The sequence below is a fragment of the Chenopodium album genome, chromosome 20 (genome assembly GCF_948465745.1).
Source record: "Chenopodium album chromosome 20, dcCheAlbu1.1, whole genome shotgun sequence".
Classification (NCBI taxonomy): domain Eukaryota; kingdom Viridiplantae; phylum Streptophyta; class Magnoliopsida; order Caryophyllales; family Amaranthaceae; genus Chenopodium; species Chenopodium album.
The window spans coordinates 1,206,722-1,324,876 of NC_137853.1; the positions used below are offsets into that span (position 1 = coordinate 1,206,722).

General features: G+C 35.6%; 14 protein-coding genes across 21 annotated transcripts; 10 read left to right on the forward strand and 4 right to left on the reverse strand.

Moving 5' to 3' along the window:
- The first annotated feature begins 14,030 nt into the window (after positions 1-14,030).
- Positions 14,031-16,967, forward strand: LOC145597416 (large ribosomal subunit protein eL13z-like). The gene is made up of 5 exons (XM_081653574.1): positions 14,031-14,141; positions 15,137-15,252; positions 15,348-15,481; positions 16,279-16,437; positions 16,546-16,967. The coding sequence occupies exons 2-5, from the start codon at positions 15,144-15,146 to the stop codon at positions 16,765-16,767; spliced, it is 624 nt and encodes a 207-aa protein (XP_081509700.1). The 5' UTR covers positions 14,031-14,141; positions 15,137-15,143; the 3' UTR covers positions 16,768-16,967.
- Positions 16,968-20,537: 3,570 nt separating this feature from the next.
- LOC145598825 (putative polyamine transporter At1g31830) lies at positions 20,538-26,205 on the forward strand. 6 transcript variants are annotated; one of them, XM_081655212.1, is made up of 3 exons: positions 20,538-20,774; positions 20,920-21,074; positions 24,492-26,205. In XM_081655212.1, exons 2-3 carry the CDS (start codon positions 20,949-20,951, stop codon positions 25,953-25,955), a joined length of 1,590 nt encoding a protein of 529 aa, XP_081511338.1. In that variant the 5' UTR covers positions 20,538-20,774; positions 20,920-20,948; the 3' UTR covers positions 25,956-26,205. The 6 variants fall into 6 exon arrangements, with proteins under 6 accessions (XP_081511338.1, XP_081511339.1, XP_081511337.1 ...); XM_081655213.1 differs by having other exon boundaries at positions 20,949-21,074; XM_081655211.1 differs by having other exon boundaries at positions 20,539-20,774; positions 20,916-21,074.
- Positions 26,206-28,341: 2,136 nt separating this feature from the next.
- Positions 28,342-30,096, reverse strand: LOC145599019 (putative receptor-like protein kinase At1g33260). Its single transcript, XM_081655430.1, has 2 exons — positions 29,465-30,096; positions 28,342-29,340 (listed from the first exon to the last, which is right to left on the reverse strand). The coding sequence occupies exons 1-2, from the start codon at positions 29,808-29,810 to the stop codon at positions 28,631-28,633; spliced, it is 1,056 nt and encodes a 351-aa protein (XP_081511556.1). The 5' UTR covers positions 29,811-30,096; the 3' UTR covers positions 28,342-28,630.
- Positions 30,097-32,775: 2,679 nt separating this feature from the next.
- On the forward strand, positions 32,776-34,521 carry LOC145599086 (uncharacterized). The gene has a single exon (XM_081655497.1). The coding sequence runs from the start codon at positions 32,776-32,778 to the stop codon at positions 34,519-34,521; it is 1,746 nt and encodes a 581-aa protein (XP_081511623.1).
- Positions 34,522-46,689: 12,168 nt separating this feature from the next.
- On the forward strand, positions 46,690-50,688 carry LOC145597834 (uncharacterized). The gene is made up of 2 exons (XM_081654082.1): positions 46,690-46,935; positions 49,820-50,688. The coding sequence occupies exons 1-2, from the start codon at positions 46,811-46,813 to the stop codon at positions 50,424-50,426; spliced, it is 732 nt and encodes a 243-aa protein (XP_081510208.1). The 5' UTR covers positions 46,690-46,810; the 3' UTR covers positions 50,427-50,688.
- Positions 50,689-51,667: 979 nt separating this feature from the next.
- On the forward strand, positions 51,668-57,396 carry LOC145597534 (ATP-dependent Clp protease proteolytic subunit 4, chloroplastic-like). 3 transcript variants are annotated; one of them, XM_081653725.1, is made up of 3 exons: positions 51,668-52,176; positions 55,171-55,669; positions 56,961-57,396. In XM_081653725.1, exons 1-2 carry the CDS (start codon positions 51,734-51,736, stop codon positions 55,652-55,654), a joined length of 927 nt encoding a protein of 308 aa, XP_081509851.1. In that variant the 5' UTR covers positions 51,668-51,733; the 3' UTR covers positions 55,655-55,669; positions 56,961-57,396. The 3 variants fall into 3 exon arrangements, with proteins under 3 accessions (XP_081509851.1, XP_081509849.1, XP_081509850.1); XM_081653723.1 differs by having other exon boundaries at positions 51,669-52,176; positions 56,897-57,396; XM_081653724.1 differs by having other exon boundaries at positions 51,669-52,176; positions 56,949-57,396.
- Positions 57,397-57,986: 590 nt separating this feature from the next.
- LOC145599087 (uncharacterized) lies at positions 57,987-60,743 on the forward strand. The gene has a single exon (XM_081655498.1). The coding sequence runs from the start codon at positions 57,987-57,989 to the stop codon at positions 60,450-60,452; it is 2,466 nt and encodes an 821-aa protein (XP_081511624.1). The 3' UTR covers positions 60,453-60,743.
- Positions 60,744-60,751: 8 nt separating this feature from the next.
- LOC145597995 (protein SENSITIVE TO UV 2-like) lies at positions 60,752-68,228 on the reverse strand. The gene is made up of 12 exons (XM_081654281.1): positions 67,838-68,228; positions 67,715-67,753; positions 67,118-67,203; positions 66,794-66,891; positions 66,311-66,639; positions 64,938-65,006; positions 64,627-64,709; positions 63,913-64,230; positions 63,436-63,542; positions 62,721-62,878; positions 61,779-61,975; positions 60,752-61,254 (listed from the first exon to the last, which is right to left on the reverse strand). The coding sequence occupies exons 1-12, from the start codon at positions 68,150-68,152 to the stop codon at positions 60,987-60,989; spliced, it is 2,067 nt and encodes a 688-aa protein (XP_081510407.1). The 5' UTR covers positions 68,153-68,228; the 3' UTR covers positions 60,752-60,986.
- Positions 68,229-70,366: 2,138 nt separating this feature from the next.
- LOC145599159 (uncharacterized) lies at positions 70,367-74,595 on the forward strand. The gene is made up of 3 exons (XM_081655570.1): positions 70,367-70,715; positions 71,392-71,568; positions 74,109-74,595. Exons 1-3 carry the CDS (start codon positions 70,650-70,652, stop codon positions 74,325-74,327), a joined length of 462 nt encoding a protein of 153 aa, XP_081511696.1. The 5' UTR covers positions 70,367-70,649; the 3' UTR covers positions 74,328-74,595.
- A 4,174-nt stretch (positions 74,596-78,769) lies between these two features.
- LOC145598708 (26S proteasome non-ATPase regulatory subunit 13 homolog B-like) lies at positions 78,770-87,496 on the forward strand. Its single transcript, XM_081655090.1, has 6 exons — positions 78,770-79,044; positions 82,662-83,108; positions 84,156-84,236; positions 85,715-85,911; positions 86,020-86,119; positions 86,928-87,496. The coding sequence occupies exons 1-6, from the start codon at positions 78,895-78,897 to the stop codon at positions 87,111-87,113; spliced, it is 1,161 nt and encodes a 386-aa protein (XP_081511216.1). The 5' UTR covers positions 78,770-78,894; the 3' UTR covers positions 87,114-87,496.
- Positions 87,497-88,389: 893 nt separating this feature from the next.
- Positions 88,390-90,192, forward strand: LOC145599090 (protein NUCLEAR FUSION DEFECTIVE 4-like). Its single transcript, XM_081655502.1, has one exon. The coding sequence runs from the start codon at positions 88,390-88,392 to the stop codon at positions 90,190-90,192; it is 1,803 nt and encodes a 600-aa protein (XP_081511628.1).
- A 737-nt stretch (positions 90,193-90,929) lies between these two features.
- LOC145597640 (metal transporter Nramp7.2-like) lies at positions 90,930-97,236 on the reverse strand. Its single transcript, XM_081653852.1, has 11 exons — positions 97,072-97,236; positions 96,017-96,095; positions 95,602-95,642; positions 95,171-95,249; positions 94,739-94,953; positions 94,337-94,518; positions 92,245-92,314; positions 91,859-92,140; positions 91,600-91,731; positions 91,322-91,417; positions 90,930-91,206 (listed from the first exon to the last, which is right to left on the reverse strand). The coding sequence occupies exons 1-11, from the start codon at positions 97,234-97,236 to the stop codon at positions 90,940-90,942; spliced, it is 1,608 nt and encodes a 535-aa protein (XP_081509978.1). The 3' UTR covers positions 90,930-90,939.
- A 3,282-nt stretch (positions 97,237-100,518) lies between these two features.
- On the reverse strand, positions 100,519-105,873 carry LOC145597774 (metal transporter Nramp7.2-like). The gene is made up of 11 exons (XM_081654018.1): positions 105,694-105,873; positions 105,351-105,429; positions 104,919-104,959; positions 104,552-104,630; positions 103,287-103,501; positions 102,755-102,936; positions 102,548-102,617; positions 102,071-102,352; positions 101,512-101,643; positions 100,915-101,010; positions 100,519-100,791 (listed from the first exon to the last, which is right to left on the reverse strand). Exons 1-11 carry the CDS (start codon positions 105,871-105,873, stop codon positions 100,519-100,521), a joined length of 1,629 nt encoding a protein of 542 aa, XP_081510144.1.
- A 4,459-nt stretch (positions 105,874-110,332) lies between these two features.
- On the forward strand, positions 110,333-112,411 carry LOC145598466 (putative aquaporin NIP5-1). Its single transcript, XM_081654828.1, has 4 exons — positions 110,333-110,443; positions 111,451-111,870; positions 111,967-112,028; positions 112,213-112,411. The coding sequence occupies exons 1-4, from the start codon at positions 110,333-110,335 to the stop codon at positions 112,409-112,411; spliced, it is 792 nt and encodes a 263-aa protein (XP_081510954.1).
- The last annotated feature ends 5,744 nt before the right edge of the window (positions 112,412-118,155 follow it).

The window sequence follows — 118,155 nt, forward strand, 5'->3', positions numbered from 1 at the left end:
CAATCTTATGGCAACCAAAGCTCCCACTCAATTCATGAAGTGACCGGGAAACACCCTTTATAATCCCCATTTACGGCAAGACGTTTGAATGTACCACAGTCAAAACAATCATTGAATAGAATCAGTGTTCCACTCATGTCAAAGGAATCCACTAATATATCCGGAAGTTCTATACTTGAACTTCAAAGTAGGTCTATAGTTCGATCATGCATCATTCATGCATATCCATGTGATTGACCGAGCATCACTACGCTCCTATAGCCCATGAAACTGCGCTATCCAATCAATCTTAACATGCTAGTCCATTATTGGAAATCATCTATGTCCACTTTAATGATTCCAAACTAGGAACTTAAATAATATATGAATTTAGTTCACCTGTGGGGTTTCATTCAAAAGGTCATCAACCTAGTGAGCCCATCAATTCATAATTATTTTGGACATTTTATTTAATCTTGAAACCACGATTAAATAAGATTGAAACTTTGTTTCAATTGATAAACATAATTCTGCAAGCTAATGTATTTACATAACTTGCTTCAATCCAAAAACCTTATTAGTATGACTCTCATACCTTGGTCATGGAAGGGGTTTAGAAAGTAAAGTTCATGAGACATTCTCATAAACATGAATTTTGCAATTTCTAAATCTTATAATCATTTTCATCTCCATACACTAAGAATTTTCCTTCGCCCTTTCGCAAGGAACTTTGGAATTTCTAATTTGTATTCCAACGTTACATTGGATTTCGATTGAAATCTATCATCACTTGTTCATTAAAACACGCGAATCAAATAGACGAGTATAGTCCATGGCATGTGCATGATGCATCCTTTGCGAATTGCATAAGGATCATCACTCAAAGTCTTAATTTCATCAACCTTTCTCAAGGTATTGAATCACTAAGCAACGTGTCATGTCACATGGGATTGAAACTCTTTTCAATATAATGTTGAACCTTATAAGAATCTTATCAATATAAGCTTCTTAACCAAAACTCAAACATCCTTCGAGACCTATCTATATAGATCTTGAATCCCAAATGTACTCATCTTCTTCTTCAAGGTTTTATACAAAATGCATTACCCACCACTTGACTCTTCAAGCAATAGATAATTGCTCTTTATACTAGACCAAGAAGACTTCATAGCTCCCACTAAACATCTTGTACACGTAAGACCTTTTCTTCATTTTACAAGAACATCAAACGATTTGATTAACTCACAAAATTAAGAACATTAACTCCTTGATGCTAACTTCAATCCATTATGGATCTTTTAGGCATCCCTAGGATTATTGGATCTCCAAACTTTTGATTGTATCATATACAAATCGTATTTCATGAACAATTTCAAGAAAGTGTTTTGAAATCCATCTACCAAATATCATAAGGTATAATCACTAAATATCTTTAATAGATCTTTGCAACATGTAAAGGTTTCATCGTAATCATAGTCATACTATGAATTAATTGAATCCTTTAACAAGTCTTTGCTTTAGTTGGAAAACATTTTTCTTTCTTGTCTGTTTTGCTTACATTGGGTTTCACCCAAATTAGGCAAATTATTCAAGTGTCATACACTTGCTTACAGACTTAGGATCTATTTCAGATTTCCTGGTTTTAAACCACTTGGAGTCATAACTTGTCAAATCATCTTTATTACTTGCATAATCATAATGTTCCAAAATAAATATTTTAGAACTCTTAGTCAATATGAAATCATATTTCTTTGGCTAAGTTTTACGTATGCTAGTCATCATTGTGGGTTTTTATGCAACAATTGAAACTCATACAACAACTTTGTTTAGTTTTCAATGAGAAACGACAATAGAGGATGTGCACTTGGAATGTACTACCTTCGACACATGGTTATTAATCCCATTACACATAATGAGACCACGCGTTGTCATTTGTAACATGAGGTGAATCATGCTCATATTGTTGCTTTTATTCGATAACTTCTCAAATTTCTTCGAGATTTTCGAAATCACTTTTCTTGAACTCTTTCAAGGCTCTCGAACTTTTCGAGATTCTTATACTCCCACTTGCCTTTTGAGGAGGCATATTTAGCATAGGGTGAACCAACCAAGGTTTTGAACCATGTTTGTTTGTTGCTTTTCTCGAACTCTTTTGAGATTTACACTACTCCCACTTGACCTTTTGGAACAATTTCCATAAGGGCACCTACTTGAGCAACAAACATTTTGTGCTAAGTATGGTTTGTGTAGTAGTACCCTGTGCTCTATATAGGAATCGAACGTGCATCAAATGGTTTAATACATGTTTTATTCCTTGCTTTGTAGAAAGACTTAATAAGAACTCTTCTTATCCATATCACATATGAAGTCTTTGCTACTTTTGACTTGACGTATGTAGTTTGTTTAGTTTTGTAGCTTTTCTTAAAAGTATATCCCTTGAACAATGGTTGGAAGATAGATAATTTACATCCATTATCAAATTATATCTCATATAGATTGATAACTTCCTACGTAAACACTTCACAAGGTTTTCTTTCGGAGTTTGTTGTAAAACGATTTCACAACTATTGGATGTTTATCAATGTCTTGGCTTAAATTCTCATTATTACGATCATATCGCAATATTTCGAATGTGTTGCCAAGTACATGTCTTGACTTAAATTTTCACAATTACAATCATATTGTAGTGTAATCATTATCTTGTCAAGTTGATACTGAACTTCATACTGAACATTTTGAACATTTCAAAATTTTCGCCCTTATGTTTCAACTAAGCACAAGTAGTGATCATATCACAAATGAAGTTTCATTGTCGTCTCTAACCTTTGAACCTTTGGTTTTCTTACATCGATATGTATTCGACATTGAGTTCGCATCATCATTTCTCTAAATGGTGACTTAGTCAAAATTTCAAATTAGAATGATAATTACATATATCAATGGATTCATAATTCAATGATATTGAAAGTCCATCCCTTTGGATCTTTCGCATGCAATTTTCATTTTCATTCGAATTAATTGACATATTAGAGACAATTTATATACATAGAAATGGTTTAACTATTTCTATCATATAGAACTTTAAACCTATTTAGCAATTCAAAACACATTATGACTCAAAGAAGCATGGAATAACATTTATTCCACATTTTTGAATTTCGATGCTTAGTCATTACTAACATTGAATGGTGTTTTGATAATGGCAAGAATGAATAACATTTATTTAATTCTAGCCAAATATTAGTGGTGAAATACTGGTTCTACTTGTAAAGTTGCAACTTTTGCTTCCAAACTTGTAGATTCTACTTGTGAAGTAGCAACATTTGCTTCTAAACTTGTAGATTTATTTCTCCTTTAGCCATAACTTCTTCCTTTAGTTTAATCACATTGTGCAATGAGTGAACTAAACAAGACATCATATGTCCAAGAAGTACCAATATGCTAAATCAATTTCTATAATATAATTCTTAAATTGGAACATTTCCATTCTTTTACCTTCCAACTATATGAGGTAGTTTCTATTCAATTGGAATTGGTCCCGAATTAATTTGAAACAATTTTTGTTCATAACAACTTTTAGCATGTAAGTAGTTCTAGGTTTGAGAAGTAGCAACTTGTTTGCATTTCTTGGCCTATAACTTCTTAATGCATTCCTCATATATTCCTAAACCTTTCCCTTTGAGCCACTTAGAACATTTCTCTTAGGTTCAAAATGATACTTTGCTCAACTATTTTAAGCACTTTTCATGATTCTGCTAAGTTTATTCTATCATTATTTATATTTGAGTTTAATCAAGTATTAAACTCTATATAAAGTAGATGAAGAATACTGTTATTTGATCAACTTTTGATCATAGAGATTTCCAATCACTTTCTTATATTCAATCATATTGAAGATAAGAGATTTTATTGGACTTGTACACTTGTCTTTTGAGGGATTGTTCCTCTCATCTCATTATATCCCTTGAAACATTTTTCAAAATGAAGATGTGTTGTTATTTTACTCAAACATTTTGAATAAAACCAACCTTAGACATGTGACATGAATTTCTAAAACTTGCCTTTTAGAACCATCTTAGCAAAATTGGAATATAGGTTTATGGATTATCTTTTAACCTTTTGAGAACGTTTCTCAACTTTATTTTTCAATCGAGGAGATTATAATAATAAAATTAGAACGACATGTTACTAATAAGTAAACGCAAAAATTCAATTATGTTTATTAAATTTAAAGTACCATAAGCGAACTAAATTGGTAACTTTAAAGCATTTATTCAATGTTAATTGATCCCAATTGAATTAAATGATTCCAAGATCCTTTATTCGTGCAATAATTGACCGGACTTTGGCCCTGCCATCAACCATTACATTTTCAAGGTGAGTAAACTCTTTACTGATTACAACTCTTTGTAATTCTTGGTTGAATAATTAACCATCACATGTTTAATTATTACCCTTAGCTTCAAGGTTCTAAACTTTATCTTTAGGTAACCTTGTTGAGTATAACCAATTAAAAGTGTAGAATTTGTCCTACCCCCACTCCCCAATGAAAAATATGATGCCCAGCTTTGGCATGACCCATCATAAATGTCAAAGGTTTCATCGGGTTTTTAATTGGAAAAGCTGCCTCAATATTACTGGGACCTAGATTTATTATGTTGTGATTAAATAGTGAACTCTAGCGCATCATCACAAAACATCAATAAAATCTAACATGCATAAAATACTGAATGCATAAATAAGACATAGCATGGCCCCTAATCCTAAGAAAACTAATAAAGTAAATGCTCCCACTTGAATCATCATGGATCGCATCCACCTTGCTCCTTTGGGCCTTCACTTCATGGGTTTCTTGGATTAACTGCAACCTGTAATTCTACTCTATTCTATCTACTACTTAAATAAAATAAAATAAAATTACAAAATACTTTATTGGTACGTAGACCGCACTAAGATTACAAAAATACATCACGATGCGCAGATCGTATTTAGCAATCTACTGGGCCATACTAGTCATTATAAAGCAATAAAACAACATCATATATTATAAAATTGCCACATAATAAATCACTCATCATGCTTTCCTAAACTACAACATCGAATGTTCACAATTAAGGAAACATGGCACCTAAATATCTCATATTTTAATTAATGTAATTAGATAATATCATATATTATTCATGATCATCAATAAAATATCATATATTCTAAATTAGTCATGAGATAGAATCAAATCTTATTTTAATCTTAAAAAGATAAATCATATTTATCCTCAAAGATTATCCTAACAAGGTTAGAAAATTCTATCCTAATTACTAGCCAATCACAATATTTTAAATCAATTATATCCAAAAATAATTATGGGATAATCACATTATTTAAATCAATCTTTATCTTTTTGGAATATGCTCGGAATATTCTAACAAATCCTATCCATAATTAACAACCTTAATTAAGGATAATTATCAAAAAAAAAAAAAAAAAAAAAAACAACTTTTGAAATTTGATTTTATCTCAAAATAAAATCTGATTTTATTTTGAAATTATCTTTAAAATAAAATAATTTTAATAAAAACATTTTTTTTTTTTTTTGAAATCTGCTGCCACGTCAGCTAGGGGTGAACCCCAACCAACGCAGCAACAGGAAGCCGCAATGTGCGTCAGTCAGGGAGAGCCCAACCAACGCACAGCCGCAGCAAGGGGTAGAGCCCAGCCACGGCTCAAACAACCTGACCGAGATCGGAAGCCTGAGGAAACCACCTGACCAGAGTCAGTTCCTCTCTCAGTCGCCTTCCCGAAATCACCCTCCGCACGTCACGGCTAGGCAGGAGCCCAGCCACCAGCAGACGCAGGCTGCAGCACGCGGCAGTGCAACGGTTGCACTTCGCTGCTGCCGCCTGTCCTCCGCCCTCTTCGCGCACCCTATCCGACCTACTGGCAGCCGCCGTGGCCCACCTGACGGTGGTTCGACCACCCAGCCACGGCTGCCCCTCCCAAGTTTAACTCTTTTCCTTTTTTTTTTTTTTTTTTTGAGAAATTTAATCTAATTAAACAACATTTGTTGAATTAAATTAATTTAGGGTCTATTGAATTAAAACACAACATTTATGCCTAATTCAATTTTGAAATTAAATTCACAATTCAATTTCAATTTTAGGGTTCTTCACAAAATTAATTAAAATTTAATTTAACTTTTAAATTAAAACATTGATTATACAAAAATCATATTTTATGTATAAAATCAATTCAATTAAATCTATGAAGCATAAAATTTTCGAAATTCATCAAAATTAAGCACAAAATCAAAATTTTAGGGCTTTATTTCAATTAAAATTTTCGAAAATACTAGGGCTTAATTCGGATTTTGCTAGAACAATTGAGCAATTAAATCATATTTAATCATATTCCAAAAATTAAATCTCCATTTAATATAAAGAATGAACCATAATTAATTATTCTCCCTCCTAATTGAATTAAAATTGTGGACTATCAAAGAATTATTGGCAATATGCGTAAATGCAATAGGCTAACTGATACCACTGTAGGGTTTTATAGGTACTACGCAGCGGAAATAACATGAATCATATTCATACAGTACCTAATCCAAGGATCTAATGCATAACACATAAAACACAAATAATTGTACCTTTGAAGCGTGATTCCACGTGCGATCGAGCAAGAACAAAGGGAGATAAAGAACCCCAAGCGTGATTCCTCTACTTGGTCCACGGGCACAAGTTAAACCTCCACTAATGCTAGTTAGTCGTGACTGAACGCTTCAATCAACCTTCAACGGAGAGGAGAGACATACTAACCAAGAACCACCACGATAACCACCACACGCGCCACCAAGGGGTGGCCGGCCGTACGGACGTGAGAGGAGGATGAGGGCCGTGAGTGGGAGAGAGGATTAGGGTTTTGGGATTGGTTGCATTAATGTCAAAATTCACAGTATGTGAATTATGACTGCTACTTCCAAACCCTAGGCATGGATCTTATTTATAGATCTCATCTCTAAATAAGAGCCCATGTCAAAAGCCCAAAACCTAATTCCAATCTAACTATGCTAGCCCAATCCAATTCATGATTAGTTAATTGCTCATGAGGCCCATTAATGGGCCTCTTACTTGCTTAACCCAATACCCTTGTTGTGTGACCAATATAGGATCCATTCTAAAGGGCTTTGGGCTATTTGACTAGCCCAAAGATCATCTCTCATAGTCTAGCAACAGAGGATGACGCCCCAATAGAATGAACTTATTATCTCCATAATAGTGATCCTTGATATATCTAGTAATTGCACTTATCGAAGACATAATTCCTTCAATTCCTTCATATGATGCTCATTCTCAGCCGAGAAGTGGTGCACTCGTAAACTTTCAGAGCCGATTTCCACTGGAAGAACGGCTTCGGCACCATACACCAGCTCAAAAGGTGAATAGCCCGTTGCCTCTTTTTTAGTTGTCCGAAGTGACCAGAGGGTTCCTGGAAGTTCCTCTATCCATTTGGACTTTTGATCTTCCACCCTTTTCTTCAAAGCATTGAGGATTTGTTTATTTGCAGCTTCGGCTTGGCCATTACTTTGTGGATGACATACTGCTGAATATGCCAGTTTGTTTCCGAACTGGTCTGTGTACCGCCTCAGCGGTAAATTATCAAATTGCCTCCCATGATCAAAGACAAAGACCTTTGGAATACCGAAGCGAGTGATAATGTTCTGCTAGATAAATTTCCTAACAGTTTGCTTTGTGATATTCGAAGCTGCTTCAGCCTCAATCCATTTGCTGAAATAGTCGATGCCGACTATTAACCATCTTTTTTGGTAAGGTGCATTTGGAAAGGGTCCCAAAATATCCAACCCCCATTGGGCAAACGGAAGCGGATTAAGGATCGGCTGAAGGTCTCTAGCTGGCTGATGGATGACTTGTGCGAATTTTTGACATTTTTCGCATTTTCGGACCAGCTCCTTAGCGTCTGAGATCATGGTGGGCCAGTAATATCCGGCCCTCAATGCCTTGTGGGCTAGGGTCCTTCCCCCAATGTGGTTTCCACAGATGCCGAGGTGAATTTCCCGAAGGATGTAATCTGCATCTGTTGGTCCCACGCATTTCAGCAATGGGGCTGAGAAGGACTTTTTCAGAAGCTCTCCCCTGAAGACGATGAACCTTGAGCTAGTTCTCTTCAGTTTGGAGGCCAAAATTCTGTCTTTGGGAATTTCTCCCCGAAGCTTGAAAGCTAGGATGGGGTCCATCCAGCTGGGTCCTGGGTCAGCGCAGCACACTTCAGGTGCTTCGTCGACACTTCTTTCTCAGCGCACTTCCACATATACAGATCTGTTCAGCTCAGTGAGAGTTGAACTGGCAAGTTTGGAGAGTACGTCGGCTTGAGCATTCTGACCCCTTGGGATCAGCTGCACTTCAAAGGTTCTCAGCTTTGCAATTACTGATTTGATCTTGGCAAGATAAGTTATCATGGAGGGCTCCTTGGCCTCGTAGCTGCCACCGATCTGATATGCAACTAGCTGAGAGTCTGTTTTCAGACAAACATGCTCGGCTTCCAGAGAGATGCACAGTTCTAGGCCAGCGATCGCTACCTCATATTCAACTTCGTTGTTTGAAGCCTTGAAAGTAAATTTGAGTGCATACTCGAAGGATTTGCCTTCGGGAGAGGTTATCACTACCCCTGCCCCCAAACCATTTACGGTGGAGGATCCATCCGTAAACACGGTCCAGATTTTCTTTTCATCGTCTAACGTCTCTTGGTACGAGCATTCGGCCAAGAAGTCCGCTAGAGCTTGAGCCTTGATGGCTGTTCTCGGCTGGTAGCTGATGCTGAATTCAGTGAGCTCGAAAGCCCACTTGGCCAGCCTACCGGATTTTTCGACTTTGCCGAGAACTTTTTCCAGCGGCTGATCAGTTAAGACCACTATCTGATGGCAATCAAAGTAGGGCCTCAACTTTCGAGCAGCTACCACTACTGCAAAGGCAACTTTTTCGAGTAGAGGGTAACGAGTCTCGGCATCCGTCAGAGTGTGACTGTCAAAGTTTCCCCTTCCACTGGGCTAGCCAGAGTTGGGAGTTGAGCCAGATGCTCTCGAAGCTGCTTGAAGGCCTCTTTTTGCTCTTCTTCCCAAACGAGCCCTTTTGTTTTTGGGAGTTTCAGGGCTTTGAAGAAAGGTAGTCCCTTGTCCGAAGCTCTGGAAATGAACCTCGAGAGGGCTGCCATTCTTCCGGTGAGCCGCTGAACGTCCCTCTTTGTTTTCGGCTCAGGAAGATCAAGAGCTGCTTTGACTTTGGAGGGATTGGCGTCAATCCCCCTCTTGCTGACCATGAATCCAAGGAATTTCCCTGACTTCACGCCGAAGACACACTTCTTCGGATTCAGCTTCATTTGATGCTTTCTTAAGGTGGCGAAGGTTTCAGCCAGGTCCTTAACATGGTCTTCAGATTTTTTTCTTTTGACGATTGAATCGTCAACATAAACTTCCATGTTTCGGCCTTTTTGATCGGCGAAAACCTGATCCACCAGCCTTTGATAAGTCGCCCCCGCATTTTTCAATCCGAAGGGCATCATTTTGTAATTGTACACCCCGGCGTTCGTGACGAATGCCGTCTTTGCTCGGTCGTCGGGGTGCATGAAGATCTGATGATACCCCGAGAATGCGTCCATGAAACTAAGCAAGGTGTGGCCACTCGTCGAGTCGACTAGCTGATCGATTCTCGGCAAGGGATAGAAATCTTTCGGACAAGCCTTATTTAGGTCCGTGAAGTCAACGCACATTCTCCAGGTACCATTGGCCTTCTGAACCATCACCACATTTGCCAGCCATTCTGGATATTGACAAGGCTCGATGAAGCCTGCGTCCAACAATTTTTTGACCTCGGCTGCGATGTCTCGGTTCTTATTTGCGGAGTAATTCCGCTTCTTTTGCTTGACTGGCCGACACGTTGGGTCGACGTTAAGCTTATGGGAGATGAGGTCTGGACTTATCCCAGGCATATCGGCTGCCGAGAAAGCAAACACATCTCTGTTGTCCCGAAGGAGTCGAATAAGTTCACAACGGGTGTTCGGATCAAGGTCCATCCTGATTGTTACACATTTCTCAGCATCTCCTTCGGTCAACTCGACCGTCTCAGTCTGCTGGTCCAGGTCCATTGTTGATGGACTGGACTCCTCACAATCTGGCCTACTGTCTATATCAGCAGGCGTCCCAGACTTTTTCTTTTTTGGCTGGCTCTCTGAGTCTTTCGGCTCAGATGAAGAGCTAGCCTTTTCCTTTTCTAACCCTTTTTCTTTGGGTACAGAACCTTGGGCCGAAGCACTTAGACCTTGCGGCTTTTTTGTGCTCGGCTCTCTTTCTTTTTCTTTCTCCTCCTCATCCTCATTGTCGTCGTCTGGGCGACTAGTGGATGGCTTGAGGTAGTTGCACCTTCGGGCTTCCTTTTGGCTGCCCTGGATCCTTTCGGGGAAGCCGGTGTCTGAAACGTAAACCATCAGCTGGTGATAAGTTGAGACGACCCCTTGGATCTCGTGAATTATGGGTCTCCCCAAAATCACGTTGTACACTGAAGGAGCATCGATGACTAAAAATTCAGTCATGACGTTCCTAACTGCTTCGTCGCAGCCGATGGTGATAGGAAGTAGAACCTTCCCATTAGGATAAGTTGAAGCCCCATTGAATCCGGATACTAGGTAGGACACCGGCGTAAGGTGCTTGGGCTTCAGCTTGATTTGATCATAGGCCTTTCGGAACAAAATGTTTGCTCCGCTACCACCGTCAACCAGAACTTTGCTGACGTCGTGGTTGGCCACCGTGGCGATGATCACCAACGGGTCCTCGTGAGGGTACGTCACCCCCCGGTAGTCAGCGGCTGTGAACGTCATGTTCGGCACCGGTGACTGGGGTGGCTGAATATCAGCATGATTCACCTGGTGGGTCAGAGCCCTGAGGTGACGCTTGTGCTCCCTCCGAGAGCATGTTCCTCCCGAGATAGCATGGATTGGATGGAATTTTCCTTCCGCAGTTTTGTTGTTCTTTCGGGGGAAGTCGATTTCTTGCCGAGAGTCTTTTTCGGACTTCTCAGCCTCTTTCTTCTCGCGGTGATCTGCGATATATTTTTTCAAGTATCCCTTCCGGACCATATCCTCGATTTGGTCCTTCAGCTGGATACACTCCTCAGTATTGTGTCCCGGTGATTCATGGAACTCACACCACTGATTCTTATTTTTTCGCTGATACCACTCGGGGAGTGGTCTCGGCTTTCTGTAACTCTGCTCCTCCTTCGTCACACTGTAGATCTTAGCGCGCGGAAGAGAGAGCGGAGTGTATGATTCATATCTGCCCGCGAAAGGAGCAGATTTTTCTTTCTTCGACTCGTTGGCCGAAGATTGTTCCGAGGCTTTCGCCTTTCCCTTTGCCTTCTGGCCTTGGCCTTCAGACGAGGGTGTTTGTTTTTGTTTCCCTCCCCCAGATTGAGGTTGGGTTTTTGTCTTGTTCCACTCTTCAGCTCTGATGAATCTATCCGAAGCATTCAATGCCTCCTCCAAGGTCCTGGGTGAATTCATGACCATGAAGTCGGAGAACGGCCTGGTTTTGAGACCGTGCTAAGGGCGAAAACTGCCAGCCCCTGATCCAGCTGAGAAATGCTGGATGACTCGTTGCTGAAGCGAGTCAGATAGTCTCGGAGGCACTCCGCCTCACCTTGCTGCAGGCCCATGAGCTCTACAGTAGTCGTCTCTCGGCGATTTGCCGTGGAAAACTTGCTCTTGAACTTGGAGGAGAGATCGTCCCACCCAGTAATTGAGCCTTCTTTAACTCCCTTGGAGATCCACGCCTGCGCGACCCCCTTGAGAGTGGTTGGAAAATACTTGCACCAAGTCGCTTCGACCTGGGGCAGAGATGCATGTGAGCCTCATATGAGGCAATATGGTCCTTCGGATCCGAAGTTCCATCATAAGTAATGTGCGACGGGATTTTAACCGTCGGCACATGAGATTCCAGTATCCATTGCTCGAATGGAGAACTGGAGGGCAACATTACGGCCTTGCCCTTATTCCCAGCCGAAGGGACCGCGCTCCGCCCTCTTAGAGAGGTAGAAGTGGTTTTCGTCCCCGGTTGGGAGGTCTGGGCCTCGACTACAGGGTAGGAAAGGCGGCTGTGCACGCTCCGTTCCCTATCGCCGAGACGGTCGTGAACGCTTCGGCGAACAGTTTCTGGACGAGAGGCAGAACTGCTGCTTTTATGGGTTCTGCTCGTAGTGAGCTGAGTGGAAGACTCCCTGAAGAAGTGAGAGTTCCTGTTTCTCTCCCTCTCAGTTCTCCAGGTATCCTCCTCCCATTCGCCAAGCTCCTTGAAAGAGGAGAGTTTCCCCCCCTCCTGGCCGAGGCTCCTCCGCTGGTTTCTGGTTTGCGGAGGGGTTCGGTCGCGTGGAGGTGGCATGTTTTGGGCCTTCATGGCTTCCATGAGGACCGCTAAGGCTCTCACTACCTTCTCCGAGTTGGGCCCTGTCAAGGGTGTCCGCGGCTGAGAGCGAGAGCGGGTGTGAATGCTCCGAGATTGGCTCCGGGCCTGAGATTGGGTCCTTTGAGTGGACCTGTTGTCCTCATTTGACCGAGGCGGGCTCGGTGGATGATTGGACTGGATGATAGGAGATTCGGATCTCTCCCTAGGCTCCTCATGAGAGTCGGGTCCCGCGGAGGGGCTCCTATCCCGAGGAGGAGACAGGCTAGGAGTGGGGCGTTCTAAGGGACCCCCTCCTAGTGATTTTCGGCGTTTTCTTAGAGGAGAAGCACCGTCTTTTTTGTTCTTACGATTCTTAGCCATTGAAAACTAAGATTGAGGTAGAACGATTGAAATCGGCTTAAAGATTTTTTGAAAGTCTTCCCCACAGACGGCGCCAAATTGTTTCGGGTGAAAACAATGGAACCTTGCCGAAGGTCCTGTGAAGTGGTGAAGACTGGGCTCGGTCCAAATGACGTTGGGCCAAGGATTTCCTGCACAGCAAACACACGTAAACTAACCTCGGGGGTGTTGCCGAGGAAGGCCCCTCCGATGCTAAAGTCAGTACAATGTGTAGAGAGAGAAAACTATGCAAGAGAATTAATTGCTTGAGGCTTTTGTGTCTGTTTCTTGTACAAATGTAATATTGATGGCTTTTATACCTTGGCATATATGGGAGAAGTGGGCCTTGGCCCAATTGACTTGCCTTGTGGACTGATCTTGACTTTAGCGCAATTGGAGAGTTGAACCTTGACCTTGGGCTTTTAATTGGATCATTTAATGACTAGGCCCAATTGGACTAAATTGGACCCAAACACTAAGAAACATTAACATGTATTTATTAAACATGTATATTAAGTTCCTTAATTTTGAACGTTTTCAATCCTCAAATATTTTCAAGGTAAAAAAAATAAAATAAAAATCCCTTTTAGTTAATTTCATTTGTGGATGATGACTGATGAGTTAGTTTTTTTTTTTTTTTTTCCCCCCTTTTTTTTTTGTTCACACATCACATTCTGGTAGAATAACAAATCAAGATAAGTTAGATTTTGTTCCGATTGATGATAAAAGAAAACAAGTTAAAAATAGCTCAAATCAATTCTAAACCGAGCCAGCCCTGTACGATGCACAAACTTCTAATTCTCACATTAGGGCCACCTGGTAGTTTTTCTCATGCATATGAACAACATACGAGCATCTTCAATGGTAAGGTATTGTACCTTACCTTGCCATATACTCGTAAGATGTTTAAACTAGTAAGCCCTGTAGTTACAAAGTGTTCCAATGGCCTTGTAGGCTTGTAGCATATTGTAACTTGGACAATTATGAGTCAGAGTACTACATTATAAACAGAACAAAACAGCAAATTAGGCCACGATCTTATAAGAAGACGGTCCAATTTTTTCCGTGAATTTTACCTTAAGTTGCCACACAGAACCAAAGACATAAGAGAGCTAATCTATAAGAAAAAGGGGCCAAAAAGCCCAAATATCAATCGCAATACAACCCTAATAAAAAAAAAGCCCATTAGCAAACCGGTGAAATCTAAGCCGTCTATTTTAGGGCTTAGATAAGAAGCCTCAGTTTTAAAACCCTAATTACTTCATTTGTCGCCTCTTCTCTCATTCTCCCACCCGAAAACCCTACGTACTCTCACTCTCAGGTAATCTCTCTTCTCCCTCTTTCTTCATCTTCTACATTTTTTCAATTATTACAGATTACAGATTTTAATCGATTAACTGGTATGATTGTTGTTCCAAATGTTTGTTTTAACTCTAATTTTTCTGCAATCTTTTTTGATTAATTTTCTGCATTTTCATGATAATCTTACCCTTTAATTTTGGTATTAGATGCAATTGTTTGTTCGATATGAAACATACAAAGTATTATTTGAGCTCAAATTGATTAAGTTTTTTTTGTGCTACTGATTTCCTTGCAATCTTGCTGCATTCATGAATTTGGTTAGCAGATTATGTTTATTTTTTATAAGATTTTTTGCTGATTAATGTTTTGCTTGGTTCTGTAAACTTTAATTTACATGATTTAGGGGATTATTTATAACATATATTAGTAATATATCATGCGAAATGGCGTAAGTCTATGTTTGATTGATTGTGTAATTATGCTAAAATTTGGTAATAGGATTTGTAGTCATATGAAAAGGCTGGATATTATCATTGCAATATAAGAAATTGGAAATTTTTAGGTCACATACTTGATTTTTGTTAGCTGTTTTGCTGATAATGTGAGCATGATTTACCTTATATTATATATTTTATTACTCTTGCAACTATTTCATTTCTGGCTCTTAATTGTTTAGCCTGCTGTGTTGCCACTACAAAATGCATGATTCATCAAAAAAGCTTACATGTTGCGCCACAAGTTGTACACATTGTATCATTATTGTAGTGTCTGACTCGTCTAATTTGTGAATTACTTTGATGAATTGGACCTTAATTTGAGTGTTGAAGATTCTCATAACCATAAGATTTTACAAGTTCCCGGCCTGCCATGCTATTGGTTTGTTGTGAGGTGACTGTGGTTCTGCAACTTAGAATTTGAGTAGGGATATTCCTAAAACTATTGGAAATCTACATTTGAGATGATAAATTTAGAATATCGTTTTACTGAAGCCATATTTTTTGCTGGTCTGTTCAGGTAAGCCATGGTGAGGCACAACAATGTTATCCCTAACGGGCATTTCAAGAAACATTGGCAAAACTATGTCAAGACATGGTTTAATCAACCTGCTCGCAAGACCAGGAGACGTCTTGGTATTGTACTCTATTTTTCTAAGTGGTAATTTTAGTTTTTAGGGCCTTTGTTGAATCAGTTTAAGTCTAAACACTGTTGTTGTATGCAATTACAGCTAGGCAAAAGAAGGCCGTGAAGATCTTCCCAAGGCCAACTGCTGGACCTCTTCGCCCAGTTGTTCACGGTCAAACTCTGAAGTACAACATGAAAGTTAGGGCTGGAAAAGGGTTCTCCCTTGAAGAATTGGCGGTAATTGTTTTTATTTCAGACATTCTGTATGAATGATGCTATTGTTGTTGCTATGTGAACTAGTGTTATGTGTCATAATTTGTGGAATGGAATATGTTTTGCTTATACATGGCACTAGATGAAATGGAGATGTAAGCATGATGATGGAGATTTGATAAGGTTGACTTCAATTTTACTTCTGGATTGCTTGGTTTTAAAAAGTTTTAATGTGACTTTTACCTTGAGATCAGTGTTATTGTTATTTATTTTGAGCCTCTTACATAATTGGTTTGTAGTTTATAAGTTAATCTCTCATTATAGGCATATGCATGATTCTGTATTTTTTGTTAATGCAAAGACAAAGGCGTGTAGCTAGAATTTACCTGTAGGATATTGTAACATTTGCATGCTTCCCTATTTCTCAAGTCTATGAGAGTCTTGACTATTCGAAGTGTTTTCAGAGCATAAAATGTTGCTCTGGTTAAAAGTGATCATTGTTTTGTTAAACTCTTTCCATATATAGAAGAGTTCAATTGCTGTGTTAATGTATGCTCTGGTCTAGGAACGCAACAATTTTTAATTTCTTATTATACATGGTTGGATTCTTGACATTACTTAGATGTGGTGTCATTTGAACTCTATTGTCTCCTCTGTAATTTATGCTAGTAAAGGAGTTTTAAAGTACTCTGTTATCTTAAACTGTATGTTGAAGTGTATCCTTGCTATTTTAGTGGTAAGAAATAGTGTGGCTGTCTACATCTTGCTGATCCCCATGTTTCTCTACTAACATCTCTTTATATGATTTTCTTATGTTTTAGGGTGCTGGTATTCCCAGGAAGCTTGCTCCCACCATTGGCATTGCAGTTGACCACCGACGCAGAAATCGTTCACTCGAAGGTCTGCAGACAAACGTGCAGAGGCTGAAGACCTACAAGGCTAAGCTCGTTGTCTTCCCAAGGAGTGCAAGGAAGTTCAAGGTGATGTGACTTTTTATGATTTTGATTTACATTCTATCTTTTGGAACTTTGAAAATGATCATTAGTTTGGTATTTTGGCATCTAATTTATTGTACTTTTCTGTCACAGGCTGGTGATTCTACTCCAGAGGAACTTGCTAATGCTACCCAGGTCCAAGGCCCATACTTGCCTATTCAGAGCGAGAAGGCACCAGTGGAGCTTGTGAAGGTTACAGAAGACATGAAGTCTTTCAACGCTTATGCTAAGCTTCGACTTGAGAGGACAAACAAACGCCACCAAGGTATTAGACTGAAGAGGGCGGCTGAGGCCGAGAAGGAAGATAAGAAGTAAGGAGTCTTCAGGCTTGGATTATTAGGGAATCTTTAATCTTTCTTGTCTAAATTTTGGCTCCAATTTTGTGTTTTATGATATTTTGCCAAGACTGCAATACTAAAAAGACCGAGTAGTTTCTTTATTTGCTTAGACAGATATTGTTGTTGGAATCTTAAATGCGCTTGAGTTGCCATGAATGACATAGTTGTTGCTTGCAAGTGCTTACGAGCTGGGATGAACACATCGGTAGCACTTTGTCTATTGGCCATGATGCTTAGTGTGATTTGTCTATGTGTGATTTCTATAAAATCTACATAATTATTTTGATGTCTTACGCGAGTTCTACCATGTCAAAATGATTTCATATTTTCAAAATAAAATATTTAATTTCAACATTATGGAATTTAAGTATTTAACCATTTATTCTAACGTTCTATTTAATTTCTAAATTGTAAATAAATAAGCATGAAAGGATCAAAGTTGGCAAGTATGTATTATTTTGTACATTTAAAGAAATCTCAATCAGTCTTAGAATCTTGTAGCTTAAAAAGACAGCAAGATGGTTGGTTTTGCATGAGTTTCAATAATGTCTATGTTACATACCTAGTTATATACCTAGTAATAGAGTTGTCCAAAATTGCCATTAGTTCAACTAAAACATTATTGTTTAAAGAATTTAATTGTATTCCAAATTTCCAATAGATAAGCCTAACAATATTCAAAGATGATATGTTAATGTGAAGATAAGATGATATTGATTCCCTTAAATGGGCAACAGGCAGTTCAAAATCCAATTGTGATCAAAATCCAAAATTCTGTACATTTCATATCAGTTGCTACTAAAGTTTTTAATTCCAGTGGCTATATAACTATAAATATATAATAATAACTCTAAGAGATTCTATATACTTAATATTGATGAATAGACTTAAAAGTAAACCTAGTTGAGATTTGTGGTGCCCAATTGTATATTTGACGTTGGGTTGATGCATGACACCATTTCCTATGTTGTGTTGAAGGTTTATAATACTGGTATACTTTGATATTTTTATATTTAAATCTTTTTTAGGCTTTTAAGTGAGATTATTAATCATGATTCATGAATTATTAAATCTCCCTGAGACAAGTGCATGAATCGAACTTTCTTCTCCTTTATTGGGCTGTCCCGACTCATTTCATAATCTTTGAAAGTTCAAAGGGGTCAATCAAATACAATACAAATTCTTAGCCAGAACATCATAGAACAATGACAACACGGATCAACTCATATATTATCATAAAATGGTGAATTATATGCTCTAAAAAGTACATTGTACTATCATATACGAGTTATAAAACATGTTAAATTAATTCATTCATATAATAATTTTTTATATTTATGTGTGAACTTGATATGACCAGATATTTCTATTTACAATCTTTACAAGTAGCTCATGGCTTATGGTCGTATGAAACCAACATTCTTTATAGGTATTCTTTTCAACTTTATTATTTATATAATTTTTTTTTTTTTGGTCTTCCCTTAATACAAGAACAAGAAGATCATTAAACTTCATATACCTTTCATTTATTTTTTTCCTTTTAAAAAATCTTCCACAAAGTATCAACCAATCACAGAGGTCGATCAGTTCACAATAATACAATATAAGACAATATATATTACTATGTGATATGGTTACTTGAAGTAGAAGACATACAATAATGAAATTCAATATAGTTTATGATATTAGCACTGATTGTGCCCTGCACATTTTAATCCTTAAGCTCATCAAAAGTTAAGCAAGTAAAAACACATGCTGAGTTTGCAACATGTATAGTGGAATACATAATTAGAGAGGAAATAAAGTGTTAGCTTAATAATAAACCAGTTAAATACATTGATTAGAATTTAGGTGGGTCTATATATGCACTTTCTCTCTTATAGTTTTTAGAATTGAATGGAAATATTGCAAAGAATTAGTCTTAAATATCATTTGATCTATATTTAATTATGATTAATAACAACAATATTTGCACAAACTATATATATGTTCTTATCTCATGTGTTGAATTATTCCACATACGAATTCTTTAACATATTTATGTTACAAGTAGAAAATATAGATAGGCAATTAGGCATGCATGATTTGTTGGCCACTAACAATACAACAATTAGTATTACATACTCCTGGATCACTGTACGTACTCCACTACTCCATACCCAATATACTTGAGTTATTTTGCCTAGGTCTTATGTTATTTTACTTAAAACCCTGTGTTATTTTGCTAAAATAATATGTTATTCACTTATTTACTTTAACATTATGTATAAAAAAAAACATGCATTTATTAAAATAACATGTACTTATTTAAAAAATAACATATATATAAATTGAAATAATAAGAGGTTCACATCAAAATAACATGAATTTTATAAATCCGGAGTATAGCGAAAGGATCAATGTTGAAAAAAAAAAACAACATGCAAATATAAAATAACATATACTTATTTTAAAATAACATATATATAAATTGAAATAACAAGAAGTTCATATTAAAATAACATAAATTTTGTAAACTTGGAGTACCATGGAATTTGGGACAATCCAAACCAAATCAAACTATTCACTAAACTAAAGATGTTAAAATTAAAAATTAAAATCTAGGGATGTTTCTATGAAGACAAAAATAAGTTGTTACGTAGATTATCTATAATTTATCATCCTCTTCTCTTCAAAATCATATTATTTTGTGCACTTTTTAAAGTAAATTTATATTTGTATCTTTTTTGATACACAAAGTAATATTTGTTACACGTACATAACTTTTTTTTGAAAGCAAGGACATAACATATACTTCCTCTGTTCTTTTTTATTTGACCTGTTTCTTTTATCACGCTTGCTAATGCAAAACTTTAACGATCAATAACTTGAATTCCCCATAAGTAAAAATTATAAAATTTATATATTATGATAGTATTTATTAAGACGAATACAAAAAGATCCCACATGAATATGTTTTTTCTTATATATTATTCACAAAAGACGGTCAAAGAAGGGGTGATGAATAGTGTAAAAGTCAAAGCGGGTCAAGTAAAAAAGAACGGAGGAAGTATACTACTAAATATATGGTATCTACTACAGTAGTATATAAGTTATGTGGATGTCAATTAACTTAGGGCCTGTTCACATTTACTGAATTGAGCTGAACTGAACTGAACTGATTAGAGCTGAACTGAACTGAACTGATTGGAGCTGAACTGAACTGAACTGAACTGAATTGAGCTGAAATGAATATTTTATAAGAGAGGGAAATTAAGAGCTGAACTGAATTGAACTGATTAGAGCTGAACTGAACTGATTGGAGCTGAACTGAACTGAACTGAAATTAAGTAAATATGAACAGACCCTTAGTTGATTAAAATTTAGGTGGTAATACCTAAGATTTGAGATCAAATTTGTTCCACTATTCTACATTGTAATCTTTGCGGCCTATTTCTATCAAATTTTTTAAAAAAATCATGCTAAATCATGACATATATTCTAACAACTTTTTTAAAATTTTCCAAAAGGAAATTTTTAACAGAATTTAGTCATGCGTTCCTTACTGTCATAAGTCATCCTAAATCATGACACAAAAGTATAAAACTCTTTACCATTTATTTTTTGGTTACAAATTATGTCATGCGTGCACCTACTACTCAAGCAAAAGCCCACAATTAAGAAAATGACAAGTACATAGAAATTAATATTTTTTTTTTAATGAGTCAAAAACGTCAACTCTTATCATCTCATGCTAGCTTTTTAGCCCCCATATAAGGATTCTCTCTTCCATACACAACACACGCTCTTTCTTATTCCTCTTTCTTCACTAACCTTGCTTTGATACCTTCCAAATATCTCCTCTCCATATCTTAAACATCCACATATGTATAAAAATTCGCGAGTTTCAATCGTTTATATTTCATTTTTCCCATCTTTAGGTTCATCAAACCTCCTCTAGGGTTTAATTCTGGGGTGGGTTGATTAACGAGAGGTTTTAGTTCAGTAAGTTTATTTCTTCTATCATATTATAATTTTTTTAATTACTTCAATTTAATACCTCATGTTATATTATTTGTATGATCACTTATCTAGTGACTAGATAAGCTAAATTTGATCTCATGTCGTGATATTATTCTTGAATAGTTAGATTGTGTGATCGTGAACATATGTACGTAGATGATGCAAGGTCCTACAGAAGTAATGTGTAACAAAGAAACAAGTGACCAACGACAAGAAGTGAAAGTAGTAGCAAGTGTTGTTATTACACCTTCGACTAATCCCAACCACGTCGTTATTGATGAGGTTAGTTCTTGTACGTTTCTTACGTTCTTTCTCTTTATGAAAAATACTTGCATCAAATTTTCAAATTTATGATGATTTCTTTTTTACTGAATTTATGATGCTATATATTTTTAACATTTTTTTTTTCCCATTACATTGTCATTGTTTGAGTTATTTTGCTATACATAGCATTAGAATTAGTTTAATTTGTATAATCATAATACGAAGTACATACAAAGGAACAAAGTACATTATTGTTTACAATTGTGTCACATACTTCGTATCATACAATGACCATACACCGTGATAGTTTTATCAAATTTCCAATTTATATCAAACGAAGATATGTGTGCATACTAATAGCTTAGGTTATACATATTTCGTAGGTTATGTTATTATAATAATAATCATTTACAATATTTGAGAAAGGTTTTCAATAGATTGAGTAATACAAAATCAATTGAGAATTTGTTCAAACCTTGTAACAATATACTTCATATATATGATCAAGGATTTCTCTTAAACAAAATGTACTCTAGATCAATCAATGCTTTTTCATAGTTTCAACTGTACGTCACAACCCATACACGAAACACCTACTACTAGCTAGTGTATCGTGTTTGTTGTGTGCGAATGTAAGGGTGTCAATTGATTCATGTATTGGCCAAAATATGTGCACTTTTTGCAAGTGATTCAGTTGCATTTCATGCAAGATTTGTTGCCAATACTATTGGTTTGTTGGTTGTTTTTTCATCCTTACTAGTAGTATGGGAAAGGAATGTAACAGTTAGAACATATAATTTGATTAATTTATTATTTTCCAATGGGAGCCCACAAAACGCACGCTTGTAATTTATAAAACCGTCATAATGAAATTTTATTAGTAGTTCTATATTAACATTATCTCAATTAGTAATTATACTGTGGAGAAAAATTGGAACATCTTTTAGCAAAATCATGTTTTTTGATTTGATATTTAGGTTAGCATGGGTTCTCTTTTATCACTTTTATTGTGAATTTTACATGAAATTCAACTTATATAACACACGAGAATTCTTCCTTTTTGTAAAATAATTCATTATAGTGGGATATCATATCATTACGAAGAATGTAGTGGGACCAAAAAGAAGAAATTTAAATGCATCTATTTTTCGCATGATGCTATTTATCCTTTAATCACAATATATCATTTTAGCCTTCTTTTGACACTTGAAAAGTGATCATTTTATAAATATACAAATATTACAAAAAAAAAAAAAAAAAAAAAAAAAAAAAAAAAAAAAAAAAAAAAGAGAAAAAAAAAAGAGAAAAAGACAAGAAAATGTACACATAAAACATTTAAACCCCTCTTTTTTTTTTTTTTTTATAAAAGGAAATTGTCTATAATCAATAACTAACTTGGTCAAGGTAACTCAAGATCCTAAAGAAAACCCTTTATGATCTCCAAGAGTAACATGACAAAGATAAATATGACTAGATGTAACTACAAAAGGCATCGAGCTTCAAATCTTAGATAAATATTACACGAGTATTATTGCATGATTTTGGACTAATACTCAATCCTTAAAAATAAATTATCATCTTGATCTATATGGAAAAGATAATAGGAAGTAAATCTAAAAAGTAGTGCAAATAGTGAAATTGGTCCAAGATTTGCGGGTTGGTAAGTGTTTAGTGTTTTACAAGTGGCCCAATAAAGGCCCACAAAAGTTTCGAGAAAGAAATAAGGCTGCAACTTTGTGAAACATTAAATGGACCATAAAACCATTAAGTGCTTCTGTTGGGCCCTTTTTGGTCTTATTACGCATGCGCAGCCCCAACCCTACTCATTTTTTTTTTTAAGAAAATCTTCATTATATTTTCTCTTTTTACATGCTTTTACAAACGAGAGTGATCCTTAAGTAATGATACAAGGAAGAATTAGCTTTTAAACCCCCTCTATTTTTTTTATTTTATTTTTATTACAAACACCAAAAGAAAACTTTATTAGTTAAATCCAGTATCAATGAAAATGTTTATTTATCAAATAACTTAAGCAATGTTTGGTGAAAAGCTAAAAGCTGAACTTGATTGAATTAACTGATTTTTGATCAGTTGATTGTATTAGTTGATTGTTTTCTTAAAATTGTTTGATTATTCAAAATGAACTCTACAGACATTGACTTTTTTGTGGTAAGATTTTAGGTTTTTTTTTATTTTTTTTATTTTGAGGGAAAGGTTTTAGGTTAAATAAGTGTATTATTGTCATTTCACCTTAAAAAGTTTAATAAGTTGATGATAAAACTCCTCCAATCAACTAATTGAAAATGAGCTTATTTGATGGATACTAATCTTAAAAGTTATAAGCAGATAGTCAAATGAGGAGAAAATACAACACAATTTGTTAATCAACTAACACATCTTTTTATATGTATCAACTATCAATCAATAAGTTTTCATTAAGTACCGGCCCATTCTAATTACGAAATGTCATAAATTTGCAATTATTGTTAGTTAGACTTGCTTGTCAAATGAGCGCAAACGAGACAAGTAAACCAAAATCTACTAACAATGATCGTTCGCCAAACAAAGCCTAGATAATACAATTACCATAAAAAGAAAGTACGATGTACAGGAAAAAAAATCCATCAAAATCTGAAGCAGAAGAAATGAAGTTCAAAGCTTTTACGCACAAAATCAAGAAAGTGACGTTACAAGAACAAGAAAACATTTCTTCACTACTCTCGTGTGAGTAATGCGTCGATATTAACAATTTAATTCGTCTTCTCCTTCGCTTTCTCTCTCTTCTTTCTCTCTCTACAAAATATAGTTTTGTCCTGTAAAACGTGGATCATCGAAAAAGATAGTCATCGATGAAGTGGGGTTTTACGTCACCAATTTTATTAATATTTTCAGATGGGATCAATTTTTCTTTCTCATGGTTCGTTTCTCTAACCTTTTATTCTCTTTAAAGTTCCTTTTTTTGATTCAATCATCTTTACAATCTGCTGGATAACTGGGTTTGATGTAAATTTGGGTCGTGATTGTTGAAATTAGGTGAATTTCTTCATCTGGGTCTCTGTTAATGTCGTTAATTTGGCATATTTATGGGTGTTATTAGCTCAATTTGATGTTTTTCAATAGGAAATTTGTTGGATTTTGCAAATTTTTTTGGCAATTGGGTAAATTTCTGTATCTGGGTTTGTGTGAATTAGTTTAAATATGTTGCAAATTTTGGTGATTGAATTGATTGATTTTGTTTCTTTTTTGAGAAATTAACTGTATTGCTTTGACTTCAATTATATACAATAGCTAATTTTAGTGGGCATGTATTGATTTTTCTTTAGTTTCCTTCAATTGGGAGCAAATAATTTATAGTTTTTGTAGTTTCTGGGAATATTAGTTGAAACTTGATACCCATTGGTAAATATGTTGGAATTTTTGTTATTGAATGTGCAGAAACTTAGGCATACAGGTAGCAATAGGCAAACATCCATTGAGATGGGGGCACATGATGCAGTAAGATATTCTGGTATTGATGAAGACCTACCTTCACCTAGGGCTGAGAAATCTCGAAAGATTTCGTTACTGCCTCTTATTTTCCTCATCTTCTATGAGGTTTCGGGCGGTCCGTTTGGGGTGGAGGATAGTGTTGGGGCAGCAGGACCTTTGTTAGCTCTTGCAGGATTCTTAGTTTTCCCCTTTATATGGAGTGTGCCTGAGGCTTTAATAACGGCGGAAATGGGAACTATGTTCCCTGAAAATGGGGGTTATGTGGTTTGGGTTTCAGCTGCTTTAGGGGACTTCTGGGGTTTCCAGCAAGGTTGGATGAAGTGGCTTAGTGGTGTTATTGATAATGCATTATATCCCGTTTTGTTTCTTGATTACTTTAAGGCAGTAGTTCCTATCATTGGTCATGGCTATCCAAGGACGATTGCAGTGCTCGTTTTGACTAGTGCCCTCACTTTCTTGAACTATAGGGGTATGACTATTGTTGGGTGGGTTGCTGTTCTTTTGGGCGTGGTGTCCATTCTTCCTTTTATTGTCATGGGAATATTATCGATCCCAAGAGTGGAGCCTTCGAGATGGCTAGTAGTTGATCTTCATAATGTCAACTGGGGTTTGTATTTGAACACTCTCTTCTGGAATCTGAACTATTGGGATTCAGTAAGTACACTTGCTGGTGAGGTGGAGAACCCAAGGAAGACTCTTCCAAAGGCTTTGTCTTATGCCCTTATCTTTGTTGTGGCTGCCTATTTCTTCCCTCTCTTAGCTGGCACTGGGGCGATTCCTCTTGACCAGAGTCAGTGGTCTGATGGTTATTTTGCTGACATTGCCAAAATTATTGGTGGTACGTGGTTATGTTGGTGGATCCAGGGTGCTGCTGCAATGTCTAACATGGGGATGTTTGTTGCTGAAATGAGCAGTGATTCATTCCAGCTTTTGGGGATGGCAGAGCGAGGCATGCTTCCTGAGATATTCGCAAAGAGATCTCGTTATGGGACCCCTTTACTTGGCATACTGTTCTCAGCATCGGGTGTAATTTTGCTATCTTGGTTGAGCTTTGAGGAGATAGTGGCTGCTGAAAATTTCTTGTATTGCTTTGGAATGATATTGGAATTTATAGCATTTGTGGTGCTGCGCATAAAACAACCAACTGTCGCTCGACCTTACAAGATTCCATTTGGGACGGCTGGAGCTATACTGATTTGTATTCCTCCAACCATATTGATATGTGTGGTTCTTGCTCTTGCATCTGTTAAAGTCATGGTTGTGAGCCTCATAGCTGTGGCGATTGGGCTGGTGATGCATCCTGCACTCAAGTATATAGAGAAAAAAAGATGGCTGAAATTTTCAGTTAGCTCTAACCTTCCTGATCTTGAAACAGAAGCTCATGATAACACTCAGTCTTTGGTTCCATAGCATAGCAAGCTGCAATGAAGAAAAGGCTAACCATATTCTAGAAATTAAAGTTGCATTTTGAGAATATAATGGTCTTTACATCTTTCAGGTAATGTGTATGTTGTAGCTTTATCTCCACTTGTGCTTTTGCCTTGCTATTTAACTTCTGATCATGGCTGGTTGCTGTATATCATCTTGTTTTAATAGTGATGATCAGTGCAATGGCAATTGGGTATTCTGAATCAGTGTTATAGCTTTTATCTAGTTATAAGTTCATGACTCTTTTACTCAGGCTTACTGCCTTACCTTCTTGTGATTAATCATCTTTGATATTTCACCACTCCACCCCCACCCCCCTTGCATGGAGAAGCTATTGTAATGGTCTCTTTTGTCCTGAGGAGTACTTCTTACCTTCATTGCTTGGAGAAGGCTCCTATTTTTTTGCCCCTGCAAAAGGCTTCCAAGAAGGAAATTTCTAGTATCAGCAAAATACGGAATTGGATCCTTTGGATTAATGGTTTTTTTTTTCCTTTTCAAAAAGAGGCAAAAATAGCCGTGGCCTAAATCTCATTGCAAAGTTTAGATGCTTTCAGTAGTTTTGGAAGCCCCCTTCTGCTGTATTAAGTATGAAAGTTATAGTATTCAATAGAAAGTCTGTCACGAGAGTAAAGCTTTGTACAATTGATCCTCTGCCCTGCCTTGGTGCTTTTTAAATCAAAGTTCAGTAGTTGTAGTTTTATTTCTGCTTGTATTTAACTGCCTTTGTGTTTAAGATTCTGACTCTTTACAGCTGGCTGTGAATCATCTTCTTGCAGTAGTACTGATTAGTGAACATGTCAATTGAAAGTTTCAAAATCAGGAATGTTGCTATGGTCTTTACACTTTACTGTTTAGCTGTTTTCGTGTGATTAGCACAATAATCCCCTGCATTCCCAGGAGATGGTGAGATTGAACTGAATTTGAACAGGCTATCAGCCTATCATTGTCTTGTTATACTTGTAATCTGGAAAAACCCTTCTTGTGATCCAACTCTCCTGTTCTTCTATCGACGTGGCCATGATCAAAGTGTGTATGAGTCCAAACCAATAAAGGATAATATTGTTACTTTTATTCTGTATGTTAGGTTTGAATCGCTTCAGGGCAATTGTTTTATTTATTTATTTTTATTTATTTACATCGGATGTACAATAATTATTGTTGACGCCTGCATCATTTAAATGTTTATCATTTCATTCCAATTTACTTAGAAAGTTAGGTGATGTATGATTATCAGGCGACAAGTACTATTAAGGAAAAGTCTTTAAAATTAAACTTACAGCTGTCAAACAAGCCCATGCACTTTGACAAATTTGAAGCCTTAAGCTAAATTAATAAATTATGAGAAAATTCCCTTTTTATTTCAATCCCTTTTTGCTAATTTGGTCAATCTGCAGTTGAAATTAGGGGAATTAGGATTAATTTGTCTTAGCTAGCAATAATTTCTTTCTATTGTGTATACATTATGTACTTCAAAGGTAGTGAAAGGTCTTGTCCATGAAGAACTTTTCATTCTTAATTGATACTAATCAATCAACACGCCGAATTTTCGGTCGAATTTTAATCATTATTTTCTCATTAAAATTAACAGAGGTATGAAAATATCTTTGTTATATCCAAATTAATAAATTACAAATTACATAGCACACCTTATTATTAGACGATTAGTCTAAGGGCCTGTTCTGATCTACTGAGCTAAGCTGAACTGAATTGAATATTTTATGAGAGGAGGAAATAATGAATTGAACTGAGCTTAAGCTGAAGAGAACAAACCCTAATTCTAACACTCTATGTATATGCACTTTTCCAAGGCAATTGTACTACTCTATAAGTCTATAGTATTCTAGAAGGGAGCTAACAACATTCAGGGAGACTTTGGTAGTCTTTAAATATAACTGTCTAACAAAGTTTTGTATCACCTTAGCTGTAAGTATTACTAATTCAAATTGATGCTTATGGTCGTTATGGAATAATCTTCTTTCAGACTTTCACATTACACACCCTAACAAAATCTTCCCAAGCCCCAGCAACCACAATTTATTGGTGAGTTGAGTACTCCATCCGTTTAGAATTGTATAACTATATATTTTTTTAACCATTCTAATAATTCCGTAATTTCACGAGGTTAAAACAATTTGAATGCTACTTATAGATTGCGGAGTGAAAAAATCAAACAATATTGCCTATTTCACTTGTTATGTACTTATATTATCGTATATGTAACTCGTTTTGGTTTATTGATTGGCCTAAAGCCTAATTGTATAACGCGAAAGGTGGAATAGAAGATGTTTTGTTTTGTACAAATCATGGTAAACATTATAATGACATTATACAATACAATTAACGATTAAAATAAGAAAAGAAATTGAAATAAGCAAAAATCAAAACTTTTCTCAATCAATTCACAATATCAAACCAATCAAAAAATGCAAACAAACTGCATTTTTAACTTTCTAATCTGCATCAGATCAGAATTTTTTTCCTGCTGTTTTTCTGTACTTCTAGAAAACACCTCTAATCTAAAATCTCTTGTGAGATTTATATTCTGAGTTGCATTTTTTATACTTTTTTTGAGGCAAAGTTGCATTTTTTATACTTTATACAAGATTTCATGACATTATTATTCGGTTATTCCTATCTCTAACTGTATTTTTATACTTCTACAGTTTCTCACCAGAACAGAATTTTTCTCTGAAACTCTTGCAGATTTCTGATGCAGAAGGCCTTAAACTAGGCAAATGATGCAGACAGTCCCTTGCAATGAATGCCATAGCCTTAACCTCTTCTCTGTCAAACCCTTCCCCTTTAACCATTCTTGGATCGGCCATTTTCGACACCTTTTCAACATCGAATGTGTCCTTTGTTCGAACAATCGATGTCAGAAGCACTTGCTGATCACCTCCTGAGGTAATAAAGGCCTCAAACCCTGTAATAAGCTCTAACAGTATGACTCCAAAACTATATACATCATTCTTCTTGGACGCAATCCCTGTCATAAGGTAGTGTGGGTCTATGTACCCTGGTGAACCCATCATAGCAATGCGCGATGATGAGGGAGGCTTGATCATTGATGAGAAACCCATCTTCGAAAACCCGAAGTCACAGAGCTTACAGTTGAAGTATTCATCTAAGAGCACATTCGAGGACTTAATGTCCCCATGAACTATATGGAGGTCAGCACTCTCATGAAGGTATTCCAATGCTTGTGCTAATTGATATGCTATTGAAATCCTCTGTTTCCAAGTAAGTTGTTGTGATTTTAAACCATAGCATCCCTTATTTGGTGATGTAGACGGGATTTGATTTCGTTCGTGTAGCTCCTCTTGTAGGTTCCCTTTTGGTATGTACTCAAAAACTAATACCCCTTCATCTGTTTAACAAACAAAGAAAAAAAAAAAACCATTAGCAATAATCAATAATGATCAATGTAATTAACATATTATATATAATCAATATGATCTAAACCAAACTCGAAATCATTGCTTGTTACATACCTCTTTCATCACAATAACCAAGGAGTTTAACAATATTGAAATGATGAAGCTTTTGAGAGATCTCTAATTCACTCTTAAAAACTTGGTTAAGTCTTTCACTGCTATTGTAAATTTTGACAGCACCTAAGGAAGAATCAGGGAATTTAGCAAGGTAAACTGTGCTATACCCTCCTACACCAATCACTTCCTTAAAATTCAAGGTCATATTCTCTATTTCAACCCAACTATACCTCTTCACCACCCCTACCGACACCGCCTCATCGTGTACCGACACCTTCTCCGGTGTAACACGGTCGTCGTTCGAGCCCGGCTTACACCCAAAACACCCTAAGGAAAAAAATCCCATCTTGTTCAAACAAAGAAATGAAGAAATGAAGGTAATAATAAGCAATATAATGCTAGTTATATTAGAAGTCTTGTGTAAGTTATACTTTGTATTAGCTTTGTTAGTGAGTGTCCTAGAAGTAAGGGTACTATTTTGGTGTATTTATATGTCTAGGGAAAAAAGAGAAATATGATTAAAGTGTTGGATTAATCATGATTAGTGGAAATAAATGGAGGTTTAATTTGGAGTGAGGAGGAAAGAGATTAGAAGGTGAGAAGAAATAAAGAAAGATGCATAAAAATACACAAAGAAGACATACTAACCACCATACAAATAAACATTTTGACTTGTATTTAGGGGGGCCATATTTTCATATATGTGTAATTATATTAATTAAATTATAGAAATAAACTATTTAATTTATCAATTTCATACCTTTTGTAATATAATAACTAAATTATTTTTAAAATATATTTTATAAAATTCATTTCATATCTTTGTGGTATGCATGTATTTAATATTCAAAGATTTGATTGGATATTGGACATTAATTAATTTTACTAAAAATAAATTCTTTGTCCTACCAAACACCACACGAACACCCTCCCCCCGCCCCCTAATCATTTTCTCTCATCAAATACCTTTTTTTTTCTCCCTTTATTTTTTATTTTTGTTTCTAATTTTTTTACAAAAAGTTGGTGTAGATGGGAAGCAACATCAAAGGATCAAATCACTTTATTTTAATCACTTTTTACATTAAATTAAATTATTTTATTTTTTATTTTTGGTTTTTTGTCCTTTTGTGGGGTATCCTAGTGGCTTAGAAGAAATGGTAAGCTATCTTGTGACCTCCCCGTGGAATAATTATTAATATAATATTTAAGATTCGCATGAAACATAAGGTTTAATTTGGATTGAAGATAATGCAAATAATGAAATAATTTTATTTTATAAAATTGTATAAAAGTATGATTATGAAAAACATATTTCAACTACTAAATACACTGCTTAAGGATTTGAGTAGTATTTGACTGGTTTATGTGCATGAACGCGTGTTGAACCATTTTTTTGTCTACCGATTTATTTTTTGTACCCTTGTTTCACCAACCAACCAAAAATTAATGAATATAGATGAAAAAGATTGAAAATATATGTCAAAAATATAAAATTTTCCCATAATATGTACTCGTATAATAAATAAATATAAAAGATTTCTTTGTTTTTTTTAGTAACCTATATAGAAGTATGGGTGGAGAGGCATGCTTTGTGTCTTATTATGAATACGTGATAGAATAATAAAGAAGAGGAAGAAATTAAATGGTGCAAAGAATCTATCAATTGGTTTAAGGATCTTATTCAACCATTATAATTTACTTGTTGTGATGTAATTTTCAGAATATTATATGTTTAACAACTCAAAATTGTAGGAGGAATAAGACTTAAGGTCATCATGTAGCAATTACACTTTAAACTTATGGAGTATGTAGAATCGATTGTATTATTTGTATGTAATTATTTAACAAATGTAGTAGGGTGTGTAGTTATTGAATGATACAAGACGTACGTGGTTCACAATTCACATGCTATGGTGTGACAATTTTGTAAATCGATCATCTTGTAGAATATAGTACGTGTACAGTTTATCATCATTTGTCATATTGGTTTTATGTAGGTATTTACAAAACTCAATATTATGGACAATGATTGCTCACTAAGAGAAGATTTGTGATTTATATAGTGAAATTTTTATCTTTAATTAGCATTTTTGGATGTAATGAGATGATAAATTTAAAGGCCAATGCATACGATACATTTAATTTCTATTTCTATATATAAGATCAATAAATAGCTACATTATCATATAACAACATTTACATAATATAGGGATAAGTTGTTGTACGGGATGATACCGGTAGTAAAACAAATTAGCCGGTAATGTCTTCTAATACCGCTAAAAAACTGATTAGTAAGAAAGTTCAAATATCCATAACGGCCTTTCTAAACGGCCACGTGGAGAGCTGCTTGAGGCCACGTAGGCACCTGCTGCCTACGAGGTCGGTTTGCCACCTATCGTTATAGGTGGCACCAGTTTGGTTGTTTCCCTATATATACCCAAGCAAATGTTCACTTAAAGGGACGATTTTTTTTTTCTCTCTCTCTCTCTCTACATACCTAAAACAATTTCTCTCTCTTCACTCTTTCTTCTTGTCGGATTGCTGACTTTAGCATCGGAGAGGTTATTCCCGGATAACCCCCGGGTTAGCTTATCTGTATTGACTGTGCAGGTGCGTAATTGGACGGTAAACCTTTACCAACCCACGAAAATTATCTGTATCGGAGCACTCCCGAAACAGTTGGCGCTAGAAGGAGGGGATAGTAATAACTTCTATCGTCCAAATAACCTTCGCCAGTCTAGGAAGAAAACCAAGAAACCATAACGCCGATAACAGAAGCTGAAAACTGTCAGTTTGATAGTAACGTCATTAATGTCAATGCAAACAAAACCGTCAATGCAATACCTGAGATTGAGGTGGAGGATGAAACTCATCTTCTCCACAAGAATACCGTGAATACACTGGTAACACCCGAACGAAGTCCAGCACGGATACCGGATCCCCTGGAGGAGTTTACCCCTGAGGAGTTAGAAGTAACCACAAGGGTAATGAAAGCGATGTCTCGGAAGAGGAAGGAGGCTGAAGCTGCAGCTAATAAGGGGCAAGTTAGTATACCGGCCATTCCTGTGATCGTGAACCTGGCGAGCCAATTCAACCAGGCAGACCGGCAACCGCCGCCATAGCCCCAGAATCGGGGAATAATTGTCCCAAGTGAGCGTCAACCAACTCATGGTACGCAGATAGAGGACTCAGGGTCTCGGCAACACGAGATCAGTAGCGGGCCAGTGAGACGTACGGCCAGAGCTATAGTCAGGCCGAGAGTATCACCTTTTACCCAGGAGGTACTGGATCAGCAAATGGAAAGAATAAAAATGCCGGCATGCACCTTTGATGGCAAGGGAGATCCCAAGCGATACGTAGCGGCATTTGAAAGCCATATGCTGCTTTATACCGACACCGACGCGGTGTGGTGCAAGGTGTTCCCGACAACACTAACGGGACCAGCCTCAGATTGGTTTTCCAATTTGGATAATGGATCAATTGATTGCTTCGATAACTTGGTAGAGCTGTTTACCGGCCAGTATATCAGCAACAGTGCAAGGCAGAGAACTTCTGGAGAGCTTATGTCGGTCAGACAAAGAAGAGATGAGTCCCTTAGGGATTTCATAAGGAGATTTAATAGTGAGGCTAATACGATACCAAAATTACAGCAAGAAATAGCTGTAATGGCTTTGATGAACGGTTTGGGAGATAATGATGTCAAAAAGTACATGGCAAGGAAGTCGTTCCCGAATTTGGGCGTGGCCTTTGGCAAGGCCTATAAATACATAAAAAGCGAGGAGTTATTGAGAACCAGTAACCAGATAGCGGCATCAGATCCCTCTCGAAGACAGAATGACAATGTTGCGCTTAATACTTATGCCGGTGGAATGAACAGACAACAACAACAACCAAACCAGCAAAGAACCGGTAGGCCACCCAGAGGTCTTGACCGGTACAGCAGTTACACGCAACTGAACACACTAAGGGCCGCAATATATTCAATAAATCAGCACAGAGAGGAATGGACGCAACCGGCACCAATGATAACCAAGGGTCGAGACACGAAAAAATATTGCATGTTTCACAGGGATATTGGTCATTATACGGAAGAATGCACTCAGTTGAAAGAGAATATAGAAGACCTCATTAGAAAGGGCCACCTGTCCCAGTACCGAGCTCAAGCAGGGCCAAGTCGGCAGCAAGCCCCGCAACCCAGACAAAGTGAGTATCGAAGGCAGGGTGACTCGTCCATGCAAGACGACACCTATCGGTGCAATCATGGCGGGGAATATCGTCAAGGGAACAGTGCGCCAGGTCACAAGATTACAATAGAGGTTATTACCGGTGGCCCGGTGCATGGGGGATCAGTTAGCGGGGCGAAAAAGAGTCTGTTTGAGCACAGGCATACAGTGAATGCATTGGGTGTGGATGAGCGACCAAGGCCCGCGTCGATGCCGTCAGTATCTTTCTCGGAAGCAGACGCCAAGGGCTTGGTATTTCCTCACGATGATCCATTGGTTCTAATTCTGACGGTCAATGGAGCCAACATCAAGCGAGTGTTGGTTGATGGAGGGAGCTCTGCTAACATCCTGTTTGCGGAAGCATTTGACGCAATGAGGATAGGCCGGAAGTATTTGACCCCGGTATCGTATCCTGTTATCGGTTTCAACGGATCTACAGTAAGGCCGGAAGGAAGCATAGCCTTGCAAGTTAGAATTGGCGAAGGCATGGCGGCCAGGGATGTCATGACGGAATTTTTAGTAATTGATGTGCCCTCAGCGTATAACGCTATTTTCGGTAGACCCCTGATCCATGATGTGCAGGGAATAGTATCAACATATCATTTGACGATGGTGTATGTTTCGAATCTGGGGAAGGCAGAGCGTGTTAGGGGAGGTCAGACAATGGCCAGGGAATGTTATGTAACAGCTCTGAAGCAGCCTAACCGACAAGCCCAGGCCGAGCAGGCAATACAGAAAAGGGGGCGAGCCATATCTGCGCATGACTTAGCAATGGAGAATTTCGATACGCGCCCGGCAGCAGTTTCCGCCCTTCGCCGGGAGGGGAGACGGTAGAAGTTGAGTTGCAACCTGGGGTATCGGGAAGAACCGTACGAATTGGGTCCGACATGGATGTTGATACCCATTGTCATTTGGTAGAGCTCTTACGGGAGAACGCTGACGTGTTTGCTTTCTCGGCAGATGAAATGCCCGGGATTCACCCAGATGTTATAGTACATAAGCTGAATGTGGATAGAAATGCCAGGCCGGTTAGGCAGAACAAACGTAACTTCTCGACAGAAAAGATAGAAGCAATACAAGCAGAAGTAAACAAATTGCTAGCGGCGGGGTTTATTGAGCCTTGCACGTACCCTGAATGGTTAGCAAATGTAGTCATGGTGAGGAAGCCGTCAGGAAAATGGAGGATGTGCGTGGATTTTACAGACCTGAATAAAGCCTGCCCAAAGGATTGCTATCCTCTGCCTCGAATAGATAGGCTGGTAGACTCCACTTCCGGCCATGCTCTGCTTGGCTTTATGGACGCCTTCTCGGGATATCATCAAGTCAGCCTGTATGCACCAGATAGAACGAAAGCGGCGTTTATTACTGATGCCGGAGTATTTTGTTACAAGGCAATGCCATTTGGGTTACGAAACGCCGGGGCAACATATCAGAAACTGGTAGACAAAATCTTTGCAAATCAGAAAGGAAGAAACGTAGAAGTATATGTTGACGACTCCATCGTAAAAAGCCGGCTAGCCACTGATCACGTTGCAGATTTAAGGGAGACATTTGAAACTTTGCGTCAATACCGGATGAAGCTCAATCCGGAAAAATACGTCTTTGGAGTTCGTTCAGGGAAATTCTTGGGGTTTATGGTTAGTGAACGGGGGATAGATGCAAATCCTGACAAAATAGAAGCTATACTTAGCCTACCGCAACCGAAGTCAATAAAGGACATACAGAAGCTTACCGGACGTATGGCAGCGCTGACGAGGTTTATTAGCAAATCGGCTGATAAAGCCTTACCATTCTTTGTAGTCCTCCGGCAAAATAAAACCTTCGTTTGGGGGGAAGAGCAGGCAAAGGCGTTGGAGGTGGTCAAAAACCATCTAAGGTCCCTTCCGACCATAGCACGGCCGGAACAAGGAGAAAGCCTGCAGTTATACATCTCGGCATCTCCAAAGACGGTTGCAGCGGTGCTGATAGTGGAACGAAAGAAAGCGCAAATGCCAATCTATTTTGTGAGTCATGTTCTGAACGCGGCAGAGAGACGATACCCACTGATAGAGAAAATTGCATATGCAGTGGTTATAGCCGCAAGGAAACTTCGGCCATACTTTGATGAACATACCATTGAAGTACTGACAAATCAGCCATTAGAGAAGTCTCTGCAGAAAATGGAGACGTCAGGAAGATTGCTCAAATGGGCGGTAGAGTTGTCGGAGTACGTTATCATTTACAAGCCACGGGTATCGATAAAGGCTCAGGCATTATCTGACTTCATTGTGGAAACGTCCTACACCGTAGAAGAAGAGGTCAATGGAGTGTGGAAGGTCTCTGTAGACGGCTCCTCAGCATCAACGGGCTCCGGAGCCGGTATCGTCATGATATCACTGCAAGGGGACATATTCGAATATGCTATCAAATTCAAGTTCAAAGCCTCAAATAATGAAGCTGAGTATGAGGCAGCACTTGCGGGAGTACAGTTATGCGTTGCGGCCGAGGCAAATCGGATAGAACTCACGACTGACTCACAATTGGTAGCAAGTCAGTTTGACGGTACCTATGAGGCCAAGGAACAAACAATGATGGCCTACTTGGCCAAGTTGAAAGCAATAACGGCCAACTTGGAAACGTTTGAAATACAATTGGTGCCGAGAGCGAAAAACACACAGGCAGACGCCTTGGCAAAACTGGCTAGTTCAAGCTTCAATGACCTGAAACGCACTGTGATGGTAGAGCTTCTGGAACGAAAAAGCATTGACACTGACAACGTTCCGAAGGAGGTGAATTGCGTGATTAACGGCCAAGAATGGTATGATGGCGTGTTGGCCTACAAAGTGCATAACGTCTTACCAGTGGATAAAACAGAAGCTCGGAAAGTAAAGAAGGATAGTATCTGGTTTGTCATGTTCAAGGGAATGCTGTATAAAGAGGGTTCTCGCTACCATTGCGAAGGTGCATATCAGCATATGAATCAGCTACGCTGATAGAAGAAATCCACGAAGGGGATTGTGGAAATCATGCCGGAGGCCGATCAATGTCCTTAGAAGCAATGAAAAGAGGGTATTACTGGCCAACAATGAATGCGGATACTCTAGCGTATGCGAAAAAGTGCGATAAATGTCAAAAATTTGGGCCGGCAATAAACCAACCGCCAAACGACTTGACACCAATTCTAAATCCGATACCGTTTGCACAATGGGGAATGGACATTGTTGGGCCTTTTACGTCAGCGACTGGGAGCAGAAAATTCCTGATAGTAGGGATTGACTACTTCACCAAGTGGATAGAAGCGGAACCGGTAGCAAAAATAACAGCGGGCGAAGTCAAGAAATTTATTTGGAAGAGTATATTCACCCGATTTGGCCTACCGGTAGCAATGGTGTTTAATCACGGCTCCCAATTTGATTGCAACCCAGTTAAGAACTTCCTCAGCATATACAAAGTAAAATTCGCATACGCGGCAGTCTGTCATCCCCAGTCAAATGGCCAGGCGGAAGCCGCAAATAAGCAGATACTAACGGCACTGAAAAAGAAGGTAGAAGATGCGAAGGGCTTGTGGGCATATCTAATCCCGGAAATACTATGGGCGAATAGAACAACAACAATGGAAACTACTGGGGAATCACCATACAACCTTGCTTTCGGCTCAGAAGCCGTTATTCCGGCTGAAGTAGGACTCCCTACATTTCGTGTGCAGCATTTCTGCGAGGATCAGAATGACTTGCTCCTAAGACAGCAATTAGACTTCTTACCCGAAACGCGGCTTACGGCTGCCATCAGATCAGCGGCATATAAAAATCGTATGAGTCAAGCATATAACAAGATAGTCAATTATCGGCCTCTGGAAGAGGGGGACTTGGTCCTTCGTAGGCCAGCCGCTACGGGTAAAGGAAATGCAGATGGTAAGCTAACCGCAAACTGGGAAGGCCCCTACCAGGTGTACGAAACAGTCTGCCAAGGATCGTATCGGTTGATGACTCTAGAAGGAGTACCGTTAAAAAATTTTTGGAATACAAGCGTCCTCAAGAAATACTATGGCTGACATGTAGTCATGGTTCAGCGTTCTTAGTTGTTTCCTATGTTATAGGCAAACTCTATGGCTGTAATTTGTTTAAACAATTTTGGCCAAGGCCGTTAATAAGAAATGCATGCAGAATAACATATGGAGCCATCCCCTGCTTTCGATATGATCTGATAAACAGCCTAGCTAGCTGTCTCTTTCATTCAAGCAAGGAGGAAGGTTGGATAACTATTGCGCCTCAAGGCAAGTTGAAATTGACGGTCTGATCCACTGTCAAATACTTGGCCTGCTAAAGGCTGCATATACAAGAAAATACCGGCAATACCGGAATGATAAGGAATTCCGAAATCAATTTCTAAGGAAATTAATTGCGGAATTCGGGGGCATATGCCTAAGGTGCCAATGTGTTGGAATAAAAAAAAATTGGAATCGAAAAAACAAAAAAGCTGATAATTTGTTAGAACTAGAAATAGTTTAAGTAGCAAAGCGCTATAAAATTTTGCGTACAAATAAGCAAACGAATATGCAATTATAATACAATTACAATACAGTTATAATACAGTTATAGAAATCACAGACGAGCATAATAGTGTTGAAATACAAGTGCATTCACGGCATTAGAATGAATATAGTAAAGAAAACGTGTAAATTTCTTTCAAACAAAATTAACGGCAAAATCATTCGGAATGCAGGTACAACGGAGAAACCGTTTAGCTCTGCGCAAATAAAATATACAGGTTGCCAAGTTCAAATATTGCAGATAAGTGATTAAGTCAACAGAAAGTAAAAATTGCCATAGCATACACATATGAAATCGACATCCATCACCTAAAAAAGACAAGGGTCAGATCGGCCAAAATACAAGTTTGTAAAAATTGTCTTAAACAAAAACAAACATAAGTTGCTCAACAATGAGCCTTAGAAATTACAGACAAGGAGGACCCGCATGATTCCGGTGATGACTGCTCGCCCCATTAATCTTTCTTCGATTCGGGCTCCTTTTGGGGGCTGGTCCAGAAGTACCGACAGCTTTGTCCTCTTTGACAGGACTAGCAATAAGGGCATCAGCAAACTCCTCTTCCGGCAAATCACGTGGATCCAGATTCTTCAGCACTTCGATTGGAGGGGGGTTGTCAAAGTAATCTCCTTCGTAGCTGGTAGGAGAGAGATGCATGTCATCACTGTAAGCAGCCTCAGCTGCCTGCCATTTCTCCGCATCCCAGTTCTCGGCCTTGCAGACACAACGGTGAGCGGCTACCCACCCACCAGTGTATCGGTCCACCAGCAAATTCCGGTAGTGGTCGGACTGCAGGAACCGATTGACTGCTCGGCGCCTGATACCGGGCTTCTCCTCCTCAGCTTTTTTCAAAGCTCCCTCCAACTTTGCTTTAGCCTCCTTCTCTGCTTTCAGCTCCTGCTCGAGGCTGGTGATCCTTTTCTGCATAGATTCCTGATTGGCCAGCTTTGTGTTTAGAACAACCATGTTCTCCATAGTCTTGATATTGGCCTTCAGTTTCTCCTTCTCGTTAATAGCAGCTTGTCGGGCGTCATCACATTTTTTGAATTTTGTTTCGGCCTTATCATGACAGCGCTGGTAATAACGGTACATATGTACCACCTCGACCGCCGAATTGACAGTCTACATAAAAAAAAGAGAAAAAGAAGAACAGGTAAATAACAAATACACATAATAAAATAGTAACGCAAAAAAAAAAAAAGAGAAGTTTTGTCTTACCCGGAGCATATCATTCATCATCTGACCACAAGGAGCTATCAGCTTGTCAACGGGTCGGTCTGCCGGCGTGGCTAAATCTTTCAGCATTCTCCATCCCATGCTGCCTCCGGTTTTGGGATCGTCGCAGATAACAGACTCTCCCCGATTCACGTTGATGCGCGGATGCCACGGCTCGCCAGCGCCGCCGCTGGGAACCAAGAACTCCTCAGCAACCTCGGTAGAAACCTTCACATGGGGAACCTCGATATAGTCCCCTGTCATCACAGGTATGAAGGCATTCTTGCTGCTAGCAGACCTGCCCGACAACCGATTTTGTCGGTCCCTCAGAGAAGATTCTTCTGCCGGTACCTGCTTATCAGTCGTAACAACCTTCTCCGCAGCAGCAACACTTGCCTCAGTAGGCTTGCGCAGAGTAATATTCAATCTTCTGGTACCGGTAGGAGCGTCGTCCTCCAAATTCAAAACGTTCAAATCCTTGAAGGCCTCTGACGGCTTCTGCTGATTTTTAGCAGCTTCATCTTGTTTTTGCTTTTTGTTCTGGTCACGGCTTGAGAGGTCGCTAGATCTTTTCTGAGAATTTGCTCCGCCTCTTCTGACCGGAAGAGTGCGAGGAATTCTGGTCCTACATTGCTCGTTGGAAGTCATGTCTTGTCGTCTTCTTTTCTTCCCTTTAAGAGCACGCGTGCAGTATACAGGTAATGTATCGTAACCGTGTTTTGGGTTTGGAGGGCACTGAAATATCACCCTACCGTCAGGATGTAAACCCAAATTGGCAAAATCTAACTTGCTAATACCTGCAACGCAACAGACGCGCAAAGAATAAATACAGGTAACGAGAATGATGAATGTTAAGTACTCTGAATGTTACAATACCGGTAGTCACCTATTTTAAAATAACTGATTCTGGGCATACCAAATATTTCAATCCATAGTTAACAATAAAAAAAAAGTGAAGAATGAACAAAGCTGTTAATTGGAGTAGAACCGTACCAAATTCGTCAGTCCAGCAGAGACCGACATGAGACAAAGGGGCGTTACCCAAGATATAATTACAGTTGGGTAGCCACACCCCCGGTACTGCTTTGTTCTTACTACCAGCCTTTACGTATGTACAATAAAAAAACTTACAAGCATACTTCTCTATCTCACCTAATCTTCTACGCCTAATGGTATCAAACATACTATGGGGGGGATAGAAACATCTGCGAACTCTATAGTCCTCAGGAACGCTAAGAAAGTAGAAATTCTCCATCCAGCCCTTACAACTGGTCAATTTCGGCCACACTGTACATTTACCCGGGGCCGTGAACAACGACCAGTACCCCGGTGACTGACTATCTCTTTTTAGCCAGTTAAGAGTACGAAACAGGTTTAGTGTGAGAGGGAAATCCACGAATATCATGACCCACACCAATGAGATAAGGTTGCGAATAGCTATGGGTGTTAACTGCGCCACACACACATTCCATGCTCTGAAAATTTTCTCGATAAAAGGGTGCAGTGGAAACCGTAAACCGTATTCGAGATGCTTCGCATACACTACAATATGGCCATCAGGGCAGTCAAGAGCAGTCTGATCCTCTTTAGGCAATTTTAGATCATAGCCGTCAGGAAGGTTGAAAAAGTGGGCACCAATGCGGCAGTACTCTTTATCGATAGCTTTCTGGAGCCATTCAGGGTCAACTTTCGTTGACACAACTTTGTACTCGGGCTTTAATTCAAGGGGTTCTCGGTACTTTGGGTCGTCATTCTCAGAGTCATACCCTTCATCAACACTTTCCTCTTTTAAAACGGCGTCACTTCTCTCAGCAGCCTTACCCTCCCTCACTCTTACTCCCTGCTCACTCACCTCAGTATCCTGACTGCCATCCCCACTACCGGCTTCATCAGATTCCTCACCTCCACTCCCACCTACACCCTCATCTTGACTATTGCCTACACTCTCCTCATCCATATCTTCCAAAGACCTCTCTACAGACTGTACATGCTCCTCACCGACATCAGAGGTTTCCTCAACCACAGGTTCTTTACCTGCACGGCGTTCAGAGGTTTCACCTTCCCCAGGTTGGTAACTAGTCCTTTTGGTTCTCGGCATCGCAGTTGTTTTACGACCTATCTTGCCTAAGTTTGATCCGTATTGAATAATCTCGAAAGTAGACTCCAACTGAGGACAAATGCTTATCGGGGAGACTGAGATGATCTCAACATCTTCTAAAATATTAGACCAGGTAGGCTGATAAGAGTTTTCAACTTCTTTCACTGGAGCTGGGGACAAGGGTGCAAACGGGTCAGCCTCGCCGGCCTTACCCGAAGTCGAGTTTTGAGCAAATTCAGGCATAAACTTAACAACCACAACCATAACCACAACCACAGACACAACACTAAGGCGAAACAGGCAATTGACACTCTAAATTACCAAAATAAACGAAAAGTTAGGGCTTTTTACCTCGTTGAACCGATTGAACTTCGCAGAACAGAACTGACAGAAACACTGAAGTGAGAAAGTCGAGAAAGTTATATCTTCAAGCAAGCAATTGAAATTATTCCCCTCTTGATGATGCAAATTGATCGACGAAACCCTAATTGTGTTCGCGGAAAAATACTTCGAAGAAATTTTTTGGAAATAAAGAGCAAATGAGGAAAATTGCTCATTTTCGAGGCTTAAATACCCCCATGAACAGTGGCAGTTGAAGTGACAGTTTGTGCATGCAATCCAATGGCTGGGGAAAAACGCCTTTTCGTAAACTAAAGCGCAGGATGAATGACACGTGCCCCCCTCATTTTTTAAGTTTTCCCGCCCAAGCCAATTTTGGATTATTTAAATTTTTCATCGAGAATTAATGCCTAAAAGCACTATCGGTACTTTGATCACTTGGGGGGCAAATCGGAGATTTTTAAATCTCAGTTTATTTTTAGTGACCAAAGGACTATCGGTACTTTGCTCACTTGGGGGGAAAATCGGAGATTTTTAAATCTCAGTTAATTTTTAGTGACCAAAGCACTATTGGTACTTTGCTCACTTGGGGTCAAATCGGAGATTTTTAAATCTCAGTTAATTTTTAAGTGACCAAAGCACTATCGGTACTTTGATCACATGGGGGCCAAATCGGAGATTTTTAAATCTCAGTTCATACTTTCCCTACTTAACTCCCTCTCATAATTACAAGTGAGCACGCCGGTTTCACCACCGTCCTCACTTGGGGGGCTAGTTGTACGGGATGATACCGGTAGTAAAACAAATTAGCCGGTAATGTCTTCTAATACCGCTAAAAAACTGATTAGTAAGAAAGCTCAAATATCCATAACGGCCTTTCTAAACGGCCACGTGGAGAGCTGCTTGAGGCCACGTAGGCACCTGCTGCCTACGAGGTCGGTTTGCCACCTATCGTTATAGGTGGCACCAGCTTGGTTGTTTCCCTATATATACCCAAGCAAATGTTCACTTAAAGGGACGATCTTTTTTTTTTTTTTCTCTCTCTCTCTACATATCTAAAACACTTTCTCTCTCTTCACTCTTTCTTCTTGTCGGATTGCTGACTTTAGCATCGGAGAGGTTATTCCCGGATAACCCCCGGGTTAGCTTATCTGTGTTGACTGTGCAGGTGCGTAATTGGACGGTAAACCTTTACCAACCCACGAAGATTATCTGTACCGGAGCACTCCCGGAACAGTTGTAACTTTACTTAGGCAACATGCTATATATTAGATCGATCGATCATACCTTCTCTCAACATTGAATAATATTGATGAAGTATTGAATAAGGAAGAAACTAAACAAAGAAGAAAAAAAAGGCTGTGAACTTGGTTCACAAGTTAATAACTTCGAGATCCAATTTACACATGGTGGGTGGTTAACTTTGTTTCTTCCCAAGTGTCAACTATATGCATCTTTACATCTCTTTTTCATGTATTAGTATCAACATTGAAGTAAACCATAAGCAATTCCATATACCAAAAGAGCTTGACTTTTTTCATTCTTTAATTTACATTAATGTTATAGCATTTTACTTGTACATGTTTTATTGTTTTAGGAAAGAGTGATCTATAATACACATTGAAGTTCGATCTTAATGACGATTTTTTTTTTCTTTTGATGATTTAAGTTATGTTGTATGCAGCGTTTTATGGTATTTATGGATAAAGGGAGAATATTTTTGCACCACAATCCAAAATCAGACCAAATGATCCAATTCCAAATCGTGGTTAAACATTTCTAATAATTTCCAAACCGCAATCCAAAATTAGATCAAATGATCCTATTCTAAATGATACTTGTATATAATATTCCGTTCAAAAAATATATATATACAATATTAAAAGTTTACTTTTATAATGGAGTATATATACTATATACTCCGTACTTTATTTTATACAAGTATATACCCAAGTGACGGGTACGTACAAAAATGATGCCAACTACTACTACGTATGTCATAGTAAGTGGTGATGAGCCCATAATCCCCTAATAAATAAATATATAATTATAATAATGATACTACTTGATGTGATGAAATTGTCATTCAACTCAGATTATACGTGTAAGATGACATTAGAGAGTATATTAGCGTAATATATAATTACAAATTAAAGATGACAAAAACATTATAACTGCTATGATTTTGACTATTATAATTAAAATATTATGAACACATTAGTAACAATATAATGACAAATCTTCGTCATCTTAATAATAAATTAATCAGCATTTTGTATATTTTGCTTATATTTATTAGCGAGAAGGCAACTATATAATACGAAGTACATGCTAGCTAGTTTAAATTTGTTATGAGCTTGGACCTTGTCTTAAGTTTTCAACTTGGCCGGCAGCAACTTTAGTTTTGTAATGGTTCTTTAGTCTTGACTAGTTGACCATATGTTTTATTGTAAAATAACACTTTTATCAATATAAAAATTATAATATGTTTTCAACGTTTGTAGTTGTATGACTTGCATTCAAGCCAAAATCATATATGGAATAGGTCCTAAGCTAGCTTAATAATAAGGTAAATCAGTTTAGCGATAGACATTCTATCTTGTAATCGGGAGGTTTTAAGTTTGAATTTGAACTAATAGGATTGAATAGATCAGACTAGTAGAATTTATGATAGTCGTTAAAGATTTTCCTTATCTTTAGTCCCATGTCCCTCTTAAACTTTGATTGGTATAGTTAGTTTGAAATAACATGCGAGGAATTATATAGCTCGATAGTTAGATTATTCTATCTTGATCTCCATTATGTATTTTTAAAACTGTATACTTATGTGGCTATATGTTATGTTATGTGGCTATATGTTATATTGTTATGTTATTATCATATTATCACTCTTTACTTGTTCGTTTATCTTTAACAACAATACAAACTATAATAATCATGTAGTGAAGTACTTTTGTGAGTTTATATATATTACAGTTATTTTAATTCAATTTGTATCATTACGAAAAAGGGTCTAAATTTTGTTATAATTGTGTACGTATTGATTATGATGTAAAAAGTAAAGTATTGTATATCCTGTCACATTACAAGTCCTTCAACCACTACCAAAATTAAAAGACCTTAACGTATATGATTCAATCACAATATGATTCAATCATATGTGAAAAATCATTAGTTCCCTAATTAATGTCTTTAAAGACAAATTAGTAAAAAGAACTTAACGTACGTAGGACGAGTGGATGACATGCACAACATAAAAAGCCAAAGGCAATTAAAGTACGGGCTTACTTAGGTTTCACACATTAATTAAAAGCTTGTCATACAAATTTCTACTTCGAAAATTAAAGTCAATAACAAAGACTTAAGACTTTTTAGTGCATGGTTTTCATGGAGATGGAATCCATGCAACTATACAAATTTATTTATTTATATTTTACGGTTAGTCCACTTCCCCTCTATTATTCCTTACGTGTTGCTAATGTCAAAATAACTGCTCCTTTGATTTTCTTATTTATTAAAATTAAATTATGCTTCGAATAAACATGTACTCTCTCCGTCTCTTTATTAATGTCTCTTTTCTATTATTTATTACTCACATAATAAAGAGAAAGTGAACATTAATAAAAAGATGGAGGGAGCACTAAACAATTACAAGTTGAGTATAAAATTACGTCCTCCTTTTTGTTTTCTTTGACATGTGTTGTTTAAAAAAGAACAAACAACTTGAGGTTTTGGAGTTGTTTGACGATAAGTTCATTATATAATTGACTGGCTACATCATTTAGTAGGTGTTGTGTAATTTATTAGTTTTTTAAGTTGGTTGATATCTATAAATTTTCAAATATATGTGTTAAAATCTAATATGATCAAATGGAGGAAGTGCCAACTTTTTGAGCTAGCTAGTTAAGAAAATATACAAATCTATATTAATTATAGACGACTTCCAATTAAATGATTTTTAACAAAAAATTTTGAGAGATTAATTAAATTTAGTTTTTTTTTTTTTTTTTTTTTTTTTTTGACAATAATTAAATTTAGTTAACGAAGCATAGATTACTAGTCCTCTTTGGCTCTGGTGGTGGCTTTCAAGATTCTTGAAAGGGTTCAAGAACTCTATAGTTAAAGATATATATTGCCAATATTACCATGGAGCGAGCATTAATTTTAATCTTACTCAATTTTAGGTTCGGTCAAGTCAATTTGAATTTACCCTATCATAAGTCAAGTAATTTGTTAGGTGAATTATGATGCTGTTGATTTTAAATTGACTTTATATTGTATGTGAGACGGATAGTGTTATTAAATCAAATGTACATGTTAGATTCAGATTTAACATTGACCCTATTTGGCAATTAGCCAATTATCAAGTAGTTGCTAGTTGTTTTAAGGAAGTGTTAGCTATTTGGCAATTATCAAGTAGTTGCTAGTTGTTTTAAGGGAGTGTTAGCTGGTAGTTGTTTGCATTAGCTTTTTTGACTCGCCAATCATAATAATAAGTTTTTTGAGTGTTAAGGAAATAGTTGTTATACATTACTCTTTCCGAGCTTTTAGAATTTGTACTAAAAAAAAACTCTTTTAAAAAGCTCTTTACCAAATAACCCAAATAACTTTTTAAAAAGCAAACAACTCTTGTAATTCAAAGAAGAACTCTTAACTAAATACTCTTATCGAACCGGATCTAGTCCGAGTTCGATTTAATTTGTTATAACCAAATGTTCGAGTCGGGATCGACCCGAGTCTAGGTGTGATTGTGTGGGGATGACCATTTTAACAAATTGATGATTTGGAACCTCTAAACAAACAAACTCCATACCCAAAAGTCCAAAACCGATTACAAAAAAAAAAAAATCCTGAAAACCCGATAACAGTAGAATACGCCCCACCCAATTTCTGCATTGGGTATTTGAATTTCGAAGCAGAAGTTGCAGAACAACAGCAAGAAGAAATGGGGAACAACAGAGATGATGATATTCATACTGCTGCAAGAAATGGAGATGTCACTGCTGTTGAGTTGATTATCAGTTCTAACCCTTTAGCTATCAATTCCAGAGATAAGCATTCCAGAACCCCGTATCCTCCTCTTTCTCTTTCAATTTATAGCAATTTATTCAATTATTGGTATTAATACGTATTGCAATTGAATTTTTTTTGCTTTGATTGAGTTTCAGAATTTCATTTTATTTGATGGGTGTTGATCGAATTTGTTTATTTTTGGCTATTTTGATGTTTCTGAAGTGGGTTTTGAATTTTTTTTGATGAAATTATCAAAGAATTTGTCTTTAGTTATTTATTGATAATCTCTTTGTTCTGCCTGGAATACCCAGTTTTCAAATTAGGTTTTTGCTAGTCTACTAGTGGTACTATTTAGTTGGGGTTGTGCATTTGTTACATGAGTAATGGAATGATGAACTATTTAGGTCAGTAAGTTCTAAACATCCCACATTGAAAATTTGAAGAGCCAAGAGCATGTGAAATGGAAGTAATAGAAACTTGGGTTTTCTTGTGAATGTGATTTAGGTGTTATTCTTTGTGTATGCAGTTATTTGTAAAGCATATGATATGCCATAAGCTTCTCTTTTTCATTTTCTTCTTGTGATGTTATCGATTTCTGTGCCGTTTATCTTATGACATTATGGTAGATTGGTAGCATTGCTGGTTCTGTGTTAATTTTTCAGTATTGATTCATTGCTTCCGTTTCCTTATTTCATAATTTGACAGTATGGTAGTATTAGAGTGATAAGGATCAAGGGGTAATAATTTTGATCATAGAGAGTCCCTAATTTTATTGTGGAAATTTTCAATACTTGTATTGGTGAGCAACTGCTCTATGTAGTTATCCATGCATTAATCTCAAGTGGCGTTTGAGTCAGGCGTAGTACAGAATTACACCATAATTCTTCTCCACGCCCTTAGATAATCAAACTATGTTACATTGAGCCAGAAAAGGCTCTGATGACTCAAATTCAGATTAGTGAAAGGAGAGTGAGAGGAAGAAGAGATGAGAATCGGCCTGATCATCCAGTTTTGGCCAATAGATAGCCATATAGATATAATGCTAGGACTTCATATGCTATGTCCTTCAAGACACTTCACCTATATGTTAATCTCAGTGAAGTTTACAGCATGCATGTGATTTTGAGATTAAGTTTGGAGGTAATGAAATTTTTCTGTCTTGAATCGGTTAAATAAGCATTTAATAGTGTTTTGTGTCTTTTTTTTTTTTTTTTTTTTTTTTTTTGAGGAATAATAGTGTTTTGTGTCTTAGTGACCAACAAAAGAAATGACTATCTTTAATTTTAGATTGAGCTTCTACAAATCTTGCTGGAACTTGAAATTTTATGGCTGGTTGAGTATTTGGTCTTTAATATTTTCTAGTTTTTTGCTATGTTTCATTGACCTATTTGTGCATTGAGTTGACTTAGTTTCTTAAAAAAGTACAAGTACATACCTGTGCTAATGATGCAACCCAACGACTCTTGAGTTTTTCAATAGGAAGTGTCAGCATAATAGATGAAAATCTCCCTAAGAACATGGCTCATGTTGGTACATTTCTGATTTTGGTGGATCAAATGTTCTCTGTGTGAGCCACATACTGAAAGGTGTGAGGTATCTATCTAGGTTACTAGCAAAGAGGTAAGTAAAGAGGTGGAGTAGAGAAAATATGACAGGAACAAATAAAATTCATTTGATACTCCAAATGGAACAGAAATTAGCCAGATACTTTTTCAACTTTGAGATTTACTGTTGAATTTGTACATGATTTTGTCTAATATGCAAGATTCATAATGACTAGTTAAGAATTAGACATAGGCAATTGAGTCAGTACATCCACTGAACTGTTCAAGGTTCTGTTGGAAAGTAGTAGTGAAGTAGCTTCTCCTCTCCTTTCTCCCAGCATAACCATATATCTAACTAGAAAGTGCTTGTGGTCAGTTGAGATATAGGATAGATAAGTTGCTCTATCAAATCACAGTTTAATCAAAACTAAGAGAATTGACATCAGTTATAGGTCCGTTTTTTAATATTTAGGTTTGGAAGACTATATTTATTGATAGATCATTGGTCAATTTAGAGGAGGGCAAGCTGCATATTTTTTTTTAATCATTGATCAACCTTTAGTGGATCTGCTATCTGTTGTTGTCATTGTTCTTGATGTTCCAGAAGTCAGCTCAATCATTGTTAACTAAAGTATTTCCGTATTTGTGGAAGAGGTGTTTTGGTTGATTTTTGGCTGTTGTGCTGGAATTGGCTATGCTCACTGTAACTATTTCACTGCGTAAGAAGACTATATAATTTTCTTGTGCAAAGCCAATTTAGCGAAGCCGAGAAGTCCTAACTTGTAAACTTCTAGAGTGCTCAGGCTGCTAGTCTTAGAACAGAAGCTGTAACTTTTATACTGTGATCATCGTGCTTGCATGTTCTCAATCTCATGCAATTAGCTTCTGAACGTTATTTCATTAGTAAGATTTTCTGCTTTGGTTTATTCCTTTCTGATTTGTTGAACTAATTGTCAGTACCTAATTAATGCAAACTAGTAAAGTACCACCTAAATCTGGATGGAGGTAGTAAATTTAATTTTGTTTGGACACTTGGTTATTCCATTATGAGCTTATGTATTTCAAGCTACTCTTGTTAGCCTCCTTTGCTTTTGTGTTGAGTTTCATTTATTGCTTTATTATATAGCTTCTGTAAAGAATTGCTTGAAAGCGTTCAACTTTATGACACCCAGAACCCACTTTCTGTGTGAGGATTTTTAGTGGCTTCCTAGCAATCAACCGAGACAAGTTAAAGTTAAAAAGATTTTTCCTTATCTACTTTACTCGATTTTACTGAAATTTATTTTATTTAAACTGAACAGAGGCTCCCTTGGTTGATAGAAATAAATAATTCAAACAGAGCTGTAGTTGTATTGATATTCTGTATTTTGTATCCTTTACTTGATTGTGAACATTAGACTACACTTGGCAGCTTGGGCTGGCCATGCAAACGTTGTTAGCTCTCTCTGCAAGCACAAGGCAGATGTTGGCGCTGCAGCTGTGGATGACATGGCTGCAATCCATTTTGCTGCCCAGAAGGGACATTTAGAGGTTGTCAAAGCCCTTGTTTCTGCAGGGGCTTCTGTTAAGGTTATCAATCGCAAGGGCATGACTGCTCTGCACTATGCTGTTCAAGGTTCTCATATAGAACTAACCAGGTACTTGCTAAAGAAAGGCTTCAATCTCAACGCTAAGACAAAAGCAGGGAAAAGCGTCCTAGACCTAGCAAGCAACGAGGAAATTCGTACGTTACTGTCAGAGCATTTGAAGGCAAAACAAACAGAGGTTCAGGCTGGTGAAGAGGCAACTGCAGCTGAAGTTAAAGATGTTAAAGATGGGGAGTCAGGCACTCCATTGGAAGTAAAGGGTGAAGAGGGTGAATTGAAGGAGACTACTGAAGAAAATCTGAAAAGAAAGGGTGAAGCTGATGATGTTCGAGAGAACTCACCAAAATCGAAGAAAACCAAGGTGGCACTTAACCATCTACTTGCATCTGATGATACACAAGAAGATGAAGAACAATGAGTTGTCAGAAGAGGAGGATAACAATATAGTTGCTTTTATATGATGTTCATATGGCAGTTGAGAAATAGTGTAGTTTGATTTAAAAAAATGTTAGCCAGTGTCATGTAGCTTAGTTTTGATGTCATCTATAAGTCTCAAGTAGCTCTCAGTTACTCGGTTATCAAGGTTAAGTGCAATATGCTTCCAACTTCTAAGCCTATGGGCTGAGATATACTGTGAAGAATTCCTCCTGATATTCAAGGATTATGATTTTGTTGGACTACGAATGGCGTAAGACTTATGCAGATTTACTAAACTTTCCAAAAACACTGAAGTATTGTAACCAACAAGTTGTTGCATTATGTTCGTTGTTTTTCCAAAAAGGTTTTTTTTAACACAAAAGGAAGCATATATATTACTTGCATCATCTTCGTTGTTTTTCCAACAAGATTAATTCTTTCCTTTCGAGTTAATATCAAAATAAGGCACTGAACTTTATCAAAAGTTGCACTTTAGGTACTGAAGTTTCATTTGTTGCAAATTACTTCGAAAAATTTTGTTGGATACTCCAATCATTTCATAATTATAGCAAATTCGCAACACTTTTTTTTCATCCGTTTCATAATAATTGCAACACTTTCTTATTTGACAAGGACCATAAACAATTAAATATATCCCCCATTAACTATACTTTATATTAAAAGAATTCTCATTTCCCCATCCTATAATTTGTCTAAAATTTATGTCAACCCTACTATTACGATTATTATGAAACAAAGGGGTAATAATTGATTTTCTTATTATTTAGTACCATTTAACCTTACAAAAAAAAAAAAAAAAATGCAAAATTTCTAAAAAAGTAAAATACTCCCTCCGTCCCCTTTTGATAGTCCCTTATGGGCAAATTTTAGTCCCAAAATATTTAACCCATTTGTTTTCTCCAACAACCATTAATATTAATTTTTTACCAAAATTCCTTTCAATTTGCAACAATATTTGTGCAAATTTAAATTTCCCATGTAAATTTTGTTTTCCTATGTACTTTTATTACTTTCTCTCTCTATTTTTTTGCATACCCAATATTAATTTACCTTTTCAATGTACTTGTACTATTCTTATTTGTCTTTATTAATTCCCGTGAAAAATGCCCATAAAGGACTATCAAAAGGGGACGGAGGTAGTAATATTTTATCCTTTTTTTTTTGAGAGGTAATAAACGTTAAACCTTACCCAAATTTTCTCACTTTGATTCTCTCCTTTAGTTGAGCAAACATCAATCAATTCCACTCCACTGCACTTCATCTTCATCTTCATCCCTCAGAAAATCAATGGCTTCGCTTTCTCTCTCCTCCACTCTCTCTCCTCACTTCCTCCCTCAAACCCCATCTTCTTCTTCCCCCAAATTCCGCCATTTTTTCTCCAAAACCCCATTTTTCAAACCCATTTCTTCTCCTTCAATTCGGACCCACTCATCCCTTCAATTACACCCACCAACCCTAAATTCTTTATCTTCCAACCCCTTCAATCTTGGGCTTGATGATATTGGGCTGGGCCCCATCATGGGTTCGGCCCAACAGACGCCGGAGACCGCCATGAGAGGTGCTGAAGCTGATGTAATGGGGTTGCTTTTGAAAGAGAGGATTGTGTTTCTGGGTAGTCAAATTGATGATTTTGTTGCTGATTCTATTATTAGTCAATTGCTTTTGTTGGATGCTCAAGATCATACTAAGGATATTCGCCTTTTCGTCAATTCTCCTGGTGGTTCTCTTAGGTATAATGATTTTTTTCAATTATTTGTTACAATTTTTGTGATTATTTTGGTATTAATTTATTGTTGCTTGTTGGGTTTTCTATTGGAGAAGATTAACTTCTGTTAATTGCACTTGAATTGTTGCTTTAGTTATTGTTGACATTACATTGGAGAATTGGACATACTCTTGTTTTGTTTTTGGAACTTTGTTCATTGAGTTGTTGTGGCCGTTTGGTAAGCAGTAGTATATTGGGGAGAGTATATTGGGTGTTAGCTGCTTTGATAATCTCAGTTTGAATATGCTTTTGTTTATTTGTCTAAGGTAATGATTAATAAATGGAAATGTGTAAATTTGTCTAAGGTGTGGAATATGTGAGAGATGATCCCTTGCTTATTCAAAGGAATTGTAAGTGTAGTATGAGACTGTCTTACTATAAGTTGATGTGGAACTAGGTTTTTTTTTTCTTCTCGTATTTTAGAAATTACTTCGATTTCTTTTAATGTCATGCTTTGATTGGGGATTTTGAATTGAGGGGTGATACAAGTCAAATTAGGAAAAACATAAGTGATTAGAGGTGTTGTTGTATGAGATAAGGTGTTTACAAATGAAAAAAAAAAATGTAGAAGTGACATGAGGAAAAGAGAGAGATGGAGGAGTCATTACCCTCATAATGAGGGTAATAGTTATTCACCCTCCCCCTAGTATAGCTATTACTCCTAAGTGAGGGTAATAATTTCTTTTTCTTCACCTCTCACCCCACACCATCACTACATAATATGATAATCCTCTTGCAATCACGGCATCCTTTCTTATATTTACTTTCATTTCTTCAGTTTTACTTCCGTTACCCTAGTAATACACCACTCTCAATCCAATCATGCCATAAGTGTAACTTTTTACGCCTTATGGTGAATTGGTGTGAGGCAGTCTTTGGGAGCTGATATATTGCTGGAGATTTTCCATGTCAAATCATGTTTTCATGTGTGATTTAGGGTTCTCTTCTAGCTTAGCTAAGACCTATGGAAGGAAGACCAAGTAGAATGTTACACCACTTTCTTGGTTTTGCCTAGTTATTTCACGTGTCTTGACCTTTTATCAACTTGTTCACATCCTGTCCTCCTAGTTTTCTACGGAACTAATTAAAGTTGCTTTGTAAGAGTCTTTGGAAGTTTTCAATGTAAGGGTATTTTTGCTAAGTAAAGCAGGTTTTATTTAACTAGATTATCCCATACAAATGAAAAAGCTTTTTATCCAGCCTTTTGAAGTGGAAGATTTCTGCTCATTATTGTCACCTTGGAGAAAATGTTGCTGAGGTGCTAGATAAAGATAGGCTGTCGCAATTGTATCGGTTGGTTTAGGAAATCATTAATAAGGCATCAGAAAACTGAAATAAGATGTGATCATGACATTGTTATCAACTTGGAGTATTGTACATAGTATAGGGAACTAAGCTAACTATGACCTCATCTTTGGTACTATATTGAGGTAGATAAGGAAATTGATAAGGGAGAAAGGCATTAGTGATATGGAAAGAGGAGGCGACTTATCCACTAGTCTAACTAATACAACATGGCAATGATTGTCTGTGCTACATAATCTAAGGTTTCTCTTAGTATAGAAGAAGGGCTTTAAGTCATTGTTATCTAACTCATACATGCTTTAAAAAGAAGTCAAGGGAATTTGAATAACTGACCAAGTCTTCTAGGTGATTATAGAGATGGATAAAATAGTGCATTAAGAGCTGTTGGTGAAGTGCCCCCCCCCCCCCCCCCCCTCTCTTTTATGCAGAGTCTTTTTCTGTATTGGTTTGGCAGTAGAAGTCAGCGTTGGTTGACATTACCTTAGCATTGCAGGCATAGGACCTTGTCATTTGATTCCAAAAAGTTGTGTTTATGTCTTACGTGACCTTTTACTAGTACAACTGAAGGTGTAGAACTCTTTATTAACTCTGTCTTTCTATCTATTGTCTTCAATGGATCCTTATAAAAAATAGATGATTATATCAATAATTTCATCTTACTGTGTAATCAATAATTACGTATAGGAAAAGTATAGTTATTGCATTTTGCTAAACAATGTTGGGTGGGCAATTTGGAGATTGATTGAGCGAAAGCATTTGGTTGATGTGTAGTTGTTAGATCTTTAACCTTGGTGTTGGTGTGTTGGAACAAATAATTTCCATGGAAATCCCCAACTTCCCATCCCTTATAATTGTAGAATACTCAGCTGCTTACAATACTGTCAATTCACTCGCATTTTTGAAATTATGATGTGGTGGGGTTCGTGAGTTGTGATGGTAAGGATGATTTCTATTACTAGTATAGGTCTTTTCTGGCTGGTGAAGGCAATGATGAATGTGCTAATTAAAGAAATGACATGCTTTGATACGACATTTTTGACAAATTTTTATGATTCATTGGTAGTTACTCCGTAATATATTAGAAGTTTATTCCTTGTGAACTGTAGCAGCAGTTTGAAGCTCTGCATGACTGTAAGACTATTTTAAGATACAGTGTAATCCTTTTTTTTTGTAGTGAGCAAATAAATGTGATTGTGCTTGCTGATGGAAGAAATCATGATGATGATTATTTCTGAACTTTGTTGTGATATTACATTTATTCTGTTAGGGAAAAATATAAGCTTGTTCTTTAAAGACAAGGTCTCCACATACTAGACTCTGGTTAAATTACATAATATACTTGTATTGTTATGTGTGCTTTCCTACAAACCAGCTGTTATTGATCTTTGAAGTCAACCAAATACTGTAAGAAAATGAAATAAGAATTTCCTTATTAGTTTTATGAGTGAACGAAATTTCAGCCTTGGTTGTTAATATTGTTAATTACTTGTGGGTTGATTGATGATGATGAACATAAATCTATCAAAAACTTGTGTGTCATTGAACGTCTGAAATGAAATGCTGTATATAAACGTGATTTCCTGCTGGATGACAAGCTTATCCGATCCCCTTCAATTGAAGTTACTCGTGGCTTTGCTTTTGTCTTATTTATCAGTGCAACGATGGCCATCTTTGATGTTGTGAGGCTTGTGCGGGCTGATGTGTCAACACTTGCTCTTGGAATTGCTGCATCAACAGCTTCAATTATTCTTGGTGCTGGGGCCAAAGGGAAACGTCTTGCAATGCCCAATGCTAGAATAATGGTTCATCAACCTCTTGGAGGGGCTAGTGGGCAAGCTATTGATGTTGAAATTCAAGCCCGAGAAATTATGCATAACAAGAATAATATTACAAGAATTATTTCTGAGTTCACTGGGCGGCCTGTTGAACAAGTAGAAAAAGACATTGATAGGGATCGTTACATGTCTCCTATTGAAGCAGTTGAATACGGGCTTATCGACGGGGTTGTTGATAAAGACAGCATTATTCCACTTGAACCTGTTCCAGAAAAGGTGAAATCCAATTTCAACTATATGGAGATTAGTAAAGATCCTAAAAAATTCTTGACACCAGAAATTCCTGATGATGAGATATACTAGCTTGGGACATTCCAGGTATGATAAGTTAATACTTTTCTGTTTTGAAGAATAAAATAATCATCATATATCTCTGTCCTGTTGTGTAGGATGATAAATCATGCATTCTAAGAAGCTGGTCAAAACTGATGGAACGGTTTTTTACCTTTTGTTGTACTATATTAGTTGATCTCTCTTCTCTGCTGTATATTTCTAATTGATTTGAATTCGCACTAAAAAAGGGTAAAAATCGATGCAAACCCTTCTGGACATCCTAGAAAAGAATAATAAGCAAACATTATCGGACACGGAAATTTATCATTTATGGTCAATATTCAGATTCAAAATGCAATTTTATTAGAACTGCTCAGTGTGCTTTCTTAACTTTAGCTGGACATCTGAGAAAAGAATAATAAGCAAACATTATCGGACACGGAAATTCTTGGTCAGTATTCAGATTCAAAATGCAATTTTATTAAAACTGCTCAGTGTGCTTTCTTAACTTTAGCTGGACTTGAAGTAAAGTATGGGACAGTTTTTTGACATTGGAAGGTTACATTATGATGGTTAGACTTTGAGAAAGTTGAGACATCAGTAAACTTCTCTTTGGATGCATTTTATGCCTGCAAAGATTCTAATGGGAAATGATGCATACTCATAGTGTTCACCCATAAAGTAGTTTGATTTTTCCATACTGATTCAATTTTCTGCCCTTTTTAGAGGTACACTCATGTGAATTAGAATAATATAGGTGATGAGCTTAACTTAGATGTAAATTTAGAAAGCTGCCAATCTGAGGATGGGGATGGGAAAGTAGTACGCTTCCTGGCAATCATTGCAGCACATTAGGTGCAATGATCGGCAACCAGAAGAAGGGAAACTCCTTTATAGCTAAATAAATAATACTTCGTAGATGACAAAATGAACAAACAATAACTGAAACGGAAGAAGAAAAATGGCGGAACTTACTTACGGCTTTCTTCTTTTCAACTAGAAAAAATTAAGGAAAAACTTGCATATTCAGGTACTCTACAAGTAAATAACTTCTGTTTAGCTCAAGTAAGGGCATATAAGTTTAGATAAAAAAAAAAAGTAAAAAACTACCCAAGTTAAATTAACAACTAAATAAGTCCGGATAAGAGCAATAATTTCTTATAAGTTCAGGTAGAGTTTTTTTAGGTGAAAAGAATGAAGCCATTTCTCTTTCTGTTTCATTCTGTTGGTTATAACCATTTCAAACCTTTTTTTTTTTTTTTTTTCCTGTAGGTGTGGCATTTATGAAGAAGGCTTGATTTGACATACTCTCATCTCAGTGCAGTTTACTCCACAGGTCTCTACTGCAGCAGAAATTGGATAGCAAGTGATAATGCTGCTTTTTAGTTGATTGAGGAAGCTTCAGTTGTACAAGTTTATAACATACTCTGGACTTATGAGATGAGTTGCTGCACGATACATCAGCTAGTGCATAGTTGCTTAGAATGGAATTTTGTCTATTTTGACGGAGTTGATGAATCAAAATACTAGTATTATGTATAATTGCTAGAGATGGTGCCATACTTCGAAAGCGTGGTGGGAATTCAAATTAGTTGTGTCCTATTGAATATACTCCAGGCCTCCAGGGATGCTAGTGTTAACTGTTTTACTTTCATTTCATGAAATTTGCAAGATTTTCATTCAAAAAAAAAAATTTGCAAGGTTTGAAGCATTTACAAAGAAATGCTATTTAACTGACAATTAAGACTTGGCAATTGACTGTCTTTACTTGAGATACTTGATTTATCTCACAAATATGTAGAGCGGAATTTAGGATTAAATCTAGTGGGCACTAATAATTTTATAATTGTCAATTCAGTGTATGTTTGATTTTACTCATACTATCTAAAGTTTTAAATGTTTATATTTTCAACTTTGAATGGTGGGACATGTGTCATCTAAGCCCCTTACGATTTTACTGTTTCAAGTTAAAATTGGATATGATATTTTTTTTTTTCCTTCATGGAATTATATGCTCTAACTATGGAGTTTAGTTAGCTTAATGTAATGAAAGGATTCTATTTGGCCATAACAACATATAGCTCTCCAACTTCATCAAAGAATAATCCGCTAGTTTAGTTCATCGACATTCATTGTATGATTATATGAAGATAAAATCTTTGATAAACTATGTAATGTACGGTCTAATTCGCGATTGATACACATTTGAACACTCGATTAATCTACGTCCGACCTAAATCTAACATGATAAGACGTGACATTGACCTAGGACAATTGGGAGATACCCATTGGAGAAATACAAGTAGTTGCTATATGGAGCTTCATTTAAACAGTTTCCCACAATCTTCAGAAACTTCAAATAATGCTTTTCCCTCCATTGAAGCTTCTAAGACCTTATCGCATTTCATCTCTCTCTTCTTCATTGTTATCAAAATCTCTTATCACTCGCACTTTTGCTGGATTTCAAGGCAACAACTTTAAACCCTTTCAAAACCCTAATTTTTCCCCTGAATCTCAACCCACCATTGTTGATCAAGTCCTTTTCTCTCTCCGTTCAGAACCCAGTTCAGCAATTAGGCTATTTGAATGGTCTGAGAAGGCTTTAGGGTTCAATCATTCCCTGCATTCGTACTGTTGCATTGCCCATATTTTGCTATTTCATCGCTTGTTTTGTGATGCCCACCAAGTGTTTGATAAAATGCTTGAGAGATTTGGGGACTTAGATGTTATTGAGGTACTTCATGAGGGTTTTAAGACATACGGGACTAATCCTAACACAGTTTATAGTTTCTTGCTTTCTGGGTATTTTCGAAATTGTAGATTTGATGAAGGTATTAGTGTTTTCTTGCAATTGTCGAAAATGGGAATTGATGTTGCTCCTTATGCATTAAGAATTATGCTTGATTCGTTAGTTGCCTCGCGTTGCGTTGATGGTATTACGAATATACTTGATGAATTGTGTGGGCAGTCGGGAAATAAATTGAAACAAGGGTTCAATGTGTGTGAGTTTGTCATGAGGAGTTCTATCAGTAATCATCTTTTTGAAACAGCGTTGAACTTTCACCGGAAGATGATTGATAGGGGCTTTCTGCCAAATATTGTTGATTGTAATAAGATACTGAAGATTCTTTGTAAAGAGGGTTCTATTGAAGCTGCATCAAAGTTCTTTTATACAATGCTAGAAACGGGTCCGAGTCCAAACCTGGTGACATTTAGCACCTTGATTGACTCATATTGCAAGAGAAAGAATTTGGACCAGGCATTTATGCTTTACAATTTGATGCTGCAGAGAGGTCTATCCCCGGACTTGATTGTATATAGTGTTATTATTGATGGCCTTCTAAAGAGTGAGAGGGTAGAAGAAGGCCATCGCTTTTTGACTGAGGCTTTGAAAAAGAAATGGAAGTTGGATGCTGTCATTTTTGGCTCAATCATGGATTCATATGTGAGAGTAGGAAATCTAGGAAAAGTAATTGAAGTGTATAGAAGAATGTTTAGGGAAGGAATCTCGCCTAGCATAGTTACCAATGGCATTCTCATAAAAGGGTTATGCCAAGCTGGTTGTGCTCGTGAGGCTACTGGGGTCTTTGGTGATTATGTGAAACGTGGTTTGGAGCCTTCTCAATTGGCTTATAGTAATCTTATTGATGGTTTCTGTAAACTGGGAAATCTGAAAGAGGCATTCATATGGTACAGAAAGATGTTGATAGCTGGCCATGTACCAGATCTTGTTGTATATGCAGTACTTATCAATGGGCTTAGCAAACAAGGTTATTTGAATGAAGCTCTTCAGTTCTTCTTTCAGGCCTCAAAGAAGGGTATACAACCTAATGTATATATATTTAACTCTTTGCTAGATGGTTATTGTAGATTGAACCAAATGAGGGATATGATGAAGGTATATAGTCTAATATCAATGAGGAACATAATTCCTGATTCTGTAACTCAGACTTTGCTTCTGAAAGCACTGAGTGCGCAGGGGAGAAATGTCGAGGCTCTAATTCTCTTTTTCCAAATGGTTAAGATAGATGCCCCTTTGGATGCCATTGCATATTGTACGCTAATTCATGGCTTCTGTGAGCAGAATAACTTGAAGGCTGCCTTAAATCTTCATCAGCTTATGCAACATACAAAGGTGAGTCCTGATATTGCCATTTACAATGTTCTTCTTAGAGGTCTCTTCAATGTTTACCGGGTTGAAGATGTGAATAATCTCTTTCGGAAACTTGTTGCTCAAGGACCAGAACCCGATATTGTGACATATAACACTATGATTTGTGGTTACTGCACTTTAGAGAAGTTGGATGAGGCAATGCAGCTATACGAAAGCCTAGTATATGGATCAATCAGAGCCACTGTTATCACTCATAGTATTCTGATTGACGCTCTTTGTAAAAAGAGTAGAGTAAACGAAGCAATGCTGATCTTCAGAAGAATGCTAAATGAAGGCTTGAAGCCTACTGTCGTGACATACAGTTGCTTAGCTGATGGCTACTTCAAACTTTGTGGGTTGGACAGTGCCTTTGAATTATTTGAAGAAATGTCTAGGAACAAAATAGACCCCAATATTGTCAGTTTTAGTATCATAATGGATGGCCTGTGCAAAAGAGGACTGATTGAAGAGGCTTTAAGTACTTTCGATGCTGCTGTTTATAGGGGTTTATTACCTGATGTTGTGGCTTACAGTATAGTTATTCATGGCTGTTGCAGGGTCGGGAGACTAACAGAAGCCAGAATGTTGTATGAGAAGATGTTGGCAAAGGGTGTAGTTCCTGATCAAGTTTTAGTTAGAGTAACTCTAGAGTATAATCTCTTGGGTCAGAGTTAGTTAACTTTGAAACTAAGTTTGTCATAAACAATGTCCGTTGTGGATGCAAGAATTGCATCCGGGACCTATAGAGCGAATTTGGTATTGTTAATCTTGGTGTACACTAAACTGGTATATAGGATGATAACAAATTTAGAAAATTACCTATGTACGACAACATTTCTCCCTATTCAAAAACCTCGATATATAGTCGAGGGGGATTATAATTTGCAAGTATTGTAAGCTAACAGAAACGACATATTGAGACATTATACTCTATGCAAAAGCGAAGTACAAGATTTTTTATTTTTTTTTCTGAATGTGGAAGTACAAGAGTTAAGCATATTAGAGAATGCTGCAAACACTTTGATGATTATCACCAAAAAGTTCCAGAATTGCGGACCATTCATAATTTCATTACAAAATTTAGTGTTACAATGCTTGTTGCCATGTAAATTTCCCACCACAGTAGCCTTTCACATATCAGGTCCTTGTCAGAAATTCGTGTACATACATACAATTAACAAAAAATGTGACATCGAGTGAAAATTATATTCAGGAGGAAATGCTCTCTCCGAGGAAGGTGAAAATTCTTTTCCTAAATAAGCAAGCCATGTTCACTACTTCAACTTCCCTCATCTGCCTAGTAATACGGTCAGTCTTCAGTAGCCTCCGGCTTTTCTTGGACAGCCTAGTAGCAGTATCAATTGCCAAGCTGACCATATCTCTACAGCTTGTCAACTCTTGCAAGACTGTGGCGGAATATGCAGGATGAGATGCAAGTCGGTTCAGTAATATCAAAGCCTCTCGCATGAGTAAAGTTCTGCATTGCATCACCCAAAAAGATTATTAGAAAAGGGAAAAAAATGTTGAAGATGGGCTTATTGAGAAACAAGAAAGGATCTTGCTTCTGGCCTAAAGAACACTCCCCAACCCCCCTACCCCTACCCCTGCGAAAAATAAAACCAAAAAATATATACTTGATAATAAAAAAAAAAAAATCAATCAGCCACTTTCTAACTTTCATGACTTGCAAATCTTGCAATATTACCCTTAATGATAATATTAACAAAAAAAATTTCAAATAAAGTCCATATTATTGTATGAAGTTACTAAGTGACGTTTTCCACAATCACCATTAGAGAGAAATAACAATGACTATGTAGCATTGAACTTGCAATGTGAGAAAGAGTACATGGCTGTAGATCACACATAAAAATAATGCAAAAGGAATCAAGATGGAACTATTGAAGCACCTTGCTACCAACATCAGTAATTAGCAAGCAAGCAAGATGAATATGTAGATAACGAAAACAATTAATCTTCTTTTTATCTAGTCATTGTTACCTCTCTTTGGAAACTTCTGATGCAGGGCAAGATTCCAATGCTTCTGCGTCGATTTCTCCCATCAGTACTTTCAGGATTAGCACCAGAAAGTTAGCTCTGTTGGGAAGCTTGTGGAACAGAAAACATTTGAATCCACATTTACCAGAAGAGGCCAAGAAGGATAGCACAATTATTGCATTTCTACGTAGGTTCAGCTCCTGAAATAGTGGCAGAAATGAAGACCTAATATCAGACATGTCAAATGACAGAGAATGAGAAGTCACTGAGGGGATGTTCAGTTTATTGAGCCAAAAAACATATGCAGATGAGGCCAAGTAGTTTGTCCAAATAGTACCAAATTTCACAAAGTAGTTTGTCCAAAGATAAGAACAGTTATAACAGCAGAGCTTTAAAAATGCTGACCTCAACCTGAACCTTCCGGAGGTGGAGCACAAATATTAATAACCAAAATTATAGAGGATGTTATTAGGATTATGACCCTGGACCACCCATCTCTGGTATTGAGGATTTGAGGATGAAGTTTATTTCCATTTGATGATGGTTTTGTTTAATAATAATTGCCTCCACCCAACCCAAAAAATAGGCACCACACAAAACAAACTTGATTCCAACTAATAATGGTTTTCAAAAGAGAATACTGCAAGACAAAGTACATTTTTAAGGATGTTTGCAGCAATAAACAAGTAAAACAATTTAAATCCTCTCTTTCTAGGCGTGACATATTCATCAGAGGCAACCCAGAAATGATCTAATCAGCAATTCAGGAGTAAAATAAGCTTAGTTATAGCCTATATCTACACTTCTTACAGATCATCAGTAATTCATGAAGATACAATGCACATCACACTGAAATTAATAGGAGAAATATAAAACAATCATAAAAGGAAAAGAGTTGGAGCATGTAAATATAGAATAAAAACACACACAGGATAGAATTCCCACCTTCACGCCATACTCAGAGCAAACTACGCACTCGGCCAATTCCTCAAGGACGACACGAGATTCATGACACGTCAAGCTTATTCCATTATCGTTTGGCGCTTGTGCATAACTGTCATCTTCATTACACCTCGAACAAAAGGTGGATAATATAGTTGGACCTTTACAAAAAGACAAAGAAAAAATTGAAAAAAATTAAGAGGAAGACCAAAAGGTTTTACAAAATAAGAAGTTATGGAACATTCAATACTCAACATCTTTCCACCAAATAAAACCCAGTCTAATCATATGTATTAATGGACAGTACAATGAAATACATAAAACTCGCCATTAGACATAATTTAAGGAAAAGCGCAAGATTGTCAAAATAGCATCCATTCCAATTATCGCATTAAATACCAAAAGAATAAATGCAACTAAAAATCAATTGACCACTTCAAAAAAAAAAAAAAAACACACACACACACACACACACACACACACAATTGACCACACAACTAAAACAGCATTCTTCTATAAGGAATAGAGAGAAATGACAAAATTGGCAAAGCACACACGCAAAATAATCTAACATCATAACCACGTCCCGAGTTGTATTATTAATATTAGCAACAATCCCAAAACCTCAAAGGCTCGAAGCCTCGAAGAACCTCATATAACAGAAGGGCAAACCACGGATAATGTGAAGGTCTACACTAACTACGAATCATGAACTCACAGTTCAAAAGCAGATATAGAAGATGCACAGCTTCTTTACGGCAGAAAAACCCAGCTTCCTTTCTCAACAGTAAAGCAACACTTTCAAAAACAGGTGAATTCCCAAACCTGATTCATCAATTACAGAAGAATTCCACAAATTAGGAGAAAATCCAAAGGCAAAAAGGTTTTTTTAGAAAAAAATATTACTATATACAGATCTCCTTCCATTCTTATACTAATTAGCTACTTCTTGTCTTATTAAAAATAGTATATGCTTCAGCTAAGACTTTGAAGAGTTTTACAAACCAATATTCCAATTGAACTAATTTATGCTCAAACATAAGGATAAAATTACAAAATTTGGTAAAGGGACCCTAATTCCAGCATACATTGATTCAGACAACAGTAAGACAGAAAATTGACCACAGAATTTTAGTACTTTGATTATTGTAACATAGATTGATCAGCTTGAGAAAAAATTTGCATGATTACTTACTTTGCTCTAGCAGAACAAGGATCCGTTCTCATTAGAATTATATTCATGATGGAAACTGCTTCTACCTTTGCATGTTCCTCCTTCAACTTAAGGGCAACTTTACGCATAGACATAAACAGGTGAAGCCAATCTACTTGACAAAGAAAGGACAAAGTCTCACTTTCAGCAATGTATGTATTTCTGCAAGCTGTTATAATTCTCGAAGGGGATGTATCATCTCCACTAATATCATGTAATCCACCACTCTTATCCACTTCAGAATCATGAATGTCCACAGCATCTGATCTAGAGTAAGATCTCTTCACCTTGACATTATCCCTGAGCAGAGTACACTGGAAAAATCAAATCAAAGTTCATAAATAAGTGCGCTGCAAAATTCTACAGATCTAGAACAAAAACACTGTCAAGAAAAACGAGAAGAGAAGCAAAAGGCGGCATAAACTTGAGAGAGAAAGAGACAGAGAGGGAAACAGAGGAGAGCAAGCAATGGTAGAGTTAAGACAACAAGCTATATTTCCTCCTAAGAAAACAGATTAACCACATGTAAGGCCATGCAAATCTCATTATGCAAATCAACTCAAGTTAACATTATGCAAATCTACACACAATTCATGTTTCATTGTTTAGAAGTGAATGATGCTTGAAAAATCACACATTATCCCAATAGAAAAGAAATAAAGTCTACAATATTTAAGTCAACTGATGAGTAAATACCTTTTGGGACATGTTCTATCAATGCTCAACATGTGATCCAAAGCAATACGCAGAATACGCAGAGATTTATAAACAACTAGAGCCTGCACCGATAGGAAGTAAAACCACAAGATGTGTTATTTAACCACAAATTCACTACAAAAGACATGTTATATACGTAGTAGATGATAATAGCTACCCCTTTAATCACACTCAAAAGAGAAGGGTAAGAATACAACAGCAGTTTTCAAGAACACAAACAATGAAAATCCAGAAACACAACACCCTCCTCCAACCCCAGGTCCAAAAAGAATGAACACGAATTTACATACATTTTCAAGACTGCATAGATCAAGCAGTACCACCAAAAAAGCATTTATATGAGCCCTATCATCAGCAATCTGCAACATAAATAAGAATCATTAATTACAGAGGAACCAATCATATGCCAACACATTCAAGGTAAGATACAATATGCCTGGATACTTGAAACAGAATAAATTTCAGACTTATAGGCTTATGCATGCTGATCAATACATCATACAGGTAATGACAATTTGATATTTCTTGAACACAGGTGAAACCATGTGGAAGATCGTCCCTTTAATATTCATGGAGCATGGAAGTGGAAACTTCACAACTCAAGCATACAATTATACAAAATTTCTTCTTTGCTTCATTTTGGAAGAATCTTGAATCTTAAAAGTGACAAATGAGTAAAATGAAAAGACAGAAAGTTCACCCTCAAATATATGATCCAAAGAATTTTCCTCTTTCCAAGATATTAGCAAACAAACAAATACACAAATTATGATTATTTGCTCCTTCATGTAAAAATTACATATTCACCTTCTTCTCCCCTAGACCCTTCTTTTTCTGTCCTTTTTACCACCTGACACATACCAGAGAATTACCTAATGCTTCTACTCACCAACTTGGCTACATAGCCATAGCTTCTTCAATGACGGTATCCACCACTCCACAGTAACTGTCTTAGACTTTTAGCGGTCATTTGGTTCAATAGAATAGAATGGTTTGGATTTAGAAATGGGAACCCTCAAACCATGTTAAATTTGTCTGATTTAAACTAGAATGAATTGTACTTTGGGTACCTAAGGTGGAAGTTCTACTCCATTATAACGCATTCCAAAAGACCCAACCAAACACCCCCTTAGTTTCTATTATTATCCCTGCCCCCTGCCCCCCCCCCCCCCCCCCTCTCTCTCTCTCTCTCGCCCTGCAGAAATTACTAATACACTTGGCTTATCTAATGGCGTAAGTGGTAACACAACAATTGTGAGTGAAGGTAGTTGTTGACATTAGCTGTACATGTTATAATTGTTTTTCAGACAGAATAAAGATAGCAAAATGAAAGCAGTAAAATTCTTGTCAGTAATTATGTTTCCTAAAAAGGATTTCCCAATTTGCTCAGCAAGAGCAAAATCTAAACCAACATCAGCAAATATCATATCAGGCAACATGTTCTTTATTCATCCTGTCAGCCTCAGATATTCATTTTTCACATTGTTTCTTAAAATTTGAAAAAACCAACTTGACCATTTATAGATGTTCATGTTCTTCCATGTAACCTGGTCTTCTATACGCATTTGTCAAAGCCATTATCAGTTAGTACAAAACATGCATATGGTAGCGATAAATTGCCAACGATATAATTATATAAGAAAACAATTAGTCTGCCCAATACCTTTGTCAACTCAGAATATACTTGCGACACCTTAGATACTTCAGCAGAATCCAGATCCAGAAATTTTCCAGGCACTGATGTATGAGTCGAGCACTTGCTATCCAATTTGGAGGTCATATTCGAACCCAAACAGGCAAAAAGATCACAGAAGTCACTAGCACACGCCTCAATTAACTTCGCCACAAAATTTCTGCTTGATCTATGGCTACTTAATGGGGACCAGATTGATAGCAAACAAGAAAAATCACCATCTGTGGATGTAGTGCCACTAGTGCTTGGATTTAAAGAATCATCTCCTTTATCTGTTTGTACACCAGTACTTTTTTTCGCTGGTAAAAAAATAAAAAAATAAAAAATAAAAAACCCGACCAAGCAGGACAAAAAGAACGTAAATTTTCAATATATTTGGTAACTAATAGAAGATACCAGGACATTATAAGTTATATGTGTTCTATAGCTTAACCAGTGATATATCATTCTCACCTACACCTGTCTTGGGAGCAGCATGATCAGCCGTAGCAGTAGCATTAGCATTTTCAAATCCAAGTGAAATCCCATTCGTATCATGGTCTTGAGACTTACTACCATTAAACAAGCAAAGTTTCATAATGCACAAAATTAATATTAGGGAAGAAGTCAAGAAACACAATTCTGTAGAGCATGTAATACATAAGAAGAAAGCAGTTATCATATAACTTTCTAGGATTACTTATGGCAAAAATTCAAATATTTTAAAGCAAAGCATTCAGTTACAATCCTCTGACATCAGAGATAAGTTCTTACAACATCTGAAGAAATTCCACTAACCTGGTCCTAGACTTCTTATTGACATGTACAAGCTTGAGCTGCTGCTCCCTGGCATTCTGCTTCTTAAGCTCAGAGCATTCTTGCCTCTGTATAGTTTTATATTAAAGCTTAAATAAAATTTTCCAAACACAAAGATCATCACTAACTTATCCATACAATCATTAAGAGCATGTTTGATACGAGGTTCATAAGAGCTGAAAACGAATTCACTATAGTATTTCTTTAATAACTTGTTTGGTTAAAGGGATACGATAACGAATTCAGAAAGTGATTCAAGTCACACAACCCACATTTTACCATCCTCGACCCACCATCACCTCAACCTCCTTCCCTCCCTCACTCATTTGATGCCATTGCATTGTACATGCCAAATAATCGTCAAAGAAAAGATTATCATTACCCTTCACCTTTCCCAATAAATTCCCATCTATATTCTTGAACTATACATAACTCCACACTACCAAAGTAAGAATTTTGATAAAAACCCAACAAATACAATACAAACCCTCAAAAATCAACATACAAATTGACACCAAAGAAAACAACTTTTTAAAAGAATTCTTCAAAATTCGGTGAAATATGAGATGAAAGGCATACCAAATCCAAAAGCTCCTTGGAAGCGCAACTCAACTCGGTCTGAAAATAAAAAATTTAAACCAAAATAAGATAAAATTACCGAATTGGTAAAAAGGGGAAAAATCAAGAACCCTAAAAAGAAACCTTCAATCGTTGAATTTCCGATTGTTCTTCAGAAAGGGAGGAACAGACCGATCGAGTGGTACTACTAGAATGAGAAACATTAGGGTTTCGCTGGGAAAGTTCTCGAGGAGGAGAATGAGAAACAGGGTTAGCAATGGAAGGTTCTGGAATTTGTGGGAAGATTGAGTGAATGGATGAAGTAGAAAAAGAATGTTTTGATTGATTTTGTTGTTGATGTTGGGTTGAAGAAGAAGTAGCAAGAACTTCTAATTTGTCGATTTCTTCGAAGAAAGCGTCGTCGAAGTTGTCGTCGTCTAAGGTGAATTCCGACGCCATTGATGAAGATGCATTGGAGTATGAATTGAGAGAGAAAATGGGTAGAGAGTGTACTTGGACACTCAAACTGTAGGAAGCAAAGAACAAAGGATTGGATTTTTTGAATTCTTCTTTGGGGACTCGTGGTAATAAATACCGAGTCAACAAAAAAAAAACATTACCGTGCTTTTGTATGCGGTTGGCCACACAAATGTTTTTCGAGTTCACAACTATAACATATTGAATTATTGATCACATATAAGCTCTTTGTGTTCCCTTTTATGGATTTTCCTCAACGATTTGTTGTTTTATTACTCGTAACTAGATTAGAACTCGTGCGATGCACGATTTATATAAAATCTATTTTTATTAGTACATTTTAAAAATAAATGGCTATTATACATGAATATAAATAAAAATTACGTATAATTTGTAATTTTAAATTTTTTTATTTTCATCAAAATTATAATATATTATTTATTCAATGTCGTCTAATTCATAGTTCAACGTAGGAGGTTGTTTATTAGTGTGCTATTTAAAATTGTTATAATTTCCTACGATAAATTGATACTGTACATTTAAGTTGTAATGTAGAAGTTTCTAATATTTAAATTTCAAAATTGTTAAATATGATAACTTTACACGGAAAAAAAAAATAACATCATTATTGCATTTAGGCGAGAAATATTTTATTAAGAGAGCGACACATAGGCATTGGTGACATCAGCATCTTCTGCTTTAGTAATAGTTAATAGATTTAGTTTGTGGCTCTTGCTCTATTCGTGGGTATAGATTTTGTATATACAAAATTACAAATGGTTATTGTGCTTTTTTTTATTCCGTATTTGTGACTTGAAATAAAAGAGATCAAAGATGATGAAGGATTGGCTTCAAATGCACCTACCTTTTACTCTAGAAATGATCTTGATAGTTATAACGTGCTGCAATAACTTTTCAACAAATGGTCATATGCCCATTCATAATTAAAAATCGAGAAAGTTATAAACTTATAATCATTTTACAATGAGTTGTTCGAAGTTGAGAAAAAAGTTCACCCGAACATCTCTCTGCTCATATTTCTGTTACTCCGTATATCATGGTTTTGTTTCATACGTTTGGCATGGTCACGACAAATAATTAAATTATTGCTTGGGAGTAATATTAGGTTTTTTTAGAGTTCCTTGTGTTATTAAAGTAATAATATTAGGGTAGACAATAAAGTGAGCGTGCGAAGAAGTCACTAGACCTATTGTGGGGTGTACGCTGAACAACTGCACAAGCCCAAAATTATTTCGGGCCTCATAGAGTCATATTATTAGTCTTTTATAGTATGTTTATCGCGCTAAATAAAAGCTAGGTACGTAGTATGTTGGTTTAGTGGTTTCAAGAAATCCTCATTTAAAGTGAAGGCCGCGTTTCGATTTTCAGATAGGTATGGTGAAGGTTGTGTTTCGATAATCCTCATCTAAAGTGAAGGTCGTGTTTCAATTCTCAGCGCAACTTTATTCGATGATATGTATATATAAGTCGCTATCTCTTCCATTTCATTGACAAGAGGTCGAATGTATATAACCTCCATAATAATTGGGGTGACCCTAGAGCCACCAAGCCCAAACCAAGATGTAATTGATCACTTTTGTCGTAGTATATTCGATTGATTGTATCTTCAATTTTTGTATCCTCCATAAAAGCAAAACAAAAATAAATAAATAAATAAATAAAACTATACTTTTTGTTCGGTGGAGTAGTTTCATATTGATCGAACCATGTACATATTTTTTTTTTTTTAAAAAAAAAAAATCTTCTCTACTTTTATTTTTCACAATTATGTTACATTTTGTCGTTTATTTTGTTCGCATAAATCAATCATCGTACGCAAATTAATCAATTCACTAAACAGATTTATTATTCCATATTGCACTAGAAACATCTTAAACTTTTTTTTTTTTTTTTATACTTTTTTTTGACAATAGACATCTTAAACTTTTTAAAATTACCTTAACTATCACAAACTCATAAAGTTTAATCTAGACTAGATGTGACATTGTGACCGTACAAGCATTTCAATTAAAGTACTCATATCCTAAGTCATAACAAATTAACAATTACTTTGATTCTTTGAACTATTTATGGGTGTTTAGCGTAGTTTTAATTAATTTTTAATCTCATCAAGGCATCAACTTTCACTTAAATTAACCAAAAGTAACCAAAAATCTTATCGCCGCCCTTTGATTTTTATTCGCAGCTTTTCAACTCGCAAGCAATTCCCACAAATTTGAAAAATAAATTACTCAAAAACAAGAATAATAACTACAAATACAATACAAACTTACTACAATGAAGAATCAACAGCAACAACACTCCAAAGTTTTCTTCTTTAAGCAACCTCTCCCCTACCTTTCACTTCATCTTCTTCCTTCTTTCTCTCTCTTCTCAACCATTAATTTATTTCTCAGAGATTTCTTTGTTCTTATTAATGTGAATTATTAGCTTCAATTCAAAGTAAGAAACTTTAAGAATGGTGGGTATTTTCTCTAAGTTTTCAAGCAGCAAATCTGGGCACAGAAGAACTCAAAGCGCAATTGTGAGTGAAATTAGTTTTCTGGTGTTGCATGATTAGGAACTTTTTTTTGTTTAATTTGATTGTGAATTTTGTATGAATACTTTGTGTGGTAAGTAACCTAATATGATTTGAATAGGTGAACTGTCTATTTTACTGTTGTGTTTAGATGATTTTGTTCTTTGTTTTTACTGTTTTGTTTGACTATTTTAAGTCGATTTTGTGGGATTTTCTTATTGTGGTTGATTTGGTCAGATTTTGTATGTATCCTTTTTGATCTGACTTTCTTATTGGCTTCCTTAGATCTAGGTGTGAATTGGGTAGTTGAGAATTTTTTATTTTGGGCAATAATTCATACTTTTTATCTGGGTTTTTATAAGGTTCATTGTTGACATAATTAGTTTGGTTGGTTTCTGAACTCTTGTTTTCTGGAGAAATATTACCAGGTTTAGTCATGTTTCTTATTGTCTTTTTAGATCATTGAGTCATATAGTATCCGAAATTGTGTCAAAATCCTTTATTGGGTTGTCTTTAATCATGGCTAGAACCTGCTTTTGGTGTGTTTTTGCCAAGGATTGGTGTGCTTCATTGTTATTGGTATTGCTCTTCAAGTTCATGCTGCTTGTAGTTAATTGTCGTAAATTCGATGTCTGCTAATTGTGATTTTATTTTCGCGGTTTTCTTATGTGAATGGGTACAGGATGCAAGGGAGGTCTCAGCCCCAATTCCAGAGGACACGGGGGCTGAGGTTGCACAGCCAGTTGTTGCTCATGGTATAGATGTAGGTGTAGAATTTAAACCTGTTGAACATCCAGTTGAGCCTCTTGACAATGATAAACCCGTCCAGTGCCCATTGCCGGAACCTTCTATTCTAAATGTAAGTTTTTACTCATATTTGATAATCCCCATAGTTTCATACTTCTTTGCTTGTAGTCTTACAACTTTCCTAGTCTTATTTGGCTTCTCTACTAGATTATTGGATTTCATTGCGTGGTGCTTGTAGGATAGTCCTTTTGATTGTCACTTGTGTGTCCAACTTATTTGTTAAGAAATTATAATTGGTATGATACTATTAGCTGCTTTGGATTATAGGTGTGAGAAAGTAATACATGGTGGACAATTACATTAAGATAGAAGTGTCTCATATTCGTACTAGGGAGGGAAACAAGGATGTTCTCTCTGGTCTCTGTCTTTGAAATATATGGCTGGGAGCCCCTTTTAGTCTCAGCTTTCAAGCAAGCATGTTGAAATCATTTTTTCTAGATACATAGTTTGGGTAATGCTACTATTAAATGCACCTAGGTCATGAATATATATAAAACAAAAGGTGTATTATTAGCAGTAGTTTGCATCTTGAGTAGTTAAATTACTACTCTTAAACAAGGGAATGTGGATGAACGCCTGAAAAATAACCTTTCCCGTCCGATGAAAGCCTATGTAGTATGTAGTTGCAAGCAGTATATTGAAAAACCAATGGCAGCATATTGAGTGTTTTATGGAAAATTGAATGTTAAAATGTCCATGTATATCTTAGAAATCATAGGCAGTTCACTGTAGTAGATTTTCTCAGTGAATATTGACCATTTTAAGTCCTACCACCTTTGGTACCAGCTTACCAACTGATATACTTTATTCCCGTGGTTATTGTCCGAAAAATTGTTGCTCGAGCTTAGAAACGTCTGCCTTCTTTATGGTGGCAGTGTGACTCTTCTTCTAACAGTGTCAAGCTATATTGCCTACATTTTCTTAGTAACTTTTGGTTGAACTAAACCACTACTGTGAATTGGGCATTGCCTTCTACTCTCAGGTTCCCTACTTATTCTTTTTAACTTTAATCAAGCTCTGTGAGCATTACACCATTTCTCCATATAATAATTCAATATATATTTCTTATAGTGAGCTATCAATGATGAAATTACAGATAACAGCTGCTCAGTTATAATTAGTTTTGAGCGATCAAATTCTTGAGCATAGTTTTTGTATGTAGAGGGATGCTTTTATATTTAAATCATTATCTTAAATTCTTAATCTCTGTTAAGATTCAAAAGCCCGCTATCGGAATAGTATCAACTGCTGAACAGTTGAGGACTTGAGGTAAAGGATGAAAGCATCTTGCTCTTCATCAAGACTGCATAAAAATCATTCTATTTCTTTAATCAGATATTCTCAGTGTGTATTTTCTTATTATTGTTGTTGCACATTTAATTAACCAACCAACTTTTCTGTTGCATTAAGCGTGCAACAAGTGCTTGTACATATTTTTAGTTGACCAAGAATGCTAATGAGGTGGATGTCCATTATTGATTATTATATCTTCAGAAAGAAGCCCATAATCTGTTGCTCATTAGCTGGAATTGTTGTACCATTCTGCTGTACTTATCTTTATTTATAAAATCGGCGTTGTATCTCAATTTTTTAATCTTTCCGATGTGGTATTGTTCTACTTTTAAAAATGCTGGGCTTCATGAACCTAGTATAACTAGAAGCAATATGTACTTTTCTTAGTTGCTTTAACTTTCATGCCCTATTATATTAGTGCCATAGGCTGTGAAGTAGCGTTTAATGTCAGAAGTACTTCCTTTTCCTTAATTATTTTATCTTCCTTGTAACCATTCAGAAGAACCAATTCTCACATAGAATATGAATTGGCATCGTTAGTGGTTTAATGACCTCATGAGTATGCCATTAATTAGTGATATTTCTTCTGTACTCTGTATTTCCCCTTTGCCTTCACGAACACCTTCAAAATTTTGTGAACAAAGAAAATTTTCATTTAATGTGTCATATGTGTAACTTGAATGGGATAAAATTTATTGAATTAAAGATAACACAATATAATTATATGTGGTACATGTGCTATGGTTGGCTTTAGATTTAAGCAAGTGGTCCATAGTCCACACTTGGTGAAGGTGGAATCATTGGGACAGGATTTTATTAAAGTTGGTAGACCACTTCTGGTCGTTCTGGTGGTCATTTTCATTTCTGGGACTAGTCATTGGTTTTTGTTGGTAGACAACCTGAAAAATAGGGCACACTAATTAGTAATTACAGTGCAAATTTCAGTATCTTCTTGCTATTAAGTAATTATTAATTACGGAGTGTATTTTTATCACTCAAGAAACTTGGCAGTACCTTCGTATGACCTGTAGTTCATAGACTATGTAAGACTCAATAAGAAGTGTTGGACTCTACCATGGGTTATGGATAAGTGTCAATGAAAGAATTTTATGAAAGTTTTGCGTATTTCCATGTCTGATATAAGTGTCTAATCCCCAATTCCCCACAACCATGATCAAGCTTGAGGTGAAAGAACAAGCCTGTGTGACAAGTATTGTATCTGCTGCTGTAATACCAATATTGTGTAGCTCAAGTTTGTATGATCTCCCATTTATGGATAATCTTATGGTGAATAAACAGGATGGAAGAATATGGAAGGAACGAGTTTCTGCAGCACATGTGCGGAGAAGATCTGACTTGCCGCTCAGGGCAGAAGGGTCAGCGGGTGATTCCGAAGCTTCTGCTGGTTCAAATTCACGGCCTGCTCGTCAAAATCGCATGATGCTACCATCAATAAGTGCACCTGAACATAACCTTGTTAATTTGCTAGAAGAATGCAAGGCCTCTGGGATCTTATAGGTATATATATATATGATGTTACATCTACTGGAATTCACTTGTGGCTGTTATTATATTTTGAAAATCAAAACTGAAACGACCACTGTGAATTCACATCATTTGAATGTGAAGGAGCTGGTTCCCTGTGATCCATGTAATTTTGTCGCCGGTTTGTCAAACAAAACATATAAGTCCTCAATGAAGCTGGCATCAATGCTTAATTTGTATCTACTGTATTGGAATGTGGAGCTCATTTTTAATAATATATCTGTGAAAATTTATTATTGTACGAGCAAATGTTGTTATGTATCTTCGTTTTTCCAAGGACCTTGTTTAGTTATGTTACTATGTCCGGAAAGGAAGGAAAAAAGAAGAAAAGAGAAGGGAAGGGATGGAGTCTAGTAGTACTTTGGTGTTTTGGTTAATATTAGCAAGAGTTGAAACCATTGCTTTATCAGTGCGGTTTAGCTTATCACAAAAAATATTGCGTTGTCTTTCTTTGCGTTTGAGGCTTTGAGCCTGTTGATTCAAGAGGGCTTAAAAAGACAGGTTGTTACATAGGAGTCTTTCGAATCACTTTCTATCCTTAAGTGGATTAATAATAATCACATTGTTACACTTACACTACATAACTTGAACCTATGCCATTTATATATATGAAATAGTAGACGATTCTTGAATTGATGCATTTGATCTAAGGGTCATTAGGCTGTTAACTTCATCCTGCTCCTTTTACACCGAGAACATCTTTGGATGCTGGAGTGGTGCTGATGTTGTTGATTTGAGTGACTTGAGTTTGGGATGGTCTTGTAAGATGACGTTCTTAATCCGAATTATGGCCCAATTTGATACTCTAGGATATATGCTTTTTTATTCTAATAATTTTCCTTGTCTTTATCAGTCGACATAAGTAAGCCAATTAAAAATCCACCTGAATACCTGATTACCTTGCTTGTCTTTATCAGAATTGCCAAGGTTATAATACGGAAGATCATAGTTGGGAGTCTTGGGACCCTAGGGTTGCTTGTGCCTAAAAAGTTGACATAACACCCGATATCCTGCATCCATGTTCGAGGGCTATTACTCTATTGGTTGATCCCTGAAACTGGATGCATGTTTTTAGGGGTTACTGGGTTGGAAAAAAGGATGAATCCACCCTCAGCTCCTCAAGGATGGGTTCATTACACGTACTCTCAGGATTCCGTTATAAGAGGCCAAACACAGGGTCTACGATTCTATGATCGAGGAAGTGTGTAACTGAAAAAACTCATGACTGAATCGCGTTTCCTAGTGCTTATTTGAAGTGTAATTGAGGAAATGCCTGTGACTAGTATATAAGATATTTACCATTTGACTTTATTGGTTTGTAAGATTGTTTATAGGTCAATGGATACTAGAAGGTTTGAACTCAAATGTTTGATTTACAAGCAGTTATGTATCATTCTCGTTTGACAACTGATGTTGAATTAAAGACTGCTGCCAAAAGGTTTAACAGAAGATGTAAACAAATGAATAACAGAGAAATCGCGAAGCAGAATTTGATTTGATCACAAAAACCGCCGGATACTTTACAAGTGTATATAATTACAAATCACAAGGAGAAGAGAAAGAAGCTAAAGGAGATCGAGGGGAAGAAAAAGGCCATGTGTCTGCAGCAAACTAGATTGAGGACCTCAGGATCTTCAGAGTGTTTTCGACTTCTACAATTGATGGAATCCCAAGGTGCTTTCGATGCCCTCGAGAGCTCCCATGGTTCACCCGTGACTTCTTGTGCCATTCGCGGTGATGGTGGAATTTCCGAACATGGTGTCGAACTCTATGAGCCCTTGGATGAGGTGTTGCTGAAGTGCTGCTTATGAGCAAGAACAACACAAGAAGAGCAGATAAAAGAATCGGAGTTTTAGACTTTCCCATACTTTATGTTTTTGGGTATGTTTTGTTTGTAAGTTGCTAGGAAACAATAAGTGGATGTTTGGTTTGTAGGAAAGGAGAGCTTATATAGTGTGAGCTTTGCTTTAAAAATATTTCACATTATTATTTATGTAATTTTGCCTACTACTTTTGACTTTTCCAATAAATTGGTTGATTAAAGTCCTCAAATTCTGTTTCTTAGGCGAGTATTATAATGTCGACTGTGTGGATTATGTCGACTATTCGTCCAAGGACCAAGGCTACTTCCCGTTAGACTTTGTCTCTATTTAGCAAATCAAAGAGAAGTTGATTTTTGATTCAAAATGTGTGTATTCATATTTAAATTAGAGCGATTAGAGGCGAGATTCCGGGAAGATCAAGATGCGATATTATAAGTAGTTTTAACTCAAACTTAGGAGTTAGGACTAGTGTGTTTGTGCATAATATTCTCACTTTGATCGGAAAAAAAAACACTAAAATTATATACTCCGATTCGTAGACACTAACTCCAGTAAACTAACGTGTTCTCACATAATATCCTCACTATTATTTCTCATAAATCAAACCAATAAAATTATCGTGTTTTCGCTTAGTATTTTCACTGTTTCATAAATTGAACCGAGTTGGTGTTATTTTTATAAACCATATATGACTATTTTTATTTTTTATATTTTATTTTTTATATTTGGTGATTCGACTGTCTCCGAGTAGATCAGTTGTTGAAGTACGTTAACCTTTTTCATCTTTCGTTTGGATGAAGGGGGTAGGTTATATTTTGGTGGAATTGGTTGTAACTAGCTCCATTGTTGGTTATAATTCTTGCTTTTAGGATTAGATTAGATTAGATTAGATTAAGATATTGATTAAAAAATAAATACTAGTACGTAGTACTAAGATACAAGAATGATGACTTAAGTCACCTATCTACCAATAATGGCAGCGTGTTGTATTAAAACTCCTTTTTGGAACTTCATAATAATTAAACAACATTAAGCTAGACGTTGCTATAATTTGAAATTATTGACTTTTTAAAATTAGGCTTTAGGCCTTCATTAAAGTAGCCGTTGTTGTTCATAATAATGTGGGGGTGTAGGGCTATATTGCTGTTGTTGTAGGGTTGATGCACATAATTGAGAAATCTTTTAGGTTGAAGGTTATCCAAGATGGTGGTGACTCCAACTTGGGTCACGAATAGATGAGAGCAACAATTGAGATCATGTATTAGAACAAGTGAACAACGATTAGATTATAATTTTATAGGGCTAATATTAAGAAACGAGGATGTTATATTGTGAAGGATTTAGAACTTTTAAAGTAGTTTTGTATAACATCAGTTTTGATTGTCACTAGTAACAAGAATTAATTCTGTTATATGAAGAAATACTCTTCCCTCTTTCACAAAAAAAAAAAAAAAAATAAAAAAAATAAAAAAAACCTCTTCCTCGTTCCAGAGAGTGAAATTTGAAATTGGTGAACAAGTGATTTGTAGAAATTGAATCCAAATAAGCTTGAGGTAGTCTAGTCTTCCTCTTTGACTTGATAAAATATGGTTTCTTGAATCCAACCCCCCGATTAATTGTGAAAAAACTAAGAGTGTGGTCTAGGGAGATATCATGAGCATAAGACTTGTGTATCTTATAATTTGTTATTGTTGAATGAACACAAACTGAAAGTTTCTTGTTTAAAAAAACTCTTCATTGGTAATTAAGCCTTTGGTGATGAACAATTATGTCAACTCATGTATGGTTTTATAAAACAATAATATATTCTACGCTGTAAAGAGTAGTTGAACAAGAAGTTTGGGAGACAAGTGGTGATTATAACCTAGAATTTCAAAAAGAATGGTCAAACGCTTGTTTAACAAAAGTAGCTGTTGTAATAGCTGTTAGCTGTTATATGTGAAATCACAAATCAAACAATTAATTAAAATTACTACTACATAGAAATATAGAATGGTGTATAAACAAATTACAAACATACATCCTACCTCTTGTAAGCAATTAATTTTAAATCTATCTCTACTCCAAACTCAAAAATTTTAACTTTTTTTTTTCCAAAACTCCACTTTTAATATCACTAGTAACCACATTACCCTATAACAATACTTCATCTATCACCTCTTTCACTATCATGTACCCCGTACAAAGTAAAACAAAGTATTTAACCATGTAAAACCTGTAAAAAACTACCGTAATTTTAAAAGCTATTATCGAACACGACCTAACTATAAAAATCATCGATTGAACTGTAGACCAGTAATAAGTCCAATTCTAAGATACTTTGTGTCCAACCCAATGATCAACAAGACAACAACCCATCTATAAGCCCAACCCAAAAAATCAACAACCCATATACAAGCCCAACCCAAATTAAAATGCCTTTGTTTTTTCAAGCACAAACTAAAAAGCCTTAAACATTCTTTTCTTTTTGCACAAGAAACTCATGAATTTTTCATTTTTAATTTTTTCAAAAAAAGCAACATTAATGACTTATTTTAGAAAAACAAAAAATAAAAATAAAAATAAAAATAAAAAATCGTTTAGGTTAGGCCTTGAAGTTTTCTTTCTCTCTCCTCCCGGTGTTCGGTGGTTTCCTTATTTTCTGCGCTTGTTCATTCATCTTTCTCTCAGATTATTTTTCACAGTAGAGAGAGAAACTAGAGAGAGAAACCTCAACTATGTCGGCGCTTCAGTACTTGGATACTCTCAGAAGCGCGCATCCTGAGCTCGCTGAATGGTACAATACTCTCGCAGATCTGTACCAGAAGAAGTTATGGCATCAGCTTACTCTCGAGCTCGAGAAGTTCGTCGCACTCGCGGTTTTCCAGGTTTATTGATTTTTCATTTTGAATTTGATTGATTTTGTTTTTGTTATTGTTGATTTTGTTTGGAATTGCTGTTGATTTCGATGTAATTTTATTGCGGTTTGCTGATTTGGATTGGATTTTGCGGAATTTAGGGTTTTGTGATTTGTTGGGTTGATTTTTGTGAGGTTAGGGTTTTGAGGGATTGATCTTGGGGAGGATTTGCACTCAATTAGGGTTTTAGCTTGATTTGAGTATTTCGAGCTCTGATAATTGAAATGTATTGGGAAATTGTGGAAATTGGATTTATCGGATTGGTTGGTCTGCCGAATTAGTTGCGTCACTTGTGTGTCAGTGTGTGACTGTGTGAAAGCGGGAAAGGAGATGGTTCTTGGGCAATCTAGTTACACCATTGATGTTAATCGGATTACTTTGGCCAGATTTTGTGATACGACCCTGATTGATATGAGATACTACCTTAAATACATGGGGTAGGGCTTTCAAACATATCAATTCGGACGAGTTCTGGATGCATGTGGCTAGAAGGTAGCCGTTTTATATTTTGTGAGTTCCATTTTTGTTCTAATCACAATGTTGGGTGGACTGAGCTGAGTATTATGGGACTGACGCTATTTGAAATTTAATTTTGTTTCATTGCTACTGGTTTTGCTAATGTTGGGTGAACTGCCCTGAGTAAAATAGAACTGCCCTGGTTTGCTATTTGAAATCTAATTATGTTGCATTGCTACTTTTTTTGCTAATGCTGGGTGAACCAAGCCGAGTATAATAGAATTGCCCATGTACCTAATGGCTTGATGGGCTCATGGGCTGAAGGAATTTGTTGTCTACTAAGTTGGTTTCAGATAGAATCATACTCATGGAACTTGCATGTATTCTTTGATTTGGGTACAAGGATTAGCGGATATTTGATGTGGATCCAAGGTTTAGGTTTGCTTGTTTTGGAGAGTTTATTTGTCCTCTTGATCCACTGTGGTATTGTCATTATTGTTTGCAAATGCTAAATTTGTACTTTTAATAGGAACAAAGACCAATTACTCAAGTAGGCCAAGCTGTTGTATTTCACTATTTTGTTCCCTTGAGGATCCTTATTTTATTTGACGGTCAAGTGTTCAATTTCACTCATATTCGATAACTTTATTGTGTATGGGCATGTCACATGTGTCTAGGTGTGAAAATTTACCATCTTGTGATATTTTTTGTTCCATATCTAGAATTCGAGTTCCCACACAAATAGTTGAGGTGAAAGGATAGTCAATGTAACATTGTATTATCTTTTTGTTTCTACTTAGCGCTAGTATATATGGAGAACTAGGTTCATTTGTGCGGAAATTTTGGATGCAGTAGGAAAATTTATCTTAATGGTCATGTCAAGTTGTTGACTGCTGCATAGTATCCACATGCTATTTATTGTTAGTATCTTTAAACAATATGCATGTCTATAGGACTTTGTTCTGTACAATATTTAGAGAGAGTTCTTGATTGGTATGTGGAAGCTTGTTGGCTTCTAAATGGAATCAATTCAATTTGCTTTGCAGTGATCCTTGACTATCTAAGATTCTCAAGAACAAAAATTTGCATGAAGATTCACTGTGGATGACTGGATGTAATCATTTATCATTTATGTAGAAAATTTGCATAAAAAACGAGGCCGGTTATTAGCGCTATTGATCTCTGACTTTACCCCAGTGCACAGGTTTTTTTTTTTTTTTTTTTCTTGATATGATCACACAAATAGAAACCTTCCTTTTCTTTGGACGGTCACAAATATACACATAGTCAACCTTTTAAATGAGTAGAGCTTGTGTACAATTTTCTAGATCAAACTGGTGTGACACATGATGTGGAGTATGGCTGAATTTTTTGTATTGGATGTGCAAGCACGTGAATGCTTGATTGGGAGGATAACATTAGCCTATTGCAAATATACTTTATACTGTTATAGGGCCAGAATATAGAGCTTTTTCACCAAGATGACACAAGCTTTTTTGTTTAAGATGTCTATTGCTACATGGTAATTTCAACCAGTGTAGGCAGTGTTGTCTGATTTGGCAGTATGGGGTGTATGGGTGCACAATTTTTATGTAGTACTAGTGTTAATTTAGACAAAAGTGTACCACATTCAAGTATTAAATCACCTTATTTGGATTGTGGCTCACAGGGGGATTGGGAATTCGGTAACTATAGTCTAGGGACTTGTCTCTTCAGGCCAATTGATGACTAATTTTAACCATTATAATTTTAAGAAGTCAGATTTGATGTTCTAGCTTTTGGAACAGGAAGTTTTTTTTCCTTTGCCTATATGATACTGTGAGTCTGTGACACCCCTAATTAATGGTGCATCCTGTATGGACCTTATAGGACACGAGATGCAAGAGATTTGAACTAGGTATAAGCTAGGACCTTACCTGCGACACACTCATGTTTGACTGGTTGATTGTCATGGAAGGGCAGCAAGTGAGGGAACTATTGATCTGGGATTCAAGTCTTGCACTTTATGAATCTAGAGTATATTAAATATAAAATACTTCTCTGGCTTTTGAAATGTTATATAAATCTCTTATCACCCTTTGTAATATTCAATGGTAGTGTTTTGATTTTAGAATCATATGTATAGTAATTTAAAAGAATTTTTTTGTTCTTTTTCTTTTCTTTTTTTTCCCTCTCCCCTTTAAGCGATATAATAATCATTCCTTTGAATGAAATTATCATTTATGGTGTTGCATGTGCAAGCCTATATTGTTCATGACACAGAAATTGCTACTTTTGCTACTCTGATATGAAAATATTCCCCTAGCCTTTATTTTAGAACATCGTGCTAGGCATTAGCATGGTTTCCAGCAGTATAAATGACAGAAAACTAGGAAGAAAAATCTGATTATAGTATTAAGATGAGAATTACAACTAATTGAACGATAAGTACACTTTCGAGAGGTGGATGCTCTCCTAACATGAGCTTTCAAGAGGCTCACTCTCTACCAATAAGAATCCTCACAGTATTCAACATGATCAATATTTCTCCTAACGAGGCCTATTTATAGAAAAACTCTCATAACAAACTCTAACTTATTCCCCAAGCTGCTACTAAATAGGCTATGACTAACATACCCTTCCCCTAATATTGATTCCTTGCACATCGATGGTCAAATTATCATGGTTTCAAAAAAAGTGCTTAGTGTTGCGGATGTCATACTAATAAAGTAATAGTATTCAAATGAATTGTCGTGGTACAACAATGAAATGTGAATTTTAGGCTCTTAATGTTTTGGAAGTTTGGAGTTGATTAGATAGATCTTATAGATGAGAGCTTCTTGTTATGCAATATTTGATCCTGCATGGAATCTGTCCTTGTTCTTCATATCTGGTGGAAGACATTTCTGTCAAAAAATCTGATTATAATAAACTCTCAAGGAATGAGAAAGAAGTAGATTAACATATCATATATGCAAGAAGTTGAATACTAAGGAGGACAGTAGTGTATTATATCTTGTAGAATCTCTATATTCAATATTTTAATCTTCAAATTTCTGTTTATTCTTTTCAATTATGATCCAGGCTGTTTTTATATGATTGCACAGCTCTCTTGATGTTTTCCTGTAACGCCTCTGGTTTATTCTATGCAGGCTGGTGATGCCCTGATACAGTTATATCACAATTTCATCACAGACTTTGAGACAAAGATAAATCTCCTTAAGCTTGCTCATTTTTCTGTCATAGTGTCCCGACAGTATGCGGAGAAAGAAGCAGCTATTGGTTATCTTGAAGGAGTGATTGAAAAGCTTCATGCTACACGGGAATCTCGTATAGAGGAGCCTGTCCTCTATATAAAGATGCAGATGGCTTTGTTTAAGCTTGAGCAAGGGGAACAAAAAGAATGCAAGAAGATATTGGAAGATGGAAAAACCACACTTGACAGTATGACTGATATTGATCCATCAGTTTATGCTAGTTTTTATTGGGTCTCATCTCAGTACCATAAAGCACGCCAGGAGTTTGCTGAGTTTTACAAGAATGCTCTCCTTTATCTTGCTTACACATCAGTGGAGTCTCTTTCTGAATCATTCAAGCTGGTAACTTTTCTTTTGTGTTTAATTTTGCACCTTTTCACGTGTTTTTGGTCAAATCCTTTGTTGCTTCAGTATTATATTTCTAGACTGAGTTTTGACAAATAACTTGATCAGTCTTTTGGAAAAATTGAATATTGGGTCCTGATTTTTGGATCTGTCAAGAATGTCTATCTAATCTATGAATATTGTTCCAAGATCTGAATCCATATTCAGTAGCAGTGTCATAATTTCCTATCTCCGTATGCAAGTCCTACTGCCCTAGTATGTAGTATTGTCTTGTCAGAGCTATTGGTGACATATAGTTTTTAACAAAGATGTAGCTGTGTTGGTTACTTGGTTGAGCTGGATAATCAGCAAGGATAGTATTGGCCATTGGGTAGCTTGCTTCTAGATGAATTCCACTTGTGAAAGAGGAGTGAACTTGGCCAACCTTACATTTTGGACTTAGGTCTAGTTTGTATAATATCAATTTGATTTTTGTGTTTCTTAGGATAACGGATATACTGCCCCCTCCCAAAATTCTTAAAGTAGGTGAACACTTGGGTTTGAATGAATATTGCAAAGTTATGGTAAGCTTTTGAAACCTTCTTAGTTGAAGGTGTGGCCAATGGACTCAATGCTGTTTGCTAGGAGTTACTCAGATAAAGGTGTAATGTACCATTGAAGTTGACAAAGTTGATGGTTGCTTTGATGGGTGATTATGGGTCATACATTGATACTAATATGTTTTCTTTTGTTGCTGCTAAGGTGAGTTGGAGAAGTAATATATATGGTTGAACTTTAAATTACATGGCAATGCATGTATGGCTGTTTTGATGTTGATGAGAATGGGAAGATAGGTTTGACAGGAATGTGTTGGCGGGAATTTATGAAAAAAAGTTAACTCTTTTCTGGCTGTGGAGTGTTTTGTTTTTAATCTCTTTCCATTCACAATACTATGCATATTTTGTTATCATTTTTGAATATGTCCTTGTTTTAGTGAACTTGTTTATTCATTCTTTTCACTTATCTATTTACTGATTTATTTATTTATTTTCCATATACGTCTAGGATTTGGCTTTTGATCTTTCATTGTCTGCACTGTTGGGAGAGAATATCTACAACTTTGGGGAGCTCCTTGCCCATCCAATAGTAAGTCTTCTTTACCTAGCATTTTTATTTTGTTTATATATGCTGGTTTTTCTGTGTTGTTTGTCTTGATGGACCTATGATTATTGCTGTCTTACATAAGTGTATGCTTTCAACTTTTTGACTGATGGTTCTTTTCTAACACTAGTATGTCTTTTTGGTCCCTGTGCTCATTTACAAGTTAACACCTATTATATTTTGCAATGAAGATTGGCAATATTATTGATCATGGTTTTATTTTATAACAATATATACTCTTATTTCGAAATGCATATAACCCTCTAAAAAACAGTTTTCATCATAGAAAGCTTCCAACAAGGATGACTTGTGGTGAGTTAAGATTCTAAGATCACATTTATTTTCAATATCGCTAAGATTGAGACACTTACATTTCATTTTAGGAAACAGGGTTTTACTGTCTTTAAAGGATGGAAATTTCACATTCATTTGGGCCAATGTTATATATTTGTTACAGTGAAAGGAAGTTTGGTACTAAATAATTTTTATTGTGGTCTGTGATGATAAATCTTATTCTTATCAAGTCTATGTATGTGTAGCCGGTTTTACAATTTGTATTTTTCTTATCAAATCTATGTATGTGTAGCCTATTTTACAATTTTGTCTATTTCTTATCAACTCTATGTACGTCATTTTTCACTATATATGTGAAGTTTGTTTTACAGTTTTTTTTTTTTTTTTTTTTTTTTTTTTTTTTTTTTTTTCATTTAATTTTTTTTTAATTTTTTTTTTTTTTTTTTTTTTTTTAATAATGTTGCACCTAATCTATATTTTCCTGCCAAAAAGAGTTTGTCCCTGTATCTTCTCTTCGTTTATGGACACAGAATTATATGGAGTAAGTTGTAGGTCATTCACTGTATTTAAAAACACTCTTGTATGCATGGAAGCACAGATCATTCTCTTTATGTTGCCTGGTGGTGCTTAAGGTGCAACAATACTTCTAGGATCATGTTAAAGTTACTGTCATTTGGTGATATATCTGTGAAGTGCTGTCTTTGCACTTCATTGGCACATAAATCATTATCATTTAGGTTGCATGTAGTCAAGTGACTGATAGGAGAAGCTTTTTTCCAATAACTAAATGTCATATGAATTAGTTATTCTTAGAGCTATTTTTTAATCTGCTTTGTCTAATATATCATGTATTTTGATGAGATTTTTAATCAAAGATAAATAAAAATGCGCGTTATTTTGGCGAGGCATGTTTCTTGACTCTTGTTTTCTATCTTATGCTTATGGCTCCTTTTTCCTGACTTTGCCTCATGCCTTGAATGATATTGATTAGTTGTTTTAATGTTGCTAAGCATCATACATGGATGTCTTTATCTCGTTCACTCTATATACTGCTTGTTGTTTGCAGAATTTCATTGGAATGTTTCCACTTCAATAATTCTATGTATGGTCATTGACTTGATGTGTTTATGTCTAATATGATCTGATATATATTCTGTCCCTTCCCTCAGTTAAAGTCTCTTCTTGGGACAAAGGTCGAGTGGCTCTACTATATTTTGCAAGCATTTAACACTGGCGACCTTATTCGATATCAAGAGCTATGCAATGTGCACAAAGATGCTTTGAATGCACAACCTGCTTTAGTTGCTAATGAAAGGAAACTTTTGGAGAAGATTAATATTCTCTGCTTGATGGAAATCATCTTCAAGTAAGTTATAGTTATTGATTAAATTGATCCTATATTAATATATTTGAATTGGTCTTGCTGATTTCACAGTCTGAGCCTGGCAATTTGATTTATATAATTACTTTGCAGCCGACCCGCAGAAGACAGGACAATTCCCTTGAAGGTCATTGCAGAGCGCACTAGGCTTTCTATTGAAGATGTTGAGTATCTTCTTATGAAGAGCCTCTCTGTAAGTTGTGTTTTAACTTGTAACATTTTATACATGTCTTTACTGATCTCTACTGATGGGGACCTTTGTGGTTATATCTATGTTCATCTTGATATGCGAGATCCTGTCTATGCTGTCAAAATTTTGTGTGTTTGTGATTGTTACTCCTATAGCTTGCAATTGAGAACTGAGAAATGATTATAACTAATAACCTGCAAATGAAAAGTGATTATAACTAATAGCTAACTTGCTATTGAGAAGTGATTGCCTATCACTTGGATTAGATGTGAAATAGTCCACTATAAGTTATCAGTGAGAAGGAATCTTCTTCGCAAGAATCATATAAATCATTTACTGCAACAATAAGTTCAGATATGTTCATTTTGGGGCCAATAAGGACTACTTAGGTTCATCTGGGGTAATATCTTATATTCAGTCAACATCTTGCCCATCTTACCCCAGAAGTTAATTGTCACAGATTAAAAAAATAAAAGGTGAGGTAAACCTTGAATAAGTCCTCAATGTCAAGGTTAATTATTTGCTTCGGGTAGGGGCTGGGCTTGTGTTGCTATTCTTTTTCTGGCAATCGCTTTTAGAGATAATAAGCATCTGTCTTCTGGAGCAGTTCACCACTTTCAATGTTTGGCCAAAGGTTTCCTGTAGATTGTTCTAGCTTAGGCCGTATTAAATTGCCTACTTGTTGCATTTATTTGCTGTTATTCCATCAGTGTTTTAGAAACTGAAACTCTGCCAGTTCTAGTAGATTGCCAATATAAGACCGCTAATTCTTTTGCCCTTCACTGTGAACTCCAAATGACTTTGGATACAGGTTCATCTTATTGAGGGAATCATTGATCAAGTTGAGGGGACAGTTCATGTATCCTGGGTGCAACCGAGAGTTTTAGGGATTCCACAAATCACGTCCTTGCGTGATCGGCTGGATAGTTGGTTGGGCAAAGTACACACTGCCTTATTATCCGTTGAGGCTGAAACACCAGATCTAGTTGCTTCGTAATTTCTAGGTTCTCATATTTGTCTCCTGTAACAGATACCTAGTGCTCGAACAGAAGGGAAAGGATGCCTATTATTAGAGTGACAGAGATTATCTGGGCTTCAACTTTTGTATGCATCTTTTCAATTATTTTGTTCGTCGGTCTTGATTCATTTTTCCCGGAGCAAATCTTTCCCCTTGTACTTCCTCTATTTGAGGTGTTTGATCTGCTTAATGAGACTAAGAGAGGGGGGCTGAATCATTTTAAGTACATCTCAAATGTGCTTTCATAGTGTTTAAATGTTAGTATGTACTTCAGGTTCTCAACTTCTATTGAACAAACTGTCATTCACATTTGAGGGCATGGCTTTTCTGCTCTTTGCAACAGTATAATCTCATCTTCAGTGCGTGTGTTTAGCCATTAACAAAATATTATCTTGGTTTGCTTTACTAGATAAATTAGTTTATCTCTGTGATTAACAATTTTTTTTTTAACTATTATACCGCTGACATTTGGTAGCTTTTATATAGCAATAAAAAGTTGAAAACAATAACAAAAGCTTTAACTCATCCATCATTGGAGGAAATTGGTTGCTTGAAATGAACTCTTATTGCCTTTGGTTGTACACTTGTACTCTACTTCAGAAAACACAGATTTTGTTTACAGTCACAACATTACTTGATGTTCAAAGAAACAAGTCCTTGGCTCGTTCCTCGATTGAAGAAGAGCGTAGGTCTTTCACTGGAACTGAAATCATGTGGATTCATAATCTTGTGAGAGTGAGTTGGATGTTAAACTAACTCATACGATGGTTACTTACTTGACCACCATAGTGCCATTGATCTAAGTGCTAATCCATTCTTCCATTCTAAGATGAAACATCTACCTATAGCCTTTTACATTATTTGCGAGCAAATACAAGGACTAGGAACCTTTCGAGTCACATTTCAACCGGAACAAAACCTTCCTCATCAAACAACTAGCAAGACCACACTTAGATGTCTTATCCGGCCATCTTAGAGGAGCATGATATAGATGATATCAAAGATACACCTTGATATGATCCATTATATTTACCAAACTTGGCTACTGCAAATCTTATCCTGTAATCTTCTCTTTATGTAAATATTATACCTGGCTGTTCACACAATAACTTTTGGTAAATAAAATTATTTCTGTCCTAATTTGCTCGTGCATATCTTTAGATAATTACTCTTGTAATATATAATGTAAATGCTTCTACTTGAAATATTACACCACTACTTATTTCTCTCAACACACACCCACACACAAGTAAAAATGGCCATTGACAGTAGTCGTTTTGAAGGTGGTGGTACAAAAGCTAGAAGCTTCACATTACGGCTCCTAGCGGGGAGGTTTTTCATGGCATTTACAACCATCATAATCCTCTCTTTCATTGGTACCTCCTATATATTTGGTCTCTACTCGGGTGAAATTAAAACTACACTTGGGTATGATCAAGCCACCCTTAATCTCCTTAGTTTCTTCAAAGACCTTGGGGCTAATGTCAGTGTCCACGCCGGTCTCATCATGGAGGTGGCCCCACCATGGGTAATCCTCTCACTTGGTGCCATGGTTAACTTTTTTGGCTACTTCATGATCTGGCTCTCAGTCACTCACAAGATCTTCCGCCCTCCCGTTTGGCTAATGTGTTTATACATCACCATTGGGGCTAACTCCTTAGGGTTTGCCAACACCGGCGCTATAGTACCTTGTATCAAGAACTTCCCTGAGAATCGAGGTGTTGTGATTGGGATTTTGAAGTCATATATCGGTTTAGGTGGGGCTGTTATGGCTCAATTATATCATGCACTCTATGGTAATGACACCACAGCTGATGGGGTGATCTTACTCATCGCTTGGCTACCCGCACTAATTTTATTGCTCTTTGCATTTAGTGTTCGAGTCCTTAAGTTTGCTGGTCATAGACAGATCAAAAGAGAGAAGAAATTTTTTAATGGCATCCTTTACATCTCTCTAGTCCTCGCGGGGTTCATCATGGTTATGATCGTAGTGCAAAAACAAGTCGAGTTCAGCAAAACAGGTTATGGTATGAGTTGTGTTGTCATCTTGCTTCTCCTCGTACTCCCTATCTCCCTAGTCTTTAGAGAAGAGTTATATAATTCTTCAAAAGCTATGCTCGAAATGAATAATAATACTCGAGCTCCCTCCAATACCTTATCTGAGGTGAAAGTCACGCCTGGTAACGATAAATCTCTATCAACGAATCAATCTGCTAATATTAGTAATAGTAATAGTAATAGTGATGTAGAGCATACAAAAGAAGTGTCCTGTTTCCAAGATGTATTTCGCCCTCCGGCTTTGGGGGAAGACCACACCATCTTACAGGCGACGTTTAGCATCGACATGATGATATTGTTCCTTGCTACAATGTGTGGCATAGGAGGGAACCTAACCACAATAGACAATTTAGGCCAAATTGGTACATCATTAGGGTACCCTAAAAAAAACCTTAGCACTTTTGTGTCATTAATTAGTATATGGCAATATTTAGGGCGAGTGTTAGGAGGACTCATCTCAGAGCACTTGTTAAAATACAAGTGGCCTAGGCCTGCTTGTCTCACCATCGTCCTCTTTACCTCGTGCATTGCTCACCTTCTCATAGCCTTCAACGCGCCATATGGCCTCTATATAGCATCGGTTGTCATGGCATTTTGCTTTGGTGCTGAGGTGACCTACCTCTACTCTATCATATCCGAGCTCTTTGGGCTCAAGCACTATGCTACATTGTATAATTACGGCTCATTGGCTGGTCCCCTAGGGTCGTACATTTTTAGTGTGAGAGTCGCGGGGCATTTGTATGACAAGGAGGGATTGAGACAACTCGAGGGGTTAAAGCCAACGAGGAAGCATGGGGAGGAGTTGAAGTGCAATGGAGTCAAGTGTTACCAATTGGCCTACATTATAATTGCGGGCGCTACGTTCTTCACTGCCCTTGTGTCTTTGATTCTTGTTGCTAGAACAAGGAAGTTTTACAAGGGGGATATTTACAAAAAGTTCCAAGAAGATGATGAGAATAATGTGACATTAATTAAGAGTGAATTCTGGCAGGAAGGATGAAGAGATCAATTAATTTATTTTACTTGATTTTTCATTTGTTTATGTATTTGCTATAATATTACTTCGTATATTTGTGTATCGAGTGGATTAATGTCGTAATTGTACGATCCTTGATTTGATTTTGCCCATTTTGGGTGTTGAGTGCTAGCTACCACTACTTCTAAATTTTAACCAATAACCAACTAAACTAGTTAGAATATGTATCTACAAAGATCGATCACTAAATTAAAGATAGAACTCATTTACTTGCATTATTCGTATACATATATTATACAAAGCTACTAACGAATTGGCTTTGTAGTTCGTTGCATATAATAATACTTTGCGGAAAATAGACCATTGAGAACTTCTCTATCAAACGTTGACAATAAGTATTCTTATTTCAGATGATTCATGAAAATACAAAAAGTTTCAACTCTTGTAGGTCATCAAGAAACCTACTCTAAGTAATACAAGTATGATTAAAGATATGCAAGCAATATTCCATTTGTTTTTGAGGATTCATTAATATTAGAGAACAAATGATAGCATGCTTATCATATGCATGAATTTAGAGGACATAGCTTGGGGATGATTAGGCTCGAACCGATAACCTCCAACACGTCAAGGTGCGTGACACTTTCCACCTAGCACTTCTCAAAGATCTTACCACTAAAATTAGCACGCCAAGAAATTTGCTACATACATTTGCGTTACGTTACACAATTTCGAACATAGACATTTTCAAAGTCATACATAAGTTGCATATTATGGTTGTGAGACGTTAGCTAGATCATCCTCTTTCTGAACAACATTTGTAGTGTCGATGAAAGTTTCAACCCTATCTTTTCTAACCATGAGGTAGATGACCGATAAGATATAGATAGCAATCAATGGAAACACGACGATTCCCATGAACACGTTACCAACTTTAGGTAAGTTATTGTGTAGCAACCACCCAAGGAAGGCCGTGATCAAGTAATAGATGTTGATGCCAATGATTCCGAGTCCCAAAATCCATGAGGTGACAATAATCTGCCCAAGTTAAGACTTCTATTAGTAACATCTAAATCAATTTATGATGAAATTCTACATGTTTTAGATGAAGGGTGTTGAGATAATGTATTTGAATTGAAGTTAACGAACTTACAATATTTGAGTTCTTGTGAGGTCCCATCTTAGTAGTACTACTGCTAAACTTAAGGAGTGGAATCAAAGCAAATGGAAGCTCAAATGATAATATCATCTACAAAATTATAGTCATTATATTAGTATTCATGAAATACAAAAAGATACATATATATACATACATATATTATATTAAAAAATTGACTTCTGATAGAGTATATAAACCAATTAATTCTAGGCTTCAACCATAAACTTAAGTTTTTGATTAAATTCACCAAGTTCGAAAAAAATTACACTCACCGAGGCAATAATAATGAGTTTCCCAGCTCCTGCTGATCCTCCGATGATAGAGACTATTAGGCTTGGCGTAATAGCCACCAATCGAGTAACTAAATTCCTTAACCATGATTTCATTTTAAGGTCCAAAAATCCCTGAAACACAAAACATATGAATTGTCAAAATTGTCATAGTATTATTAATTAGTTGTACAAAATTATAAAAACGTGGTGTAACTTAATAACACAATCCATTATTATCACATAATAAGATGTATGATACCTGCATAATATATTGGCCAGCATAAGTCCCAGTGATGGTAGAGCTTTGTCCAGAAGCAAAGAGAGCAATGCCATAGAAAATCGCGGCAGTTTTTTTGCCTAAGACATTTTGAAGAAGGATTGAAGCATTGTTAAGGGTTAAACCACTACATTGTTGTGCCTCTAGTTGTGTTAGATTGTTGCTTGAACAAACTGTGCCGGATACAGATATAATGGCTACATTGATCCAAAACGCGATAAATAGAGCAAAACCACTCTCTAATAAGAAGTATCTACATGCTTGCTGCAAAATAATAAGCATAACATGCATATTAGTAAACTTAATTAATTGTAATAATAATCATGTATTAGAGATTAGATCAATAGCTTCTTGTGTTCGTTACATACGTTAATGCCTTTCGTAGACATGGTTACTTTTCTTGATAACACAAGGGCTGAATGTAGGAACAAGTTGTGCCTGTCAAGAGTCAAGTTTTGGAGAATTATATTGTTAGCATCATCGATAAAAAAATTACTATAGATTAAATGGTAAAAAAATACATACATTTGATAGATAGAGTATAAAATCTATTATTGGGTCTTAACGGAGCCCAAGAAAAAGTTTTATACTCTAATCTGTACAATTTTTTTTATGAAGGCTATAATACACGAAAAAAATGATATACAGAAGTCAAATATGAAGGCTATAATACACGAAATTGAGCAATTAAGGAAGTCTTGGGACCCGGTGTCGGAATTTCACGAAAAATTACGGGATGCATCCCGAGGACATATAATAGTGTTGCGACCCATATATAACCATTATTTGGCTACGTACAGGCCCCTGTGAAAGCTTATAGCCAATACAAGAGGCGTGTACGAAAATAGGTAAATTGACCATTTTAAGGCAAATTGGATGGTTCCACCCACCCAATTGGACTCCCGGAGGGTATTTGGGACCATGGTAAACCACTGGACAATTTTTATTTTCGGGCGAAAAAAGGTCAAAAAATTCCAAAATTGAAGGCTATTATCCACGCTTTTTGAGAAATTTTTGATGTTACGGGACCCGCTGACGAAAAGCCTTAAAATCCTAGGGGATACATTTTAGGGTCATATAATGACGTTTGGAACCATATATGACCATTATATGTTGTCATAATTAATCCATGGTAGGCTTGAGTTCACAAAATCGGTTCAAGTTGCGGACGGGTAAATTGACCGTTTAAAGGCATATTGGATGGTTGCACCCACCCAAATAGACTCCCGGGGTGTATTAGGGTCGTCCATGGTAAGCATCTCGATAATTTTTATTTCTGGATCAAAATAAGTGGAAAATTGTCCAAAATTGAAGGCTATAATACACTATTTTGAATCAATATTTGACATTTTTTCGAAAAATGAACTGAATGTGTTGGATGACTACTAGGGTCATATAAGGAGATTTGAAACCATAAGACACCGATAAAGATGTCTATAGAGTACCAAAAAAGAGTTTTGACTCTATTTTGAAATTCATGAAATACAGTGATGTCATATAAGTGTAATAATGATGTGACTTGAATATAGTGATGTCATATATTTATAATGATGTCATATATATGGTGCCGGAATTTCACGGAACATTATGGGATGCATCCCGAGGTCATATAATATTGTTGCGACACATGTATGACCATTATTCGGCTACGTATAGGCCCCTGTGAAAGCTTATAGCCAATACAAGAGACGTGTACAAAAACTGGTAAATTAACCGTTTTAAGGCAAATTGGATGGTTTCATCCACCCAATTGGACTCCTAGAGGATATTAGGGACCATGGTAAACATCTGGGCAAATTTTATTTCTGGGCGAAAAAAGGTCAAAAAATTCCAAAATTGAAGGCTATTATCCACGCTTTTTGAGGAATTTTTGATGTTTCGGGTCCAGTGGCGAAAAGTCTTGAAATCCTAAGGGATACATCTTAGGGTCATATAATGACGTTTGGAACCATATATGACCACTATATGTTGTCATAATTGACCGTGGTAGGCTTAAGTTCACGAAATCGGTGCAAGTTGCGGACGGGTAAATTGACCGTTTAAAGGCATATTGGATGTTGCACCCACCCAAATAGACTCTCGGGGTGTATTAGGGTCCATGGTAAGCATCTCGGCAATTTTTGTTTCCGAGGCAAAATAAGTGGAAAATTGTCCAAAATTGAAAGCTATAATACACTATTTCGGATTTATTTTTGACATTTTTTCGAAAAATGAACTTATTGTGTTAGATGACTACTAGCCTACTGGAGTCATATAAGGAGGTATGAAACCATAAGACACTAATAAAAATGTCTATAAAGTACCAAAATGAGTTTTGACTCTTTTGAAATTCATGAAATATAGTGATATCATATAAGTGTAATAATGTGATGTGAGTATGTGACTTGGCTATAGTGATGTCATGGTTACTTTCTGAAGAATTAAGTGAGAGATTAACGATAAAATTGTATGGATACTTACGGCATAACAAGAGCACCAAGCAGCGCGATGGAATCAGCAGTGGCGTCCTGGCCTTGAAGCTTAGGAATAAACATGCCCTCAACCACATCATTTATTGGGGGCTTCACATAACCCATCTCTCCAAAGAAGCAAGCTCCCATTATAAGCACTAATATTGCTATCAGCAATTCCAACTTCCTTATCTGTAACACCACCAAAAAAAAACAACATAAGACTTTTTTTACCACAATTTGTTAATGTACATACGCCCAAACAATGTATAATTTAAAAAAATTGTCACATTGTCTCAACCTTTTATGTTCGCACTTTAATCATAAACCAGCTATATATATACTGAAGTATATGTTTTAGAAAAGGTACAAATATATTCGGAACTAGCTAAATCATAGATGTTGAGATTACCCCATATTTTTGAAGTCCAAGGAGTAGGAGAGTGCTTAAACCAGTGAGAAGAACACCAGCCCAAACAGGAATATGAAAGAGTATGTTTAATGCGAAGGCGGTGCCAATGACTTCCGGTATGTCTGCTGCTATTACTGCTACTTCTGCTAGCAACCATAAGCAATACTTCACTACTACAGGGTACTCTGCTTTGCAATGCTCAGCCAAGTGTTTACCTTGAAAAATAAGTATCATTTATCGTCACATACTTATATATTAATGTTTGATAAGCTATAATATGGGGGTAATTTTTTAGGTACACGTCGTACAATCAGTTTTACCTTGTGCCAAGTGAACCAGACTATTTCATTCTTTGTACATGTGCTTGTAATGTGTGCAAATAGACAAGAATATGCGTATTTATAGTTTTACGATTAAGATTTTGGGGCTTACCAGTGGTCACACCAAGATTTGCTGCTAGAGATTGGATAATCAAAGCAAATATCAATCCAATAAGAATCACCCATAGAAGCTGAAAAATGAGACCATCATATTAGAGATTGAATAATCAAAGCAAAAATCAAGCTGTCCCGTTATACATACAAGTTAAAATAAAAATTAGCGCCATTAAGGAGTAGTTTGTACATAGTTGTCCTAAAGTGAGACGTGTAACAAGTTACCCACAACTTATTTTTTTATTTTTATTTTTTTTGACAGGGACTTATCTTATATATATACAAAAACTATAAGAAATATTTTGTATGTTATTTTGTGTAAATATATATATATATATATATATATATATATTTTGACGGGTAATATTATTAGCTGCCAAAAAATAAATGTAATAAACTAATGATAACAAAAAGATAAAGAGTAGTTACCGAGAATCGATGATTAGCTCCTGCTTGCAAATCGGTTTCCACTGGTACATAACATCATATCAAATGAATATATGTAATAAGAAGACAAATTCAACTATATATAATAACTACTAGTACTAAGTATTATATATACTTCATCCTACGTATGTCTTTATAATAATTATTTGGTTTATTGCTTTATATTGACATATCTACTACATACAACTCACTTGATTATTGTATGTGTCATATTCAATAATATTACATATATAGTTTATAAATAACAAAAGAAACAAAGGAACATATAAGAAAATCTTAAAAATTCTAGCATAGTTATCTGCTATGGTCGACTATCTTTGACTACGATTTACTTATATATAAACAAATTAAATCTTAACCGTTGATATGTGAGTAATAGAGGGAAAGAGAAACTTACAATTGCCAGGATCAAGATAAGCCAAGGAAACCAGGAAGCCAGGACCAACGAATGATAAGAACTTTTTCCAACCAGGTTCCTATAACAATTTATCAACTAATTAATTAGTACATTTAATTTAGTTTCTTTGCATACAAAGAACTAGTTTATTCAAGAGAAAATCGAATTTAATAAATATATATAATAAGTTTATAATTATAATTTAGTGGTTAGACTTCTGAAAATTAAAATTCAAAGCTTACGCCATTATTTAAATGTGGTTCGATCAACACCATAACTTGAAGATCACTTTGTGGCTTTGATGATGTTAGAGATTTTAAGAGATGTCAAACATCTATTGATAGTTGATATCTTGATTATTGTTATTATGGTGTCAAAAAGAAAAAAAATATTTTGATTATTATTATTGTGATGTTGTATATTGTTATTTTTCTGATCATATATGATACCAAAATAACCAAGATATCAAGAGATATGATATCTCTTAATATCTCTAAATTTTGACACCTCATGTGAACACACTTAATTTTGAGGGCTTTTTTAAAATCCTATTTCATATAAATTCTACATAAAAATCAACTAATGAAATTTTGACTTGTAACCTATAAGTTTCTACCTCACTTGCAACTAATGACATCTCTATATTAGATGGATGTAATGCCTCTCTAAATTCTATGACATTACTAGGATTACCGGCCAGGCGGCCACTATGTTTTAATACGACGTTCCAATGTGTTTGACCTTTCAAATGTATGTAAATAGTACATTCAAACTGACAAGAGTCCGATACAAGGGTTTTGATCACAACTTAATACACGAAATAAACTTTAGCGAACAAACTGACATCTTTGATACGTGATGGCCTGGATCATATAAGACCTTATTTTGAGGAGAATACTTCGTAATAATGAAAACTAGATTTTTTTTTTTTTAAAAAAAAAAATACTTCGTAATAATAATGATGAACTTAAAGAAAAATGTTTTGTTTTTTTTGGCAAGAAAGAAAAATGTTAAACTAAAGAAAGAAAACAAAATAAAATAAAATAGATTATGACCTTATTAGTTGGAGCTTCATCAAAGTGTTTGCTAGGAGAGAGCGAAGGCGGACCATCATGAATAACTAGATCAACATTATTATTAGGAGAAGTTGCAATGGCAACTATTCGATTGCTACCACCTAAAACTCCAGACTTTCTTCCTTCTTTCTCAAGAGTTGCCATTTATTTATTTATATATATATTTTTTGTATTAAACTTATGATATTTGATGTTTTATACTTATATTTAAGGTTGAAGAATGGAGCTTTATATATATGGTAAATCAGTAAATAACACCTTCACCATTCATAAACTATATATTAGTGTTAGTTTTAGTATTAATTAGCAAATTATTGCTGATAAACCCTTATAAAAAAATATGTTATTTTGTTTATCATTTGTGCAATTGTGCTTTGATAAGCTAGCTGACGTATAGTAAGAAGGAGGCATGATTCCACACTATGTAGTCCACCTAAAAATATCAATATTTATATATTTTTCTTGTCTTTTTTTAAGTGTCACATTATAAGATTTTCTACCCAATTAATATTATTAGTAGTAATATAGTTTATTAATTTTTTTTTTTTTTTTGAACGGAGTAGTAATATAGTTTTATACTTTATCTAAATAGAAGTTTACATAATCTGTGAGTTTTATCTAAAGGTAAAATATATAATTTTTTCAATCATCATTTTACATAGTAGGGGAGTTTTATAGCTTTGATCTATCCCATAAAAAGTCACATGTTCGTGAGAATTATTGATATTAGAAGAGAAATGTGTTCATTTTAATTACTCGCATATGATTACAGAGACTTTGAGAGATTTTCCTTTTAGGCATAAAATTTTAACGCAAAATTTCCTTTAGCTTAGACAGTTATGCTTGTGAAGTAGACTAAGGGCCGGCTATTGGGCTGTGCAAACAGCCCAACAGCACAGGGTCTCACATTATTTGGGCCCCAAAATCTAAAATTTTGATAAAGTATAATTATTATTTAAGGAGCAAAAATAAAGAAACAATCAGTTGGTTAAGTTGGTAACATACACAAATAAATGAGGCAAGCTTTTTTATCAGGTTTGTGTTCGATTCCCCTTCCCCAGATTTTGACTCATTTTTAATTCCCTAAACTTTGGCTGTTTGACGTAGTTTTTTAAGTCTTTATTTATTTCAGTTGGTTAAGTTTGTATCGTTTGATAATTTTCACTTATATTCTTTATGTATGTATTAATTTTTAGTGGACATAATTTTTTTTACCACTTATTTAATATGACAAAAATTGCAAAGTATTTGAGATAAGAAAAAGTAGCAAGTAGAAATATAAATTTTATTAATAGCACAGGGCCCCCAAACAGTTTAGGATGGCCCTGAGTAGACTCTCTTAGCTTCAATCTAATGGGTGCAACCAAAATTCATAATTTACATATATTATTTATTAATATTAGTTTACTCCTTGACTTTTTGAAAGATATTTATTAATTTGTGGATTTGGTGGAAAAAACGACACATCAATACTATTATGGAATACTGTTATTTACTAGTATTAAGAATAAAGGGCTACTAATTAAAATATATAAGGTTTGTTAAGTGATATATATACTTTATCTCTAGATTTAATTTTATGACCAAATTAATTGAAAGTATGATAATTGATAGTAATTGATTGATTATTATTTTATATTCGCTTCAATTCTGTAATCTTTATAGTCAGTAGCATAAGAGGCATGAGCCATGACCGTGATTAACCAATATTCAACTGAAATAACGGCAACCTATTGGCTGCTTATGACTTGTGAAACGTGAATCAAGCAAGCAACCACATATATATCTAGAAGCCAGGCTTATCTTATTAGATTATTTTATTATTATTTATTTGTTTGTATAAAATGAAATAGACACTATATTATAGGATGAACGGAGTATATAAATTTACTTAGCTTGTTTTGTAGAGAAGAGATGTCTGGATGATATTAATGATTTAGGGCCTATTCTCATTGACTGAAGTGAACTGAACCGAAATGAATATTTTATAAGAGAAGAAAATTAGGAGTTGAACTGAACTGAACTGAATTTCATCGTAAGAGAACAGGGCCTTAATCTTTCAAGTGTGTCATCACTGAAGATAGATAGCCTCCTTGCATATATACTAGACAAGAGTAGCAGCTTATTAAAAAGAATTTTCTTATCAATTAATTATGATATACTTCCTCTGTTCTTTTTTACTTGACATGTTTCTTTTATCACGCTTGTCAATGCAAAACTTTAATGATCAATAATTAAGTTCTCCATGATAAAAAAATATAATAGTTATATAATATGATACTACTTATTGAGACGAATTCAAAATAATCCAACATGAATATATTTTTCCTTACATATTATTCACAAAACACGGTCAAAGGAGGGGTAGTGAATAGTGTAAAAGTCAAAGTGGGTCAAGTAAAAAAGAACGGAGAAAGTAGCAAATTAACATACGCTCATTGATGAGGATCTCACCTTGTGACTTTAAGGTCACAACTCACAACTTAAAGTGACACCAACTACGCACAGTTGCTTGAGAGTAGAGGAATTCCCTTGCCTTCTTCCTTTACTCTTTAGCATGAACTTGCATAGTCGGACATCTTAGATTGACTTAACCTATAACAGGTGTTTCCTTAAAGTATTCCTTTTCTCAAAGGAACTAATATGTGTGCAGTGTGCTAAAGTAAGTGGTTTGGTCAACCAACGAACCTATGTGGAGTTTAAGTTTGATGGGGACACTTTCACCTTTCCATATCCCTTCATATTAAAGAATGAGTGATCACGTTAAGAATCACCAATCAATTTTGCACAATACTTGGAGTAAGTACGTTAAAAAAATTTAATCATCTTGATCAATGTCAAAATTTCAAAGTCATCGAATTTCAGCAATACTTATTGTTTATATCTAATGGCCTATCCCATATCAACATACATGATACATGTTACTATCTCAATAGCAACTGAATACGTAATACGAAGTACTAATCATCACCAAGATTATTATTTATAGGTACAATTCATCCTTTTTTTTTTTTTTTTCTTTGACATATGCTTAGTCTATAACTATTGCAAACGAGCTACACTATTACATTGAGCTAAGCTAGCTCTTACAAAAACAAGGCTATTACATCGTCTGTTCATTTATATATAACAATTTAATTTTACATTTGATCACTCACATAATAATTAATTTATAACATAAACTTTAATTTTATTTTCAAACCTATCTATTTGGTAATTGGTACAATCTTTTCTCTCAAAGATATTATTGGCTAAGTTAGCTAACATTGTCTAGCCATATATATGTAACATGTACAACTTAACGTTTGAATCGAATGATCATCATTTACATGACAAACAACATGCATGCAACTATGCAAGTAACATTTGGAGTACCATTGCATATACGATTATACGAAGTATATTGTATATATATGCTTTTGGCTGTTACGGCAGTATGTCTGGAAGATCATCTTTGTTAGCAGCATTAGAAGAAAGCTCAGGAGAGTCGACGAACGTGACAACCCTATCTTTTCTAAACATTAGATAGATTACTCCTACAACATAGAGAGCTATTAAGGGAAACACCGCGATTCCAATGAAAACATTGCTTATTCTTGACAAACTACTGTGAATTAGCCAACCCACAAATCCTGTGCTTAGGAAATATATGTCGATGCCAATTATTCCTAGTCCCAAACTCCATGAGATGACCATAATCTGCATGCCCAATTAATTTTAGTTAAAGCCATAACTTAATTTGTTAATTATCGGTTTTATTTAATATTACTAATAATTATTATATGCTTTATTCGAAATTAAGCTAGCATTACTAAAACTTACGATAATGGAGTTCTTGTGAGGTCCCATCTTAGTAGAACTACCGCTGAACTTAAGCAGTGGAAATAGAGCAAATGGAACCCCAAATGATGCTATCATCTGCAATATAATATGTATTATACATTAGAATTAGGGTTGAACAATGGCCAAGCCAGGCTGAGGTTTGTGTCAAAAAAAAAAAAAAAAAAAAAAAAAGGGGCTGAGGTTTAAAATTCAGTCCGCTTAATTGGTTGGGCTGGGCTAAGGTTCAAGCCGAAAATGCTTGCCCAAAACCGCAAAATTGGATAGGCAAGGCCTAGTGAGTTGAGCCAAAAAAAATAACTAAATAGCTTAAAAATGCATGTCCACAAGAAAATAAAAAGATTTGAGTGGGCCTTAGGGCTGAAAATTTCTGCCCAAAGTTGGGCCGGGCCTAACATGTTCCTGCTCTAATTAGAATGTGTTATACTACCTCCGTTTCATGTTATTTGCAATGATTATACATTTTTCTTCTCTACTTTATGTCAAAAAATCGCTGCAAATAATATAAAACGGAGGTAGTATATGTGTTGCAAATGAATGCAACCTTGTTTGTTCATCTAGTTGGTTAGAGACACAAACCGAGGTAATAATAATGAGCTTCCCAGCTCCTGATGATCCTCCAATGATTGAAACAATTAGGCTTGGTGCAATTGAGATGCATCGAGTCATTAAATTCCTTGACCATGATTTCATCTTAAAGTCTAAAAATCCCTGGAAAAGTGGAAAGTAAACATATAAATGACTTAAACAAAGTCATAATAACAACTTGCATTATTATGTAATTGAATTCATGTATAAATTAAGTTATTGGAGAGATTGATTTCATAATTGTAAATTTGTAGCAATCAACTAATCATGTATTTTCAATTTTTTTTGTTACTTGTAACGACTTTTGGAATTTTACACTTAGTTTGTCAGTGTAACTTCAACTACTTACAGTTAAATAATCCGGGTGAATATTTGAGATATTTAACATCAAAACCTCATAGGACCATGTTTTTCCTCAATCAAGAATAAATCACAAGACTTTATCCGTGCAGCTTAATATAAATGGTGTCATTAAACTATAATTAAGATTAATATACAATGAATATTCTTATAAATTTTTTTTTTTTAAAAAATAGGGTTAGTGTGTTACCTGCATAATGTATTGGCCAGCATAAGTCCCGGTGATTGTAGAGCTTTGTCCAGATGCAAAGAGAGCAATTCCATAAATAATAGAGGCAGATTTTCGGCCCAAAACGTTTTTTAGAAGAAGATTTGCATTATTAAGTGTTAAAACACTACATAGTTCTGCCACTTCGGGTGTAAGACTATCGCCTGAACAAATTCGGCCTGATACCGATACAACAGCTACGTTGATCAAGAACGCGAGTACAAAGGCGAAACCACTCTCTAACAGGAAGTATCTACATGCGTCCTGAACAACAATCATTTATCGAGCTAGATTATTTTTCATGTACGGAGTACTTACACAAATTTTTTTAAGAAAATATTAGTAATTGGAGAAGTTACGTAGAGTATAATGTTTGGTAAAATTAGCTAAAAGCTAAGGTTAAAACATACATGTAGTGTTCAAAATTAATCGAGGGTTTTTATTTTTTTGGTAACATACGTTAATGCCTTTAGTAGACTTGGGTACTTTTCTGGTTAACACAAGAGCTGAGTGGAGAAAGAGGTTGTGCCTGTCAAATTTAATTGCAAATCAAACAAAATAATTAGCATCTCTAGTAAAAATTTAACATGATTAATTAGTTTAAGCAAAACGTTATAAATATGAAGTTTTATGATGCCTAAGGAAGTGATTAATATGTGAGCTTACGGCATAATAGAAGCACCCAACAACGCAATGGCATCAGCAGTCGCCTCGTTGCCTGTAAGCTTAGGAATAAACATGCCCTTGATTACCTCTTCCGCCGGCGGCTTCACATAACCCATTTCTCCAAAGAAGCAAGCTCCCATTACAAGCATAAACACTGCTATCAATATTTCCAACTTTCTCACCTATATCAACACCAAAAACCCGAGGAAAAAAAAAATACTAATCAATTAAAGTATTATGTACATATATATAATGTGACCCTTGTGACATGAAGAGACTGGGGGACAGCTCAAGTGGTTAGCATATTGTACAAGTTCGTTGATGCATGATTAGTATAAATGACATATACAATAATTCAAATAATGTATACTCGTACATTTTAGGATGTAATGTCTTAAAAAAAACAGTATCAAGTTATGAAAGTTGAATGTTACATGGTTTAGTAAGTCGTTATAGGCCTTATAGGGTACGTTCTTTTCTTGAGATAAGAAAATAAAATAAAAACTCATGTTATTGTTTAATCAATAAATACCCCATATCTATGGATTCCAAGGAGGAGAAGAGTGCTTAAGCCAGTAAGAAGAACACCAGCCCAAAGGGGAATATGAAATAGAATGTTTAATGAGAAGGCGGTCGCAATGACTTCAGGTATATCAGCTGCTATCACAGCTAATTCTGCTAGCAACCATAACCCATAATTCACTATCATTGGGTACTCCGATTTGCAATGCTCTGACAAGTGTTTGCCTGAAAAAAAACCAATTTAATTAATTACTCGAATACTTAGCTTTATTTGATTTAATTAAAAATTTACATTATTAGGGTTAATAAGTACGTACTTCCTCTGTTTTTAAATACTTGCTCCACTTTCTTTTTCCGGCCGTTTTTAAATATTTGCTCCATTTTATTAAACGCGAGTCTGGGCCACACCCGCAAATCAAGAGAGAGAGTCCACTTCACAAGTCCAAGGAGGTTCCATCCCAAAACCATATGGCAATAGGAGGAGTAGCCCCTTAGCATTATAAAGTGTTTTAATTCTCTCTTCTTCGACCAATGTGGGACACTTACATGTGGTGACACTTGAGAGGTTTATTCTTCAACACTCCCCCTCACATGTAAGGTCCCTTTAACTCAAGGATCGCTTGATCCAATTTAATTTGGCCCAGAATATTTAATGCCATTAAAGGTCCCAAACTTTGGGCCTGGCAATATACTCAAACCATTAGAGGTCCCATACCGTGGGCCTGGCTCTGATACCATATTAAACGCGGGTCTGGGCCACACCCGCAAACTAAGAGAGAGAGTCAATTTCACAAGTCCAAGGAGGTTCCATCCCAAAACCATATGGCAATAGGAGGAGTAGCCCCTTAGCCTTATAAAGTGTTTTAATTCTCTCTTCTTCAACCAATGTGGGACACTTACATGTGGTGACACTTGAGAGGTTTATTCTTCAACACATTTTCTTTTTTGGAAAGCTTTTACAATATTTAATTCATTTCTCACACTTGGTAGACCCAACATAATACTCTCTCTCCTCCTATTCTTCCACTACTTTTGCTTTTTACTACCTCCGTTACATATTAGTTGCAACTTTGGGCAATATTTGTGAGAGATAAAATATTCCAAAGTTGCAACTAGTATGTAACGGGGGTAGTACAATTTTTTTATTTACTCAACTACCCCACTACCTCCATATTTTATAACGCTCTCCAATTTCTCCTAAAAACTCCGCGCATGGAGAAATGGAGCAAGTATTTAAAAACGGAGGGTGTATAAATTGATTTGAAACCTTATTACCAGTGGATACTCCTAGGTTTGCTGCTAGAGATTGCGTAATCAAAGCGAAAATTAATCCGGTAAGTACCACCCATAGAAGCTGAAAATCATCAAGATCAGATCAGATCATCCAAATTTGTCAGACATGCATGCATGATTTTTTTTATTTTTTTTCAAGGTAAGATATGAGGGGTGCCCCTCCTATCACGGGAGGACTAGAGTGAGGATCGAACCCAAGTCACTCTTGGGGGAGATGGAAGAACAAACCGTCCCTCCACTACTCCTTGATACTCAAAACAACTAAAAACATGCATGAGTTTAATTGTACTCCGTATCATACAAATTACTCGAATATGAAAAAAAAATTACTCGTATATGTTGGAATTACCTGATATTTATGATTAGCTCCAGCTTGCAAGTCAGTTTCCACTGAGACAAAAAAATAAAAAAAAATACAAGCTACATAAGAACTCTAAGGTTTACATGCATGTGCATGACAAGCTATATATAGAACTCTTTGGTTTACAATTTTACATGCATCATGCATTCATGCATGTGGCTTCTTGACCACGTTAATTCACAGTCGCACTTGAAAAAAAAAATTAATTATAGTGTTTCAGACTTATAATAACTTATTATTCTTTTGAGACAAATGAAATACTTTATTTCTACTCAAACAAAAAAAAAAAAAAATTAATAAACCGTATTTTCGTGTAATTTAAATTATAAAGTTGTAATTTCTTATACTCCTACTGTCTATATATTTTTTTCGTTCACTAAGAATAATTAACTAGATTTATTAATAGCAAGAGAAACTTACAATTGCCAGGGTCAAGATAAGCCATTGAAACTAGAAATCCAGGACCAACAAATGAGAGAAACTTTCTCCATACGGGTTCCTATCAATCAAATATTCAGCTCCATTCAGTATATCGCTTTTAGTTATCCAAATATACTGGTTAAAGTGATGCACTTACTCTAAAACAAATGGAGTAACATGAAGTACATGCATGCAGGATAAATGCATTAATTAAATAATAGTTAATAAATTGGTAATACTGAAGACATTACTATCGATCATGAGTTATCACTATCACAATTCACAAACGATATAATTAATGAAATTAAACAAGAGATCATTAGAAACAAAGTAAGATCATGACCTGTTGATCAGTTGAATTTTCATCGAATCGTTTACTAGAAGAAAGAGAGAGAGGATCAATAGTATTACTAATCCCGTTACTTTCATCTTCATCAACTCCTTTAACATCAAAGGCAACTATTCGATTACTGCTCCCTAGAATTCCAGATCTTCTTGTTTCATTCGCATCAATTTTAGCCATAACTATTTGTTTTAATAAAATTATGTTCATTTGTTCACCTATATATAGTACAATAAAGTATGTCATAAAATAAAAATAAAAATAATCAACTCTATGATACGAAGTACTTCATATGATATTTGATAAAGCATTGATAGATAAGTCTTCACCGTACCATGATCTGGAATAATTTGCGTGATTAATTAAATAACCTAATGGGGTTTGGTATGTACTTTCATAAACTTTCAAAATCATTTTGTCTTATAAATTAAAAAAAATGAGTTAACTGAAAACGAGGCTACTAACCGAAATGTTCACTCGATCATAAAGTCATAAGAAAACAATATAGTACGGAGTACTCATCAACTACAAAGCTAAAGTGAGTAGATGTACTACTATATTAACTTATAAGGTCCCTTCAAAAAAAAAAAAAAAAAAAAAAAAAAAAATTATAAGGTGGTAGCTCTACCATTATTATCGATTGAGTTAGCTGTCTAGCTTCTATTTATATTTTTAGTCTGTGACTCTTGTTTATGAAACATAAATTTAATCAACATCATCTACAATAGTACGTGATTGATACTTGTATTCAAAATTCAGTTCAAATTCCAGTCAAAAAAAAAAAAAATATTCAGTTCAAATCAACTATAAAAGTATAAAACCATCTGGACGGAGAAGATCTATCGAAAACTTCATTACGTTATTGTTCAATCCACATTTTCTTTAGGTTTCAGACCAAAATTTTAGTTTGATTTGTTTTGTACCTGAAATTATGTAACCATAGAAAATAAAAACATTTCAAATGGAAACAAATTAAACGACAATTTTTTCAAGTTTGTATATAATAATCATAATATATACTTCATTCATCTTAAAGTCAAGAATAGAAATCCGTGTGCTTTTCATGACATGTACAAAATATAGGAAGATCAATAGAAAACGGATGCAATAGGTCGAGCAAGCTCACTAATCGCACATGTTTGAATTGCAAGATTCCATATTCCATCAACGGAACTAGACACTAGACAGTATCTAGTAAAGTTGGTGGTATAATTTAAAACCTACATGATGACACCAAGAGAAGATCACAATTGGTGATTTCATGAGCAAGTAGGTTTTTTGTACCCTAATGATTTGGAATTGTGTCAAATATTAATATTCTTACAAAAAGTAAGTACAAAAGTAGGTCCATTTTTATAGCTAATAACAACTATTTAAGGTTCTTCTTCTTAACTATAGAATACGTTCGAAGGTAGTTTAAATCTTATTTACTGTACTGTTTGTATTTGTTTATATATTATACAACCTTAATGTAAAAAATGTGGTCGTAGTAGCATAAGCAAGGGCCTATCTTTTAATATATAAAGCATGCAATTAAGATACATAAGTAGAATTATATTACGTATAAACTATATGTTGTGTTGCACGTTTAGAGTACGGACTAGTCGAGTACTTTGTATGTTCATGGCTGCATGTCGTAATTACATGGAGTAGTTCGTACGAGTAGTTAATAAGAATTGTGTCGACATTAACAATTTAAATATTCTTTGTATTCTTTGTATTTCTTAGTACAGTACACCAATCTCGCTCATTTTGAATTTTTCTTTCAAATTGGTACGGTCTCTAATATTTTAACAATTAAAGTACTGCATTTGTATGTACGACATTATTAAATATATCTATTTATTGAATTGTATATACATAGTATGGAGTACTTATTACTTTCTATAAGAAAATCATAAAAATTAATAGTTTAAAGCTTTAATAAGATGATGTATTTTATAAGACTTTATATGACTATATTTTTAATACATACACCAAGATAATCATATTTTCATACCCAGTTTTGAAACCTAAAGTTGATTATGGGCCAAAAGCAAGTTATTTTGGGCTGATGTTCAAGCCTAAAGTTCAAGAAAGTAATTTGGGCGTAATTGAGTGCACATCAGGCCGACCCAAAACACACTAGGATTAGAGTATAAGTAAAATAAGTAAGTATATCTCCTAATCTAAACACAATTAAGAAAAGATGCTACAAAACCCATGTTAACCCATCCATTACCCAAATCCATAAAAGAGGCCCAGATCCTTATTATTATCTTGCACCAAAAACAAAATATAAGTCCATCATAGAACACCAGAAAACAAACACGAAAGAGGGTTTGGTCCATGAAGCCATTATTGTACTCCAGCATTGCTAGGGTTCGAAATATTGAATTCGCGTTAATTGATCATGCAAATAAGGGCATGTTCTCTTTCGCTTATTTTCAGTTCAGTTTAGTTCAGTTCGGCTCCAATAAGTTCAGTTCAGTTCAATTCTTATCTTAATTTCCTTTACTCATAAAATATTCAGCTCAGTTTAGCTCTAATAAGTTCAGTTCAGTCAATCAGAACAGACCCTTAGTCATACTTTTAAATATTAACTGTACCCTACATTGAAATTGATTGACCATTCAAATATGAATTCAAAGTAGGAGTATAAGACATATTTGTAATACATTATTAAGTTTACTAAAACTTAACCGAATAGCTCATTGATCGAATGTAACATACGTCAAATTATAATAAAGTGAATCGGATCTAAACAACCAATTTGCCACCTCGATCTACAAGTATACAAAGGGGAAAAAACGAGATTTATAGCCAATATTATTCAATTGCAATAATCACAACTAACCAGATGTAAAATGGATAACGTGAAGGAATAAAATTTTTGTAAAATTTGAAAGATTTCTTCCAGTAGCACTCCATATGTCACATGGAATTTGCTTAAACATGAAAACGATGGTTGATTACTTCATACTACATCTTCAATTATCAGGCTGTTCACACATATTCCATTAAAATAAGTAATATGTAATCAAGTTATCAAGGTCAACATTATCATCAAAATTGAATAAGTTTCATTTTCCTTACAAGTTATGGTCTAAATTGAACGAACTTTCATTATTAATACTTCGTTATCTGTTTATAGTCAATTGTTACAATATTACGGAGTAGTAATCATCATACTTTGTATTACACTATCAACAAAATTATTTTAAGACAATAATATTTTGAGAAAAATCAATAAAAACACTTAACGTATATATGTCTGTTTGAATCGAACACATTTTTTTCATAAAAACATTTTGTCTATATTGGTTTAAGTCCGGGTTGATGCATGCATTTTTTTTTTCTCCACACAATTTAACTATAATTATTGTATGTTTTAATTGACTCTTAATCTAATACGGTGTTTTTAAAAGTTCAAAACAACAACAAGCTAAGTATGTATTGATAGAAAAGGCAAGCAATTATGTGAACAATCAAACTAACTTGCTAGGTAGCTAGTTTTGAGAAGCCAAAAAAAGCATGAAAAGTACTCTAATTTAGCATAAATAATATAATTTGACATCTCAAATGAAAGGAATATTTGTGTCTACTTCACTAAGAGAAGATATACATAGCAATATATATAACAATATACTTCTAAGTATAAACTAATAAATGCATACATCATCAAAAGGAGTCACATATGCACCAAAAAAAAAAAAAAAAAAATCAAAAGGAGTCACATAATCTCAAAAGCAGCCAAAGTGTTAGTACTAGAGTGAAACTTATATTTTTTAGCACACTTAATTTTATTTTTATTTCATTTTATTTATTAATTTTTTGTCAAAGCACACTTACAAATTGGATGTTAAACATTTGAGAAATATAGTGATGATAACATAATTCTTTTTCTATTGTAAGCTAAGGCTATGCTAAATTTAAAGTTGAGATCTAAGAGTAAATTATACAAGAATGTCATTAATTTGGTCCTCTTAATTTTTTTTTTAAACAAAAAAAAAAAAAAAAAAAAAAAAAAGAAAAAAGAATGGTCCTAATAAAATTTGTACAATTCATCTTTAAACGTAAAAATATGATAATACACTATTAGCTCTGTTATTTTTACATTTTTCATAAATAATCACTTAGGAAATTTTAAAGTAATTACTCACTAATTAGCTATCATATACATACGAATATTATACTATACTAGTATATATATGTATGAATTGATGACTTCAAATAGATTCTACTTGGTATATGATAATGACTTATAAATTCTTCCACCATTCTTGCATTGCTTAGCTTGGTACTTTTATGAGCCACGAAGTTAGGACAAAGGAATTAAATAAACAAAACTAAAGTTGGACCAATCGACAATCACAAAATATATAACTTCAATTCATCCCTAATTTGGAGTAAATTTCATGTATGCATGGATCATGCATGAATACCTTTGAATGGCTAATTTAAGGAACCTTAGCTTAAATCTTTGCAAATATAAATAGAGAAAGAGAGAGAGTTATTAATACAACATCTCGATCAAGCTAAGATCTATCGATCATACGTAAAAGAGTGTTAAGTACAAAAGAAAGGTAAAGTTTACGTACTACATTTAAACAATTACTAAGGTAATCAAACAGAAAAACTACCTAAAATTAAGGAGAAAATGCCGGTGAACAATGAGACAACTCCGTCAGCAACACCGGCATCTGTAAGTGACCGGCCGTTGATTAAGTCGTTCAGCTCTAAGGATGCCAGGATCTCACTTGTGCAAAAGGTATGTTAATGCTTCATTATATTCATCGTGTAAATTGTAACTCAAAAGGATTGGCTCACTTAAACTTTCGTGATTTTCCCTCTTTTTCTTTAAACCTGTGTAAAGAGAACGTAGTTACAGCTTAAAAAATAATAATGTAATCAACTAAACATTATTTGATCCTTAATCTTAGATACCATATGTCGGTCCTGTTCAACACTTTAATCAAGTAACTAGCTAGTTGGTAGTTACTAATTTGGTTGTATTCATATATCATGCATTTGAGGCTTTTTGAAAGTATGAATAATATGTGCACAACATATGCATCAATATAAATTCGTGTGTTGCATTACATGTTTTCGTTGACTTAGCTTTAATTTTGATGATGAATGTTTTATCAAGGTTATAAATCGTTTTATATATATTGTGTTTAATTTATCATGATAAGTACACATGAGATGCATAGTTATGTCCATTATGATGCTTATAGTCATATATATACGTACTACTAGTACAAGTATCTAATTAGTTGGCCGGCATCCGGTGCCCTCATATACGAAGTATAGTGTTTCAAACGTGTAGAAATGTGTACTCACAACATTTTATGATATATATTGCATAATTAGTATTATAATGAACTTATGATATAAAATCACATGCATTAGGGTTTTTTCCCCTTTATATTGCTCAATATAATTGACCAAAGATATAGATTCAAAATCGATCTGATATTAAACCCCTATTCAACAAAAGCATACATCTTCTAACACCTTTAAAATTTAAAATTTGACATAAAGGCTATGCTAGCTCTTTGTACTTCGCTTGATCTTTACGCTACTGATCATATATTTTTTATTAAAAGTATAATTTAATTTACATCAATAAATTTTTTGCACATGTTAGTAGTCTCATACATAAAATTTTACGTTTCCATACATGTTATTAATGATTATTCCATATTTTACTTGTACATTTTCACACATTATATATGTTGTAAAATTGAGTTATCAATAAAATTATTTATTCAGGCAGGAGCAGAATTTGTTGGAACATTCATACTAGTATTTTCAGCAGCAGGTGGGCCCATAGTCAACCAAAAATTCGACGGAGTTGAATCTTTATTAGGAAATGCCGCATGTTCTGGGCTTGCTGCTATGATTGTCATCCTATCAATTGGGCATATTTCTGGGGCCCATATTAACCCAGCTGTTACTCTTGCTTTTGCGGCCCTAAAACACTTTTCTTGGGCCCAAGTACCCATTTATATTCTGGCCCAATTCATTGGTGGAATTTCTGCTGCTTTCTTGCTTAAACTTGGTTATCACCCTTTTATGTTGGGTGGTGGTACTGTGCCATCTACTAGTTTTGGTCAGGCGTTTTTGCTAGAGCTTGTTGCAACTTTCTTCCTCATGTTCGTCATCACTGCTGTCGCTACCGATACACGTGCTGTAAGTCTATTTACTCGGAAATAATCACGTATACTCCCCTTGTCCCAGAAAAACCAAACAAATTTAATTAATATATGAGGTAACAATTTTTTGTAGGTAGGTGAGTTGGCGGGCCTTGCAATTGGAAGTACTATCCTTCTTGACATACTTCTCATTGGGTAAGTACGTTAGCAATAGTCTCAATTATTCTTTTATTTTGGACACATGCAGTGTCATGAATAAAAACATTGATATAGACGAGATTTAATTCTAAATTAAATCTTGGGCTTTTTGAGTGTCATTTAAGACTTTGACTAATTAATCTAGTTGACATCTATGATAATATTGACACTTAATTTGTAGGCCAAGTACTGGTGGGTCGATGAATCCAGCAAGGACACTAGGACCGGCCATAGCTTCCGGAAGGTATCATGGAATATGGATATACATGTTGGCACCACCCTTTGGAGCCATTCTTGGAGCAGGCATTTATTCACTGATCAAGGTAAAAGAAGATGTGAGTGAAGGATCACCACAACGTGCTAAGAGTTTTAGCCGCTAAACCGGAAAGGATCAGATGTCGTACACAATGTCCGAGTAGCTGGCCGGTGGCCGGACACGGAGGAAACCTACAATGGTAGGAGTGTGCCCCGTCCCCGGTGTTACTTCCTTTATATTATCCTTTGTATTGTTGTGCATAGTATGTTACTTCTGATTGTTGATCCACTAGAATTTAAATTGGTCACATTTTAATGAATGATAATGTTAATAAATCATCATCACTTAATTTAAATTGGTCACGCAAGTCACCAACTATTTTATTTGACAAGTGACATTGTGACAAGCATCAAAGAAGTTACTTTTGGAGTGTGTAATTTTTTTTTGGTTTGATTATCAATGTGATTAGTGTTTTGTATTCTTGGAAGAACCTGTATTACCCAAATTATATGTGGAGTAGGTTGTGATTTGTGATTATATGTTTGTCTACATTTTGTTGTTTGCCTCGTAGATTTTAATTTAGTGATGGTTTTTAAATGCTAACAATAAGAGTAACAAAATAGAGATAAAGGGCACAAAAATATACTTCCTCCGTTCTTTTTTATTTGACCCGCTTTGACTTTTACACTATTCACTACTTCTCCTTTAACCGTCTTTTGTGAATAATATGTAAGGAAAAACATATTCATGTGGGATCTTTTTTAATTCCTCTCAATAAGTACTGTCATAATATGTAATTTTTATAATTTTTACTTATGAAGAATTGAAGTTATTGATCATTAAAGTTCTGCATTGACAAGCGTGATAAAAGAAACAGGTCAAGTAAAAAAGAACAGAGGAAGTACTATGTATATACTATAGCTAGTATTTTAGAAGAGCGAAAGGTCAATTGTTAATTTGTTATCCATCCTTGTCTCCTTGAGAATATTTCTCAAAAGAAAGGCAAATTAGTGTATAGAACAAATGTCTTCGGTTATAATGTTTAATTAAAAGATTATCTCAAGCAAGTTGATAGTTGAAGTTCAAGAATATGTTTTATACTCTATTACGCCCCTTCACATGAGCCCTTCGCATACCATGCGTAAAATATTTCGCTTGAAAGTGGAAGGTGGATGAGATTCGAACTTGTGACCTGTGTGTCACGCTGACTCTAATACCACGTTAAAGGATCATCTCAACCAAAAATTTAAGTTAATAGTTGAAGTTCAGGAATATTTTTTATACTCTATCATGATGAACCTACAAACTATCAATTTTGAATGGGAAAGCATACTTATGCTAAGTAATATACCATAAGGTAGAATGATGAAAACTAACAAAATTGCCCTCCAATGGAAGATTACTTACATATGCATTTATTCCATAGCTACTTAGTGAACATTGTACACATAGTATTATTAACAATTGAAAAATGAAAATTTATACCTTCGTATTCCAAAAAACTTCATAGGCAACTGTTGTGTATTAATAAACGGCTCTGGGCCGCCACTCACATGTGGATTTTTAAGACATGTGCACCCAAAGATAAGGCATACCGAGTTTCGGGCACTATTTATTACGATTTTCAAGACCCTTAAGACATGATGATTAAGGATGAATTATATGTATCCGGGCACTATTTATGACTCCCAAAGCCCTTTGAGATCCCTTGGAAGTAAGTGGATGCATAATCTCGCTGGGTGAAAAAATGATATACAAAAGGAAAATATGAAGGCTATAATACACGAAATCGGAGCGACTTAGGAGGTGTCGGAACCCGGAGTTGGAATTTTACTGAACATTACGGGAGGCATCCCGGGGTTAGATAATATTGTTTCAACCCATATATGACCATTATCCAGCTACGTACCGACCACGTGAAAGCTTATAGCCAATACAAGATGCGTGTACGAAAATGGTTAAATTGGATGCTTAAAGGCAAATTGGATGTTTCCACCCACCCAAATGGACTCCCGGAGGATATTAGTGTCCATGGTAATTATCTCGAAAATTTTTATTTTCGGCCCAAAAAAATAAAAAAATTGTCAAAATTAAAGGCTATTATCCACGTTTTTTGAGGAATTTTGGAGGTTTCGGGATCCGGTATCGAAAAGTCTTGAAATGATAGGGGATACATCTCAGGGTCATATAATGATGTTTGGAACCATATATGACCATTATATATTGTTATAAATGTCTGTGGTGTAGCTTGATTTTATGAAATCAGTGCAAGTTGTAATCGGGTAAATTGACTGTTTAAAGGCATATTGGATGGTTTTATCCACCCAAATGGGCTCCCGAAGGATATTAATGACCATGGTAAACATCTCGGCAATTTTTATTTCAGGGCGAAAAAAGGTCAAAAAATTTGAAAATTTAAGGCTAATCCACGCATTTTGAGAAATTTTGGAGGTTAAGGGATCCGGTGGCGAAAATTTTTGAGATCCTAGGGGATATATTTCAGGGTCATATAATGTCGTTTGGAACCATATATGACTATTATATGTTGCCATAAATGTCCGTGGTAGAATTGAGTTTACGAAATCGGTGCAAGTTGCGAATGAGTAAATTGACCGTTTAAAGGCATATTGGATGATTGCACCCACCCAAATAGACTCCCGGGGTCTATTAAGCTCCATGGTAAGCATCTCGACAATTTTTATTTTCGGCCCAAAAAAATCAAAAATTGTCAAAGTTGAAGGCTATTATCCACGTTTTTTGACGAATTTTTGAGCTTTCGAGACCCGATATCGGAAAGTCTTAAAAAAAACAGGGGATACATCTCAGTGTTATATAATGACGTTTGAAACCATGTATGACCATTATATATTGTAATAAATGTCCATGGTGTAGCTTGATTTTATGAAATCAGTGCAAGTTGTAATCGGGTAAATTGACTGTTTAAAGGCATATTGGATGGTTTTATCCATCCAAATGGGCTCCTGGAGGGTATTAGGGACCATGATAAACATCTCGGCATTTTTTATTTCAGGGAAAAAAAGATCAAAAAATCTCAAAATTGAAGGCTATTATCCACGCTTTTTGAGGAATTTTGGAGGTTACGGGGTCCGGTGGCGAAAAGTGTTGAGATCCTAGGGGATATATCTCAGGTCATATAATGGTGTTTGGAACCATATATGACCATTATATGTTGTCATAAATGTCCGTGGTAGGCTTGAGTTCACGAAATCGGTGCAAGTTGCGAACGGGTAAATTGACCGTCTAAAGGCATATTGGATGATTGTACCTACCCAAATAAAGTCTCGGGGTCTATTAGAGTCCAAAGCATTTCGACAATTTTTATTTCTGGCCCAAAAAAAAAATCAACAATTGTCAAAATCGATGGCTATTATCCACATTTTTTGAGGAATTTTGGAGGTTTCGGGACCCGGTTTCAGAAAGTCATGAAATGCTAGGGGATACATCTCGGGGTCATATAATGACGTTTGGACCCATATTTGACCATTATATATTGTTATAAATGTTCGAGGTGTAGCTTGATTTTATGAAATCAGTGTGAGTTGTAATCGGGTAAATTGACTGTTTAAAGGCATATTTGATGGTTTTATCCACTCAAATGGCACCCAAAGGGTATTAGGGATCATGGTAAACATCTCGGCAATTTTTATTTCCGGGCAAAAAAATGTCAAAAAATTCCAAAATTGAAGGCTATTATCCACGCTTTTTGAGGAATTTTGGAGGTTACGGGGTCCGGTGGCGAAAAGTCTTGAAATTCTAGGGGATATATCTTAGGGTCATATATGCCGTTTGGAACCATATATGACCATTATATGTTGTCATAAATGTCCATGGTAGGCTTGAGTTCACGAAATCGGTGCAAGTTGCGAATGGGTAAATTGACTGTTTAAAGGCATATTGGATGATTGCACCCACCCAAATAGACTCCCGGGGTCTATTAGGGTCCATGGTAAGTATCTCAGAAATTTTTAATTCCGAGTCAAAATAAGTGGAAAATTGGCCAAAATTGAAGGCTATAATACATGATTTCAGGTTAGTTTCTGACATTTTTTCAAAAAATGAACTGAATATGTTGGGTGACTCCTGGGGTCATATAAGGAGGTTTGAAACCATAAGACACTGATTAATATGTCCATAAAGTACCAAGAATGAGTTTTGACTCTATTTTGAAATTCATGAAATATAGTGATGTCATATAAGTGTATTAATGTGATGTGACTTGACTAATAATGTCATATATTTATAATGATGCCATATAAGTATATTCAAGTGATGTGACTTAACTATAATGATGTCATGAAAGTATATATGAAGTGATGTGACTTGACTTGTGATGTCATATTATGAAAATAAATTTTTAATGTTGTGATGTCATAATATGACATGAGTTGAAAATAATGATGTCATAAAAGTATAGTTATGTTATATAAGTGATGTAATATGGGTAAAATAGTTTTGTGATGTGATATAACCATAATAGTAATGTGATTTGACAATATTAATGGAAATGAACACATTATTACTATTCACATGTGTGTTGAGTATTCCTATTGTGAAATCACATCACTCATTGTTACTATTCACATGTGTGTTGATTTGACAATAGTGACTATTCATTGTTACTATTCACATGTGTATTGATTAATATCAGGGGTGAAGCTAAGAATAAAAATCTAAGGGGGCCAAGAAACAATAAAGTTAACCCCAAAAAAAAAAACTTTCATAGTGAGGAGTCGAACTTGAGACCTCCCTCACCATGCAAAGCTCCAACAACCGATTGGGCTATCACTAACAACATGATATGTATGGTAAATATTTGCTGTTTATTAGTTACTTCAGGGGGGCAAGAATAGATAATTTTATACATCACCAGTTGGGCCACGGGGGGCCGACCCTCCACCAGCCCCCTGGCTCCGCCCCCGATTGATATGATGTGTGATGTGTTATGTTGAGTTGATTGCTATATTTGAACAAACTATTTATGGTTGTAATGTAAGTATCATATCTTATCTCATGTAAACAATCAAAAACAACCCAAACTGTCCCCCAATCATCCTGTTTTGGGGTCAATGGTCAATCACCATATTCTCGATCCCGATCCCGTACCTCGTAAAAAGCACAATAAGGGAAATATGGGATGTTAAAAGTGTTAAAAACCCATCTATCCCCCTCTATTCCCAACCTTTTCCCCATTTTCTGGACCGTTTCAGCAAATTTTCATATTTTTCCAATTATTGCCTTTTTCCCCATATTATCCCTTTTTGGGGCCCATAAAAATATTTTCTGGAAAAATAAAAGTGTCAAAATATAAATTAATACCCATTCTTTGGATTCCACCAAAAAAAAGGGGTGTTATTATCATATTTTCACAAATTTTGACCCATTATTGTGTTACTGTCAGTCGGATGTTCACTAATATTTTACAAGAGGTACAATATAAAGCGCTTTTAGGGAAGGTAGGCAACTCAATGTTGAATAGCTATAATAACATAGTTATTCAATGTTGATTCCTTCTCCGGACCAGAGGTAGGTTGTGTCCATTGCCAGACGGTAGGAAGAATGCACACAAAAATCTCACCGGGGGCAAGGCGGAAAATATGACGGTGTCATAGCTTCGAGGCCGGGAATGTTGACCCAGCCATATGCTTGGAACGATGCAGACGCGACCTCAAATCTATGAAGCCGATATTGTTCATATTGCCTTCGACTGAACGTCCCACCGTTGACGTTGTACTTTATGTTAATTTAGGGAGTTTTCAACTATTTATTCTCGTAATGACTTTTTGTTGTTGCAGGACTCGTAGTTCGGGAATTCACTCGGCGAAGCAGTGGTACAACGCGACAAATATT

Excerpts from the sequence above, each read along its gene's own strand:
- LOC145597534 (XM_081653725.1), top strand. The coding sequence starts at position 51,734 with ATGGCTTCGCTTTCTCTCTCCTCCACTCTCTCTCCTCACTTCCTCCCT. Across the intron at positions 52,177-55,170 it reads TCTCCTGGTGGTTCTCTTAG|TGCAACGATGGCCATCTTTG; the intron begins GTATAATGATTT and ends CTTATTTATCAG.
- LOC145597774 (XM_081654018.1), bottom strand. The coding sequence starts at position 105,873 with ATGGCTAAAATTGATGCGAATGAAACAAGAAGATCTGGAATTCTAGGG. Across the intron at positions 104,960-105,350 it reads TTATCTTGACCCTGGCAATT|TGGAAACTGACTTGCAAGCT; the intron begins GTAAGTTTCTCT and ends TTTTTGTCTCAG. Across the intron at positions 103,502-104,551 it reads AAACCTAGGAGTATCCACTG|GCAAACACTTGTCAGAGCAT; the intron begins GTAATAAGGTTT and ends GTTTTTTTTCAG.
- LOC145597834 (XM_081654082.1), top strand. The coding sequence starts at position 46,811 with ATGGGGAACAACAGAGATGATGATATTCATACTGCTGCAAGAAATGGA. Across the intron at positions 46,936-49,819 it reads GATAAGCATTCCAGAACCCC|ACTACACTTGGCAGCTTGGG; the intron begins GTATCCTCCTCT and ends TGTGAACATTAG.
- LOC145597640 (XM_081653852.1), bottom strand. The coding sequence starts at position 97,236 with ATGGCAACTCTTGAGAAAGAAGGAAGAAAGTCTGGAGTTTTAGGTGGT. Across the intron at positions 95,250-95,601 it reads GAGCTAATCATCGATTCTCG|CTTCTATGGGTGATTCTTAT; the intron begins GTAACTACTCTT and ends CTCATTTTTCAG. Across the intron at positions 92,315-94,336 it reads CTTGGTGCTCTTGTTATGCC|GCACAACTTGTTCCTACATT; the intron begins GTAAGTATCCAT and ends GACTCTTGACAG.
- LOC145599090 (XM_081655502.1), top strand. The coding sequence starts at position 88,390 with ATGGCCATTGACAGTAGTCGTTTTGAAGGTGGTGGTACAAAAGCTAGA.
- LOC145597416 (XM_081653574.1), top strand. The coding sequence starts at position 15,144 with ATGGTGAGGCACAACAATGTTATCCCTAACGGGCATTTCAAGAAACAT. Across the intron at positions 15,482-16,278 it reads TCTCCCTTGAAGAATTGGCG|GGTGCTGGTATTCCCAGGAA; the intron begins GTAATTGTTTTT and ends CTTATGTTTTAG. Across the intron at positions 16,438-16,545 it reads GGAGTGCAAGGAAGTTCAAG|GCTGGTGATTCTACTCCAGA; the intron begins GTGATGTGACTT and ends TTTCTGTCACAG.
- LOC145598825 (XM_081655212.1), top strand. The coding sequence starts at position 20,949 with ATGATGCAAGGTCCTACAGAAGTAATGTGTAACAAAGAAACAAGTGAC. Across the intron at positions 21,075-24,491 it reads ACCACGTCGTTATTGATGAG|AAACTTAGGCATACAGGTAG; the intron begins GTTAGTTCTTGT and ends TTGAATGTGCAG.
- LOC145599086 (XM_081655497.1), top strand. The coding sequence starts at position 32,776 with ATGCCGGCATGCACCTTTGATGGCAAGGGAGATCCCAAGCGATACGTA.
- LOC145599159 (XM_081655570.1), top strand. The coding sequence starts at position 70,650 with ATGGTGGGTATTTTCTCTAAGTTTTCAAGCAGCAAATCTGGGCACAGA. Across the intron at positions 70,716-71,391 it reads GAAGAACTCAAAGCGCAATT|GATGCAAGGGAGGTCTCAGC; the intron begins GTGAGTGAAATT and ends GAATGGGTACAG. Across the intron at positions 71,569-74,108 it reads CGGAACCTTCTATTCTAAAT|GATGGAAGAATATGGAAGGA; the intron begins GTAAGTTTTTAC and ends GTGAATAAACAG.
- LOC145597995 (XM_081654281.1), bottom strand. The coding sequence starts at position 68,152 with ATGGCGTCGGAATTCACCTTAGACGACGACAACTTCGACGACGCTTTC. Across the intron at positions 66,892-67,117 it reads AATAAGAAGTCTAGGACCAG|TAAGTCTCAAGACCATGATA; the intron begins GTTAGTGGAATT and ends GTTTAATGGTAG. Across the intron at positions 64,710-64,937 it reads ATCTATGCAGTCTTGAAAAT|GCTCTAGTTGTTTATAAATC; the intron begins GTATGTAAATTC and ends CTATCGGTGCAG.
- LOC145598466 (XM_081654828.1), top strand. The coding sequence starts at position 110,333 with ATGCCGGTGAACAATGAGACAACTCCGTCAGCAACACCGGCATCTGTA. Across the intron at positions 110,444-111,450 it reads GGATCTCACTTGTGCAAAAG|GCAGGAGCAGAATTTGTTGG; the intron begins GTATGTTAATGC and ends TTATTTATTCAG. Across the intron at positions 111,871-111,966 it reads TCGCTACCGATACACGTGCT|GTAGGTGAGTTGGCGGGCCT; the intron begins GTAAGTCTATTT and ends AATTTTTTGTAG.
- LOC145599019 (XM_081655430.1), bottom strand. The coding sequence starts at position 29,810 with ATGGGATTTTTTTCCTTAGGGTGTTTTGGGTGTAAGCCGGGCTCGAAC. Across the intron at positions 29,341-29,464 it reads TGGTTATTGTGATGAAAGAG|ATGAAGGGGTATTAGTTTTT; the intron begins GTATGTAACAAG and ends TTTGTTAAACAG.
- LOC145599087 (XM_081655498.1), top strand. The coding sequence starts at position 57,987 with ATGCTTTTCCCTCCATTGAAGCTTCTAAGACCTTATCGCATTTCATCT.
- LOC145598708 (XM_081655090.1), top strand. The coding sequence starts at position 78,895 with ATGTCGGCGCTTCAGTACTTGGATACTCTCAGAAGCGCGCATCCTGAG. Across the intron at positions 79,045-82,661 it reads TCGCACTCGCGGTTTTCCAG|GCTGGTGATGCCCTGATACA; the intron begins GTTTATTGATTT and ends TATTCTATGCAG. Across the intron at positions 84,237-85,714 it reads AGCTCCTTGCCCATCCAATA|TTAAAGTCTCTTCTTGGGAC; the intron begins GTAAGTCTTCTT and ends CCCTTCCCTCAG.